The sequence below is a fragment of the Cinclus cinclus genome, chromosome 15 (assembly GCF_963662255.1).
Source record: "Cinclus cinclus chromosome 15, bCinCin1.1, whole genome shotgun sequence".
In the NCBI taxonomy this organism is placed as follows: Eukaryota; Metazoa; Chordata; class Aves; order Passeriformes; family Cinclidae; genus Cinclus; species Cinclus cinclus.
Genome location: NC_085060.1, coordinates 4,097,612 through 4,201,857, shown reverse-complemented (window position 1 = coordinate 4,201,857; position 104,246 = coordinate 4,097,612). Strand labels below are relative to the sequence as shown.

Sequence of the window (104,246 nt, the reverse complement as noted above, 5' to 3'; positions counted from 1 at the left end):
GACACTGGTATAAAATGAAGAGGGACTTCTATTGCAGAGTAATTCTGAGCACTAACAAGCCCAGCTTCCCCCATCACAGCAGTTACAGAGATGCTCGAGCTCCTTACCTCTGCAGTCTAGGAGGAGCTGCAGACTAAGTGCACTCAGTGCTGCTTCTTGCTTCTCATCACAGGTTTGGCTGATAAGCACCAAGGCTCCTCTGTTAGCTCCTTCCTGACAACCAGAGTACTTTCTCTGCATGGGAAATGTGCATTCTGAACTTCTGCCCTGCTTAGTGCAGCCTGCTGGCATGAGGTCTGATCTTGGTGTTTGCTATTCCTGTTCCCTGTTGAACCTGGAAGCCACCAGCACCTTTCTTCTCTCTTGAGTTCTTCCTGAGGAGTTGGACCTGTGCTCCCTGTGGTAGCTTTTCTTGATCAGCATCTTCCTTCTGTCCCATCTGTGTGGGATCGGGTGAGACCACAAGGACTCAGCAAGGAGCTGCACCTCGTCTTCATCTGAGGGCAGATAGATAGTTCTGGGGGGTGGGCCACTGCATGAAGGCAAGCTGAGGGAACTGTGAAGGATGGCAGTGTCCCAGGGCAGTGGCCCTTGTCCTCGTTGATGGGCCTGTGTCTGCTGTTCCAAGAACTGGCACTTGAGCCTGTTCCTTGTTGGGAGCATATGTGAAGCTGCTCTCTGAGGCTGGCTTGGCACTACACCCTCTCTGTCCTGCTTGTCCCCAAACACCTGCACCTATGTCGGGCTCTCGCCAACTGCAGGACCGTTGGAAGGTGTTGCGGGCCAGGCCTAAGGGAGGGGACTCAGTTGTTCACGAGGGCAGGGGCTTGCTGTCTGTGTGTCCCGTCTTGTCCCCTTCCATGTGGATGAGCCTGGGGCACAGCTTTGAGCTGGCTGTTGCGTTCCCCTTCTTCCCCCTAACCCCCAGGGTGCTCTTTGCCAGGGAATCTGCTTGCCGGCAGCCCCTGTTCGGTGACCCAGAGATGGAAGCCCCGCTCCTGGCCACGGCTGTGTCAGGTGGCCTCTGCTCGCAGGGACCCGTGGCTGCGGCAGGGGGACTCTATTCCCCTCATCCTGCCAGGGCGACGGACACGGAGGGGCCCCTGCCCGGGGACACTGGGCACTGTCTCTGCCCACAACCTGCCTCTTTGCTGGTGTATACGGTCATGGCCGACAGCCCCCTCCTCTGCCGGTCCTGGGAGGCAGCTGAGCCTGCGCCAAGCGGCATCTTGGATGCTGCTTCTGCATCGCTGCCGCGCCGGAGGTGGGAGGGGGGCGGCTCTGCAGCAGCCGGAGCGGGCTGGGAGGCAGCACAGCCGTGGTGGCTGGACAGGGGCGCGCTGGGGTGGCCCTTGCACGGCAGCTGTGGCCAGACGGGAGTGCTGCAGTGCGAGAAGACCGACTCGGATGCTGCTGTGAGCACTGATGGGTGGGAGCTGGTGAAAACACCCTAGGAGCCCCCCTGCCTTCCTGGGAGAAAGGGGACCTGTCCTTCCTGTGGCCAAGTGCCTGCTGCCACGGGACCCTTTATTGCATGGCCCAGCTCCTTGCTGCTCTTCTTCTGGCAAAAGGCTTCCCCCAGCTGTGTCAGCTGCTTGGCAGGCCGGGTCTGTGTGGGATGAGCAGCACTTCAGAGCTCTGTAGTGGTGACAGACGCCAGGCTCCCACAGTGTCCAAGATCCCACACAACCCTCGGTGGCTGCCCAGAGATTTCCCGTGGGTGCAGGAGGTTGCAGAGGGACGTGGGGAGCAAGTGCAAGACCTGGTCACAGCACAGGGCTGTCTGGGGAGCTGTGCTCTGCCTGGCCTGGCTGTGTGCCTTGCAGCTGCTGTGCTGCACATTAGCACTGAGCCGCGGCCGTTTTAAGCAGGTCTGACAGCTTCCAGCCCTTCTGCTCCTTCTCCGAGTCGTGGTTAAATGCTGCTTGTGAGAGAGCCAGAGGCAACCGGGGGCATTTTAATACACGCTGCCCGTTGAGTAATGCACACAGCTGCCCTGCTGCGGCCACCAGTCCGGGGAGAGGGTGGTGCAGGGGGTGTGCCTGTTTGATGCTGGGCTCCCTGAAGGCGATACCACACGGGCTGTCCCCAGCATCTGAGGACAAGCCCGAGATTGCAACAAATCTTGATGCGTTGGGGTGGATGGATGGGCTGAAGTAGGTTCTGCCCTACACACCCACCCAGCAGCCTGACATAGAGGGTCCCCGTGGACCATACCCTGAGCAAAGGTGACTTGTCAGGCACTGTCAGAACTGGTGTTGTGCAAGAAAATCGATCACTGCTCAGCCAAGCAACTGAAGCTGGGTGTGGAGCAGCTGTGTGAGTACCCAGCTCTCCTGCAGTGCTCCTGGTGGGGAGTGGGCCACAAGGCACCGCTGCAGCAATGCTTCATGACCCCATCCTGCACTGGTTTTGTTGGGCAGCAGGACCCAGGGAGATATGCCTGATGCCCTGCCTGCTTCAGGGCAGCTCAGCATTGGTCCAGGGCCCCCTTCAAGATGCTTCTCAGGGTCAATGAACCCTGGTAAGCACAGGGCAGGGCTGTGCATCCAACCCAGAGAGTGCTGGACCATGTTGCCTGCTCAACAGCATAGTGGGTGGCAGCCTCATATATATGTGTGTGTGTATGTGTGTATTTGTATATAATGTGAGCTGTATTGGTATACCCTATATAGATCCTGTGTATAACAGACCACTGTCAAAATCAGTCAAGCTGCTGCCCACCTATAAGCAGTCCCTGAGAGAGGTAGCAGGGCAGGAGAAGCAGAAAGCTCTGCCCTGCTCTGCAGCAGCAGCTGGAAGGCACTGGGGGAGGTGAAGCCCAACCTGCACTGGAGTACAGGGATGTCCCTGCCACTGCACATTCACAGATTCAATGCAGGCGCCAGGGGTGTGTGGGAGACTCAAAATTAATTGCTGCTCTTCAGATGCTGCCATGCAAACATCTTAAGCAGGAAAGGGTGCCTGCTCTGTGGAGGCATCACAGCTGATGCTACCTTGGCAATGGCAGAGGGAGGCAGCAATCAGATAACATCTATCAAGACCCAAATCCATGCCCTGTTTCAAATGATTTCCGTAATCCCATCAGGCAAGACTGAAACACTGCTATGGGCAGCGGCTGGCTGTAGAAGAGGCGGCTCCTGCCAGGAGGCCATGAGTAGGAGGGGAAAATACCCCCGCGCTGGGAAAGGGAATGACAGAGGTGTTAGGTCTTGCTGCGCGGTGCTGCTGGGAGCCTATGGGTCTGTGGCTGCTGCGACTGAAGCCCGGTGCGTGGCAGGGCTGGGCCGGGCCCGGCCCCAAGGCTGAGGCTGGGATGGGGCATCCCATACTGAGTACCTGCTGAATCCTCCCTAGACCCGCTGGGCACTGCGGAGCCGTACGATGGGCGGGGACCGCTCCCCTGGCTGTGGGGAAATATGTCGGGGCCGAAGGGTGTTCAGCTGCTGTGGGGTGTGCGGGGCAGCACGGCCCAGGGCTATGCGAGGGTGGAAAGGGACCCTTGCAGAGTGACTGGGGCAGGCACAGGCTGCAGTGGGGCAGGATTCTGTGTGCACAGGACAGCGCCGGATGCCTGGGGCCGTGCCGGGATGTCCCCAGGGATGGGATCGTTTACTGGGGTGGTGCCCTAGGCTGTGCTGGTGTCCGGTCGGGAAGGTGGGGTGACCCCCTCCGCCCAGGACCGATAGCAGGGCAGTGCCGGTGCCGTGAGCAGGGCAGGCTCGGGGGGCCTGGGGGATTCCGGGGTGCAGGTGCGGCTGGTGCCGGTACCCGGGGGGCGCGGTACGGGACTGCGCGGCGCTCGCCGAGTGCGGCATCCCCTCGGCGCAGCGACCAGAGCGGTGCAGGTACCGGGCGCGGCGGCGGGGCCGTGGGATGTCCGATCGGGGTGGTCCCGGTGCCGGTGCCGGGCATCGCGGCGGCAGTGAAGGGGTGCTGCGGAACGGCCCCTCCCCAGCCCGCCTCCGCCGTGCACGCGCCGCGCGCTCCCGGTGCGGGGTCGGGCCGGACTGAGCGGAGCGCGGGGCAGCCGCCACCGGCATGGCCCAGCCGCGCCGCCGCCCCCGACGGTGAGTGCACCCGCCCCGCCCCGCCCCGCCCCGCCCGGACCGGCACGGCTCGGCCCGCGGCGGCTCGCGATGGGGAGGGCGGCCGGACGGGACAGGACCGGCCCCGCGGCACGGGGCTGGGGCTGGCCGCCGCTCCGGCCGTGGGGCTCTCGGGACGAGTGGTGGTCCCGGTTCGGGTCGCGATCCCGGAGTCGGGCGTCGGAGCGGGGCGCGGCGGGGCGGGGGTTAACGGGTGGGGCCGAGCGCGGCGGCGGCGGGTAACGGCGAGGGTTAACGGGGCCGGATGAGCGGCCGCGGCGAGCCGGCGGGTTGCCATGGCGACGTGCTGAAAGGGGGATTGTGCGCCCGCCTCAGCTGCGCGGCCCGCATCCCGGCCCCCGCCCCGCATCCGCCGGTCCCGCTCGGCCCGGCCCGTCAGACCCAGCGCAGAGCGGGGAGCAGGGCTCTCCGGGCTGGAGCGCTCTCACTCCAGGGATTGGGATCCTCCCCGGGGCTGTGGGGTGTCTGTGATGTGATGCAGGTACTGGGGTACTGCTGTAGGTCCTGGGAAGTGGGTTATTTGGGATGCAAGGATGCTCCTGGTGCTGACAGGCATGAGGCTGCTGGTGCGAGCATCCCTGGGTCAAGGGCAGGCAGGAGATCCCCTTGACTCAGTTTATTTGGCGTTAGGTGTTATTACAGCGTTAGGAATGGCATTAGCTCTTGGGCTCCTGGAGTGAAAGGACATTCCCTGTTTCTCTCGGGCCAGGAAGCGAATCGGAGGCAGGCTTGCTGTCAAACAGCCGGCCGTCCTCATCCCTGAATGGGGCAGTAGGCCAGATATCCATTCATCCACCTACCCAGCCGTCCCTGAGTGGGGTGGTGGGTACGGGGGTTGCTGGTGGCCCCAGCAATGCACGCTGTGGCTGGAGCTGGCACTGCTTACCTGAGCTTGGCTCCATTGTGCTCGAAGCCATGGAGCAAAACAGGTGTGGTAGACGATGGTCAGTGCTGGGGTCTGTCTGCATCTGGTGTTCTCTACAACAAGGGAGAGAAATGATGAGGGACGTGAGGCCTTTGTCCAGCCAGTCAGTTTCTGGACCACACTCTCCCAAATGGTGACACCTGCTTATCCCTCTACTGCCAGCCTTTTCTAAGGCCACAGACCTCCCTTAGGGAGGTGGCTGTGACATGACATCCCTGAAAGGCTGGGATTTTCCTTCCACCCTTTGAGAGTGCCTCATCTGATGCTGCTGCTGGCTCAGCCCCAGGTGCTGCCAGAGCCAGCTCCCCATGAGCCCCTGTGCTGGCCATGCTTTGTGTCAGTCTGGTGGGACCTTCCTTCCTATGCAAACCAGGGTCCTCTGTGGAACTGGGAGCATCTGCCAGCTGGGTAAGGAGTGGATGTGTCCTCAGAGAGGGAGTTGCTGGAAGGCAGGAGTCACTCTTAGCTCCGGTAAATGCCTGTGGCAGGCGTGCACCCAAGCACCCATGCCAACACCTGGTGCAGGGCTGGGCACCCAGAGGTCCCCATTGGAACCAGAGTTCTTCCTGCTCTGCCAGCTGCAGGTGGCCACCACCAGAGCTGGTGTCTGCAAAATGGTTAAAGGCTGACATTTAGAGGTCACACTCTTAGCACTGTGCATGTGTTTGCTTCATTTGCATTTGCAGTTAGCCGGGCTCGAGGCTTTGCCACTCGCATGTGCAGTTGCCATGGTTACGTGAGCAGTCGGGATGTGGAGTTTGGTTGGACACCTGCAAACATGCAGCTCTCAACCTCCAGAGCGCAAGCAGAAGCTGCCAAGGTGCAGGGCAGCCCTCGGACATGAGTGTGAGGGCCCTGCACAGCACTGTGCTGAGGAAATGGGAGCTGCAGTGCCCATCTTGGCAGGGTCTGCGTGGTGCTGCCTTGCACGGCCTCCAATTGCCCACACTCAACAGCAGTGAGCATCTAGGGCAGCCTTGTTCGAGAGGAAGATTGAGCCCATGCCAAGGGGGTTGCCCTGCACTTTTCATCTGGGGCTGTCTCTTTTCCAGACCCTGTGTAGAGGCTTTTGTCCCAAAGGACTGGAGGGAAGGTGCTCAAGAGCAGGGTGGTGAGGGCAGCCAGCACCTAGGAGTCATGAGTGGAGCTTCTGAGCAGGCTGCCCAGAGACAGGGGCCTGCCAAAGCTTCAGAAGGCAGCGTGAGAATTGGCAGAGCACTGTGCTGAGGCTCCAGCTGTGGTGGCTGTGTCTCTCCTGGCTCTCCTCTCTCTCTCCTCTGTGGGGGCTGCTCCAGGTGCTCACGTCCAACACAGACAGGGATTTGTTCCAGGTGTCTTTTGATCAGAATCACATCTGCCAGCAAGAGTAAGGAGATGGTGACTGCCAAAATCCTCTGGCAGGTCCATGTTGGCCTTTGTGTCAAGGGAGAAGGTGTTTTAGGACCTCCTAATAAGCTGATAAGAAAGGGATCTTGAGGTCATCAAGTCTCTAAGCTCCATGTAAACAGTTCCCAAACAGCATCAGCTCAGCCAGCTCCTAAACCTCCCCATCCACAGCAAGTCTGCTGCCTCCATGGCAATTTACTGCCATCTTCCTGTATCCTTCCTTCTAGAAGCTATTTCTTTGCAGCAGGTGGGGGAGAAAGGAAACTCTCTTGGCTATCCAGGAGCTAGTGTGGACTCAGACAGAGAAGTGTGGAAGTGTCCATACTGCACTGGTGTCAGCTGGAGGGATCCAGTAACAGTAGAGCGGGGGGAAGGATGGTGGGAAGTGGTGGGCATGGGGACATGGAGCATGTGTCTGTGCAACAAGTTGTGGAGCTGCAGAGGAGCCTGTGGAATCTCAGAGCAGAGCACAGAGGGGCTGTGTACCTGCAATCCTGGGACTGTGCACCAAGTGCAGAGGGATGGGGCAGGGACAGCTTGGCTCTGTCCTTAGAACTCCTGGTGCCACTGGGAGGGAAGTTAGCAGCTCCCTGTGGGATGCCAGACAGAGATTCCTCTGCTGGTGGTCTGTGGTTACTGGCAGCCACTGGCAGTGCTTTGAAAGACAGCCAAGGGCATTGTGGCACAGAGGGGAAGTGGTCGCAGGCAGCACAGACCACGTCAGCAGGAGGAGGCAGGTTGGATCCTGGTACCAGGGCACTCGAGGAGAGCTGGGTCTGAAGACTGGGCTGAGCTGAGCTGAGCTGGGTGGTGCTGGATGAGGGACTGAATGCTCTGGTGGTCTCCTACCGTGATACTCCCCAGAGCTGGGGGCAGGGAGCGGGCTGTGACCAGCATTGTGTGCTGCTGGCCTCAGCAGGATTCTGCTGTGGGTGTGAGGGGAATGAATAAATGGTCCTGCAATTGCCAGAGCTGCCAGTTTGAACCCACATCATTCAGACCCTGGAGCGAGTCTGACTGAGAGGAAATGGGCATGAAGAGGGAGCAGTGGAAAGGCATGGGTGCTTCTGGCTGCAGCTGCTGGGTCCTGTCTGGTTTGTGTAGCTCCTGGAAGTGTTCCCTGGATGGGAGGTTATGTGAAGTTTGGAGGCTTGTCTGGGCTCAGTAGTCGTATAGTATTGCAGCCCATGATGAAACCTGCGTTCCTGCTAAGTCTTGAAGTTGTGTGTGGAAACCCTGCTCTTGCAATATATTCCTTTTGCCATGTTGTCTGCCTGGCAGCAGGGCCAGCACGTAGCAGGGGCTGTCTGTGAGCAAGATTTTGTGCTGGGGAGTGCTGTTTGGGATGAGAACGCCTTGGCAAGGAGCTCAGAGGATTGTTGGTAAAGAAGCCTTGTTCCTGACACTGCAAAATGCATAACAGTGGAGTAACATCTGTTATTTTCAAACTGCATCTCAGTGCGAGCATATCCTGTAAGGTGCCTGGCAAGCAGAGCTGAAACTTTGCCTGGTGGCCAGATGCTCTGGCCGTGCCAGCAGAGCAGGTGGTAAAGTTTGGGAAAGGTTGTAGAGTGTGTTACAGGGCATGTATGGTGCACGAGCCTTTTTTTGGGTCTGGGCCTGGGCTGATGAGGGCAAGATGGCTGGGGAAAGTTTGGTCAGGAGGCTTCTGAGATGGGCTTGGGGAGGTGACTGCAGAGAATGCCCTTTTGTGATGATCAGGGGCTGCAGAAACTTGGCCTTCATCAAGCTTCATGGTGCTGCTCTAAAGGAGTGGGAGAAGAAGCCCAAGTCTATAACATGGCCAAAATGTCTGCGTGGCACTCCCCGTGGAGGTGCTCCTGTCCATGTCCTTGTGCTGGCATCCAGTACTAAAGGAGTTGTGAAGGTGAATGTGTGAGTCCAGCTGTCTTCGTGTCTTTCTTCTGCCCTCATGTAACTCCAGGCACCACTGAGCAGCTTGAGGACTCATGGGACAGTGATGGAGGAGAAGGGGACAGAGGTTGCTCTCTGTCTCTAGAGCTGCCCACAGGGAGTTCAGGAGAGATGTGTGGGTGTTGAGATCATTGTGGAGTCAAATGCCTGGAAGTTGCAGCAGAGTAGGTCAGAGGTCTGGTGGCCACTCTGCAAAAAAAAAAAAAAAAAAGGCTAAAAAAGGCAGGGTTCTTCAGACTGGAAAAGAAACAGCAGAAGATGGATAAGATGTGTCTACAGGAGGCCAGGAGAGATGCGATAGAGGCTAACTGTTCATTGTTTATTTTCATACAAGTACAAGGTCACATCAAATTAAGCTCTCAGGAGGTGCCAAACAGGAGGAGGGGCATTGCTTCTTGCAGATGTGCTATCAAATCACAGAAGTACTCGGGACAAGGTGTCATGAACAGTAAAACCTTGCATGAGTTTCAGGAGAAACGGGATAATTTCGAGAAGGACAAGAGGTTTCCTCCAGAACCAATAAATACAGAGATCCACCTCTGGCTTGGACAGCTGCTGAGCTGTGAATTACTTGTGCTTCTGACTGCTTGCAAGTACACAGAGCAAGGTGGACTTTGGGTCTGCTCTGTTATTTTCATAACATTCTGCCCACCAGAGAGTGTGAAGCCAGGAGGGAGCATTGGGCTTTGGTAAAGAATGATGGGTTTATCCCCATCCAATTCTGTTACTTAACTTGGCACAGGGTGACAGATGCATGCTCAGTCAGTTCTGCTTCCTCTCTGAGAGCGTGGGCTGCTTTCCCCACATGATGGAAGTGCACCTGCTGGGAGATACAGGACCTGTGCTAAGCACCAAGCCTTGGCTTAGCAAGACTCTTTGCTGGAGACCTCTGACAGGCTTTTGTCTACTGATGAGGTACTAATTCAGTTGGTTTGAAAATGAATGGCAATATCCCTTCCTGCTGTGTTCCCTAACAGCTCTGGCTCCCTGGGCACAGGGACACGCTGGCAGCAGAGCTAGAGCCTCATTTTAGAGCTGTCCCAATTCCCTGGTACTTTCTGCACATGATAGGCACTGTGGCATCACCTGGGATCTGATCTTCATCTCCCCCTCTTCCAATCCCCTGTCTCTGCCTGTTCTCATACACATCAGGAAACATCAGTGTCAGTTTTCTTCCTGGTTTTATCCTCAAATGAGAAAAGACTCATGTCCTGCTACTCGTGAGGGTCCAGTTCAGCCTTACCTTGGTGAATGTGGGATGCCAAAAGGCTGTTCCCCAGCTCTTGAGCAGTCCAGAGATGTGCAAGTACAACAGGGAGATGCGAGCCTTGGCTTGGAAGTGGTTGGCTACGTATGGGAGAAGTGGACTTGGAGAGGAGGATGCAGGGATGAGCTGGGATCCAGCAGTCCCCTCTGGGTTTTGGCTGGCAGGTAGCAGTATGAGGTCAAGTGAGGTTGTTGCTTATGCAGAGGATGCTGTTTCTCATCCTTTTGAATTCCAGGAGGACTGAGGGAAGTGTCCAGCCAGCAGCACAAGGGTGTCCTTGCAACCATAAACCAAAATTTCCCTTGGATAGCAGATGTCCTGTGTCTCAAGAAAGAAGCAATCTCTGTTTCTGTCCTGTCTTTTCCGTCTCTGTTGCCACTGGGGTGTCTGGATGAGAATCTGAGATTGAGATTTGGGCAGCGAGCTGCTTTACTTCAATGCTCACAACTTTAAGAGAATCCAATTGGTTGCAGATTCTTCCTAACAAAAAATTCCTCCTGTGTCCGCCGGGAACAATGTTTCCAAGTGGGCATCTGCTGAGGCAGAGCTGTGCTCAGGGACTTCTGAGGAGCAGCAGGGAGCATGAGAGCCGTCTTTGCACTTGAACTTGACTTTCCTTGGCATTGTTGTTCCTTGCAGCATGCCTGTCTGTCCTGCTTCATTCTGGTCTGCTCCCTCTGGAGAGACAGGGCATCCCCAGGCTGCCTGATTTGCTCTGGTCCAGCTTATTTCTTAACATGAGGTGGTATTTGCAGTAAAACATATTAAAGGATTTTTTGCCAGAGGTTTTAGGCTTTCTGCTTTTTTTTTTTTTTGTGCTTGAAGATAGAAAATATGGGAGAATAAATTTACAAGGGAAAATAGAAAATACATTTTGGATTAAATTTGAATGGGTTTCCTTTCTAGCTGCTGGCTTGCCTGACCTACAGTCTCTAGTGAGCCCTGGCTGCATGAGCAAGACTTTATGGAGCTGCTGTGGCTGCAGGCCAGTCCAGTCCAGAGTGCTTCCATGGTCTTCTGCTTAGTCACGCCAGCTTTGGTTTTGGTTTGGAAACGTGAGCAGCTGATGGCCTTGTTGGGGGCAGGCTCCCCTGCTTAAGGAAGCTGCTCCTCTCGGTTGGGTAGAGGCTGTCGTGGGCTTGGGCTGCACCTTGGGCTGCACCGTTCACTTGGGCTGTCCGACGTCCTTCCCAAGTGACAGACACCACATCTGTCCGGGCTGCCAGCTGTGCACACAACCTGTGCTAGTGGTGGTCTCTGGCTGTGACAACTGTATAAACTCTTCAGGTTGCTTACTGGAGCACATACCAAATCTGTCGGTTTCCAGAATTCCTGGGAGAGCCCGTAGGGTTTCTGGGGAAACCAGTTAACTCTGGGACGGGAGGTTTTGGACGCTGTGTCGTGCCAGCAGCACACGGGGGTGGCCCTTGTGCCAGGGGCCTCCCCTCGCCCTGATGTTGCCCCGAGCGTGGCAGCTCCGCCGTGAGCCGATGTCGCCTGTGCCTGTCGGGGCTTTGCCCAGGAGCATCTCCAGAGCTCCAGCCACGATCCCGGCGCTCAGCAGCGGGGTGGGGCGAGCGGCAAGGCAGATGTGGAGAGGGGGAGGGCGGCTTCTCTAGCACCTGTGCCTTATTCTGGAGCGTGCGAGTGTGAAATTCAATTTGTAGCTAAGTCGTAGCTGGTGAGGAACACAGGCCACAGTGTGTGCCGGAGCCAGGCGGTGTCTGGGAGCAGCGCGGCCGGCATGCACAGCATGTCCTGCCTGCCAGCTCTTGCGGAGGCTGACGTCAGCCTGGAGGAGCGGTGGCTGCTGCAGGATGTGGCTGCTTGCCGCTGTGTCATCTTGGCTCTGGGTGTGCGGCCCCGGCTCCCGCAGGAGCTCTGCCAGGAGGTGCTGCCCTGGGATGGTGTCCCCTGCCCTGCGGAGGCTGCGAGGGAAAGGGACCTGGTGCCCTGTGCCACCGGCAGTGAGCAGGGTGGTGCTGTGGATGGAGGGGTCCATGGTGCTTCCAGCAACAATGGCATTTTCCTGCCCCCACGTTTGGATGTTCCCGATGTTTCCAGTGAAACCCGCTTGCTGGTGGGAGCAGAGAATGTGCATTACAGCGTTAGCAAATGCAGCCTGCCCTCGCCCTGTGCTCTGTCCTACCTGTGGACACTGCTCCCTGTCTCCTGCCTCAGTCCAGGTCTGGGTATCTCACTCCCCGCTTCTCACAGAGCAGCCCTCTGCTGTAGATGAAGACTCCAGTGCTGTGAGGAGGGGAGTGTGGTCTCCCAGGCCAGCCACGGCAGAGCTGGGACTACTTATGCCCCCAGGCAAGCTGCAGTGCCATGGAGCAGTGGTCCCTGCTGATTCCAGTAGGCTCAAAGGGACGTTTGCAGTATGGTCAGAAAACCATGTCTGGTCTTTGGTCAGGGCCACTCACACTGACATAAAACTCAGCATCTCGAGTCCAGTGGAATGTGCTGGGGCACACAGTAGGGTGATGGGCTGCAGTTCAGCTGGGGCATCTCTCCGGCACAGGACAGGACTTGCAGCTCTCCCAGATGTGGGGAACTCGGGGGCATGGGGTGGCACAGCCCTGCATCCCAGAGCTGTCTGTGCAGAGCCTGTCTGCTGTTTCAGCTGGCAGCAGGGACCATTGTAACAAGTGGAGGTTGTGTGGACAGTCAAATGTCTCCTGGGACAGCTTTCCTGAGCAAAGACCCTGCAGTGAGGAAACAATTTGGTGCTGGACTGCAGTGATTGGGGTTTCTTGCATCCTGAGGGAGCACACGTGGCTCTGCTGCCTGCACTGTGGCCCTTGGGGGTGGCTCTATTGGGATGCCCACACCACCCTTGCACAGGGATGTGCTCTCCCCATACAGCCATCTCGCTCCGCAGGCTTGGTGTCTCATGGTACAAGACAAGGTGGTGGCTACACATGGTGCACAAAGATGATGCCAGAAAACTTGTAATCTTACCTCTTAAAAAAAAAGAAAACTTATTGTGTCATGTTTCAGCTTCTGTGTAAAAGTTACTGCTTGTCTCCAGCTATTCTCTTCATCTTTGTTCTTTGTCCTGGGTTTTATTACCTTTAGCCCAGATTACTTCCATTGTTTTGCAATTCTGCTCTGCAAAGCCTTTCAGAGCTGATAAAGACTGGAGTGATGTTAGGCAGAAATGAGTGGTTGAGGTAGATGTTGGTAAAAGAAGCAGTTCTTTACTGGCTCTTGCTGCAACCAGAGGCTCCAAAGCCACCCTCTGGATTTCAACCCTTGATTAAGTGGATTTGGCTTCCTGCTTTGAATCAGTAAAAATGAAACATTGACAACTTATTTTGTAGCTGTTCCCATTCAGAACACTCTTAGATTTTGTTGCCCACCCTCCCTAATCACATTTGCAGGAAGTCCAAGTATTTTAAGCTGCAGTCGGTTCCTCTCTGCCCAGCCCACCTCCTTTACATTTATAGAGCCTCCCCCAGTCCACACTAGTCCATGGAAAGCATTGGCTGTGCACACACATTCACCCTGACTGCAGCCACTGAAGCTTTCTGAGCTTTCCTTGGAGCTTGTGTGAGATGTCTTGAGCTGTTCTAGCACAGGTGGTGGCATGGGTTGGACAAACCTTTGTACAAATTGCCCATGGCCCATTGGTTGTGGGAGCTTCTTGTCCTTTGCATGGCTGGGTGCCCAGAAAGGAGCTTGAGAGGCTGGGATATGAAGGAGTTTTGGGGAAGGTTTGCATCAGCAACTTGGTTTCATACTTGCCTCAGGCATTTCAGAAATGGGGGTGTCACTGAGCCAGCCTCTTTGGGTCACCAAAGTCTCCTTTCTTTATTAGACTTCAAACCTGCTTTTGCTAACATAAGAAATATGAATGTGTTTGGGCTTGGACTTTCAGAAGCTTATTGATAAGAGCCTTGTGCTTGTGTAATTGTTCCCTAACACGGTTCTGTCATAATGATCCATGTTAACTTTAAAATTGGTCCCTGTTAGCCATGGTAGTTTCCAGGGCAATTATTTAGGAGAGGAGGCATCACTCTGGCAGATGTGAGGGGGATGGTGCTGAGCAGGTGGGATAATGTCAATGTGCAGCTTCCTGAAGCTGGAGAAGGAAGTGAGGGGAATGCTGCTGGTGGAATCAGCTCTCTCTTCGCTGGGTGAGATTTGCACTTGGGCTGGTAGCTGTGGAGTGTTGATCACAGATTTGAGGGAGATTATGTTGCCTTAGAGTAGGTGCCTGGTGCTTGTTTGTGATGTGTGGGAGAGTGAGCAAGTTGTCTTGGCATGAACTCTGTGCTGGTGCCAAGGGCTTGCTGAAAGCAGATTGTCTGTCAGCTCACTCCTGAGTACTCGTCTGGAAATTCCAACATTCTGTGGATGCACTTTTGCATTGTCAGCCACCTGCCTGCACAAAGCCAGAGGTGGAGTAATTCTAACATTTATTTGTGAAGTACTGCTAGGAATAGGAATAGGAATAGGAATAGGAATAGGAATAGGAATAGGAATAGGAATAGGAATAGGAATAGGAATAGAATAATTTCAGTTGGAAGGGACCTACAATGATAATCTAGTCCAACTGCCTGGCCCATTCAGGGTTGACCTAAAATTAAATGTGGTTAAGGGCGTTGTCCAAATGCCTCTTAAACACTGACAGGCTTGAGACATCGACCACCTCTCTAGGAACCCTGTTCCAGTGTTTGACCACCCTCTGGCTAAACAAATGCTTCCTAACGCCCAGTGTAAACCTTCCCCAGCACAGCTTTGAACAGTTCCCTAAGTGCTATCGCTGGATACCAGGGAGAAGAGCTCAGCACCTCTGTCTCCTCTTCTCTGCCCAGAAGCTGTCGGGAGGCTGAGGTCGCCCCTGCGCTGGTACCGGCGCTGCGGTTCGCGGTTTGCCGGGGCGCTCGGCGGTGCCGGTGCCGGTGCCGGTGCCGGTGCCGGTGCCGGTGCTGACGGGACAGCTCCCGAGGCTGCGGGCGAGTCTCAGCCTCACTCGGGGCTCCGGGAACCACCCCCGTTCCGCCACGCCGTCCCTCCGGAGCGACACAGAGCCATGGCACTTCCCGACGCTGCCGGCCGCGGGGAGCCCCGGGGCTCTGAGATTCTCGGGCTGACTCAGGCGCTTCCTTCGCTGCCCGCGGTTCGGGCTGGGGAGCGAGCGTGGCTCCAGCTGTGCTCGGACAGTGCTTCTCTTTGATTTCTGTCCCTGCAGGCGAGTGTTTGTACGTTGAAACTGCAAATAGCAAGGTGAGGGAGGGAGAAACTGCCACTGTGTCTTCATGCTGGGGTCAGGAAAGCCATAACGTGAGATAATCCAGATTATTTCTATCCAGAACGTGGCAATAAATAGCCCACTTCGAGCAGCTATCCCTGAGCTATGTGGGAACCCACCAGAGAGGCTGCTGCCACTGCCCTCTTCCTGTCCTGGCAGAGCCTCCTGCTCACAGCAGCTGTGGGCTGTGCCACGTGGCCCTGTCTCAGCTTTCCACCAGGCTCCTGGGAAGCAGTGAGTGGGAAGGTCAGTCAAAATCTAGACTAACTCAAGGTGATCATGTAGCCCACTCCAGAAGACTCCAGGCTTTCAAGCGCAGTCGTCCTTGCATCCTCTGTAGTGGTCACCTTCTTGCATCAGCAGTATTGGGTGCTGACCCCAACACTGTCCCTGCTGCAGTGCTCACGGGCTGTCCTTCAGCAGCATCACCAGTCACAGCTCAGTGACACTGAGAAACCTCCTGCATTTTTGGAGCTCTTGGTGCTAAACAAGAGTTGGAAATGATCCAGGTTATCTCACCTGCTGGGTAGCATTTCTTCTGGAGCCAGGCATCGAGCAGTGTGATGACATTCAACACCAGAAGTGTCTGGAAAGTCTGAAGTGTGGGCATGGGAAGGAAAGGTCTGCTTTGCCCCTGGTGTCCTTCCCAAGGCAGGCTTGGCTCCTTCATGAAGAACTCATTAAAGGCCATGGCACAAATGGTGACAGGCCATATTGCAGCAGGAGGCCTTTGGCACCACAGCAGGAGTGGTTCTTGAAATTGTCTGTTTCTAGGGATTTTGAGTAACATTCTTCTGTTATGAATGGAAGCTCTCGAGGATCTTGGCATGTGTCTGGGAGTTGTCAAAGAGCTTCTGTCCCACATATGTTCTTGCAGCACTGAGGAACTTAACTGACACTTCTCACGTGGTCCCTCATCCTCTCCCCAGGGCAAAGGATGTGCAGTGGAGTGTCTCATAGGCTTCTGACGTTCAGCTTGCTTTAAATATTGGTGGTACTGTGGGTAGGAGCTAGGAGAGGCAAGGCATAGGGACATGTCTTGATGCAAATAAGGTTGAGGTTTGTAACTGTTTTCCTTCTGTCCCGTTAGAGTTAGTGTGGTACCTCCATACTGGGGGGGCTGCAGATGTGCCTCAGGAGTAGAGTGAGGTGGGGAACACTGGACTCTAGGAGAGGCATCTGCAGAGTGGAGAATGGATGTTTTGTGCTCTCTGGTGCTGGGAAACCTCCTAAGTGCTCTGCTGTGCACCCTAAATGCTGAAGGGTTTGTGGCCAAGGTAGCTGTATATACCCAGGTGGTGACAAATGCTGAATGAATGAGGGCAGGGGCAGAGCTGCCAGCCAGGGTAATGAGAAGTGGAGTGAAGGGCTGGAGGGGCTGCTGGGAATCACTTGGTCCATCCATCTGCCATGTAGCACCCTTTGCAGATAGCCATGGAGCGCTTTAACTTTTCCTGGTGTACACTTAACTTTTCTTTCTTAATATGGATGTGTCTCCTACCTAGCACAAAAGGGCAGAGTGTTCTGAACTTTTTGCAGTGGCCTTTACATGTTATAAAACTGTGCCCTGTGACTTTTCTTGTCTAGACTAATCCAAATCTTCTAGACGCTTCTCCAGAGCTTTTTGATGATCTTGCTGGTCTCCCATGGCCTCTCTCAGTCAGTCCAAATCTTTTGGGGAATGAACTGGTTCTCTGGACAACAGTAAAATTACTTGATGTGTCTTTATGAGCTGAAAGGAGAGTAATTGCTTTGTGTGTAAGCTGGCCTTTCACACATCCTCCTGTAGTTGCCTTTTTTTGTGGCAATGATATGCTGGCTCACGTTCAGTTTGTACTCACCTGTAGCCCTCATGACTCTTGTGGCAGAACTGCTGCTGTCTTTTCTTCTGTGGCCTGTTTGTGCGATTTTTTTCCTCCCGATGCCTTACAGTCCTGCCCATCATCTCTCAGCCCTTTTCCCAGTCTGTCAAGAGCATGTCAGATTCCCATCCTGGCCTCTAAAGTGCTGGGGTGTCATGTGCAGTTTTGAAACATACTCTGTTCTGTCATTTAGGTCATTCATGGAAAAGCAGGGCAACTGCAGCAGCAGGGCAGGCCTTTCTGAAACCGTACATGTCCTTCTCAGTGTAACTGTGAGCCATCTATCACTGTTCACCAGCTCTGTGATGGACCTGGGAAATGCCCCCACAGTGTTGTGGGACCAGGAAACAGCTGCCTGTGGCATGGATGGGTAACCTGGGATGAGACCTGCAGGTATAAGGATGCTCTTGAGGGGCTGCTGGGACACAGAGACACAAGAACATCAGTCCAGTTGTGCTGCAGATTCTCTGCTCCCTAGGTGAGCCTGTGGGGTTTCTGCAGTGTTGTAGGCTGGGTGGGATGGCGCAGGGTGAGAGCTGGGATTACTGCCCCGTGGAGGAGAGAAGATGCCAGGTGAGGAGTGGGTCTGGCAGGTGCTGCTGCCTGAGAGCTGAGCACCAGCCTGAGCTCCTGGAGTACAAGCTAGTGGAAAGGTTTGGAGCTCACCTGGAGAAGAGAAGGCAGAAGTTTCTCATGCTGCTTGCTGGGTGCATGTTTGTTCTGGGGTGCACGGGCTGGTCCTCAGCAAAGTACAACAGGGTCAAATGGTGAGCAGAGCTGCTCTAGGCACAGTGGCTGGAAGGTGCAGTGGGACATCCTGTCTGCTTGCTGTTGGAAGGAGATCATCCATCCGTGCCAGCTGGGTGCTTTGAGGTCTCCATCTGTCCTGGCTCTGAACCTCATGGGACATAGAGCCACAACATGAGTGTGATGAAGGTGGGGTTGGTGCTGCAGGGCAGGAGGCTGGGCCCCAATGAAGGGTCCAATATGAGAGCAGGCTGACTGCTCGCATCTCCTCGGCCGTCTGCCAGAGGAGGTGTGGATCCGGCTTGTCTGGCTGGTGTTGAGATGCCTGAATATGCATCTGCGAGAGAGAGAGAGAGGCTTCCAGAGGATCCCACCCGCCCAGGTTTCCATGGAGAGCGTCTCTTTGTTGAGGAGGAAGCCGTCTGGCAGACAGTGTGACCATGGAAATACCTATAGAGCATTTGTTTTCCAAAGCACATGAATAACATCCCCAGCAGCTAGCAGCCTCACTTCCTCTGCTCACCCACCAGCGGCCTGGCAGAGCGACCTGGGATGCCTGCGGTGTCTTTATGCTCCCAGTTTCTCACTGCGTGCTTGTCTGAGCATTCCCAGTTTGGCTGTGTCTGCCCAGCCCAGCCTGGTTTCAGTTCTAGCTGGCAGGCACGGCTCCTGGCGCGGGGCTCGGGCAGGCAGCAGCTCATCTTCGCTGGGGGACACGTTTGGATTCCCTGCTGGAGGGAAGAGTGAGAGCGCTGTAGGCGGCAAAACTGGGAAAGTTTTGCTCCCACCTCCCATGGGATGTGAAGGGAATTGCTTCCCTGAATGAAATGTCCTTTCTTGGGTCTCTCAGTTCTTTCTCATGCTTTGAAAGACCAAGAAGCTTAAGAGTTGTTGAGGCAGCAGGCAGCAATGCAAGGCACATGCAACAACCCACAGTGAAAGGGATTAAGCTTGGGTCTTTATGGCAGTCTGTCAGCATTAAATTAAGGCTAAATTCCCATCCTAAATGTTATGTTAACATGAAGTTACATCAGAAAGCACAGAGCACAGAACAGCAATATGAGGGTATGAGATGTGTTGCATGGGTATTGTAATTATCCCAAATCAGACATTTGAAACCCGGGGAATTTCAGATATAGGGTTTGCATCGTTTTTCGGGTTTGTAATTGAAAAAAAATCCAAACATAGGAAGGCTTAGAAGCATGTCACTGAGATTGTTTGGGTGCCTTTATTCTGTGCTGTGGGGACATGGGCAGATGGAAGCAAAGAGTCTTTAAAAAATGATGTAATTACAAATGTGGAATTACAAATGTTAAAATACTGTGAGCTGTGTTTGAGTGTTAAGGTATTGTGGCTCTCCAGGGTAACATTAGGGCTGCTGGGCCTTGACTGTGCATCTCCATATCTGGACATATTTGGCTATCACTAGTGCAGCTCACCTCTGTGCCTCATGCTTTATAAAACTCGTAATTGGAGACAGTTTTAAGTCCTGTAGCATCGTTTTGTTTAAGTTAAGAATGTGTACTTGATTCTGTCTTAGCTTATGTTAGTTTTTTTTGTCTTCAGATTTCCGTGTTTTTTTCAGAGCTGGATGAGAATTAAACAAAAACCCAGAGGAATATCATCATAGTGTAATTCTGAGGAGCTGTAGCAAGAAGCTGTTTTTTGGCTGTGCTTTGTAAAAAGAGATTCCTCATTGTGTCAGGACAGGATGGTTACAGTGGGCGTGCGGAAGCTCCTCAGATGCAAAGTGGGTTGTGAATTCAGCCCTGTGACTGGTGTGTGCAGCCCAGCTGGGCAGCTGTGTAGTGGCACTGCCTGGTGCTGTGAAATTGCTTGCCTGGAGGAGTTGGTGGAGCAGGAGTGCCTGTGGCAGCATGTGGCTGCAGCCATGAGGAAGCTCTGGAGCTGAGAAATCAGCTGGTGAACCACCACTGGCAGGGCTGTGGTGTTCCTGCAGACAGAAAATGATGATGGATCAGTTGAAATGGCTCTGCGGGGAGCACTGTATGCACTATCATAAAGACTGGAAGCTGCCTGTAGCTTCCAGTCATACAAATTAGATATGACAGTCATTAATAATTAGCTTTATCCTAACCTGTGGTACCTGAAGGAACCTGAGCAGAAGATTTACACTGGGCAGTTTGCCTTCCAGCAATGTCAGGCAGAGTGGTGGGTCTGAAGCACCTTTGAGATCCTGCTTGGGAATACAGCTTTGGGGGGTCCCGGGCCAGCACTGCACCCCTGGGATGTCACTGTTAGGCACAGGTCAGTTCTCTGCTGAAGGAGGAGCATTGCGGCAAGGAATATGAGATGAATGATGGTTTTCTTCCAGAGCTGCAGGCAGAACAGGGCAGCCAAGGCACCGTGCTGCAGAGGCAGCTCCAGCAGTGGTGGGCAGAGCTGAGCTTGGGTGCCTCAGCTGTTTTTCTAGCCCTTGACTCAGCTTTTATTTCTTAGACTTTGGCATCATTTTTAGGGGATAACGCAGCAGTGTTGTGCTCCTGCTGGTGTGTTTCTGTCATTGCCTGGTGGGGCAGAAGGAGGTGAAGGGGAGTGATGTGCAGAGATGTACTGCTCTCCTTGTCTGGCATTACCTGTCTTCCCTTGGCAGGCTCTGGAGAGGTGCCTGCATGCCCAGCCCTGCGAGGCCTTGCTGCTTGGGTGGGCTGAATGCAGTAACATGATTTTCTGAGATGAGTGTTTGTATTTACTGTGTAACCCCGATTTCTGAGGCTGCCAAGTTCTTTGGGCGTATCAGGAGGGCAGGCACAGCATGGGCCTATTTCCTTAATGACCAGCAGTGAGTTGCCTGCACATGTGCAGTACAGATTTGAGACACCTTCTCTGGGGGGGGTTTTGTTTGGGTGGCGTTTTTTGTAGGTTTCTGCTTGTCTGTCTGGGAGGTTTAGTTTTTTGGGGGTTTTTTGGGTTTTTTTGTGGTGGTGGGTTTTTTTTCCTGCAGATTTTCCTCATTGGATGAGGTGTTCTCTATTTGTGGAATCCCTGCCCAACTGAACCTCCACCAGAGCTGCAAACTCCCATCTGCATACAGCCCTTATTTTGTGCTCCAATAATTTCAAGGCAACTCTGCTCCCCTCTGAGCCTGGGAGAGATCTACCGGGTGGGCATGTAGGGATGCCCTGGGGCAAAACGGAGGTGCCTCATCACCGCTGCCGGCTCTCCCAGCGTGAGGACATGTGGCTGAGACAGGACGAGTGAGCATCCCCCGAGCCAGCACCGCCTTTTGGCGGGGACCCGGCTGAAGATCGGCCCGCCGAGGAGCGGAGCTGATGCTGCGCTGGGGTGAGGGGAGCACCGGGTGGGTGCAGCCCCCCGGCTCCCCGTGCCCGGTGCCCCGGGAGCAGCGGTGCTGGCGGGGGAAGCCGAGGCGGGGGGGCACTTACATAAGCCCTAAATGCGACAGGCGGTGCGGGAAGGTGAAGGGCAGAGCGCTGAGAATCCACAGAGCCTCCAGCGAGAGCTCCCTGGCACAGGAGCTCTGCTCGCTGTGACACACATCCGCGGGTCCCCATCTGCAGTGCTCTCCCTTCCCCACGGGGGCTGCCTCAGCTGCTGCTCCTGATGCTGCCAGCCCGGGCAGGGACGTGGGATCGGAGCTCTGCCTCCCCGGGCTGGGAGGGAGGGAGGGAGGGCAGATGCCCGCAAACTCTCTGGCTGTTCCTCTCCTCTCTGTGCCCGCCCAGCGCCCGGGTCCCGCCGGGGTCTCAGGGCTTTGGCCAGTGGAGGGGGGAAGCTGATGGGGACTGTGTCGGTGGGCTAGGACATGTGGGTCGAATTTGCTGGTGTATGAGGGGTGGTGGTGGCCGAACAGGGGAGCAATGCTGTGGTGAAGCCCAGGCAAGGAGCACAAGCTGCTTGTGGTGTGGTAACACAGGCAGCTCCAGATCAGCCAGGAGAGGAAGGGTGTCAGTGGGGTCTTGTGCAGGGGTTGTGCTTGGCACCAGTGATGTCCAGCAGGCTCCTTATGGGGAGGGGCATAGCACTGCCTGCTTATGTTGGCACCCATACTCTGGGCAGCCCCTGGGCACTGGGGACAGGCTGTGTGGCATGGGCAGACAGTGTGTGTGTCTGCACATGCTCTACTTGTTCTGCCCGCTTTTGCCTGCTCCAAGAGCCACCCTGCCCGGGTGGTGGCAGGGCCAATGAGCACCCATGGGTGGGAGACTCAGCCAGAGATCCTGGCTCCTTCTGCGCTGCAGGTCTTCAACTCTTCCAGAGCAAGTCTGCTGTTAATTCCCTCCATCTCTCCACAGTATCAGCAGTCACCTCCGGGCTGGGCCGCTGGCAGGCAGGCAGCAGCAGGCAGCTGGGAGGCTGTGAGGAGCTGGTGCCACATCTCCCTGCGTCCGTGCTCCCGACTCACCCAGCAGAAGGTGTGGCTGGGCTGCACATTCCTGACTCCTGTCTCTTCTGCTCCGTCTCTTCCTGGTGGGCAAATCAGAGGCTTGGTGTGATGGGGTTGCTCTGAGACCTCGCCCCAGGAGCTTCAGGCCTGGATGTTGGTGCTGTATCTCCCAGACAATGTGGCTGATACTCTGGAGAAGCCCTCTCTTCCCCCCTGTTCTCCAAGTGCCTGAGCTGGTGGCCAGCTGGGACCTGCGTCTCACCCTCTGGGTCCTGAGCTTTGCCTCGATGGTTGTGCAGATGGAGGGCCAGGTCTACTCACCCACTGTCAACACACACTATGGGAAGTTACGAGGGGTGCGTGTGCCGTTGCCCAGTGAGATCCTGGGGCCCGTGGACCAGTACCTGGGGGTTCCTTATGCCGCTCCCCCCATCGGGGAGAAGAGGTTTATGCCCCCCGAGCCACCACCATCCTGGTCGGGCATCAGGAACGCTACCCACTTCTCACCAGTCTGCCCCCAGAACATCCACAACGCTGTTCCCGAGATCATGCTGCCCATCTGGTTTACCTCCAATTTGGATATCGTGGCCACGTACATCCAGGACCCCAACGAGGACTGTCTGTACCTCAACATCTACATCCCCACGGAGGATGGTGAGTCCCCACTGGGGTGACCGCAGGAGAGCGAGGGGGGGTCACTCCACCCCTCCCCAGCAGTGGTTGGTCTCACCTGGGTGTTGTGTTTGAAGCATGTGGTTGTGGACCCTGCAGCATGCTGTCTGTTTGTGGAAAGCTTTCTCTGGCCACGCAGCTTGCCCTCTTGCCCTCAGCTGCCATCTCTGTCTCGCGTGCTCCTGCTCCTCCACGCCTCGTGGTCCCACCCCTCCACCTCCATGGCATCGTCACGGGTTCCTCTCTTGTATTGCTAAATCTGAATCCAACTCTCTGACTGCAGATCCACAGAGTGACAAGCTGATTTGTGCTCCCCACAGGCGCCGAGTGCCAGGTTCTGTCTTGAGTTGGTTCGAGTTCGTCCTTCCTCCCTGCTTCCCACCCTCCCCAGGTCCATGCGCTAGTTGTGGGCGTGGGCTGCGGCTGGGAGGAACACTCTCTGCCTCTCCCTGGGAAGATGCTCCGGCAAGAAAGGGACCACAGAGCCCTTTTCTGGGCCCTGGTACGGATGGGAGGTTGGGGTGCACTGGCAGACACATCACTTGGCTGCTCCTCCATCCACTGGTGGGCCAGCGGCAGAGCGATGAGCCTGGGGTGCTGGGGCATGTTCCTGTTGGGGTGAGGCTGAGCGGCGCTGGGTGCCTCCTTGTCTAACCTTTTCCTTTGTAGGGGATCCCACCTAAACTGTAAGTAGAGGGCAGAGGAGGCAGCGCCTGCCCGCACGCCCGTCCCAGCCTCACCGCAACGGGAGCCCCCAGGGATTTTCAGCGGGCCAGAAGGGACCTGCAGTGGGTCTGCTGCACACAGCAGCGCAGCCTGGCGGGTCAGTGGTTTCTCCCAGGCTGGCTGGCTCCACTCCTCTGTCTCTGGGGCCCACGGAATGCATCATGCCTTCCTTCTCGCCCAGCACGGCTGGCCCAGAGTTTTCCTCCCATGGCGACGCTCCCTCCCCACCTCCCGCGGTCCCGGGGGCGGTGGGAGGGTAGCAGCGTGGTTGTGATTGCATGCCCACTCCCATCAGTGGAGCCTCCTGTTATTTTGTAGTCTTTTATTCATTTTACAGTAAAACGGATTTCCAAGGAATGCACCCGAAAGCCCAACAAGAAAATATGTAGGAAAGGAGGTATGTAGCAAGCCGACCGGCAGAGAGGCACAGAGAGGAAAGAGAGAGAGAGTGAGAGAGTGAGAGGGTGCCTGGCTGGCCCCCAGCCTTCAGCACTCCTCTGGCACCTCTCTGTGCTGCCACCTGGACTGTGGACCCTCCAAGCAGCCCACCCTACCACCCCCTGCACCCCCATGGATGCTCCAGCCAGCTGGGAGCACAGTTCTGGGGTCAGATCATGAGGATACTCATGTTGCTGCAGGCCTTTCAGAACAGCTTCTCCTGGGCTGAGCCTGCACTCCACCTTCATCCCACTGGCACTGACAGCCTCCCAGTCCCTGGGCATGAGGGGTAGCCTCTGATGGCAGGTAGCACTTAAATGCATCCATCCCTTATGTTTGGTTACCCCACTGGGGGTGCACAGACATGCTCAGGGAAGGACCTGTGTGATGGGGGACTGTAGTCCATCCTGGGCTGAGCTTTTCCCCCATTGCATCCCTGATCATTTTGCAACCAAAGCTCCTTGGTTAAAGCATAAAGCCTCTCCTGGCTGCATAACTGCTTCAGATTATGCCCTGAGCTTTGTGCCTGCCAAGGCTGTTCCCCACTGCTCACATCCCCATGCCAGTGCCATTCCTGCCAGTAAGGATTTGGTCTTCAGCCCATGGCACAGCAGCCTCCCTGAGCCCTAGCTGCCCCATGGGCAGCTGAGCACCTCCAGTTCAGACACATCTCTGCTTTGCCTTACCTCCACTGACCTTCCCCTATTGCCCATAAATAATCCTGTATTCCCAACCAGTGGCATACACAGGGGAGTAGAGATGTACAAATGGTAGCTGGCTTGGCCCCGTGTCAGACACAATGGCTCACCTGTCCCTCCACACAGCCCCCTTGCAGGCAGGGAGAGCTGGCTGCTCTGTGCATCCCAAAGATGAACGTGTGGATGGTCAGGCAGCCAAGCTCTTCTGAAAGGCTCAGTACAGGGTGTCTGGCCGGCACAGGCTGCTGTCCTGGGTGTCCTGCAGCAGCAGCATCCCTGCATCCCATCCTCTGTCTCCCTGCTCCCCTGGGTTTGGCGGGGCCAGTGCAGCTGGGCTTGGAGGTTTGGGGAGCGCTTTCCTTGCAGCCGTTTCCCCCAGTTCTGTTGTTTGGTTTCTTTGCTTTGCTTTTCCTGTTGCTGTCCTGGCTATTCACACGCCATCTCTCTGAGTGCCAAGGCTGCCCCTGAAAGGGCTGCTGCATTAGGGAGTCTCTGCACGCTGCCTCCGGAGCCGGCTGTGCCAGTGATCACCAGCCACTTCAAAGCGCTTCCTCTCCCGGCCCTCCCACCGGCTGCCAGGGCTGGCAGACCCCTGCCACACCACCCCCAGCCCTGCAGCCAGGGCCAGGGAGGCAGGCTCCAGGTTACTGTCAGAGAAGGGGATGATATAAGGCATGACAAAACACCTTGGGTGTGCTCATCTCCTGGGTTTCCTTCTCCGCTGGCTCCGCTCATGGGCAGGGTTTCTTTGCAGCCCAGCTGTGGTTGCCTCTGGTCACCTCCCAGGGAGCTGGTGGGGGACATTCCCTTTGCCCCCACTGGGCTCTGTTGACTCATGGACCAGCAGATCCCCAGTGCCAGCCATTTAGATATCCAGGTATGGCGTGCCAAGAATTAAAGCACCCAGCCACTGGCACTTCCCTCCAGCTCTGGCCGGGCTCTGGTAGCTGTTGACTTAATTGAGTCACTTGTGATGAAACACAGAAGTTCCCACCCTCCTCATCGTATATCCTATTACTAGGTTAGTAATGCTTGGGGAGAGGTAATGTACCTGCAGTGCTCATTTCCTCAGGTTGAACATTTGAACATTGACTCATTCTGGAACAATCATGATTACTATTTCTAAGGCCACAAATGAGCAGTGATAAGCTTTTCTCTCACAGAACAGTATTTTGGTGGTTGAAAATGCCTCAGCTTCCACCTTACTGGAGTTTTCATGACTTCTACCACCCCTAAGCTCAGTGTATTTCAGAGCAGACAAAGGACTGAGAATTTATCAGTCTTGCTTTTTTATCTCTGGGACAGGAGAACATCCCTGTTTCCCTGCCCAGTTGCCCACAGTAATTTCCTATATGAAAATTTTCTAAATGCCAGTCTCCTCCATACACATTGGACCTTTCTCTGCTAGCAATACAGGGCAGCTAGCCATGCATGGTGCCAGGGGAGCTGACAGCACTGAGGTTCATTTGAGGCTCAGATTTTGCTGCAAAAAATTGTGCTGCCCACCCAAAGACCGTGTACACACACACCCTGAGAGCGCAGTACCTATGTGCAAAATGCAGCTCTGCCCCATGCTTTGTGCTGCCAACACTTCCAGACTGTTTTTGGCTGTGGTAGATGCCAAGATGATTTTTCCTTCCCCTCATCACCAGCCTGGGCAAGCCTTGCTGCAGGGCATGAGGAGGTGGATGTCATTTTTGGAGGGGAAAAATGTGGTTGCCCTGCACTTAGCAGCTCTTCCTGGTTTTCATTAGTGAATGCCCAAACCTCTCTGGCTGGGACTGTGAAGAGTCTGGGATATTGCAGAGACAAATGTGCAGGTCCAGCATCTTCCTCTGCTGTGTGAGGGTGGCTGGAGCTCCCAGCAGCTCCTGGGCTCAGGAAGCACTTTGGCAGCTCTGCAGGAAAAGCACTGTGGCTTCGCTGCTCTCCAAGAAGCTGACTTGTCCAAGTACCAGATGAGGCTTCCCTACAGCTGCACAAATTCTGCAGTACTCCCTTGCTGGAAGCTTCTTCCCAGCCCCCTCAAAGCCTGCAGCTTTGCAGAGCTGGCTGTGGGCAGACCACCGCCCTGGTGCTCCGCTTCCACTCCGGGGAGCAATTTGCAAAGGTGAGGGTCGGTGTTTGTGCTGCCAGAGGCAGCGGAGCGTGAGAAGATGCAGTGCTTTTAGAGTCCGCTCAGGGATGGAGATAACTCCTCTGCATCATTCTGGGACAGGAAGGGGCAGGGCAGCACCAAGGTGTGCTGCAGTCCTGGAGCAAGGGCTGATGGCTGGAAGGTCCCAGCTGAGCTGTCCCTGCCTGTGGGGTTGAGCAGCAGCAGGTTCAATGGCTGCACCATTCTTGGTCCTGTTCCTTGCCACTCCCAGAGAAGCAGCTGAGATGCTGTGGCCAGCAGCAGCTGTATCTTTGGGTACATGTAGTCATCAGAGGCTCCTGCTCCCTGCAGCATCGTGGCTGCTTTGCAGGAATGGGTGCCCCAGGGAGCTCGCACTGAGAAGAGGGTGCTGGAGCTGCCTGTGGGTGCCCGGGACAGATACCTGGAAAAGTATCAGCTCAGGCTCCTGCTCTTCTCTTATCCACATTATGCTGAGAATGAAGGCTCCAAAGACTGAGGCTCCTTACACTGCTTTATCTCTGTTTGCACTGGTGTCAGTGCTGTTGGTATGGTTTACTTAAGATAGCATAAATCCAGCATGTATGCCCCTGTTTCAGGCAAAGGGGTTTTATTTATTTATTTTTTTTTACTAAACTTAAACTTAAATCTTCCTAGAGCCTTCAGATAAGAGCACATGCATCCTTCCTATCGGTCTGAACAATGTCATTTTGCAGTCAGCTTAAAGTGAAGTGGCACAGCAGACATTCACCTCCTGGGTTAGTGGAGGGTGTTTTTTATGGGTAAGGAGAATAAGAGCCATGAGCCCTTTTATTTTTTCCAGCTGTGAATCCGCAGGCTTAAACCCATCTCCATTAGAGTGGGTGCTGCAGGGCTCTGCGTGGTGGCCTTTGTTAGAGCAGAGAAAAATCTCCTGGGCTGGGTGTCCCTGAATGTGGCAACAGCTGGTGAAAAGTGTTACTGGGTGAGGGAAGTGAAGCTGTGATTGCTCTCACGAGCTGTGGGGCACTGGGGGGTTGTGCTGGAGGTGAACATTGCAGCAAGAGGCAAAAAGCCCGCTTGGTCACAACAGTCTGTGTTGGCCATAACCACCCTGGCACCTTCCTGCTGATGGGTGAGGCTCGTGCTTTGCATCTGCCGCACACACATGCCACTGCTGTTCCCCTTCCCCCTGGCCTGCATCACTGCACTCCTGCTTTGCTTAGCTTCCCAAGTGCTGCTTTCTGCCATCTCTGAGCTCAGGTTGTTGGAGGCTTGTCCCGGCCATCCCTAAGCTCTGCAGCAACAGTCTCCAGCTGGATCCCTCCCCGCTCAGCTAGGACAGTTGCTCAGGTCACAGAGATGTTGTCCGCTGCCTTTTTTACAACATGATAAGTCCTCATAGCTGATTCCTCCATTCTCATCTGCATGAAGAGTTTTGTCCCCTGAAGGAGACCAGGCTGGTGGAAAATGATCTCCGGCTTCCTGTGGTCAGCAACTCTGAAGCACGGTGTGGATCAAGGCTTGCTGGTTGTGATCTTCATTACAGAAAAATCCCTATCCCTTAGAAGTACCAAGGGGTTGGTGCATAGCACTGGTTAGCAAATAGTGTATGAGTACTTCGTCATTTAAGTGCTTTCTGGGCTTGCAGTTCTTCCTAATGAAGACACAGTAGGTCAAGCTTGCAGCCTCCTGCAAAGAGGCTGAGTGGCTGCACACACCCGGCCAGGCGTGAGGAGGAAGAGTGGGAAGGATGCAGCAGGAAGGGGGAGATGCTGGGGCTGAGGTGCTGGGGCAAGAGATCACAGGGGTGTGGGTGTTGCTGGGTGAAAACAGGAGAAGGAAGTGAGATGTTCAGAGGATGGCTGGGTGGGGCTGGAGCAAGGTGGGGAGGTAGACTCTGCATTGGAGAAAATCGGGACAGCACAGGAGACAGCTGATCCATTCCTGCTCTTGGCAGGGGCAGCTCTACCTCACCTCTTTCTGGCAGTGTGTCCTGCCTGGTCTTAAACACTTCCCCATGCCACCCCTTCGAGTGCTTCCTGCCAGAAAGGTTTTCTTCTCATCCTACCTTCCATAGCCCCAGGGCTGCCTGAGAGGGACTTGCTCTTCCACCTCACATCTCACAGGAGTCTTTCATGTCTTGGGATGCTGCTGTAGCAGCATCATGCCTCTGCTCCCAGGATTCATGTGACCCAGCCTTCTGCAGACTTTTCCTGCCTACTGGATTTTTGAGGTTTCTGGTTGCTGCTCTTCTGGACTTTCTCCAGTAGGACAGGGCTGCTTATTCCATGTCACCTGTAAAATGCCACTCCCAGACTGACACTGAACATGGTTCCACAATTTTGTATTTCTGACCAGTTTTGTGCATTTAGTCCTGCAGTTCCATGCAGCCACAGGCTTGCCCCTTGCTCGTGGGAGCTTTGCTGGGGGCTGTGAAAGCCCTTGCTGTGGCAATAGGGCCCATTGGTGGTGGCAGCAGGACCCTGGGATCAGCCAGGTGCCTGGCAGGGTGTCAGAGCCCCTTGTCTCAGGGGAAAGTCACTGGGCAGTGCAGGCACTGTGTGGGTAAATCCTACCTGGGGGAAACCCTGCTGTCTCCCCAGAGGTCACCATCACCTGGGGGACTTTTTGTTGTAGGCATTAGGGAGCAGAGGACTTGCAGGCATTGGTCTGCAGCTCTAAGGGGATGAGAACACCCAGCCTCTTCCTGAAATTCAGAGTTCCAGAGCACAGGGATGACACCACCTGCCTTTGTGTCCACACTGGCATGCAGTCCTTTGCAGGAATGGGGTTTTGGCACAGGTTTTTCAGCACCCCTGCTCCCTGCCAGCCCACAGAACAACTCTCCTGGCTCCTGTTGGCTGCAGTTTGGGGAGTGCCAGGCTCACTGCAAGCCATCCACAGCAGCATTCCACAGTGCCCAGCTGGGGCTGCTGAGATGACCCATGTCCCAGGACTGCAAGTTGGTGAAAGAACACAGAACAACTGTAAGGTATTCAGGATGTTGCAGAAACTAATATGTTTAGGATTCTGGCATGGCCAGGTCAAGCTGATCGGTGCCTTTGAAATCCTCAGTGAAACATGGAACTAGTCTTGTAAGGAGGGAGTTGGTGCAGGATGGAGCCAGGCAGCACAGGGGAGCACCTGTCATGAGGGATCCCTGCGTGCTGTGGTGGTCTCATGCAGTGGTACCAGTGGTTTGTGGCCAGGCACAACAGGGAGCCACACACCATGTGGGGGTGATGGGCAGGACCCTGCCTGCTGTCAGTGGCCATGCAAGGCAACCCTTGGTGTGAGCTCTGCAGAGGACAGTTGTCCCCAGGGGCAGCAGAGCTGGGAGCAAGGCTCCTGTTCACACCTGGATGCCTGGACCTGAGGGTGCCTGACCAGGCGGGGGCCAGGCTGGGATGCAGGAGGATCAGTAAAGTGCTTTGAGAGACTCATCCACCACCAGCGCTGATGCTGCCACGGCCCCACTTGCGTCTTCCCTGCCACCCAAGCCCTCCCTAGGGAGGGTCTGGGAAGGGGCCCAGGTGAAGCAGCATCCTGGCACACTCCTAGGACAGTCCTGCCCATGCCCTGCACTGCCCTGGCTCTGGGAGAGGTGCAGTGTGAGTAGCCAGCAGTGCTGTGGGGCACAGGTGTGGTCCCACTGTCTCTGCTATCACGCTATTTTTGAATTCTCTTTTTTTTTTTTTTTTGTTGTGTTCGTTTTTCTTTCATTTTTTGTTGTTTTGTTTTTTATTTCCTTTTGTTATTTTTTTTTTCCTTTTTGTTCTGTCTCCTCGTGTTTGGTCCCTAGGAGCCAGCGCTAAGAAACAGGGCGAGGACTTAGCGGATAATGACGGTGATGAAGACGAAGGTATTTGTGTGCTCGAGGCTGCCACTGCATGACACGCCAAGCAGCTCCGTTTGCCCGCCATCCGCTGCCACCCCAGGGAGCCCTGTGTGTGTCTGTCTGCCGTGCCAGGCAGCTGAAAGGGTGGGGGGCAGGCTGGCCGGCTGTGCAGGGCACCCAGGACCTTCCCCTCCTCCTGATGGGGGGGAAAGCTCATGGGGTTTTTCTGCTTTAGGAGAAGTTTGCTCCTGCTCAGTTGGAGCAAGGGCAGGGAGGAAGCATGGCAGCTTGGGAGGAAAGAAGCCCTCGGGCACCTGGGCCCATTTCACCTTGAGCCTGGTCACATCCCACCTCCAGCCTCATCCCTCCAGAGTCAGTGACATGCATCTGGGAGCCAGCAACCTCCCCATCCACCCTTGCCTGGCCCTATTGTGTCTGCCAGCAGCCTGAGCACCTGGCACCCAAAGGGCATCTGGCCATGCACAGGAGACCCAGGGTCCGCCTGGTTTCTGTTAACTTCTCTCCTCCCTCACCCACTGGAAGTGAGGTCTTGCTTGCAAGCACCAGCCAAGACAGAGCAAGTGGCCTTTCAAGCAGATGTGATTCTAGATGTATGCCAGGACTAAGCAAGCTGCAGAATAGGCTATTTTTAGTAAACCTGGGTGGTTTGTCTGCAGGTTATGGAGTTGGTGTGTTTGGCTGCAGAGATGTGATGAGGAGGTAGGAGGAAAGGTTGGCCAGGGTGCAGCCATAATGTGCTGTGGACAGTAAAGCCTCATGGTGTGCAGAAGGCCCAGGGCAGCTCGAACAAGGCCTGGCAGATGGCATTTAGGATCTGGGAAATAGATGAAAAACTTTTTCCTTGGCAGTACTAAAACCCTGTTGTTGACTCCAGCTAACCTGTGCCCCATGATCCCTTGTACCAGGGCGTAAACTGGCATTCAGCCTAAATGACTGGACTGTGCTAAATCCACACACACCAAAATGTGCTGCAGCAGTTTGGAGCTGTTTATTTCCTGGTACCTCTCTGTACATTGTTGTCATTCTGCTGTGAGGAGGGCCCTTTGGATGTCAGGGAGTGGGTGCAGGATGGAGGAGAAGACAGGGGCACAGGTTCCTGTCCCTCATATTTCAAGCAGGTGGTCCTGGAAAAAATTGTCCTGATGCAGCTCTGCCACACAGGCAATGTCTGTTCTGGAGGAGCTGCAAGCACTTTTTACTCCTCTGGTCTGTGCATTTGTTTGGCTACATTCTGGCAACAGGAAAAGAGCCAGCGCAGGTGTCGGGTTTGGCATAGCCTCATTCTCCTGGTGGGAGGAGGTTTTCTGCATGGGAGGCCACCTTTAGCCCACAGCTGGAGGTGAGAATGGCCACAGATCCCCATCAGCCTGGCCTGCAGCCCCCTGATACGGGAGGAGTGGACAGGGGCAGGGGTTAGGTGGGTGTGAGGGAGCATGAACAGCCCAGCTGGGCACTGGTGTTCTGCCCCAAGAGTCCCAGTCCTGGTGGGATGCTGTGCTGCACTGCTGAGGGAGGCAGGCAGGGAGCAGCAGCTGCCTGGGGCAGCTGGGGCCAAGCAGGCACTGCCAGCCCACCTGAGCAAGGTGCTGGGTGTGAGTGAGCACAAGGGAGGACAAAGTCCATAGGTGCTGGATCGCCAGCCCTGGACAAGGCTGGGCAGTGCAGGCATGTAGGACCTGGTGATGTCTCCAAGGCAGGTGCCACTGCCTCCTCTGTGTGACATGGGCAAGGTGCAACAGGAGCCCAAGCACAGGTGTTATTCCATGGTGGGTGGCCATGGCTCCATCAGGGATCACCACCCAGTGGGGCAGAAGGGGCAGGATGTTCCCTGGACAGGAGAAGTCGAGAGGGAGTGTGGCAGCTCCCTGTCCACTGGGCTCCCACAGTCTTTCCTCCCCGGCCCTCGGGGTCCCATTCCCCATCCTCACTCCATGCCTCATGCCCTGTCCTCATCCAGAAGCCATGCTCACCTCCCTGACATGCACACGTGCATACACTGTCTGCCTCATCACCATGTCTGTGTCTGGGCACTGGGGTGCCGTGGGTTTACATCCAGACAGGCAGGTCTCTGCCTTCCCAGGGGAATGGGAGAGTAAGACATTTGAGCACACATCAGTGCCCCACCCCCCACACCTCTAGGTCCTGCACACCCCCATCCCTGCCCCCCTCCGCAATGCCAGCTCCCAGGACTCACGGAGTGCATGGGTCCAGCCAAAGACAGGACATGGGGCTGCATCCTGGGGCTGGACTCTGTAACTCCCACCCACAGCAGACCTGATGTGGCTCACACACTATGCCAGAGCCCAGCTCTGGGGAAGAGCAGTGGGGTCCAGCCAGCATCCCTCCCTCATGTGCTCAGATCCCTGAGGGGACGGCAGTGTGGGGACAGTGCAGCAATGGCCACCTCCCAAAGAGGGACTGGCAGGGTTGTTTCAGTAATGTTTGGCATTGGGGGTCCATGCTGTGGCCCCCAGGAGAGCTCTGGCTTTGGCTCCTAAGCCCCCTCCCTGGTCCTGGCAGCTGGCATTGCCCTTGTACTTGGTCTGCCTGTCAGGCAGGGTGCTGCGGCCATCAGTGCGGTCCTGTGTTTAACCACCTCTCCTTCCAGACATCCGGGACAGCGGGGCCAAGCCGGTGATGGTGTACATCCATGGTGGCTCCTACATGGAGGGCACGGGGAACATGATAGACGGCAGCATCCTGGCCAGCTATGGGAACGTGATTGTCATCACCCTGAACTACCGCGTTGGAGTGCTCGGTATGAGCTGGCTGGCGTGGGCTGTGCCGTCAGCACAGCCAGGCAGTGGGACAGCCCTTGTGTCTGACCGGACTTGGACCAGCCAAAGGGGGTGGGAGGGGGCGTGTGGCCCGGCGGGATGGGCTGTGGGCACTGCCCCTGCCTTCCGCCCTGGCAGCCGAGAGGGTGCCACGTGGCAGAGCCCCCAGCACACGGTCACAGCCTAGTCTGGGTCCTGGCACCAGCCCCCCCCGGCTCGTTTACACAAACTGGCTCAACTGAAAGCAAATATTGGTTTGTGGTTAAATGAATAATAAATGTGTTTACCCAGCATCTCCTCCTGAGAGGGCTCAGAGCGGTGAGGTGCCAGCGGGTATTGCCTGGCTGTCCTGGGGACCTGGCAGCTCTCCCTCCCTGGGCACAGGCTGCCTCCGAGCCAGTTGCACTGCTGGGACCCCCTCAACAACCCACCGTGACGGGGCTGTCTGCAGTGGGGACCACAGAAGGGTGTCGGGTGTGCAGAGGAGGGTGGCAGTCCTGCTTCCAAAAGCACCGGTGACTTAGAGAGGCAAAATGAGGACAGAGGGTCAAAAGGCAGTGCAGTCCCCTGCCTGAAGCAGCAGAAACCCCCGGGGCTGAAACTCAGGAGGTTTGTGTGGAACACCGCTGCTGCTCCCCTTAGTAGTATGAGAATAAGGGGTGTAGTGGTTTGGGGAAAGCTCCTTTCCAGCCATGTTCCTCACCATCCAGCCTAACAAGGTGCTGTCCCTTGGCAGCTGGGCCCCTCCCTGATACCTGGGGCCGCACATCCCTCTAATGGCCTCCAGAGCCCATAGTTTCTTGGGGAAGAAGATAGTTAACCTATTCAAAACCTTTTAATGCTAGAAGTCGGGCCTTTACGATTGATAGGTTCGAAGTTAAGACACATGAGTCACAATACCACATTGGACTTAAGTGGTGCCTTCATCATCTCCATTGAGGTGGTGCACCACACCCAGCCAGACCATCTCCAAGTGCCAGCACAGCCCTGGGGCCGCTCCCTGCGTGCTGGGGTTACCTGCCTGGATTTTAGCTCAGGCCCATGGTTTTGGCTTCCTGCTTAAAGTCAAAGCAAACGAAAGAGCGATAGCTTATCTTGGGTGTTTCCTGTGCTATTGAAAGCATTTCTCACCTTCTTCCTCACTGAGAGAACCTTTGTGTTTCAAATTGCAGTCAGTTCCTCTCTGCCCAGTCCACCTCCTTTACATTTATAGAGCCTCCCCCAGTCCACACTAGTCCATGGAAAGCATTGGCTGTGCACACACATTCGCCCTGACTGCAGCCACTGAAGCTTTCTGAGCTTTCCTTGGAGCTTGTGTGAGATGTCTTGAGCTGTTCTAGCACAGGTGGTGGCATGGGTAGGACAAACCTTTGTGCTCCTTTACCCTGGTACTGCTTGTTGTTGGCCAAAGAGGCTCCCCGAAGTTTGCAGCTGCTCCCTCAGCCTTTCATCCCTCTGTGCTGTGCAGAGGGTGGCTGGATCTCAGTGGAGTCCCGGCTCCAGCTCAGAACTCACAAAACTCTCTTAGTAGCGTGGTCTCATGGTGGGATAGAGTTCCACAGAAGCTGCCCTAGGTCTGGGGAAGGGGGGTAGGAAACCAGGACTTGCCCTGTCTCCTCATCCCTAACCGGGCTCCCCTTGGCCCCCAGGGTTCCTGAGCACAGGGGACCAGGCTGCCAAGGGCAATTACGGGCTGCTGGACCAGATCCAGGCGCTGCGCTGGGTCAGCGAGAACATCGCCTTCTTTGGGGGAGATCCCTTGCGGATCACTGTCTTCGGCTCCGGCATCGGTGCCTCCTGTGTCAGCCTGCTCACCCTCTCCCACCACTCTGAAGGTAGGTGTCAGCCACGCCTCAGGGTGCTGCAACTGCAAGTAAAGCCCTGCTGATGCTAACCCAGGGAGGGGAGCCCAGCCGGGTCCTGCTGCCCAGCCTAACAAATTCAGGGCTGCTTTCTAATCAGACACTGGTGAGAGCCTGGACCAGGACTGGGAAACAAAACCTTCTCATCATGGGCAGAAAGAGGCCAGTGGCAGAGCATGTGAGAGGCAGGGATGGAGTGGGTGCTCCCTATGCACAAGGCTGCAGCCCAGGGCAGCACCGTGGCATGGGGGCCCCTCCTGCAGTGTACTGCCCTGGTGGTCAGGTTTTCCAAGTGCAGATGTGGAGGGGTTGTAGGGCATCGTGCAGGGCACTGGGAACAAGGATCTTAGTGCTGGGAAAGGTATTCATAACTGGAATAGAAGGAAGACAGAGCACCCCAGACATCCCTCCTGAGCCTGGGGAGGGATGGAGGGCTCTGTGTTGTGAGACTGGGAGAGCTGGATGTGATGCGTCTAGCAAAACACAGGTGGAAGTAATATGATTAATATCTGTAAATATAGCAGAGTGTTTACTCTAAATAAAGAAGGGAATTATTTATGATAAAAGATTGTGTTGGAATAAGAGCAAATGCATGTAAACCACCTGCAAAGACATTTACATCAAGCACTCAGGGGGAAAAAAATTAACTGTGAGACTAGGGGTGTTTTTGATAAACTTCCTAAAGGAAATTATAGGAGCAAAGCCTGAAGTGGATATGGTCCACAGGGGAGCAGCCTGCCAGGGACCTGCTCATGAGCTTTATATGAGGGTGCAGCCATCTTCCAGTGCTGTGCCCCCAGGTGTGATGCTGAGGAGGAAAGGACATGTGTGAGCAGTAGACACCACGGGCATGAGTCTGCCCTTCAGATACTCACAACAAATTGCACTTGAAGCTGATGTGAAGAGCTGCTGCCCTGTTCAACAGCCTGAGAATCACAGGAATGGAGACCTCCAGAACCTCAGCAGGGCTGATGGCTGATGATGGGTAGTCTTTTCCGGGCTGAAAGCTCCTGCAGAAAGAAAAAGTTTTCTCTGCCCATATTGAGTGTGAAAGGCTGGGGAGGGAACATTATGTGTAATGCATTCTGAATGCTTCTAAGGGTGCTCCTTTCCATCATAGAGTGCAGGAGAGTATGCTTGGCTGGCCAGGTGGCCCCAGCCTCTTGCAAAATGGAGCAGTAAGGAGAGGTTGAGGGTGGATTGGAGGGGCTGCTTCTTATGACTTTTCGGCCTTGAAAAATAGTCCTGCCAGTATATGCACTTCTCAAGTGATGCTAAATGCCACTAAGCCCTTCACGAGGAATCCTTTGCTGCCCCATCCAGCCCCAGTGCTTCTGGTGTGGCCCCCCTGCATCTCAGAGGTGCTGGGTGCCCAGCCCAGTACCCTCGCTGCTGGGGCAGGGGAGCTGCTGTTGCCCTGTAAATGCTGTGAAATGGGAGGGGAATGCTCAGTGCTGCAGCCAGTGTCTCATAAAGTCAAATGGCCCTAAAATGACCTCAAAAAATTCCATGTGCCAGAGCACCCATATCCCCAGGGATGGGTAGCTGGCTCTGGAACACGGTGTGGGAGCAGTGCTAAGTTGCATCCTGGCAGAACACGTGGGTTTGTTTTTACTGCGTCAAAATAAAACTTCTGGTGATCGCATGCTATTAATGAAGCTGCTGATTTGTGCCTGTTCTGCCAGGTGCTGCAAGAGCAGACACTGGAGGATTGGGACAGCACATCTTGGGTCTGGCTGCTGGGGAAATCCACAGCTCCCTGCCAGCTTCAGGCCTTGTAGGGTCACTCTGATTCCTCATCAGTGACCAAAGTGCTGTTTTTCTCCCCAGTCAGCCATACCAGGGCAGGAGCAGTCCTTGCCAGGCAATCTTTTTGTGCTTCCTTTGCCCCATCTCCTTCTCCGTGGGAACTTCTGCCCTTTGCTGCCAGCTCTCCAGATCTCAGTTGGACAAGGCACCCAGCATCTTGCTTTGAGCAGGGCTTGTCCCAGACACCCCCAGAAGTGTTTGCACTCTCAGCTATTGGGCAAAGCAAAGAAGAAATAGGAGCTGGCAGCAGCTGGTGGCAGTCTGCAGCTCCAACCACCCTCTGACAGAGCCCTGGCCCCACCATTTGATTCCACTGTGCCATGGCAGCCAGTCCTGTAGGCGGCAGGGTGTGTTGGGACCCTCACTTTGGAGGGGAACAGGGTGGAAAGGCAGAACTTCACCCTCTTGCCTGGGCCTCAGCAGGCTGGAGAGGTCCAATGTGGAGTGCAGGGTACTGATGCCTCCCTGGGGTGCTTGTCAGGCTTCAGTCAGGGGCTGGCATGGAGCAGGAGGACATGATGAGTCTGGGCTCTTACAGAGTCCTGGGTCCTCGTGGATCAGGATGTGGCCATGCAGAGACATGGCAAAGGGGCTCCATCAGGGACATGAGCAGCTATTAGTGACATCAGCTGCCCTGTACTTCCCCAGGCAGTGGTGGGCAGGGCCAGAGCCCAGCCTGGTGGGTCTGTCTGGGAAGTGATGCTGCTGGCAGGGCGCAATAGCTGCTGATGGGACAGCATCTCCAGGGAGCCAGGAAACCCCATCCTGGCTCCTTGGCACGTGGATGATGGTGCAGAGCAAGCAAGCTCATGGCCAGTCTCCAGCCTGTAGGCTGGGTATGGCTTTCTAGGGCACCGGGAGGTGACAAACAGAGCTTGTGACTTCTGTTTGTCCCAGTGCATGGGACTGTACGTCAGGTACTTGGCAGAGTGAGGACTGTGCGTGCAGACAAGAGCTCTGGACATGGTGGCTGGGAGCCAGGAGCCTCTGAACACTTCTGTTGCGGGAAGGTGCTGCTCTGCTTCCCTGCAGAGCAGCACAGCCTTGGTTGCACAGAGGTTCTCTGCGCTTCAGGGTGCCAGGGGCAGGTCCATGGCCACACACTGCTGTGCCAGCACCATTCAGGGATCACCTGAATCACCGTGAGGGAACAATCCCTCATGGCGAGCAAGTGCTGGGGTCTGGCAGGGGTGCAGGAAGCACTTGGGGTGCAAAGAGGGCTGGTCAGAGAGCAGGGACCCCTGGGTGGACCCTGGACTGGCTGCCTTTCACGGCCCAGAGCCTCTGCTTCCTCACCACCCTTTGTATTCTGAGCACAAGCACCATTGACATGGGACTGGAGTGAAGCCATGCATTTCTCTGCCTGGGCCAGGGCCTTTGTGGCCTCGTTTTCCAGGGCGAAAGTCCACTCCCTCTGTGTTCCTGGTGGCAGAAAGGCCCTCTTTGTGCATCTGGCAGCATGCTTCTGCGGGGCCGGATTGGCACTGAGCAGCCCCAGCTGGGCAGGAAGCAGCAGGGAGGGGGTCGAGGGGGACTCTGACAAAGCAGCAGGGTGGGACACGGCAGGGTTAAGTGTCCTCAAGCGGGCGTTAACCCTCCCACTGCTGCCAGCCCACAGCCTGGCTCCTCGGTGAACCTGGGCTGGAGGATGGTGCTGAGCCAGGGCAGCGTGTGCCCCTCGGGAGCTCAGGTAACAACTGTTTGGGATGGCTGGGGTAGCACAGGCTGCTCAGCAAGGCCAGGCTGTGATGCAACCATGGCCCCTCTTCTCTGCACACCAGGACAGGGATGCTGGGTCATGCCCTGCAATGGGATTCTCAGGGAGCACAGCAGCCCTTGGTTGCTTCCAGGGGCACCCACTTGCATTCCCAGCTGTCATCCTACCATCCCCACAGCAGTCCTGAGCTGAGCCCCCTGTGTGAGCCCAGCTCAGCAGGCAGCACAGCTCAGGGACAAGGCCAGATGTGGACTGGGGTGCTGGGTCCTTGCAGGGGTACAAGAGGATCAATCCCTTCTCCATGCTGCATCCTGCACTGCAGCACTGGGATGCTGGAACCCTGCTGAGAGCTTCCTCCACTCCTTGCCTGTATTGCAGGTCTCTTCCAGAGAGCCATCATCCAGAGCGGCTCTGCGCTCTCCAGCTGGGCAGTGAACTACCAGCCTGTGAAGTACACCAGCATGCTGGCTGACAAGGTGGGCTGCAATGTGCTGGACACCGTGGACATGGTGGACTGCCTGCGGCAGAAGAGTGCCAAGGAGCTGGTAGAGCAAGACATCCAGCCAGCTCGCTACCATGTGGCCTTTGGGCCAGTCATTGATGGGGATGTGATCCCAGATGACCCAGAGATCCTGATGGAGCAGGGCGAGTTCCTCAACTATGATATCATGCTGGGGGTCAACCAGGGTGAAGGGCTGAAGTTTGTGGAGGGTGTGGTGGACCCTGAGGACGGTGTCTCAGGCAGTGACTTTGACTACTCAGTTTCCAACTTTGTAGACAATCTGTACGGCTACCCTGAGGGCAAGGACACCTTGAGGGAGACCATCAAGTTCATGTACACGGACTGGGCTGACCGGGACAACCCTGAGACACGTCGCAAGACTCTGGTGGCTCTCTTCACTGACCACCAGTGGGTAGAGCCGTCGGTGGTGACAGCTGACCTGCACGCCCGCTATGGCTCCCCCACCTACTTCTATGCCTTCTACCACCACTGCCAGAGCCTGATGAAGCCTGCATGGTCCGATGCAGCCCACGGGGATGAGGTGCCTTATGTGTTTGGGATCCCCATGATTGGCCCCACAGACCTCTTTCCCTGCAACTTCTCCAAGAATGACGTCATGCTCAGTGCTGTGGTGATGACCTACTGGACCAACTTTGCCAAGACAGGGTGAGTGGGGATGGGTGCCGTGCTTTGTGGGTCTGCACTCATTGCAGCTGTACTCCCTGGGGCTGTGCTGTGGTTGGGGTGGGGGTTATCATGCCTGGTGTGGGACACTGAGCTCCCTGTGCCCAGAGGTCCCCATGTGCTGCACCTTCACTGGGGCCATGGCATCAACCAGAAAGCAAGAAGCTTAGATCATGGCCAGCCCCCACGACAGGACCCAGCCAAGCCGCAGAGGCTTGTTGGCCCTGATTATCATGGGTGAGACTTAACCCAGAGTTGGGTGCTGCCCAGTCATTCAAGACGTTTTGCCAACCCACCCTGTGCCACCACTAGCAAAGGTCCCCTCAGTTTCTGTCTCTGCATCCAGCTCTCCCTCTTTGCTTCTTTGGCTTTTCCCAGTGCTAGTTCTGTTCTGCCTGTATTTCACAGGGACCCCAACAAGCCTGTCCCCCAGGACACCAAGTTCATCCACACCAAGGCCAACCGGTTTGAGGAGGTGGCCTGGTCCAAGTACAACCCCCGTGACCAGCTGTACCTGCACATTGGGCTGAAGCCACGGGTACGCGACCACTACCGGGCCACCAAGGTGGCTTTTTGGAAGCATCTGGTTCCCCACCTGTACAACCTGCACGATATGTTCCACTACACCTCCACCACCACCAAAGTGCCACCACCCGACACCACACAGAACTCCCACATCACCCGCCGGCCCAACAGCAAGATCTGGACCACCAAGCGCCCCGCCATCTCGCCCGCCTACAACAGCGAGAACGGGAAGGAGAAGTGGAGCCCAGAGCAAGAGGCGGGCACGCTGCTTGAGAGCCCCCGTGACTACTCCACTGAACTGAGCGTCACCATCGCCGTGGGCGCCTCCCTCCTCTTCCTCAACGTTCTGGCCTTCGCTGCCCTCTACTACCGCAAGGACAAGCGCCGGCAGGACACGCACCGGCAGCCCAGCCCCCAGCGCGGTGCCTCCAACGACATCGCCCACGCGCCTGATGAGGAAATGCCCTCCTTGCAGGTGAGCCAGGGGCACCATGAGTGCGAAGCTGTGTCATCCCACGACACCCTGCGCCTGGCCGCTCTGCCCGACTACACCCTCACCTTGCGCCGCTCTCCGGACGACATCCCGCTTATGACCCCCAACACCATCACCATGATCCCCAACTCGCTGGTGGGGCTGCAGACCCTGCACCCCTACAACACCTTCACCGCCGGCTTCAACAGCACGGGGCTTCCGCACTCACACTCCACCACCAGGGTATAGCTGCCCGCCGCCGGCGTACACGCATGCACGCACGCACACACACGCAGCAGACACTGGCAGAGGGACTGGCGGGGCCCACAGAGCCCCTGGACAGAGGGGCAGTGCCCACGGACGGTACAGCTCCCAGCTCAGAGACCTGTGGGGTCCCAGAGAGGCCCCAGCGCTTTCTTTTGTTCCTCTCTAACGTTTGAGAAGTGCTTTGACTCTCCTGGCCTCAGGGCCCCGTGGGTTGCCCCGGGATGCCAGTGGGGTGCAGGAGGGACATGGTGTAACCCTGCACAGCCCACCCGTGCAAGTGGGCAGGGGTACCCCACTGTCAATGGCCATGGGGCGCCCAGTGCCATGGCTGTGCCTCCTAGTGGGGCAATCACATCCCCAGTGCTGAGCCCACCAAGCATCCTGGGACTGACGAGGAGCGGGACTGGGCATCCCTCTTGGCCAGTGCCCAGACATCCCTAGGCATCTTGGAAGCCCTGGAAAAGGCTCCTTCACTGTGCTGAGAAGTGGCCCCAGGCCATGGTGCTATAGGCAGAGGGAATGGGCAGGGTCCAGGGACCTGGCCTTGTGCTGGATGCGGGCACTGGGGCTGGTGCCGGGGCTCAGGGACCCTGGGAGTGGGACCCTGGGCTGGAGACTCGGCACCTCTGCCCCTCTTTGCGCTGCAGAGAATCTCTTTTGTGTCAGTCATTTCTCTTTGCAGAGACGTTTTTTAAGCAGATCTTTAGTTCTTTACACACTAACGGAGTCGCCGCGTTTTGTCCTTTGTAAAGATTTTAAAACCAAGTGTTCTTGATATAAAATAAAAAGCCAGTTAGAAGCCAGCGTGTGCGCACGGTGCCGGCCTCCCATGGTGCCCGCCTGCTGTGGGTGGGCACCAGGCAGGGCAGTGCCTCTTGCACTGTGGGGCTGCGCTCTTTTGTATTTTTTGATATTCTCCCTCCTCTGTCACCCGTGCCCACGTATCTCAGCCAAAAAGCCTATCCAACGGCCTGCCTGCGAGCACCCCTGCCCCGGTCCCTCACTGCCACCACTGGCCAGTGCCACCCCCGCCCCTTGTGGGCATCACCTGCTCTGAGCACTGTCTGTTCACTCCCAGGAACCCAGGACAGCCCCTCATGCTCCCCACCCTGCCCTGCTCCCCCAGGAGCATTCCACATCCCTTCACCACTGCCCCAGGGCTGTGCTGTGCCCTCCCTGTCCATGCTGTTTCCCAAAAGCAGAGCCAGTAGTTTGCAGCCTTCGGCAGGAGTGAGGTGACAGGAACAGGGTGAGCTGCTTACCAACATCAACTCTGCCTCCTAGGTTACTTCCACTGGGGCCTTTACCCCATCGTGGGCTCACCCCAGCTCCAGCATCCAGGATGTGCAGCTGGAACAGACACCTGGGTAGGAACTCTGGGGGTGATGCAGCCTGTGTGGGGCTGGGAGCACCTGTTCTGGGGCATCTGTTGGGCTGTTGTGGCCACGGAGCCACACATGGCTCTAAGCAAGTGGCTTTGGTGTGGTTGGCCATGGAGAAGGAGCTGCAGGGGATCCCACGTGGGGTACCCCAGTCTCAGACCCCCAAGGTGAGCACTAGCACCTGGGGCCTGGGGAGGCAGGAGAAAGGGACAGGTCCTTGTGGGGACACCATATCTTGACCCTGTGCAAGACGGTCCGGCTGGCAGACGCTGCCCGTGCTGGCGGCCGTGACGCACCGGTGCCGGCTGGCCCTACTGCCCGGGGCCAGCACATCGATGGCCCTGCTGGCCCTACTGCCCAGGGCCAGCGCAAGAACAGCCCTGCACCCCGCCCCAGCCCCCACCCCACGCAGGGCTGAGGGTGAGGATGCTCGTTGGAGAATGTATTTATACCCTGTCTCCCGCGCAGAGTAACAAATTCCAAATAAAACAGAAGTGATATTTTTAATAGCGGTGTGTCTCGCCTCTTCTTGGAGCATGCAGGGCCTGGGGACTACAGGACTGGGTGGGATGCCCTGTGCTGGTCCTCATGTCCCTTGGCACCCAGCCACAGAGGCAGCAGGAGGACCCTGGTACCATCCCACCATGTCAGAGTGCTGGACCCCAGTGCAGCAAGCTGGCACCATACCATCCAGGACTGCCAACACCAAGTGCCACAGTGGGGGGGAGTGTCCCCACATTCCCCCAGCCCTGCTGCCCCCAGCACTGGGACTTCATGTGGAAATGCATCTGTCCCAGAGTCCCCTCTCTCCAAACTTCTTCAAACCCCTTCCCCAGCCTTTCCCAGCTCAGCTCCCTTCCCCCTACTTGCCAAACAGAAAAGCTGCTGGTTTCATTTCTTTTTAATGTAATTTCAACTGGAGTTGCCATGGAAACCAGGAACAGAGTGGGGGGGCTGAATTGCCTCCAGGCAGCGTGCAAACACTGGAGTCAGGGCCAAGGCCCTGAGCCAGGGGAGCTGGGGCAGGCAGGGGCACAAGCTGTGCAGGAAGCTGAGTGTGAGGCTCTGCCTTTCTCCCCCCGGAGGGCCTTTGCAGCTCCAGTGCCATGGGCACATGTCATCCTGTTCAGCACCATGCTCCAGACCCTGTGCTGGACCCCCCTAAAAGCCCTGGTGCTGCCCACTGTGGTATCCTACATGGTGCCTAGTGCCCTCTCCAAAGGGTGATGCCTTTCTGCCTCAGATTAGGGGCTTGCCCTGCCCTTCTGTCCCCTCTCCTCATCCTTGCACAGCCCCAGCTGCATGCTGCCACATGTGCCAGCATGGCCAACCCAGCTAGGACCCCAAGGCAAGCTGGTGACAGACAACCACTGCTATTATGCTACTGCCTTTGCAAAACTCCTGAGGCTGCCATCTGTCCAGGGTGTCCTTGACCATCAACAGCTTTTCTTTGGAGACATGGCAAAGCTCAAGGGACACTGTATCCCACAGGGTATGAACAGTTAACATCTGCGTGACAACTCTGGGACATCCTCTGCTTCAGGGGACATGTTTAGGGCTGTTGGCAAGGAGAACCATAAGGGAGCTCAGCTATAAAGGTGTCCCTGGCATGGGAGGCAGTGAGTGACCCGTGGCTGGCCTCTGGCTGCTCGAAGATCCACAGCCGGCAGGAGGGCAGGGATGCTGCTCTTCACGGAAGCATCTCTGGGATAGTGCCCTGGTCATGCTACACACACCTCTGATGCACCTAGGATACAGGAGAGCACTCACAGGCAGGCAGGCAGGACAAGCTGCTAAGTCTTATGCTACAACCCCCTCTGGCCTGTGCTGCAGCAGCACAAAGGATTTCTGTGCTCACCCACTGCCAGTGACCTTCCTGGCAGTTGACTCAGAGCAGAGGGTTTTGACTTTCTGAGAACAGCAGCCTGGATCCAGGGATGCCTGTGCTGCTGCCAGTCCAAGGCTGGAAGCCCAGCAGCCCCTGCACCGCAGTGGCCATCCAGAGACGAGGCTGAACCATTCACAGGGCCAGCTCTGCCTGGAGCAGAATGGCCGGGGAAAGTAGACTCTCAAAGCCTCCTCCGCAGTCCTCCTGATGGTGGAGACGTTTCAGTGATGGTTCAAGCTTGATTTCATCCATCGTACCGACACAGACTGCTGGGCTGCAAGTTCTCTGACCCTAGCAGGGCGCCAGCAACTGCGTCACCCCAGTCCCACCATCCGCACTCTGGCTCAGTCCTGCCCATCTCATCAGCCTGTCTGCGTTAGGCGTGCCCACGTCTTTGACCTCTTCGCTGCAACTTCAGACATCAATTAACAAGTAGCGTCATTAACAAAGAGCCCGCTTCTGGCCCACGTGGTCGCGGGCGGGGCAGTTTTCTGAGTCCTGGAGGCAGCGCCGGCCGCGGCTGTTCAGAACAGCCCGTCCTACCCCGGCGGCTGTTGCAGTTTAACCCACGGCCAACAGGCGAGGGGGCTGCCCGCGCTCCCGGCCACCCCTGGGGCCTCTGCTCCTCCCTGCTAGGACAGCGGGCGGGCACCGTGCTGGACAGCAACGCCCCGGGTTCCTCCTCCTCTTTCCTGTTTTGTTTTGTTGTTTTTTTTTTTTTTTTTGTTTGTTTTTTTTCTCCATTTTTACCAGGTTTTAGATAGATTCCCACGCTGAGCCCCGCCGGGCGCTGCCGCGGGCAAGTGCGGCCCCAGTCCGGCCCCGCAGCGCCACCTGGTGCCAAGGATGGCGACCACCCCCCGCCGCACGGCCCGAGCCCCCGGCGACCCTCGCCTGGCTCCCAGCGCCCCCCAGTCATCCCTATCCTGCTTCCCAGTAATCCCCAGTGACCTCCCGCCTGGCTCCCAGGGCCCTCCAGTAAGACCCCAGGACTGGCTCCCAGGGATCCCTCTCCCCACGCCAACCTCCCACTGCGCTTCGTCCCGCTTAGCTGAGCCCACCCCAGTGCTCACCAGTCTACCATCCAGTCTGCATCCCCCACCCAGCCTCATCCCGCCAGCCTAGCCTCACTGGCCGCTGGTCCATAGTGTCCCCCAGTATGCCCTCCGCTAACTCCCAGAACCTGTCCAGGGTGCGGGACCTGGGCGGTGCCACTGCTCCCGCTCCTCGCCGAGCGCTGCTGACTCAGGTGGCGGCTTATCAGAGACTCAGATTGTGGCTCCCATGGCCTCAACCCGCCCTCCACCACCAGCCACCGCAGTATCTCACTGCCCACCGCCCCCGCCCCGCTGCGGGGGCATCCCCAGCGACCCCAAGCAGCTCCCCAGTGCCACCCTGCCGTCCCCACGCCGGAGACACCGGCACCATTGTCATCCTCATGCTCTCGGGCTCCTGCAGCCCAGCGCAGGGGCCCAGGATGAGGGGTAGGGTCGCCATGTCCCACACGGGGTGCTGGGCAGCGGGACCTTGAAGCGGGCCAGCCGAGTTAATAGTTGACAGGCTGTTTGCCTTTTCTCGGCTGCACTTCTACACATTAAATCTGGATGTTGGTGGCTCCCAGGGATCAGCCGGCAGCCCGCAGCAGCAGATCAAGGTGCCCAGGAGCTGGGGTCATCCCTGGGATGGAGAGCAGGGCTGCACCACGGTGCATGTGCCTGGCTTGCAAGGAATGCAGCGGGGAGGATGCTCACAGCAGGGGAGTGGGGCCACGGGGACCAGAAATCTGCCCGGGGACCACCCTGGAGGGCTGGCCCTGCCCCGGTGCTGCAGTAGTCCCGGGGCTGGCCCCGGGGGATGCTCAGCTGGGGGGTGAATGCGGGTGGGTGGGAGCCAGGCAGGACACACCTGCGGTGTTTACTTGGCGAGTCGTGCTAGGAGCGAGGCGGTTTGGGAGGGGGTGGGGGACGTGCTTGCAGGGCAGTATAAAGTCCGGGGTGTTACGCTAGAGGCTCACTGCTGCAATCCCGAAGAGCATTGATTGTGCCGGTGTTGAGGTGAGAACCTGGGGACACAGCACCGTTGGGGGGTGGCGGCATGTCCCCCAGGTGGGGAGCACAGCAGGGCTCGGCCCTGGGCCTGGGGGACGAGAGCCGGCAATGCTGGCTCTCATGGTTGGGAGCGGGGAGGGAGCAGTGGGGGCACAAGCGGCAGCCTCACATCTTTGCTGGACGGTCTTTGGCCGCCACCGTTCGCACAGCTCCGGGTGCTCGCACCTTGACCTAAGGGGAGGAGGTGGCATTTGGGATGGCATTAATTGCCCAGCCAACCTGCAGGCACCCAGCTGGTAGGGTTTAATGGATGTGCTACTCCCCATCTGAGGCCGGGGACAAATACCAAGGCACTTGGCGCTATTCCTGCAGGGATGGAGCACAGTGTGACGGTGTGGCTGGGACACCAGCCCTGAGGGGCACGGGGGCTGTGCGAGCACAGGGATTGTTGTCCCTCCCAGCGTGTCCGAGCAGTAGGGCAGTGAGTCCATCTCGGGGAGGAGCTGTACCCCAGTGTACACCAGCGTCACTCCTCCGGACTTTCTCCCGTGGCTCCAACAGCACACGCGGGGCAGCTCCGATGCCCTCACAGACGTTGCTGCTGGCATCAGAGCCTTGAGGAGATGGCAGGACTCACAGCAGCGGTACCCAGTGGCACACCAAGTGCCCGGTGCCAGACCCCTGCTCCGCGGGTGCCCTGTGCCGTCCATGCGGGATGGGCACGGCCGTGCTTCCCGGGGAGAGCACCTCCAGACAAGCGGGGTGACCTGTCCGGCACAGCGATGTGTGCCGTGGGTCCCGGCGGTTGGGGGGGCTGTGGCCGTGGTCGGTGCGGGGCGGGGTGCGGAGGTGGGGGTGGGCGCAGGGCCGAGCAGCGGGAATGCAGCACACAGGCACTTTGTTTGGCCAGGGTGGGCGGAAGTCAGGGCGTTAGATCTGAATGCTAAAGTGTGTTGTTCAGGGACCGATAAAGGCCCCATTGTATGTAAATAGTTTATAAAGCAGCATATGACTTCCAGTGCAGGGCAGTGGCAGAGAGAGACGAGGGCAGGCGGAGCAGAGCTCTCCTGCGGGAGGCATGAGACCTTAGAGGGGCCACTGGGGGCAGCTTGCGAGGACCCTTCCTCACTGGCAGGTACGCGTCGCCAGGATCCTCCACACTGGGGGGTGGCTGGTCCCAGCCACCCAGACTCACGCAGGGGTGGGAAGCAGCTCCCGGGGCTGTGCTGTGCCAGTGGGTGCCTCTGGTGGGGCAGGGGTCTGTGCTTGGGGTGGGGTTGCCCTGTGTTCCTGGGACAGTGGCAGTGCAAAGCTGCACGGGGGGAGCCCCCCCAGCTCAGGGCTCCCTGGCCCTGCTTCTGCAGATAATGGGAGGACAAAGGGAGGCTTTGGTGCAGTGGAGCCCATGAAGCTCCTTGGGACCATTCCTAGCCAAAGAGCTCAGCACTGGGTACTGGGGGTCCCTGTAGAGGTGTGGGAGCTTCACCCCCATTCTCTGTGGCAGCTGTGGGTTAGGATCCCTATGCCAGTGTGGGGTGGCGGGACTGGAGCATTTGGCACTGCTGGGACAGCCAGTCTCCTGCCTGCTCTGTCCAGAATGCTGCCTCGAGCTGTGTCAGGAGCAGGAGCCATGCTGCCATCCTCCTGTCTATCAATTCTGCTGTCCACCCAAGCAGTCAGGGCTGCCACCCTGTTGCTCCCAGGTCCCTCCTGGGGCTGCTGCCACTAGAGCCAGGACCTGCTGGCTCTCAGCCAGGGGCCCTTCTGTTCCTAACCTCATCTCTCACCGCTCTCTCCTGTAGACGTGAGAAAAGATGAATTGGGCTGGCCTCTACACGGTGCTGAGTGGGGTGAACCGCCACTCCACTGCCATCGGGCGCATCTGGCTCTCCGTCATTTTCATCTTCCGGATCATGGTGTTAGTGGTGGCAGCAGAGAGTGTCTGGGGGGATGAGAAATCTGCCTTCACCTGCAACACCCAGCAGCCTGGCTGCAACAGCGTCTGCTATGACCACTTCTTCCCCATCTCCCACATCCGTCTGTGGGCCCTGCAGCTCATCCTCGTCACCACACCGGCCCTTCTCGTTGCCATGCATGTGGCCTACCAGCAGCACCAGGAGAAGAAGCTGCTGGTGCTGACAGGGCATGGGGATGCCAAGCACATGGAAGAAGTCAAGAAGCACAAGATGCGCATAGCGGGGTCGCTGTGGTGGACATACGTCTGCAGCGTGGTCTTCAGGCTGCTCTTCGAGGCTGTGTTCATGTACATCTTCTACATGCTCTACCCAGGCTACCAGATGATGCGGCTGGTCAAGTGCGAGGCTTACCCCTGCCCCAACACTGTCGACTGCTTCATCTCCCGGCCCACTGAGAAGACCATCTTCACTGTCTTCATGCTGGTCACTTCCAGTGTCTGCATCATCCTCAACATGGCAGAGCTGGTCTACCTGGTGGTGCGGGCCTGTGCCCGCCGAGGTCAGCACCACTCCAACCCCTCGTCGGGGAAGGGCTCCTTCTATGGGCACAAGCATTCCTCTGAGTACAAGCAGAACGAGATCAACCAGCTGCTGACAGAGCAGGACGGTTCTCTCAAGGACATGCTGCGCCGCAACTCTGGGCTGCAGGAGAAGGGTGACCGCTGCTCTGCCTGCTAGGGCCACCAGTACAGGGGCTCTGGCCCCACAGCCATCCCCTGTGCCTCTTACTTTCCCTGTCCCAAGGGTAGCGTCCCTCAGGTGCGAGTCTGGCTCTCCTAAATGGCCAGGAGGGCATTGTAGGCCATTAAATCTCAATTCTCAGGTCCTGCCTCCCTCCTTTCTGCTCTGGCTGGGATATGCCAGGAGCCGGGGTGCCAGTGTGGGGTGTCCATCCCTGCGCCCAAGCTCTGGTGGGTGCCACGAGGGGCTGTGGGGGCTGCGTTGCCAAGGCTGAGCTGGGGCTGTGTCTGTGTTGCCCTGGCAGCCTGCAGCGACCAGTGACCCCTGGGTGGCATTGATCAGTGTCCAAGGGCTTGCGCTCCCCCAGTACCAGCCCCTGCAGCCCCGAATATAATTAGAAAAGTGCCCAGACCAAAAATAGAGGGAAAAAGTTTCCCCAGTGGCTGTTTCATGTGCCAGTCACAATGAAAGCCAATGGGGCACGCAGCTGCCTCATGCCCCAATAACCCCACGCCCGCAGTTGGGTGACTGGACAGACGAGCAGGCAGACCTACCCACACCCCACGGAGGAGCTGGGGACCAGCTGGGAAGGGGCCTCGCAGCATCCCCCATCACCCCACTGACGAGCAGACAGCGCGGGAGCACTGGGCTCTGCCCCACACACCGTCTACGGTGAGAGGTCCCCATGCCGGATCGCAGCCGCGCTTCTTCCCTGCGGCTCTCCCAGCTCTGCTGGAGGCCTTTGCTCGCCCTGCCCTCCTTGTGATGGGTTAGGGGGTCCCCTAGGACACAGGATGGGGACGTTCCAGGGACAGCCTTGGGTTGGGTCTGTGCACACCTGCTTGACCAGGGAGCGGGGTGGCATTTTGGTGGGTTGTAGGGTGGCTGTCTGGAGGGTGGCTATCTTGCAGGGCACCACAGCACGTGCCATGGGGGATTGGAGCCTGTTGGGCCGGCTGCTGGAGAATGCCCAGGAACACTCCACAGTGGTGGGGAAGGTCTGGCTCACTGTCCTCTTCGTCTTCCGCATCCTGGTGCTGGGGGCAGCCGCGGAGAGGGTCTGGGGTGACGAGCTGTCTGGCTTCTCCTGTGACACGCAGCAGCCTGGCTGCCAAAATGCCTGCTATGACAGCACCTTCCCCATCTCCCATCTCCGCTTCTGGGTCCTGCAGATCATCTTTGTCTCCACCCCCAGCCTTGTATATCTGGGCCACATCCTGCACCTGGTGCATCTGGAGGAGAAGGCACAGCAGCACGCGGCAGCACGGGCTGGCAGCAGGACCAGGCGGCAGCGCCCCAGGCAGTCCCAGCTCCCTGCAGGGAACACACGGGCTAGGGTATGCATGCAGGGGGCCATCCTGAGGACGTACATCTGCAACATAGTCTTCAAGGCTCTCTTGGAAGTGGGCTTCATTGTGGGCCAGTATGCCTTGTATGGGTTCCAGCTGAAGCCCCTCTACACCTGCAGCCGCTGGCCCTGCCCCAACACTGTCAACTGCTACATCTCTCGGCCCACTGAGAAGACCATCTTCATCCTCTTTATGCTGGGGGTGGCCTGTGTGTCCCTGCTGCTCAACCTGGTGGAGATCTACCACCTGGGCCTCACCAAGTGTCGTCGGGGGCCAGGCCCCAAGTCCCCCATCCTAACCACTTCTGTTGGGCCTGGCAGCACCTATGTCACTCTGCCCAGGGGTGGCAGCCCCCTGGCTGCTGGCAGAACCCCCTCTGGCCTGGCACCACTGAAGAAGGCAGGTGTATGGCTAGGGGTGGCTGCTGGGTCCCATAGGGACATGCGAACAGCAGACCTGGCTGTGTAAATGTGGCCTGTTGGGATGGTCAGGAATGGACAATGCATGAGTGGTCACAGTGGTGGTTATGTCTTCATGGTTCCCCCAGGGCCAGCATGAGAGCTGGGCACGGCCCTGGGGACACTGCTCAGCTGCTCCTGGCATTCCTGGGAGCAGCAGGGCTGAGACTAGAGCTTGAAAGGGGCGAAGCAAATAAACACTTAATGCACCTCACTTGACTCCTGCTCTGCTCACAGGCACTGTGGCATTGCTCTGCAACTGCTCAATCCTATGGACACACCGCATAGCCAGGGCAGGGCCACTGCTGGGCTGGGTGGGGCTGCAGGGCAGGGACAATCAGGGCATGGCATGCTGGCACCAGTAGGCACTGGGGCAGGGGCCATCAGCACTTGGCAGAGCTGGCACGATAGCAGGGCCCAGGCAAGGTAGGAAGTGCAGGCAGCACAGGCTGGGATGGACAGCAGTGAGGGGCACAGCAACACGGGGACACTGGCCCTGTTCTCCTACAGTGCTCATCCTGGCCAGGGGGAAAGAAAAACAGGAGCTGCCAAAATCTTTCACATCTTTATTTGAAATGAATGGTTTCCAGAGACACAGGGTTAGTCCTACTGCCCTGGCATCACTACAACAAGACTGGTGAGCGGCTCACTCTCCACGTGGACACAGAGAACAGATGGCCCTAGGCCAGGGCCCAGAACAATATATACAGGCTCAACAGGAGACCCATGTACAGCTCAAGAAAACCAACCAGAACACAAGAAGGGGCAGGAGGCAGCATGGAGTGGCACAGCTGGAGCCAGACTTGCCCTGGGTATGGTGCTGGCAGGCTGTAGGGAGGTGGGAGGGGGAGGCCAGGCAGGGCTCTCTACTTCTGCCAGCAAATGCCTGGGCCCCTGGCTGGAGCAAAGGTTCCCACTGATGCCATCTTGCATAGGGGAGGGTCCTTACACCATGACAGGGAAGGGGGGGAAGAAAGGGCCATCTAGCACAGGTCCATCCTCATCAGTTTTCAGCAAACTCAGAAAACATTGACCTAAGAGAGAGAGAGGCAACCTGGCTGCACACAAGGGAGGTGTCCCTGTGGCAAGGCCAGATCTCTGCCCACAAATCACAGTGCAAGCTCCATCCACTCCCTGCAACCAATCCAAATCTCTCCCACCCCGGGTAAAAAGTTCTCTCCCTGACCCAACAGCTCTCAGGTTACCTCTGGCCCATGCCCACTAGCTTGAAAATAAATCCTGCCCCAGCAGCAGAGCTACTGTTCCTGCCTCGATACCTCCAGCCTTGTGAGGGAATGCCAAAGGAAGAGGGAAGTTTCAGGGGCCACTGGTCCAATGGTGCACTGTGTCTTGTGCAATTCCTGCCCTAGGCATGGGGACAGAGGGGTAGCAGCAGGGCTGGGGGTAGGGGAGGACAGGGCTGGGCAAGGGGAGCTGCCCCAGGGACTCTGCCACTCCTGTGCCATGGGAATGGGCCCTGGGGCAGATGGCTCACCCAGCAGCCAAAACTGAAGATGGATCTGATTGCAGGGGCCACGTACATAGGGGATGCCTGTAATGAGCAGGATGAGAGGTCCAAGTCTGGTAATGATGCAGGGACAGTACTGCTGCAGCACCATCCCTTCCTATGCTGCATGGCCCCTGCCCTGCAATGGGAAGCAGCAAGATGAGATGTCCAGGGCTGGAGTGCAGCCAGTCCAGCAGCACCTCGCCCTTAGTCCATATCATCCTCTAGGCTGCTGAGCCGACTGTGCTCCTCGTAGATCTCCCTGACGGCCAGGATGCGGTTCAGCATGCTCTCCAGCATGCTCCGGTCCATGGGGATCACCGAGTACCACAGCGGGGACTCAGCGATGCACGACCGCTCGGGCTGCAGGTAGAACACGTCGTTGCGGTTCCGCAGGCTCTCAGGGCTGTGGAGAGAGAGGAGGGTGAGACCTGGGACATCAGCTTTGGGGGCTCTTAACAGCCTGGCCTGATGCTGTGTTTAGCAAGGGGCGTTCACAGCTCATCACACCCTCCCATCATTCAGCAGGACAAGGACACAAACTCAGTCTACAGCTCCTTGTTCAAGGCCAAAACCCCTAACCACCGAAGCACTGGACTCCTACTGCACATTCCTGCCACTCTGGAGAAGGGCAAGAAGTGGAAGAGGCCAGACAGAAGCATTCTCTCAAACTTGGTTTAGTCAAGCAGCACAGAGCCTGGGCAAGACTGCATGCTCAGGTACAAAGATCTGGAAAGCAGCAGTCAGTCCACAGGGTTCCATCGAAACTAAGTGGCCCCAAAATGGAACATGCCTCTTCTGCAGAGAAAGCCTCACCATTTGGAGAGATAAAACTCATAAAACTTGACTGGGCATCGGAGGGGATTCATCCTGTTCTCCCGCTGCTCCAGCATTGGTACCTCCTCCTCACGCTTCCGTTTTCCAGAGCCGCTATCTGTGAAGAGGGAGAGAGCTGGATCGTGGCTGGATCCTGACGAGGGATGCAGGGGGAGGAACAGAGATGCTCCCCCAGACCCACCTCGGCTTTTCTTCTGCTTGGCAGGAGCGTAGTAGCGGATGCTCACCACCTTTGTCATGCCACGGGCCGTGGTGCACTTGCGGGACTGGCGCACCACGTTGGTGAAGGAGAGCTGCATGTGCTCCTCTGCTGTCTGCAGCCCAAAGAACTTAGTGTTGAAGAACATGAGGGTGTTGAGAAGCACAAAGGGTGAGTAAACACCCAGCTGTTTGCACTCCCAGAGATGCTCCTCCTCGACACGGGAGAAAACAGTGTCTGCAACACACAGAGGGAGAACCAGGTGACATAAGCAGTCGCTTTGTGGCAATCCCTTCACTCTATCTAGGAAAGCTCACTGCAAAAGACTGATGCTTCACAGCATCTCTTTTTTCACAAGGCTATTTCTCCAGAGCCATCAGCATAGCTAGAGCTCTCCCCAGGCATAAGCCTCCCCACATCACAGCCAAACCACAGGTGAGAACCCAAATCAATCCTAACTGCTCATCACTATAGACGGCCAAAAAGTGAACTCCGGGTCAGTGCTCCACCACACTCAGTAGGAGATTAAGGAAAAGCAGCAGGCAGGAGAGATCTGGCCAGATCCTGCATAGATACACAGGTCTGTAGTCAAATGGCTCTGTCTGATCTGATGGATCTGCAGAGATGAAGCTGGATCTATGAATTAACTACTGAGAAGACAGCAGGGAAAGCAGACCAGAGCACAGCATCATGAAAAGCCTCTGCAGAGCTCTAGGTTACTCCACTCACAAGGCAGCAGCACAGCAACTTTGGCCAAGGCCTAGCACCATGTGCAGGGCCCATCCATGTACTGGGAACACAAACACATGCACCAGTGTGCCTCCTGGCTTGGCATTCTTGCCAAAGGGTGGAGACATCACTGTGAGGTATTGTAAAGATTCAAATTGTCCTGGGATACAAAGCACACGCTCTCTGCTCCCAGCTATCCTGACTGTGGGCAACAGAAGCTGCTGAAGCGTAAACCACGCTGGCTGTGCAGTTGGTTTGGGTCAGTATGACCTCAGCACACAGCAGGACTGAGCTGCCTATGCCAAGGTTGAAGCTGGGGGAGCATAATCAGCCCAGAGGATCCATGGCTACAAGCACAAACTAGATACATGTATGGACTGAAGGTACTCTGAAGACACGTACTATTTGGTAAGATTGTGGGTTGCCAGCCACTCAGGGACTTGTTCAGCTCCTGCACGAAGGTCAGGTAGTAAAGGTCTGTAAATATATTCACCATACGATTGTTCTCGAGCAGGTACTAGAAAGGACAGAATACACAGTCAAGAGAAACACAGTAGCACCTAGAATGCAAACCCTCCTCAGAGCCCAGGGCACACACGCAGAGCACCCCTTCTTGTACCACCAGAGCTGCTGGGCAGACACTTCTGAGAGCTGCAAGGAAAATGCTGGGGCATGACAAAGCAGACTTGGTGCTAAAGAAGGGCCTGAGTTTGGGGAGATCCTCCAGCCCTCCTCAGTGATGTGCAAGAAGGGTTCAAGGCCGGGGAGTAGCTGCCACCCTACCCTCTGAGCTTGGGAACAAAGACCAAACCAGGTGGGATGCTGCCCTGGGCTGAGGCACTGAAGGAGAGTCCAGACAGCCTCTCTGCCCAGAAGGCAAAATGAAGGGTACAAACTCCCCTCACCAGATCTGACCCCCAAGTCTGGCTGTGGAGGACTGGAGGGCAGCAAGGCCTCCCTCACCTGCTGGATGCCAAGGCAGAGGTAATAGATGCTGTCTGGTTCATAGCGCTCCCCATTGGGCCGGGTTATCTCCTTGACAAACTGGGCCAGGCCATAGTTGAGCTCAGCTGCTGAGCAGGCCAAGATGTCCTCCTTGATCCTCATGGGCTTGGCTGCAGAGACAAGCACAGCAGCCTCAGATAACAACCTACAACGTCAGGAACACCTCAACACCCCAAGGTCCACCTTCTGGGTGGTTTCTGCCACTTCACTGCATCCAGACAAGGCACTTACGGCCAAAGCGTAGCTCCTCTCCCTTGCTGGTCTCTCCCCCTGCATACTTGGCTTGTACCCAGGACTTCCAGGCATTCACACCGTACGAGTAGTTGAGTACTGTACAGCTGGGCTGGCTGCTCATCGAGTCCCGGGAACAGCTTTCAGAGAGCACCAGGCGCTTCTGCCCCTGCAGAGAGGTGTTCTGTGAGACTGGGCACCTACCTGGGACAGGTGCAGGAGTCCTGGCCACCCCTAACACCTGCTGACTGTCAGCTCCCTACAGTGTTCCATGGCAGCAGGCACTGTTCTGCTGGCAGCCAAGCCAACAAAGCTCATTAGTTACGAGGGTCACAGGCAAGAAAGAGACCAGCTGTCACATGACTTGTAGCATTCAAAACTCCTCTGAAGTGACAAGCAAGTATTTTCATTCAAGGTGTGGCCTGCAGGCCAGTCATGCCCTGAATGGAGAGAGCACCATCTCCCCAGCACGCCAGAGACTCTGGCACACTTCACCTCATACATCCCAGGTGGCAGCTCCCACTCCAAACCTGAAGGGCTTTAAGCAGGCAGTACCCAGAGAGAACTCACTTTTCGGACAGCTCGAGGCAGATCTTGCTCTGTGGACACATCATCTGGTCCCACCAGTCCACAATCAAAGAGGAAATCCACACTGGGGTTGATGTCTAGAGGATCTGAAAGGAAACACAGGCAGAAAGGCTCAGCTGAGACTTCTCATCCTGCCCCCTGTGCTGGCCTGATTTTTACAGCAAAATGAAGAGGGAACACTTCACATCCTCTACCACTGCCTGGCACAGACTTTTAGCCACAGCCCAACAAAGGAAATACAGCTCTGGCAGACAATGCTAAAGTTTCTCAGAATAACCAGAACCCCACATTTTCCTCTCTGACAGTTTTTTATCTGTTTATTTTTTAAACCTGAGGAATAAGGAACATTCCTCAATCCCTGGTGCCAGGCCAGTACAGCCTATGTGCAGCCTGGCATAGGCACCTCAATTCTGCTATTTGCTGCTAGCATCCTGCCTCCGCATTGCTGTGCTCCTCCAAGTCCCTGCCTCTTCTTCCACCTTCTGTTAACAGACACTCAGCAATTCTGCCATTTCTCAGGATGCCATGCCTTGCCCACGTTGCTCGTCTTGATGGATCCTCCGGAACCATCATTCATAAACACACCAGTGCTGCTGCCCTGCTCTTTGTGCTGTTAAAATCAGTGTTTCATTCTCCCTTCCCTAGGTCTTATGTTCACAACAGGTAAGTTTAGTGTGGACAAACACACACTCTTTCAGAAGTGGTGGTCTCCCCATCCCTGCTGCAAGCAGTCCCTGCAGGGCTCTCACACCTGGTCAGTCAGAGGGCAAGGGGTAAGTGCACACAGCTGAGGGCACTGGGACGACCCTCAGCAGCCCTGCACAGCTGCGTCACACAGGTCTTACTCTTAGGGAAGTCAGCTTCCAGGTCCTGGCCAGGTTCATCGAGGACATTTGCCATCTTGACAGCCATAGCCAAGACATCGTCCCGTGCTGGTCCAAACAGATCACAGTCCTCCAGGAGACCCTCTGCACTCTGATTACTCACCAGGTCTGAAATGAAAAAGTTAATCCTAAACCAAACTTTCTTGAAAGTCTTTTGTCTGTTCATGTGATAGATGGAAAAATGAAGTCAGGGTCCCTGTGCTCAGAGCAGCCCCTGACACCTGAGCTGTCCAGGTTTCCCTGGGCAGCAAGACACTGGAAGGTTGTTGTGTCCCCAGCCACAACCCCCATCACTGCGATTAGTAGGAATGCAGCCCCCAAGTGATACCTTTTGTACCATGGAAGCTGCTTTAGGGAAGAATCTGAACAGCCACCTGAACAAACAGAGAGCTGCACATGCCCCAAGACTGGCACCCCCAAAAGAAGAGTGGCAGACACTGCTCCCTGCTGCAGCTCTTCCCTTCTGGTACTTCCTCAGCAGAAGTTGAGGACTTGCTCTTTTCTGCTTCCTTTTCAAAGGCTTTGGGAGAGCCACAATCCTGGCAGGTGTTTTAGCTCCAAGAGCTGGCAAAACCCCTTGGTCTGTCTCAGCTGTTGGACCAGACCAAGCCAAGGCAGAACCTACCACACAGGTCTGAGGAGGCTTTGTCCAGTTCCTCAGCCTCTGCAATCATCTCAGCCATGGCCAGGATGTCAGCCTCCAGAGGATTGGAGGGGATCTTCACCTTCAGTTCCTCAATGGTCTCCACAATCTTCTCTGTGCTCTCCAGTGTGGTGGGCAGGAACATTGGCACAGGCACCTGTGGATAGCAGCACACCAGGCATAAAACTGACACTCAGTAGACTGACATAAAAGCAGAGGCAGGAGAAGAGCATGAACAGAGAATCAGGGAGACTTCAGCAAGGCAGGATCACAATAGCAGGAGAAGCATGTTACTTACCGGGACAGGCATGGAGAAAGGCACAGGTACTTTCTGGCAGTACATATGCATAGGCACAGGCACGAAGATCGGGACGGGGATTGGCAACACAACCAGCTGGGGCTTCCAGTCAGCCTCTGACAAGAGCAAAAATACATCAGTGACCGTAATCCCAGAAGTTCCTCCACCCAGCTCTGCTGCATGCTGCCATGCTCCCAGCCATCCAGTAACACAGCCCTTCCAGCCATCAGCTTCTAGGACTCAGGCAGAGCTGGAACAGCAGCAAGTCAAGGCCAGCAACAAGAGAGGCTTGCCTTAGCCAGAAGTACAAATCCTATTCTTACATATCCCTTCTAAGAGGTCTAGTTGCCTTGCACATGCTGCAGAACACACACAAGCCCAACAGGAACTAGAGTGGAACCCGTTTAGCAGATAGCCCTCAGACAAGCTAACGACCTCCAGAGGAACAGGAGCTGTCCCACAAGAGGTGGGACATGCTACAGAGCCCTCTACATCTCTCTTTTTGCTGGTGACAGAAATGGGCCCCCTACCCCCAGCCCTGCCATGAGTGCCCTGCACCTGCAAAGAGACTCCTCAGCACAGTGCTAAACACCCAGCCTGCTCTGTGCAGCATTTCATGCTGGATTCACAGTTAAGTCTGGAGCAGGGACATGCCACTTACCTTTCCAAAATGCCCCTGTAATCCTACAGTTAAATCTTGTTTCCTACCTGTCTGACATCCTTTGGACTTCATTTCAAACTTGCAGGAGACACCCCGGTTCTGCATCAGTGGTTTACACATGGCAGCTTTGTTTTTCCGAGGTGTGGCTGGAACCAGAGGTGGGGTGGGAGGCGGCACTGCTGGAGATGTTTGGGCTGAGGAGGCCTTTGCTGACAGCTGGGGAAATGCAGAAAGCAGGAGGTTGGCATCCACCTAAGGCCAACACAATATCTTCCCTACTGCAGGTGCAGATGGAATGACTCCCAAAGCAACTCCTGGAGCCTGACAGACCCCAACACATGGACACCCCCATGGTCCAGCTGTGATGGACTGCCAAGCTGTTCCTGGAAGGCAGCAAGCCTGTGTGCTGCTTCTGCTGTGCCAGGAGTCTGGCAATGGTGGCTCCTGGTGATGTCCCAAGGGGTAGAAGGGAACAGTGGGACAGCAACTATACCCAGACACAGGAAAGCACTGTACAAAGAGAAGCAAGTGCCAGAGTGTCAAGATATTCTGGAGTTCATAATTGACTCCGGGAGAACACAGTTATTCTTCCCCCTTGCAGGGGATATGTTGATGCTGCCTTCCTAAGGGTTCTTTTCATCTCCCACTACCCATGCATCTCACAATGCATTGGTTGTAGAAGAATTAAATCTCCCTGAGCAATGGCAGAACTGTCCTCTCTTTGGGGACAGCCCCTTTGTCTTGCAAACTCCTACCTCCAATGGATCTTACCATGTTAGTTTCTGCCTTCTGTGGGGAAGGGACAGCTGGTTTTGGCTCTGAAGTCTGACCTGTAAGAGAAAGCAACAACTCTTAAGTTCAAGAGCTCCTGGGCCAACACGTCCCACTGCTGGGACTGGAGGTGCAAGCAGCCAGAGCATGGACAGGCTCCCCAGAAACTGCTCCTGGCCACTCCAGGAACAGTTAATGTTTCTACAATCTCTAGCCCTAACACCTCAGAAGACACTACAACTCCAAAATCAATTTATTCCCATGTCATTTTGTGCTCCCTTACAGTCCACCCCTTCCCCATCACAGCAGGTCAGGAGAAATCTCAGCCCCTTGTAGAGAGAGGAATCCAGGGCTCCAATTCCAGCTCTGCCTACTGGCTTGCTGTACCGAGCCATGGCCCCTCCCTGTGCCTCCATATCCCTGCAACAAATATCTTGACAAAGTGCTTCGAGATCCCTAGGAAGAAGGTGACAGAGCAAGTAGCAGCATTATGAGAAATCCCAGAAAGCAGAGAGAGAGCTTTGCCCCAGCCCTAGGGATGCAGTCCATTGCCTTAAAGAATGAGAGGATCACCTGCAGGTAAGAGGAGCATGTGGCAGACACTGGTCTCAGATGGTGACAGTATCACCCCGCCTTGGATGATAATTCCAGCTCATGTGCCCTACAGAAAACCTGCAACCAACTCACAGGCTGGTGAGCTAACAAAGCACCTTCATCCCAATCTCCAATGATCTCTGGTTACCCGTGTGGCTGAAGGAGACCCTTGCACGGACTGCAGCAGGTCCCAGCACCCAAAGGCAGTGGCGAGTCCATTCACAACTCCTATACACAGACAGGTCCTTCAGGAAAGACCCAGATTCCTAAAGGTCCAACATGGGGACAGTAACACTGTGAAGACTCCTCTGACCCGAGGAAATGCAGGATAATTCTTGTACAATTTGAGGCCCATCAGGCTCCACTTGCTGACCACCACAGGGGACAACAGATAAATCCCAGTTGGAGGAAGCTCCCTAGTCTGCAGCTAAGCATTCAGCCATAGGAACTGCAGCAGTCTCAGGGGCCAAGAACTCACCCTGACAACCCAAAGTGGATGGGCAGCAGGTCCAGGTAGAAAACACCAATGGCCTGAATGAGAAAAGACAAGCTGTGGCATATGAGCAGAACTTCTGCTGCAGCAGAATCTAAAGCAAACATGATTGCCCCACTGACCAAAGATTAAAGACTAAAGAAAACAAGATTCTCCTGCCATGTGCTATGTGTCTAGGCTTCCAGCAAAGCTGCAGCTTGTACTTTTTCTTATCCCAACACCAACAAGGAGCTGTCAGGGCACAGTTGCCTGCCACAAATGTGATTTCTACCCTCTCCAGCTGAACAGCCCAGTGCAGAGCCAGCTCCTCTTGGAAGCCTTCAGGCACAGTTTTGAAGCAGAAGCTCCTCAATCCCACGCTACGTGAACTGTTCCAAGTGAGGGAACGTCCGCTTGTATGATCAGCTGCAAGAACTCAGGATTACCAGATTGATAGCAGCCACTGGATCACAGGAATTTATGGTTTCAGGCAATCACTGGCTGCAAGAGAGTAAGCAAGAATAAGCAGCACTGTCCAAGATGAGCCTGAAATCCAGGTAGTCCCTTGCAAACCTGGCAACACAGCTGTCAGGTCCACAAGAGACCATGCAGAAGCTGGTCCTCCCAAAATGCCCCGCACAGCGCAGCTAGGCTGGAAAGTTCCCTCTGTAAGTGGATCCTGGCTTCAGCATCCTTGCTTTGCAAACTCAGCAGTATGCCATAGTTCTGGGGCAAGGATGTCCACAGATATCCCACATCTGGGAGAGGACTGGTGTGCCAGAGCATATAGAGGGCCCATTGCCATCAGCAGCATCCACTAAGCACAGCAACTCCTGAGGCAGTCTGGAACTCATGCTTAACTGAGCACTGACAACTGATGGGCTTTTCCTTGGCTCCCTTTAGCCCTTACAATTGCACAGAGATGCAGCTGTGGCACAGTGAAGAGTGATGCCCCACATACCAAGCAGCAGAATTCTCGGGGACCTCCAGAGATGTGGTGGAAGAGGCCTGAGACTCTTGTGGTTGTTGGTGATTATGAAAGTAGTTCTCAGTCTTGTGGTCCATGGCTCCAAGAAGACAATGGCTAAACAGTGTGCAACATGCTTCCCTCTTCAGGCAGAGCTTGCCCACCGTGTCCCAAAAGCAGTGTTACAGACGTCTCAAAAATTACATGCTTTGACAGCAGAGGACAAATGGAACAGCATGACTAGGACTGTGGAATCACTTGAGCTACAGGAACCAGCACGTCACACACCTCTTCCTCCTTTGGGCAGCAGAATACTTTGAATCAAGCAGAATTCCCATGGGCACCTCCGTGGCAGCAGAAACCAACAGTTCCTTATCCATGTCACTCCACTGTGCTGCCACTTGAGCTGTCACCTCACCCAGCCTGTTACAGAGAGTGGCTCTTGGAAGGCAGGGTGGGCTTCCCCCAGCTGGGAGAACCTGCTGCTTCTGGCAGAGCAGCTCTGCTTTGCTGCCTAAGCAGCAATGACATCCAAAGGTTCCCCTGTCTTATGATCAGTGCATGACACTCAGGGGAGGAACCTCAATAGTCTGGAGATGCAGGATGAGGTCTCACGTGAAGGTCCTTGTCTTGGTTTCCCTCCTTGGCACACCCTACCCGGGGTTTTACACGTCATGAAATCCCAGGGAGGCTAGCAAAGCCCTGAACCTGTGATGCAGGTATGTGTTGAAGCTTGATGCGCTGAAGCAAGTCCCACCATAAGCTGCAACATTTAACTATGTTCCCCAGGTCACCAGGAGATCATGGCCTATGAAAGACCAAGGAGAATGAGACTGCAGGTGTCCAAGGGCCAAGCGGTGTCTTGTCACTGTCACCAGGAGCACTTTCCATCCTGAGGGATCCCAAAGCACTTTGCAATCTTCTGTAAGGAACTGGCTCGAGTTAATGATAGGAAATGGGGCAACAGGCAGTGAAAATCTCCTCTCCAGCTGGAACTCCATGGATGCAGAATGGGTTTATCTGGGACACAGGGTTGGCAACTCCCCAAAGCTGTGGTGAACTTTGGGTAAGTGGTAGGACTCCAATCTAACATCGCAAGACACAGTGCCTCCAGCAGCTCAGTGCTCCCTCAAGATCGTTCTAGGTTCAGCTCTGGCTGAAGGAGAGCCCACCTACAGCATCACCAGCACCACTTCCTGCAGCACCCTTCTTTGTCCTTGAATGTTTCCCATCCAAGCACTGACCTGGCCCAATCCAGATTAGTTTATGAGATCTGAGAAGGTCACAGCTCGGAGGTGGTGTGAGGCTGCAGGTGGATTGTCATGCCAAACCACGCTGTCCCCTAACCCTGTAAATCGAGCTCTCCGCTGGCAACTTGAGGATGTTAAATCCCTGAGTATCCTCGCTAAGAGTGTGAGCTACAGGCAGCACGCTGGCACCGGCTCCTCCCGTCTGGGCCCTGTGTGTCATAGAACCATAGATGTTAGAGATGGAGAAGCCCATTTGGTCCCACTCCGTCCTTTCCCCCCCAGGGGCCAGTGCAGGATTGTTCCCTAGCGTCTCCTCCAGTCCCAGGCAGGCAGCTTCCACCCCCTGCTGTTGAGTCTTCCCTGTGTCTCTCAGACTGTGCTATGCAGGTCCCCTCCCTCCCTCCTACTCACTGTTCAGCAGGCTCTCGGGCCCCTTCTGCGTGTCCAGGTTGGGCTGGTTCTGTTGATTGTAAAATCGCAGCAGACACTGCTGGTTGCAGAAGTGTTTGATTTGCCCCCGCCAGTGGATGGTTTCCAGCAGCTTCCCCTGACGCTTGCAGGCATGGCACCGAGCTGCCTAAAGCCCGCATCAGCAGGAGAGAAACAACGAGTAACTAACCACACCCCCTCCGAGTGCAACACAACTCTCCAGTGAAAGGTGCACATCGCAAGGTGCAGTGAGCTTCCCCACAGCAGTGCCCTGCCAGTGCCAGCCAGGGACTCCAGCGGTGCGAACTTCTCACAGCAGCACTGGCCGCGGATCCAGCACTGTGAGCTTCCTCAGTGCAGTGCTCTGTCTGGCAGGATCAGCTGGGGACTCCAGCTACATGAGCTTCCCCGTAGCAGTGTCCCGTCATTGCCAGGCAGGACTCCAGCAGTGCCAGGTTCTCCGCAGCAGTGCCAGCCAGACTCCAGCAGTGCGAACTTCCTCAGTGCAATGCCCACTTATCTGGGTGCTGTGCCCACCACAGCACTTAGCACAAGCTGCCAGTGCCAATACTGACCTTGAAGTACCAGAGCAAGTATTTGCTTTTGCAGTCTTCACTACAGAAGTCCCAGGTGCTGCCCTCCAGCTGCTCGGTGACCGCCCGCTGGCAGGTCTGAGAACAGTAGGTGCAGGTGATGCAGCACAGGCCCAGGTTCTTGGTGAAATCCTGTTTGTAAAGAAGCACACACCCTGCGGAGAAACAATAGGAGTGAAACCTTCCCAGGATGAACTGGGGGCCTCCCTGACCCAAACATGACCAGAATCCAGGTCTGCAGAGACAACAGAGCACACGCAACACACTGTAGGGAACAATCCAGCACTGGCCCCTGGGGCTGGGATAAGATGGGACCTCACGGGGACTTGCCATCTCTCACCTCCATGCTTCTAGGAAGAGTCTGACTCCAACCTCCTGTGTGCAGGAACCCAGCAGGCAGGGCAAGGCCAGGTCAGGCCAGCCCAGACGCAAGAGCGTAGAAGTGCATGATGACAGGAGGAGCGGAGCTGCCACCTGCTGTCTCCCCAGCCCCCAGAGAGAGAAAAGCTGTGAGAAAGCCCTCCCCAAGGACACAATGAATGGTAAAGATCTTGCCCTAGGGCCTGGCTGGACAGCAAGCCATCCCCACAACAGTCCTCCCTTCACTGCATGGCAAGGTTCTTGTCCCAGGGCCTGGCTAAGACAATCTCCCCTCTGTTTCTCTCCATGCTCTCTTCTCCTCCCCCAGCATGGACTGGCATGGGGGCTCTGCCTCTCCCATGCCTTCCCCAAGTACCTTCGCTGCAGAAATTCTTCTCTACTCCAGAGAAACGGATCTTCTCATGCAGCAGCTTCTCCTGCTTGCAGTGTTCACACTGAGACACCACCCCACGCAGCCGCTTGAAGTCCTCGCAGCAGTCCTTGCAGCAGAACTGATATACCTTGTCCTGCCAAAGACACCACAGCCAGGTCAGCCAGGCTGGCAGGAGGTACCCACACCTCTCAGGGAAGTAAGGGAAAGACTATAGGGCTGAATCAAGTTCCCAGCTCTTCTGGCACAGGATTTGGCAGGAGAGGTCTCCTCCTGTCCTTCTGACACCCTGCTGAACATCAGGAGTGCAGCACTCAGCACAGTCTCCAGGCACATCTCTGCAGTTAAGGCATTCAGAGGACTGGTGCAGGAGGAGCTCTGCTTAGAGCAGGGAGAAGAAGTACCCCAAAGGTTCTCAGCAGTGTTGGCCTCCACCTCAACATTCCCCCAGGGGAAGTCCTCACCTGCCAGTCTAGGATCTCCGGCTTCCCGCTGAACAGATTGTGACAGTAATGGCAGTTGAGGTGTATCCCCCCTTCTGGGCTGGTGCGCTGCAGGAGACAGAGACAGCTCATGGGAGAAGAGCATTTGGAGGGCAGCAGGCACCTGCCTCACACTGCCACCACTGACACTGATTCCTGAGAGCAATTTCACTTTGCTTCCAGTGTGCTGGGTCCAGCTCTTCCCAGGAAGGCAAGCTTTCAAGCTGCCACGCCACTGGTTTTGAAAACCTAAATGATGAGGGCTCTGCTACCTCTTCTGAGGATTTCTCTGAAAGTTCTTCATGCACAAGTGTCTGATTTCTATTTTCAAGATAATGCAACTTAGGAATTCAAGCAGCCTCTCATCCCATTTTCTGCTAGATTAATCTGCTAGATTAAACAGCATTTGGTGTCCTGTCCACAATGCATTTAGCATTTGGTGTCTTATCCACAAGGCTGTACTTATTAATAAAATCATTCCTGGTTTTCTTTCTGGTAACCTCAGATAAGACACTCTGCAAGTGCCTCCATACAAGTGTTTTTCAAGCCTGAAATTTTTTTTTTGTTTTGTTTTTTCCAGAATACTTCCAACTTTTCTATGGCATTGAAAATGAAATGGACATTGGAGAACATCCTTCCTGTATGTGCATCATTCTAGGTAGCTCTTTTGCTCCCTGTCCCTCAAATGTTAACTCTGTGTTCACTTGCTTGTACTTGCAATAAATTAATCCTCCCCTGTGTGGCTGTAAACAGAGATGCTCATACTGAATAGCTTATCTGCTGTAATTCCATGGCCTTTTCAAAATCCTTACTTTCCCAGGATCTTGCATTGAAACTGTGTTTAAGCATACATTAGGAGGAACCAGCCTTGCCAATGAATCCAACTGCTTTGTTTTCTGTGACTACCCTGAATGCAGCATGGGCTAACACTTCACCAGCTTTTGTTTCATCTGCTAAATTTCATCATGCTTATTTTGACTTTATTGTCAAATGATCGATTAAGTTGTTGAAGTCCTTGGGCTTAACAATGATCCTCAAGAAGCCATCTTGAAACATTCTCTTCAGTGTTTTTTTTCTTTGACAAGTGTGTTCTGAAATCTGCCAGCAAGACAGGTCCTAATCCAGGTGATGCATGGGTTTACTCATATGTTTACAATGCTGATTTTATATTGTGATAAGTCAACTTATGTGAATTAATGAAGTCCCAGTTAGGAAAACTGAAAAAGTTGCAACCGTTTTTAAAACAGGTAGAAAGGAGGACCCTGGAAACAACTGAACTGTGCAGTGCCCTGCAAAGATCATGTGACAGATCCTTCCAGAAGCTGTCCTGAAGCACATGGAGGACCGGAAGTGCCAACACAGCCAGCACAGTTGCACCGAAGGCAAGTCCTGCCTGACCAAGCTAGTTGTCTTCCTCAGTGGAGAGACTACATCAGTGGAGAAGCAAAGAGCTGTGGGTATCATCTCTTTGGACTCCTGTAAAGCCTTTGGCACAGTTCCCCACAACATCCTTCTCTCTAAACTGGAGAAGGATGATTTGATGGCTGGACAGTTTGGTGAATGAGGAATTTGGTTGGATGGTTGCATCCAGAAGACAGTGGCCAAAGGTTCAATGTCCAGACGCAGATCAGTGACAAATGGTGACCCTCAGGGATCTGTACTAGGACCAGGACTGTTTAATGTCTTCATCAAGGACACAGTGAATTGAGAACACCCTCAGCAAGTTTGCAGATGATACCAAGCTGAGTCATTCAGCTGAAATGCCTGAGGGACAGAGTGACATTCAGAGGACCTGGACAAGCTCAAGCAGTGGCCCATGGGAATCCCATGAGGTTCAACAAGGCCAAGTACAAGGTGCTGCACCTGGGGCAGGGCAATTCCAGTATGGGGTTGGATGAACAGATGGAGAGCAGCCCTGCAGAGAAGGACTTGGGGACGTGGGGGATGAGAGGCTGGACATGACCCAGCCACGTGCACTCACAGCCCAGGAAGCCAAGTGTGTCCTGGGCTGCACTAAAGCCCTGTGGGCAGCAGGGGAGGGAGGGGATTCTGCCCCTGACAATTCCTCAGCAAGATCAGCCTCTGCTTCACTGGTCAGACCCCACCTGCAGTGCTACCTCCAGCTCTGGGGTCCCCAGCACAGGAAGGACATGGACCTGTTGGAGAGAGTCCAGACGAGGGCCATGAAAATGACCAGAGGGTTGGAACAGTTCTCCTATCAAGAAAGGCTGAGAGTTGGGATTATTCAGTTTGGAGAAGGCTCTGGGGAGACCTTATTGTAGCCTTTCAATACTTAAAAAGGGCTTCTAAGCAAGATGGGGACACACATTTTAGCAGAGCCTGTTGCACTAGGACAAGAGATAATAGTTTTAATCTAAAAGAGAGAATATTGAGATTATCTATAAAGAAGTTTTTTACAATGAGGATGGTGAAACACTGGCACAGGTGGGTGCCCTAACCCTGGAAATATTCAAGGTCAGATTGGACAGGGCTCTCAGCAACCTGATCTAGTTGAAGATGTCTCTCTGGTCACTGTAGGGGATGTTGGCCTAGATGACATCTAAAGGTCCCTTTCAAACCAAACTGTTTTATGATTCTAGTCTTATGAAGTCTAAAATGCTAAAATCTCTATAGCTACACTACTCACACTATTTGTAACCTCAGTGAAGGATTACATCAAGGATTCATTAAAAAACCCAAACAAATTAAAAGAAAAAAAAAAACAAAAAAACCCCCAACCAATGAAATGCCTCCCCCCACAACCCCCAAAAAAACAAAAAAAAAAAAAAACCAAAACCCCAAACAAACCAAATCTCAAAATTAAATGCTGCAACTGCAAGTAACTAACTCTTACCTCCAGATTCTCTAAGTGTTCTCAGTTGCCCAAGACTTGTCCTGCCATTAGTTTCTCATGTCTTCCTGGCTGTTACTTTGTTCTTTGACAACTGTACAAAACTAATATACTTGAAGTTGCCTATGAATACCACAGATATCTCACATATGCTCAAACTTAACATCAGAAGATTAAAAATCACCAGTCAAGACTTTGAGGATTATTAAACAAGAGGTATCCAGGACTGCTAGTTGTAAGTTTTTAGACAACACATCCTGGAAGACTTATTTTTCACAGTGACACCTGGCTGAGAGAGCAGCTCTGCCCCTTTCCACCCAGCTATCAGGTGTGCACTTATGTTTTGCTGGCTTACTTGTGCATTTGCTTGTGCTCTCATAAGGCCACTCTATCTCAAACCACTCATGCAGCACAGCTCTGCATTGCCCTCCTGCTGGGCATAACCTGACAACAGGAGTGAATTACAGCCCACCTTAGCCCAATGGAGGATGGGGGAGATAGAGCCAAGACTGGGATTTGAACAATTACAGTCACTGCAACTCCTGTGCTCCAGAAGAGACTTTCTTAGGAATGCTCCCTGAGGAACTTAAGGAAGGTGAAGCCTCTGCTTAGTGTGAAAGGAGGCATGAGCTTCACAGCCCAGCACAGCATGAAGGAAATTTCAGTACCTGGAATTTGGTCCAGCAGCTGGGGCTGCAGAACTGGTACACAACCCGTTCTGTCTTGTTGTAATAGCAGGGTTCAGATAAACTCTTTCTGCAGAAGCTGCAGGGTCTAGGGGGACCTGATGAAACAGACAGGAATTGGTGAGGGGAGCAGCACAGGATGTGGGCCTGCATTCTGAGAATGCCATGCAAACTATTCACTCATCCTCAGATTCTCAAGCTATTATCAAAAAGCAAGGGAGAAGAACATCAGGACATTAAGAGCACCAGATTCTGCTAGGACAGAAATATTAAACAGATGGAGAGCACAGAGGTTCAAGGAAATTACCCTGGCTCTATAGGAATTTGGACATAACAGGCTACAATACTTGTCCCACTTCTGGACACCCCAATACTCCATGCAATTGAAAGGTCAATGCCAGCACAATCCAGCACTACAACTGCTCCCAGTGTACACTACCCCCTGTATAAAGATGTCTACATGCTGCAAGGGCTCCTCCCCCTGTACTTCCACTTGCCTCACTGGATTCTTCCCCCAGGTTTTTACCTTCTTTTCAGTCCCATCCACAAGCAATAAACAATACCAAGGAATGAATTAAGAGTGGAAAGGTGATAACTCTCTCTACACAGGTGCTCTTACCAACTAAGCCTGACTGCTTCACTTTGTGGGAGGTAGTGCAGCAAATGGAGCAGAACAGGCCCATCTTGCCACTGCGATCCACGTTGGGTAGCATGTCAAAGTTCTTGCAAAGCGTCTTGCACCACATGCAGGGGTAGACCCGAGTGTTCTTCTGCAAACACAGAGCAGAACAGAGCTTCCAGGAGACTATCACTGTCAACACCCAGCTACCACATCCCACCCCACTGCTGTATCCACTACAGGACTGCTCTCCTGCACTGACCACCTGATGCCAGGAACAGGCTCACAGTCTGCAGATTCAGGTGGTGGTAGCAAAAAAAGCTGCATTTGGTACTTCAACTCCTCATTTCAAGGGTAGCCTGGCAGGAATACAGAGTTTGGCAATCCCTTCCAAAACAGTTAAGTGAAGACTGCTCAGGTGACAGAGGAACATGTCCAGCCCAGCTTTAAGGAGACATCCAGAAGCCAGTCCATGCTAACTGTGTATACCAGTGCCACTCTGCCATCAGCTGACTGACTTTCTGACCCATGCTTTGGTCCATGGTGGGCCCCATGCAGATTAAATCAATTCTGTTTGCTTGCTTCAGAGTTTCCCTAAGCAATCTTTAAAAGCAATCTTTAAATTGCTTTTTCAGCAATAAAAGACCAAGGGGATTAGAGTCACCTGCTATCTAATAAAATGCCCTGTGCCACACCAAGCAAAGTTGCTGTGTGCCTACAGAGAACCCCCCCACCCCAGGCAGCTGCCCCCACACACCTTCTTGTAACTGTTGAGACACGCAGAGTTGCAAAAGCGTTTTTGCTGGCCTTCATGGAAGAGGTACTCCAGGGGCAAGCCCTTGTTGTAGATATAAAGTCCACAGTTGTCACAGCAGTTTGTTTTCAGCCCCTTGGTGGCCCGGAATTTGGTGAAGCAGGCATCACTGCAGATGCGGTGAACCACGTTTCCATTGCTGACCTCATGCTGGATCTGCAGAGACATCGTTGCTGTCACTCCCCAAACCACCACAGGCCTCCTTCCAGTGCAGCTGTACCACCACAAGCACAGCCCTTGGGATAACAGGCACTAAAACTCTGGGAAGTGCCATACTGGAAGCTGGTGTGGACTCTTGAGTGGCTTCCCTTGCCAAAAGTCAGAGGAGCAGCTGGGATAGCAGAGTGGCAGGAAGCAGTGAGCCTCAGGGCAAGGAAAAGCTTGGGAGTGAGCCCAAGCCAGCTCAGGGACCAAGGCCTCACACCACAGGAAAACCTGGCAAATGCCTGGTTTTGACCAAGACTAAGGTGCTGCAGGTCCTAAGCATTTCATCCAGGACATGGGAAGGACAAGGGATTTGTTTACCTCGCCAGGTTTGTGGCAAACACTGCAGCGGCTGGTGTCCGAGGCATCTGCAGACTGAGGTGCTGGTCTGTGCTGCTGGGCCTCGTAGAGGGAAAGGCAGACAGAGGTGCAGAACTCATGGAAAGAGCCACCTGAACCAATCTGGGCAACCACAGAGTCCTTGGTGTTCCAGATCTCCCTGAGGATCAGGAGGGGTTGTGTTAGTGCAGGGACATGTGTGTCGTGCCACAAAGGGATAGGATGGCTCACTGCAATGCACAGGACTTTCTGGTGTCCCAAAAAGTTGGTAAGAACTGTCTCACAGCAGCTTCTGTCCTGGCCCAGGGGAGTGGTGTCTGAAGACAGAGCATGCAGGAGGTTGTTTTGAGGGGAGGCTGGCATATGGGACACTAAGTCTGGGGACAGGCAGGGAAAGCAAGAATATGAAGGGGGTATCGGGAACATGGGATAGGCAGTGTGTGAAAGAAGACATGAGGCAGCAGCTGGCAGCGGGCAGGAGTGATGTGGGTGAACGAAGGCCATAGGAAGGGGACTGGCAGGAAAGCTGTGGACAGGTGAGTGAGGTCATAAGCACGGGAGCACTGAGGAAAGGGGAATGAACACACACTTTTTGCAGAAGGTGCATATCTTCTTGCCAGGCGGTTTTTTTGAGAAGGTGGTGAGGCAGGAGCTGGAGCAGAAGAGCTGAGGAAGCCCTTTCCTCTGGTAGGCAGTCTGGCCCTTCTGCAGCGGGGTCCGGCAGTTGGCACATGTCATCTTGGTGAAGGTGGAGCGGGCAGCTCTTTGGGCCATCTGCGCGCGCAGCGACATCCGAGTGGAGCGCCGTGTACGGAAAGGAACGAAATCCTCGTCGTTGGGATCGTCCACCATCGCATCAGAGTCTTCATCAGAGACTGGAACTGCAAAGCAGCAGAGGAAGATCAGAAACCCCTTGTCAGGAAGTGAGAAACTCTGCTATGAGACACATGCTGGGATTTTCTGAGTCACCTTTCTAGAGTTCCTCTACGTACTTTATTCCTGTCTGCGTGGAATGATAAAGGGACCCTTAAAAGAAATTCTGTTGTAACTGGAATGAATCAAGAAGTGTTTAAACAAACCAGTCTTAAATACAATTCCTGTCTAGGAAGTCATGATTGAACAGAAGTCCAAAGTGTGAACTTCTGCCTTAAATCTGAAACGGAACGTGCTGATCATCACATTCCAGCACAGGCAGGCAATAAAGGAGCAACACACAAATACTAGGGAATGGCAAGGTGCCCACAATGGATCTGCGTTATTCTCTCTGGCTGAAAACAGAAATTGGCCAACCCCATTCACTCACTGCTCTCAGAGGAGTTCACAATTTCAGGCCTGGCAGTTTCTGATCTTCTTGGTCGTTCACTTCTTTTCTGCTCCTAGAAGACATTCAGAAAATAGTTAGGCTAACTATCAGCTGGGACAACCATGGATAAATATCCCAGATTATGGTGAAGTTCCAACTTCTAGGATTTGGCTTCCCAATACCTAGGCTGAAAACAGATAAAACTCCATGGATACCTGATCAGAGCTGGCAAGACAGAGGAGAGGGGGAAATAGGCTTACCAGAATAACAGCTGAGGGTAGCAGGGACACAATGAACCCACATTACAGCATAGTGGCAGTGCACAGGGATCATTCAGGAGTCATGCAAACTCCTTTCCAGAGGGCTGACAAGACAGTCAGTGTTCCTCAGTCTGACAAAAGCCAGCCTCACTCTATGCTTCTGTACCATACATACTTGACTGCATGCTCCTCACCTTCTCAGCTGGCAGCTCGCCTCCCTTCCCAGACAGGCTTTCTCCTGGAACAGAAGCACAGAAGAAGCTTTCATCTAACATCTTGTTTTTCTCCAACAGAAGAGCACAGGTATTCTCCAAATGCAGGCACCCTTTGGGTCAGTCAGCACATGAAGCCTCAGTCTGTCTTGGCTATCAAGTACAGTTCTGGTGATGGAAGGCTCCTAAACCCACCACCTGTAGCTGCAGATCCAAACACACAGCTTGGGAGGAGCCCTGTAAGGGGGAGACCTCCCTGCATGGGGGAGGCAGGCTGGGTGGACAGTTACCTCCAGCTGCTTCTGACCAAGACTAAGCATCTCCTGGGGATGGCCACCCTGGGCAGAGGAACTTTGCCTACTGGAAAGACCTGTTGGTGACCCTCAGTTCCAGCAGTGAAGAGCAAGAGCTAAGCTGATGTGCAGCCACAGCTTTACTGGGGAAGCTCCTTGCTTCTGAACACCAAAAATCAGTTAAAAGCCATGAAAGCCAGAGCAAGAGCTTGTGCACACCAGAACATTACTCCCTTTACACAAGAGGCTTTGCCCAAATCTAGACCATCAGAAGAGTTGGTTATTTCCATGGCAGGGGATGAGCTGGAATGCAGAGCAGACTTCAGGTTCAGCAGTGCGTAGGATGACCTCCTAGAGCAAAAGGAAGCCAGGTTCTGCTGAGCAAACAACTTACCTGCTGATGGTAAGGCTTCCTGTGCTTTGAGTACAGTGTTTTCTTTAAGTGAGTTCTTCCCATTATCATCCCCTCCCTCTGCCCGGTTTTCCTCCACAGGCTCAGAGGGCAAAGCTGCAGTTCTGTTGTCTGGGCTCAGTTGCACCTCTGCCTCCCCTGCCAGCCCTTGCCTCTGCACAGGTGAGCTTTTCCTTGGTGCCTTCAACTTCATCTTCTTCGTTTGTTTAAGACTGAGTTGGGGTGGGGGCACTGTGGGACTTGAGGACTGTGCTGTGGTTTCTTCAGGGGCTGGGGCACTGCTGAGGTCCCTGGAGTCAGGGACAGGTTGTTGGGGTGATTCAGGGGGATTGTCACCAGACAGTGCAGGAATAGTAGCAGCAGCATCTTCCTTTACATCCCCAGAATGATTTTTTGGTGCATCCTCTCCTTCCCCTGTTTCTGGACCAACAGCTTCTCTTGCCAGGGCACAGGAGTCTGCTGGTCCACCCTCCGTGTCCTGGGAAGGTTGTGCCTTACACAGCCCATCCAGACCCTCTGGTTTATCCAGTTCCACCAAGTCAGAAGTTTTACCCAAATCATCTAAGACACCAGGTTTCTCCAGCATAGCCAAGACACCAGGTTTATCTAGAACACAGTCATTTGATTTATTTAGTTCAGACACACTGTCTGCTTTCACTACAAGGTCCAAGTCCTCATCTGCAGTCATCTGTTTGGATTGATCCAAGCCAGGGGGCTGAAGAACTGAAACTTCCTGGGTAGAAGCTGTTTGGGAGGCCAGGAGATCTTCACCAAACTCCATGTCAGCGGGGAGATCACCAATGAGCGGTTTGTCAGGCAAGGACAGGGGGTCCAAAGATCCTGAAAATTCACTGGAATCCATTTAGAAGATGGCAACTGGAAATGAGAGAGAGACTTGCAAGTTAATGAAAAGAAGTCTAACATAGGACATGAACTGTCCACTCTTCTGAACACTGCTGGAGTAAAACAAGGCTCAGGAATGCTGCCAGGCTATACCACAATACCAGACAGCAGCAAGTGAATCACCTCTACTTGTGAGGGTACAAAGGTCAGCAGCAGGATGCAGTAGTTTGATATAACAGACCCTTGGAAACTCTACAGCCCTCACACACCTCACCACAGCACAGCAAAGAAACTTGTTTATGCTAAAGGACACATTGGGGTATCAGAAATGGTTCGAGCACCACTTCAGGAGACTTCACACTGATGTTCTGCGGCAATATCCCCAGCCCTGCCTTCTTCTCTATCCAAATAACCTGGTCTGTCCTTTTTCCTGATCTGCTCTTATGGAGCTAACACATTCTTAATTTTCAAAATACCTTTTTTTCTCTTTAACATAGAGGTAGAAATAACTCATTTCAAGCCCTGAAGTGTGAGTCTTAACAAGATACAGGATGACAACATGCATTAATCTTGTCAGAGGACAGTTATAAATAATGTTGCAGTATAACTATGCTTATTGCAAAGCCCCAAAACTACATAGGGTAATATTCAGACACGGAATAATTGGAAAAGCTTAAGTTAGAACTAGGAGGAGTTCTGGAGAGTGGCAAGAAGAAAGGTGGTAATGCTCAGATCTTAAAAGCAGTTATAACAAGAACAAACAGCAAGATAGACACAAGCATGCAATGCAGAGTCAGGAAAAAAGACCAATGTGACTTTGCAGGGCACAAACAGTGCACTTGAACATGAAGGTGTGATGCAGACTGCCAACCTCAGAGGGAAAATTAACAGCCCAGATCCTCATGGTTGACATTATCATGAGACAGAAAGGTCAAGACTTCGAGATGAGGCAAGGATTATGGTCTAAAACTGAATTATACCCCCAAAAGGAGATAATGGTTAACAAACACAAAGAGGGGAAGGGAGAAGGAGCTGGAGCCTGCAAGTGGTAAGGCAGTGTAAGACTTCAAATAACATCATGTCCCCAAACAGGCTCCAAGCAGACACTACAAAAAAGGCACTAGAATCAAACGATGTGGCAACAACCTACTCCTCCCTATCAGACTAATTCCAGTTCTAAATTTAGCTCTGTTCTAAGCCCTGAATGAGAAGACATGGCACTTTTGTTTATTTCGGCTTTGTTGAGTGGGCATAACTCATCTATATCAATGAAGGAAGAAGCCTGATATTTTGATGGCTGTTTTAACTCTTTTTTTGTATCCTTCCCTCGAAAGGACAACCAAGTTCTCATTCACAAATGGTTTGCTCAGAACTAAACAGAATATACCCAGACAGAGAATGTACCAAACTTCTGAAACTTATATGAGCAGGAATTTAAGGAAATCATACCCAACAACTAGATTTCAAAGCCACTGCCTCCTTATTTTATCTAAACACACAATAATGTTTTTTGTTTCCTGGTGGCAGATAAAGCACTATTCCCACAATCGCAAACAGAAACTAAAGCAAATGTAATCTTTAGAAATGTTCAGCAAGTTTCACCCCTAAAGACTTCGGTGTTTCTGTTCACTTTTAGTTACAAAATGAGACAAAACTTTTAGAATAAGCTAATTCCAGAGAAATATAGGATCATGTTTCAGGTTGGCTGACAGAAATAAGAACAAAGTGAAATAGAAATAAAGACATCTGAAAGAAAGGTCCTAAGGATGTGAAGCAGATGAGAATCCTCCCAAGATGATAAACATGGGTTTTTTTCTGCTGCTCAGAATAGGAACAATGTCTCCTGCTCAAAGATATCTCCCACCCAGTTTCACAGACAGACAGCAGACCCTACAATAATAAGCAAAACCACCTCAAGGCATCCAGATGAAGAAGGAAAATTTATAGGTATACTTAACAGAGCTAACATTCCACTCAGAATCACCTCAGAAACTTTGCACAAGTTTGCAATGAACCACTAAGATGATGCTTCTAAAATATTTCCCACTTTCAGCTGGCCTAGTCTTTACCTGGTTGAAATAGACCCTGGAAGCATTTGGAGCATAAGAAATCCATTGGGGTATTCCCTCTCAGAGCATAAGGCAAGCAACAATCCATGGAAGTGGACCAAAGGCATCTGGTTTAACAGTGTACACCTTAACACTGCTTTCAAACTTTGGGTGATACAATGCAAGACCAAACTCTGACTAAATGGCAACATCCTGGACCGACAGAAAAGTCTGAAAGAGAACAAAAATCCTGCAGATTAAGGCAACTCCAAACTATGAGGACGTGGCTGGGACAGACCTTTCTGCAGAGGCAAGGCTGTAGTAAGAGCACTCACTCACAGGCTCTGTTTAGAAGCACAGCCCCCTGTGCTCGAGATGCTGTCCCCTCTCATCAGCTCTGTCTGAATCCTCCCAGCAGAACAGTGCACACATTCTGGAAAAGGAAACAAAACTTCTTCTTAGGATGTGCAAAGCTAAGGACTGCTACAGTCAGTCCAACTAATGGACCATGTAGTCAAATATCCTGCTCCTATTCACACCAAGAATGGATACCTGGGGAGAGTGTATAAGAAACACAACTAACAGGATCTTCCTCTTCAGCACATCCTCCAATCAAGGGCTCAGCTGCTGAAGAACCACTTGGCTTGAAATGCACACCAGTGTCCTTGTTAAGAGTCTGTACCAGGCAAATCCTCTGTGAATCTGCCTAATCCCACTTCAAACCAATTTATACTTTGGGCCTCCTAAAATTCCAGTGGTTTTAAGTCCTGCAGCCTAACATTTAGTTTTTAGAAGTATTTTAATTTTGTTTATTTTCAACCTGCTGCAGCAGAGCTCCAAGGTGATACAAGGCAGATGAATGCCAAGCCTTGCTATATTTAAAGAATCTGCAAAAGCTGATGGAGTTAAGAGTTGAGGCTGGACCCAAGGTGATGCTGACAAACAGTATGAGTGGGAAAGCATGGAATGTCCCTGACAATGAATTCTTTATAGTGGCTTTACTACCAGCTGATAAGGATGAGGAAGGCAGCTCTCAAAACAGGAAATAATGGTATTTTCCAGTTCTGTGGGTTGCTCTGAAATCAAACTCAACCTGAAGAAATTAGAGCTGCTCTGCTGCAGCAAGGTAAGAAGCTCCACCTCTGTCTGCCCCAGGCAGTCAGATTTGTCTGGGCCTTCTGTTGAGCTTCACAGTGAGTTAAGCTGCCAACAGAGCGTGCACTTTATCTCTGCTTAAGTCTTTTCTCACTTTCTACAACAAAAACAGAATAGCTTATTGTTTCTGGCAGGTGCTGAAATGATCTACCACAAGTCATCACCTCTCTTATTCCAGGACCAGCTAATGCACTGCTCAGTCACCAGGGCTTGGTCACTGGTCTGCTCAAGATCTTCTCTTTTCCTGCCACATAACTGGCAGCAAGTACAGTGTGCAACATGACTCGGCCAAACCAAGAGGAGGTAGTGTGCTGAAATCCTGCACTTAGCAGCATATGTAACTGCCCCATTTGGGAACTTACTCCTTACTTAGGAGTAAGCACTCCCTGGAGTATTCGGTAAGAGATATATCCTTGGGGAGAACAAGCTGAAGGAGCAAAGTCTCTTGCACAACAGTCTGCAGCAGAATGCTTCTCAGATAGCAAGTGTTTCCAAAGAAGTGATGGGACAGCTGAGGGTCCTCCCCAGCACAGAACATGGCACTGATTGCCAAACCCAGTACCTCTGACTGTCAGACCTGCCCAGCTCTCCCTCCCAAAGAGGGACACCTGGGATCTCCTCTCAGATCTGGAAGCTCAAACTGCAATATCTCTGTCCAGGACACTTAAGCACATCCAAGTGACTACCTGAGACATTATCCAGCTTATTAAAGATATCAGTGGTGCTGTAACTCAGGTAACCGTTAGCAGGGGAATATGTGGCCTACCTACAGAAAGGAGGATCTACCATCAAACATTTAATTAAAAACAGACAGCAAGAAAAAACGCTGTTGTTACTTCCTTCTGAGGAAGAGAACATCTCAGAAGTCTTTACAGCCCAAAAAAAATCCCACATCCATGCAGTTACTGCTTTCCTTTAGCAAAGGAACAGCAACTGCTTTGGTATCTGTCCTGGACTTCTGTTCACGGATACGTATTCAGATTTCCAATACTTCTGAAGGCTGAAGGATTATCTTTTTCACTATTAGAGATAATTTGAAATATGAAAATAATTAACTAGTAACTAAGAAAGACACTTAAATCAACATTTCAGCCACCTCCCATTTGCAAGGTATGTCAGACCTAAGCAGAGCTCTAGAAGAACCTTCAATTTTTTTTGCCAAATTTTTGAACAGTAACACTCCACCTAGTATTTTTCAACAAAAACAACAGTGTCAATACACAGTTCAATCAATAAAACATTAAGAAAGTAGTATCATGTCCTACCAGCATGGTTTCAGTCAACATATCTTCATCAACAACATTGTACTTTGAGCAGAACCCAACTTCTCTGCTGTGATTTATTTGAGTTTATCTGGACAGCTGATAGCACTCTAAATTCAAGCACTGCAAACCTTTATCATGTATTGGCTAACTCACTTCAACTCAAATGAATTTACAAAGAATCACCAGTAAACTAAGCACACTACTGTGGACCACGTTTCCAGTCCAGTCAAAATTCTACACAAAGGAGCAGAAAGCATTTTATTACTTACTAGTGTTTTTGGAGAGGCAGCTCTCTGAACTGCAAACTCAGTCTTCAAAGAGAACAAAGCCCACTTGGTGACATTCACTACAGTGCTACTTGCACACAGTGCCATGTTGGACCATCACTGCTCTTGGCTGCTGTCTACAATTGATAACAGTGACTCAAAGAGTTGAGATGTTTCAAATAAAAAAAAAGTCTGACACAAGAATCCCACTGCTTTATGAATTTGCCATGGTTTAGAAAACACCTTCCAGTGCTAAACCTAATTTGTTCACTAAAAAGAAACAGGGAGACATGACCCATCTTAAAAAAAATCACAAAGATCTACAGCAGACGACTCCTTAGAGATACAGATGCACACAACGATGCAAAAAGCTGGAAAATCTCATAAACACATGATTAAACAACTGACCATAGGATCTGTAAGCTCTCAGTGACTTGGAGGTTTTACATGCAGTGTCTCACTCACAGCTCCTGCAGATGCCACTGGTCAAGTCCTTGCACTTTGCAGGCAGGGTTTGGCGAACACTGTGTCACCTCCAAATGTATTATTGGTTCCCAGTCAGTGCAAACTGCAGCAGCTTTCACCACATCCCCTTCAGGCCAGTATTCACGAGTGACTGGGACTGTCTACACAACAGTAACTGGTACGCAGGGTAATAAAGGGCCTTTCCAGAATTTCACCAGCAGCATCAAGACTCCAGCAATTGTTTTTTTTGATAGTCCCAAAGCCAGAAAAAGATCACCACTAGATTTTCCTACAGTGGAAACTGTAGCCAGCCCTAAAGCCCAGTTCAGGGCTGTAGGCCTCAAATGTAGTATCACAGTCACCCTGAACCCAGAAAGCCTAAATCCTCCAGCACAGAGCAGCTGGTGTTGCTGTGCAAAACACAACCAGGAGTCTCCTGTAAATTCCTCAAAGGCAGGAATGACCACACTGGACTTCAAGCTTACATTCCATAAACTTCACCTCAGTTTCAAGAAAGTGCAAGAAATCTCACAGAATTGCCTGGAATTAGGTTTACCAGAACTCTCTGCAACACTTCCAATATAATTGACAACATTCTTCAGTCTCAGCATTATCTGCTGCTAACCATAGCAGTAAATGCCAAGACAGGAGCACCCTCATCCATTCAGAATGCCATCCTGGTAGCAGTTTGAAATGGCTTGGATACCTTCACATCTTTTAAGACCAGGATCTCTCAAAGCACTAAATGTCAAGGCTTTGCAACAGAGAAAGGAGTAACAAGCCTAAGTACACCCTTAGCAGCAATGCTGTCTGGAGAGCAATTCAGCTTCCAAGAACCAACTCCACTCAGTGATCAAGTCAAAGATAAAATTCTCCTGGTGTTTGCACAGCCAAAAAAAAGTGTTAAACGCAGGGGAAGGGGATGAGTAGGTAAAAAAAGCTTTGGAAGTACTATCAGAAGCACAACAAAAAAGGCTTGGAGGTACAGCATGCTTGAGCAGTGTGTGTCTAAACTAACTTAATGATATCAAGACAATGATCAGAAAAAAAGAAGACCTGGAAGTGGTAAAAAACAGGTGGTCATCAGGTCTCTCTACCTGTTGCCCAAATGCTGCAGGAAGGCATCAGCACACCTGACAAAATGTTCTGGCACATCCCACAAGCAGCTACAGACAGCTGGAGAGGACAGCTGCATGGACAGCAGGTGACTCTTCAGAGGAGTTCTGCAGCCTGGGAGCAGGCCCACAGACTGCCTGGAGGTCCTCAAAACCCAACTGGACAAAGCCCTGAACAACAAGGCCTCAAGTCAGCTTTGCTGTGAGAAGGTCAGTTGGACCAGACACTTCTTGATAATTTCTTGATAACTACAGGTAACTTCTTGAGGTCCCATACAACCCAAATCTGCCTGTGGTTTTGTGAATAAACCTTACTGTACAGGGAAGAGAGAGAAGACAAAAGGGCAGAGTCTCTGAGAGGATGCATCTTTGAGGGCAAAACATGTCATTTTCCTTAAGAGGCCTTGCAGAGCCAAAATACTGGGAACACAGTGTGAACTGTCTCCTCTGCGTCACTGACAGTCCCAGATCCCTCTACAAGGTGCCTCCCACCAAGACACTGGAACGGGATTTCAGTGCTGGAATGCCTCACCTCACATGTAGCTGCTCAAACTGGCCCTGGGTAAGGCTGTGTTGAACAGAACAATATTTCACCCCATCTAGAGACCACCTCTTCTTCCCTTGAGCTGCCCAGAGCTGGGCCAGCAGAGCAGGCTCACAGCAAGTGGCCAGGAGACAGCACCAGAGCCCACGGCCAGCAGGACTGGTGAGGATGGTCTCAAACACTACCATTTCCTGATGTGTACCAGCAGCAGAGGAAGAAGTTAATGAAACACTCTACTGAGACTAAAAGACAAATCCAGTCAAATCTTAGCACTGCCTTTGCTAAGCTAACAAATGCATTGTCACAGCTGCAGCCTATTCCATACTTCCACTGGATTGCTTTGACCATAACTCTTCTGCCCCAAGGCTTCTGCCAGCACATCTGTGTCCATCAGAGTTGTACATCCCAGCATCACTGACCACAAGACATCCATAAAGATAACATACAAGGGGCTTTGCCCCTGAAGTGAGGCCATGGACTCAACCTGGGCCCTTGTTTTGGCTGCCAGAGGTGTGGAAGAATTTGGTGTTACTGTCATCCTCCAAAGCAAGGGCACACACAGTGAGAGGGATGTGAGCAGGTGCAGAGAGAAAAAGAGGTTGAGCAAATATTCACTATGGAGCTGTGAGGCTCAGGTTAGTCATTACAGCTCTACAGGCTGTGGATGTTCCTTTCATAATGCTGAGCTCACAATAACAACAGGGCTATGCTCTTATCACCAGCTTTGATCCCAGGCTAGGCAGGGTTAGGTGAGAAAATGCAGATTAAAAGTTTTCTTGGGGATTGCAGCTACAATGAAAGGAAAAGAAGTTACAGCCTAGCACAAAAGCCATACCTAGAAGCACAGCAGGAGAAGAGAGCACAAATGAAGCAGCTCTCATCCTCATCAAAAGAGGCTCCAGGAACCATCCCTCAGCACTCAGTTGAAAATCCTATCCCCCACCACCACCTGACACAGACCACGTCCAGCGCTGCCTCTGCCCACACAAGCCTATCTGACTACCAGGGCCTTTTCCCATGCCAGGCACACACCACAGCCAGCTCCCTGCCTCACCAGGTCTGTCTCCACCTCTACAAACCACACAGGAGGTACTTGATGCTCCCCAGGGCACCTTGTTGGCCACAGCTACACTGCCCATATGGGGAGGCTTCAGCAGAGTGGGGCCTCCCACAGCAGCCCAAGGCAGCTTCAGCCCCATGGGGCTGCAGCTTTCTCTCATGGCCCCAGATCCTCGAGAGCAGCACATGGTGTCCAGGGATACACACACCCACCAGGCCTTGAGGAGGCTCCAGACTCCCCCACACACTGGAGGAAGGCTGTCAGAAACGTTGTCCAGTTCAAAGAGCAGCAGCTGCTGAACCCCACATATTTTGCTCGCGTATGTGGTGACAGCTTCATAAAGGATGAGTCCCTGGGGACACAGGGACAGCCGAGCCTGGGCAGGTGCCAGGGCAGAACCTTGGGGCAGAGGGTGCCAAGGCTGTTTGCTGCCACTGCTCAGCACAGCCCCTCAGCACGGACAGGCCCCACTGGCCTGAGCACTCCAGGGCCTCCCAGGAGCCATGGAGCCTGAGCCCAGCCTGTGCCTGGGCACTGACATGGCTGGGCGGCACAGCCAGTCACAGCACCCCCCGAGGGCTGTCCCCCGCGCCTCCCTGTGCCAACCCACACCAGGGATGTGGGCCAGGCTGGGGCTCCCCATCCATTGCAGGAGTCCCGGAGACCACCTCCCGCAATAGGGACAAGGATCTCACTGGGGTCTCCATGGAAGCAGGGTGGGAATGATGGTCAGACTGCTGGGCTCCGCAGCCATACTGGGGGGAACCCAGAGCCCAGACCCTGCCCTAAAGGCATAAGGGTCGCACGATTCCCCCCTACTGCAGGGGGCACGGGCTGCGGTCTGCACCGGTCGGGGATGGGGATCATATCGGGGTTCCCTATCCCTTTCGGGTGACTCCAGAGACCATCCCCCTCCAGAGCGAGGGCCGCAGGGGGATCTCCATGGAACCGAGGCGGGGACGGGGTCCAGGCAAGTGCCTTCCCCAGCCATATCGGGAGGGGTGCAGAGACCACCGCCTCCCCCGCACCACAGCGCAAATCATATTGGGCTCTCCATTGGACTGGAGCTACACCGGGGTGGGGATCACGCTGGGGCTCCCCATCCATACCGTGGGAGCCATAGCCCGGATCCCCCATAAGGAGCGAGGGTCGCATAGGGTTCCCCCCTCAGCCCCCCCAGACCCACACCAGGGCGCCCCCAAGCGGCCGCCATGGGGAGGGGGCGAGCGGCACAGGCCACGCCCCCTCGTGGGTCGTCAGCCCCGCCCCCTCCGCAAGGCGCGCTCCCCCTCCCCCCCGGGATCACCCAACCCCCCCCACCCACCGGTACCCGCGCCGCACGCGCCCGCCCCGCCCCCTCCTCGCGGAACCCCAAAATCGGCCCATGACCCCATCCGCACCTCCCCGGACGCCGCCGGGGCACGCCCGCGGCCGCCACCGCTCGTACCTGGCTCTCCCGGTGCTGCGCCGCCCGCTCTACCTAGAACCCGGATTCGGGTCGCGGCCCCTTTAAATGGAGGCGCCGCTCGGAGTCTTCAACGCGCTGCAACCCGACGGGGGGGCGGCGGCGGCGCCCTATTGGCCGCGCGGAGCGAGGGACGCGCATTCATTGGCCGCGGTGGGGCCTGGGCTCGCGAGACTCGCTCACGAGCGGCTGCCGTCGAAACGCGGAGCGGAGCCCCGAGCGCGGGATCGGCGCGACAGCCCGGACCGCGACGGGCGGCTGGAAAACCTGGGGCAGATCTGCCTGGTGGAGCGGGTCCAGGCGGGCGAGCAGCACAGAGCCGGGCGCGGGCGGCGGCCGCAGGCTGGCGGGGCACGGCGAGGTGCGGGGGGGGAGCACGGCGGGGGGCGCGGGCCGGAACGGGGCGCCCCGGTTCCCGCCGGTGCCCGCGCGGCCGCCCGCAAAGCGCGGAGCGGATCGCACGGAATGGGCTCGCCACCCCGCTCCCCGCCCCCCCCTTAACCCTCTCGCTGCCGCCTCTCCCGGCCCCAGCCCCGCTGCCGTCCCGGGGGGTCCGGTCCGGCCTCGCCACCACGGCCTCTACCTGCACGCGGGGAGACCCATCCGGCCGAGCCCGGGTGCCGCCACCGCCTCCCCGAAGCTGGAGCGTCTCCCCGGGGCGGTGAGTGACAGCGCGGCCGGGCGGGGCTTCCGCGGGGGCCCGGGACGCGGCACCGCCCCCGGGAGGGACCGCCTGGGCCGGCGCCCCCCATTCCCAGCACCGCCTTCACTCGGAATCCCCCTCCCGTGCCCGGGCTGCGCTCCCGCACCAGCGCGCATAGCCCGGGGTGCCCTTCCCCAGCCATGACAGCGCCCACCTGGCCTCGCCGCCCGCTGCAGCCCTACCCCTTCCCGCCTCCATCCGTGCCCCCCGCGCTGCTGCGCCCCACCAGGCTTGGCCCCATCCTCCCCGGGGGGCTTCCCTGCCGGCGGGACCCGGCCCCCCTCGGTCTCAGCGAGGCGGCATTCAGCTCTCGGCCGCGCCACTGCACTGAGGGGCTCTCCCATCCTTCCCGCCCTCGGGAACCTGCGGTTTCCAAGCCTGCGGGCACACAGGGATGCCGGGGCTGAGCGTGGGCTGAAACCCGGGGGCACAGCCGGGAGCGGGCGGTGGAGTTGCGGGAAAGCGGGCACTCCGCAAGGGCAGTGATCCGCCCGGGGAACGGGCTGGCCGCGGGCACCTGCGCCGGTGAGGCGGCAGGATTTATTGCAAGGCGGTGAAACGAAACCCGCCCGAGGCGGGATCCGACCGCGCTCTCAGAGCGCCCGGTTGTTTTTCCGGGGGGGGCGCACGGCAGGGTCGGACCCTTTCGCCCAGCCGCACCGAGCCGCCTTTCCCCCCCCCCGCCCTAGCGGGGCAACGACGGGAACGAGGTCCGGACCACAAGGGGTTGGACGCGGCACGGGGTTGGAGGACACCGGATCGGTACATGCCAGCACCCCCAGCGCTGCCCGGGCTCCGGTGCTCATTCGCCGGGGTGGAGAAGCCAACCCCGGAACCGCCCGGATGCCATCCCGGGGGCGCGGCGGGGCGGCACGCGCTCGGCGCCGCCGCTGGCCCTTTAAAAGCGCGCGGCCCCCGCGCGCCCGCACCGCGCCTGCGCTTCGCGCGCGGGGCGGCTCGCGGCGCTCCCTTTGTCCCCCGCTCGCCTCTCACCCAAGCTTGGTGCTCACTGCCGTGATTGGCAGCGCGCGCGGCCGCTCCGTTGACCAATGGGATCCGCGTATGGCCAGTTGGTCCCGCTCTGCCACGGCGGCCGCTCTGAATGATGGCGATCTTGGCCAATTAGGGGCGCGGCGGTGGGTGCCGGGTGGCCAATAGGCGCTCAGTGAGCGGGGCGCTGTGTTAGGTTGCGCGAGTTCCGGCCGCGCGCTCTCCGCTCAGGGCCGCCGCGGTCCCGGTGCCCGTGCCCGTGTCTGTGTCCGGGGCCGGTGCCTGTCCCGGTGTCCGCGTCTCTGTCCGGTGTTGCCGCCAGGTGAGGTCGCGGGGGCAGTAGGGTCGCGGCTCGACCCCGCTCCGTCGCCGCCCCGGCCGTGCCGGGGCTCGGCGCGGCCTGCACGGCCCGGCCTGCCTCTGCACGCGGGGCCGGTGGGAGCCCCCCGGCTCCGAGCTCCGGGCCGCTTCCCGACTGTGCGTGTGTTGTTTTTAGGTCGGAAAGATGCAGGGCAACAAAGGGTTCAACATGGAGAAGCAGAACCACGCTCCGCGCAAGCAGCACCAGCAGCACCCGCCACCGTCCATCCCCGCGAACGGGCAGCAGGCCAACAGCCAGAGTGAGTCCCGGGCCCGCCGCGGGGGCCCGCCCGGCCCCGCTCTGGGTAGGCGCTGAGCGACCGCTTTGGTGCAGCGGGAAACCTCGGGTTAGCTGCGGCCCTCGGGGGTGCAACAGGTCTCGGCAGGAACAAAAGGAACCCGGCTTTCCAAGTGAAAACAATAAATCCTTAGATTCCCAAGCAGGCTGCAGCATCTCCTGCTGTATCAGTTTTTTCCCCTTGTTGGAAGCCACGGTTTTAATTGCGCGTGGGTTGTATTTGTGAGTTTTCTTTTGGTTTTGCTCAGTCCGCTCGAAGGTACACGTGACTCCTGTGGCGTTTGTTCCCAAGTTTCTTGTGTTCGTAAGTTTTACGCGTTCCCAAAATCAGGGCAACGATATAGAGGTTCTGTCTTTGCCTCAAAAATCTCAGGAAAAGACCACTTACAGTTTGGAGTCAATTCGTTCTTGACAATGTGTTTGTAAGCCTTGCGAATATAACGAGCTCTGTCTTTCATTGTCTGGTTCCTGTTTTTTTTTTTCCCCGGCCATAACAGATGGCTTCTCAATGCAGATTTTCTTAGGAAACTAGAAATGTAAGAAGCTTGATTGCTAGATTAATTACTAGGTTATAGAGTAGTAAGTTTGTTCCCGGTGAAGATTATGTTGTAGTGAGAACGTTGTTACAGCAATCTGCAGGCACCCCTTAAGACTGATTTTTTTCATAATTAGGACCCAGGTTTTACTTAGTATTTAATGCCAGTTGACATTGATGAAAGCTGTTCTGCTCCAGCGGGTTTCCGGGTTTTCCTGGTCGGTGTGGACTGGCGCTCTAGAGCTGGTGCTTGTGAGCTGGGACAGGATGAGTTAATGGCTTCAGGGGCCTGAACTCAGCTAACTTTTTAAAAGTATGGTGGTGAGACATCGCTGTTAGCTTTTTTTTTGGGGGGGGGGGGGGAAGGTGCTGTAGTTTTATTAGATGTGGATTTTATTTTTTTCTTTAATTTGGGACACTTGGGCTGTTCAAGAAAAAATGTGTAGAACTCTCCTGTGCACATTGCACAGCATTCCTCCAAGTGGGGTTTTTTGTCAAGGATACTGGGCTGGTAAAGATCTGGCATGTTTTTGTTAGGTGGTCAAATTGAGCAGGCTCTTTATCAGTTCCAGATAACAGATAAGGGTGGCAGAGCAGACATTTCCAGTCAGGTTGAAAACAATAACAGTACAGTCGTACTGGGGAATTCCACAGGGATCAGCTTGTAGTGAGTGACTGTGTCTCACTCCTTTGCATGGATCTCCTGAGGCAGAACAGTGGTACCATGTGTACCCGAGTGTAACTCTGTTCCAGGTACCACATGTGGTATCCACAGGCCTTGCAGTTACCCCCAAATGCTCGTAATACTGTGAACAAGGCAAAACATTTCATTTCTGCACCTTTGCTGTGTGAAGTAGATAACTTACTCTCACTGCTCTTCTCTGGGCACACTCTGTCTGGTTATAATGTTTGCCGTGGAGGTGTCCTTACTCCTATCAAAGGGTTGCTTGCAGTGTCCTGTGTGTATCGTTTTTTGCATGCACAGTCTTTCTCATTTAATGTCCTGCTTTGTAGCTGGAATCAAGCCATTTATGTCCACAGTTTATTTCATGTGTGTGACCATGACTTGTGTCTTCTGCAAAGCAAAGGAGTTGCTTTCTGAGCCCTGTAGTCCTGTGTGGTGCAGTTCCATGTGGGTTTAAGAAAATGGGGCCCAGGATGTTAAGATAAAGTGATGCTAAACCCACCCCTGTGTCTGGCACATAACAGAGCTTTCAGGATCATGCTGGATTCTTGCTGAATTAAGGGTAAAAATTGGATATGCCTGTGGGGATTTGAGAATGTTGCTGTTTGTGTTTATTTCTGTTGGATAGCTCAAAATATTTTAACCTTGGGCTTGATCTCCGAGATCTCTTCCAACTTTAAAAATCCCTTCTAGGATAACTTATTGAATAGGGACTTTTTTTCTTTGTAATTAATCTTGTAATTTTTCTGAGGGCTCACCTGTGTGGTTGGTTTTTGGGGTGGTTTTTTTTAAGTTTTGGGTTGATATTTTTCCCTGCTATTTTCACTATTCCAGCCTTCTCTTCAGCTTGGAAACTCATACTCTGGAACCCATCTCATAGAATGACAGCTACCTGAAATGTTACCTGTCTGAACAAAGATTTCCTCTGATTTTCATATTTTTCTAGATATCTGGAGTTGTTTTGGTGTGTTTTTCAGTAAAAATATGTTTTCTGGCTAAACTGTAGCTTTTCTGTAATTTATTCATTTTGTAATAGCAAAATCCTGTGTTGTGACTACAGCTGATTTTTTTTTTTGTGGGCCGGTTATCTTGACCACATCTCAAAAAGTTTGAGTGAAATATTTCATGTTATTTCAAGCTGTAGTGTGTTGTTTTCTGACAGTCATTCACTAGTGTTAATGAGCATTGAGGTTTTGTTTTCTTTAAAAAAACCTATGGGGCTGTTCTGAAATAAAACCCCTGTGTTGCTGGAGAGGTGGCTGGAGAGATTTAAGACCTAAATTAATGGGTGGTGTTATCTGTATTATCCTGTGTCTCTGTGGTCACTGTGATGAAACCTAATAAAATTTATCCCCCCAACTGTAGAGCAGCTGTGTACCTTATTCCCCTCAGATGAAGGCCTGACTATTGACCTGAAGAATTTTCGGAAACCTGGTGAAAAGACCTTCACCCAAAGAAGCCGCCTCTTTGTGGGCAATCTGCCCCCAGATATTACCGAGGAAGAGATGAGAAAGTTGTTTGAGAAGTATGGCAAGGCAGGGGAAGTCTTCATACACAAGGACAAAGGCTTTGGTTTTATCAGGCTGGTGAGTGACTTGGCACCTTTGGGGGAGTTTTTGTGGTAATGGCTCACACTGGTGTTCTATTGCTAATAGAAAGTAGTAGACGTTCAGATGTCCTGCTGATTACATCTCCTGATGATTTTAGTAACCTGGAATATAGCATTAGCTTCCAAGTGTTTATTTAGAGCTTGTTATGAAAAGAAATGTGAATTTAGGCAGCTTGTGGCAAGAGTTATGAGAGTTCTGATAAATATATTCTGAAATCAGCTGGTAGAAGGCAGAGAAAACCCCACATGAATATGATGCTATTACAGACAAAGTGAACTTCTCTATTTCTGGAATATGGAATTCCAATGGGCATAGTTTGTCATGTAGTATTTCTGGCGTGATTAATGTTCTTGGGGAGGGGATCTCTAGATGATCATGTTGAAGTGTGTCTTGAAGGGAAGTAGCTACCACTATAGAATGGCTTTCAGATTTCTGTGGCTCATGCACCACCTTTCTGAAAGCCCCGAGGTGAGTGAATGAGGTTCCCACACCCACATCTGGGCTGCTTTAATGTAGTGTACCTGCTTGGTAGTGACTTAAATGAGCAGAAAAGTGTGAAACTGGCATAGAAGGTCTTTCATAGATTGTCATACTATCAGCATTTCCTTATCAGACTTGGTTAATAGATGAATCTTTTTTTTTTTTTAATGTATTTGCTTTAAAAAAAAAACAAGGTGCATTGTAGCTTTAATATAATTATGTGCGATAATGAAAATAGCGTTGTTTGCTTAGGTCATACCAGCTGTTGGACTGAACTTAGATATTTGTTATATATTTCTCACCCTCCCCACCCCCAAACTCTGGCTGTTCAGTCATTCATGATAAGGAATAGCTGTGTTTTTTTGACACACTTCTTGCCAAGCTGTGGGAGAATCATTTATTTCTCTCAGAAGTACTTGTTACAGAGAAATAAATTGTGTTTAAACCCATACCTTACTGGGAGTTTAACCATGGCTGTTTTTATCTGCAGGAAACTCGCACTCTGGCAGAGATTGCCAAGGTGGAACTGGACAACATGCCTCTCCGTGGGAAGCAGCTCCGAGTGCGCTTTGCCTGCCACAGCGCCTCGCTGACAGTCAGGAACCTGCCTCAGTTTGTGTCCAATGAGCTCCTGGAGGAAGCCTTCTCAGTGTTTGGCCAGGTGGAAAGGGCTGTGGTTATTGTGGATGACAGAGGACGATCCTCTGGGAAAGGCATTGTGGAGTTCTCAGGGAAGCCTGCTGCTAGGAAAGCGCTGGATAGATGTAGTGATGGGTCTTTCCTGCTAACTACGTAAGTGTGGATGGGGAGAGGTGCTCTGCTGACATGTACAGGTTGGGTGGCATTGGCTGGTGGACACTGGTTCTTAACACCACAGTGGGACAGATGGGGCACGAGGTGGTAGGGGATTAGCCTGGGGAGAATTTTATTTAGCTTTGTTCCAACAAGAGAGAGTCTGTGCTGAAACTCAGGTCTGAAAACTTTCTTCTGGGAAGCTGCTAGTGGGGCAAGTGCATAAAACTTCCAAACAAACTTTCTCCATAAAACAATCTTAGGGCAATTAAAGCAGCCTGTAAGAACAGGACCTGTTTCAGAGATCGTCCATGTAACTTGTTTGGAAACCAAGTGCAAGTGTTTTAATTGTGCGCTCTGGGTCACTAAAGGGGAGAGTCTTGGGATGGGATTCCTCTTGTAGCATGCACTGCTGGGGTGGAATGCCACTGTGGGCATGGGATCTGTTGAAAAGGCTGCTCAGCTAGGTTGGATAGTTTGAAGTTTTCACCATTATAAACTGTTTTCCCTGTGCTTGAATGTAATAAAGCAGAAAAGCATGTTCTTTCATAATCACGTGAACTTGCTCAAGCAAATTACCAATTCCAGTTGCATTCCACAAAGCAGATTGTTGCTCTGTTTAGAGGGAGCTGTTTCTGACCTACTGGAAAAAAAACTACTCTTATTTTGTATTATGCTCCTACAATTTGTGATTAGAACACTTCCTGAAATTGGGCTATATTGCTCATTTTTAAAGTAATTTTTTTAAGTTATGTGCTCCTTACCTCCTGTGGATCTGCAGTGGCACAGCTGTACCCAAGCACATTCTGTTTCAAAAAGCAGGTTTTACTTATTTGTTTGATACCTGTTTTTCTCCCTGACACTCCTTGAAGATAACCTGCAGAGTGAGTAGTGCTCTACAGGAGGATTAATGTTAGGAAGCTTTTGCTGATTCAGAAGTCTATATCTGAAAGAACCATGAAAACAGATTTTTGAAAGTGAACGTGCAAAACTAATCACTTTCAATCCATAGCTGAGATTTAACATTTAGTCTCTTTATAGCTATCAGTACATTAGATTCTGATATCTAAGACCACAAATTAGTCTGTTATTTCTTTCTAGTTATGATTTGTTTCTGATTAAATTTGTTCTGGTTTGTCCTAGTTCAAGACAAGAAAGCTAGATAATCTGTTTGAAATTGGTTCATGTTAGAAAATACGATTATTAATAATGGAATATGTCACATCAAAGTGAAAAGCTGTATTATGGATCTTCAACTGAGGAAGGGGATTTCAGCCTTCCATATCCTACCTTTCTGCTAGAGCCTGGGTACCCATTGCCACTTGGCACAACAGGATCATCTGTCTTCATTTCCCCAGCCCTGACATGGGACTGAGGAGCTGATGGGAAGCTGGGGTGCTGATTTGTGCTGAGGATGAGCAGTGTCAGTGCTGTGGGGGAGAGCTGATTCAGAGACCAGGTCAATACTTTCTTCTGCATGTAGGAGCCAGGAAGACAGAAGCACACATCTGCAGTGTTTGTTGTGAAGTGCACCAGTGTATTCCCTGGGGGTGGAAATGCAGATGAGGGCCCAGTGCACCTTCCTAGAGCACTGTTGCCAAGCAACAGTAGCATATGGTGGCCTCACCAGGAGGGTATGACTGGATGGTGCAGTCTGCAGCCTCCAGTGAGGAGTGGTGTAGTGGCTCTTTGCTTTAGACTGCCATAAAAAGGCACAGATGGACTTGTGGCACTCTAGAGACAAGACTTGATGCTGAGTCTGGAGCGTATCAGGTTCCGGTTAAGCTGTTAATTTGAACCAAGTAACTACAAACATTGTTTCAGTATTGTTTTGGTTTGGATTAAACAAGGATTTTGATTAACAGTTACACTCCTATTCTAGAAAAAAGCAGAGTGTTCAAAATGATTTCTGGTTTTACTTTGGTTGAGATCTCCTGATCTGAGTTTCTGTGAGCAGTGCTAAAAGCAATGTAAGTTTTGCTTTCCAAAACTGCAAGCTTGACCTTGAATTTTCTTGAAAGCACTTCACTTTTTCTTTACAGATTCCCTCGCCCTGTCACTGTGGAGCCCATGGACCAGTATGATGATGAGGAGGGTCTACCAGAGAAACTAGTCATCAAAAATCAGCAATATCACAAGTACGTATCCGGCATTCAACAGGAGAGGAGAGTTCCTCTGGGCTAGTGCTTCAGTCTTAGAAAGGTGGCTCATCAGGTCCTCCTTTTTTCCCATAAATGTGACCTGACTTTGGAAGGAGAATTGCATTCACTGTTCTCTTGCCATGATTGGCTGAAAGAAAACAGTGATTTTGAATCCACACTGCTGGATAAGACTGGCAGCCTTCACTATATTTTGTGTAGGTCCATTTCAATTGTTGGAATAAAAAAAAAGGTCAATTTGAGATAACACAGATGACATGAGATTCCCTGGGAAGTATTACAGAAAATCTATGTAGGAATCACTTGAACCCACAATAGAAATTATGTGATTAGCATTAGGAGATCGTAGAGCCATCCAGGTGTTATCACCAGAGTCTTAGAAGGCTTCACAGTATAGATGGGAATCCTGTGATCTGTGCAGTTGGCATTAGCAAACCATGTGAGCTCATGAATTTTTCAAGTAAGGAAAACAAGAGCTTCAGGAAGTGGAATTAGGAATAGTCCTGTTCTACAGGTACAGAGTGAAAATAACATGCATGTTTGGGCAGTAATTGTTTCTGGAGTGCATCTGCCCATAAGATGTGCAACAGGAGCAAAGGCTGTTGCTTTCAAGGGTATTTCTAAATCTCTTTACGCAGAATCTCTTGGTGTCTTATGAAGTCAGTGTCACTGCTTGTTAGGGAGGGGGACAGCTTCCATGCAGGAATAAGATGATGTCTTAGGAGCAGACAAACTGGTGTCTCGGGCACAGTTAACTGTTGAAAGGGCCTGCTATTGCATTTGACACGCAAACAGTTTTCTTGGTTCCTCCTTGCTCTTTTGAAGCATTCACTAGCTCTTCATTGTTCGGCAGGGAGCGTGAGCAGCCTCCTCGGTTTGCACAGCCTGGCAGCTTTGAATATGAATATGCCATGCGTTGGAAGGCTTTGATAGAAATGGAGAAGCAGCAGCAGGAACAAGTAGATCGCAACATCAAGGAAGCTCGAGAGAAGCTGGAAATGGAAATGGAAGCAGCTCGCCATGAGCACCAAGTGATGCTCATGCGGCAAGGTATCAGATAAATACAGGATGGGCTCAGGGCCCTGCACCATCCAGGAGTGGGTGGCTCAGTAGACTGGCTAGAGACCACTGAAGGGGAGCTGTAGTGGTTGTTGTCTTGTAACCAAGCATGGTAGCAGCAAATAAATGGAATCATATAATTGTGTAGGTGGAAATGTCAGCAAGTCCAACCGTTAGCCTCCTTTCAGGTACTTGTAGAACAAGAGTCTCCTCGAGCCTTCTTTTCTCCAGGCTGAAATCCCTCAGCTCCCTCAGCTGCTCCTCATCAGACTTCAGACCCTCCTCCAGACCCTTCCCAGCTCCGTGCCCTTCTCTGGACATGCTCCAGCCCCTCAGTGTCTTTGTTGTTGTGAGGGGCCCAGAGCTGGACACAGGACTTCAGGAGTGGCCTCACCAGTGCCCAGTCAGGGGGACAGTCACTGTCCTGGTCCTGCTGCCACACCATGGCTGGGACAGGCTGGGTGCCAGTGACCTCTTGTCCACCTGGCTCGTGTTCAGCTGCTGTTGACCAGCACCCCCAGGGCCTTTCCCACCAAGCACTTTCCAGCCCCTCTGTCCCAGCCTGGAGCTGCAGGGGGTTGTTGTGACTCCAGGGCAGGACCTGGCAATGAATCTTGTTGAACCTAATATGAAGAGATACTACTGTATTTGTGAAGGCTTCTGTTACATTTTTCTTTTCTGTGTTCTAGTTCAGGAATTCATAAGAGGTGGCAGGGATATGAGTCTGATTGTGTCTTTTACTGTTATCTTACACAGATTTAATGAGACGCCAGGAGGAGCTGAGGAGGATGGAGGAATTGCATAACCAAGAAGTACAAAAGCGTAAACAGTTGGAGCTCAGGTAAGGGGGCAGGCTGTGAAGTGCTGTGAATCCATAGTGGTATAAAATACCTTTTCATTGCACCTAATTGTTCATTGTGACAATTTAATTACTACCTGAAGTGTGGCTGTAACTTTGGGCTTTATTTGTTCATAGGGAAGAGTGTACACTTGGTTTAACATGGAAGAGTTAGGAGTTTCTTCCATTGATTAGTATTTTCTTCTTCACGTTTCTGTATCTCTGTTAAGCTTCTTTGAGGCAGGTAGAAAAATCAGAATCTCTGCTGTGTTTTAGTGGCTTCAGTGCTGCAGATCAGTAAATCCCATTCCAGCATCTCTGTTTTCATTTGAGGGTAACTTATTCTCAGATGTTTGTCTCTCTATTGTAGCACCTCCTTGTCTTGGGGTCGTTTTGAGAAGCTCCAGGAAGATTTGTAATAGAAGGGGCTTGATGCATGATATTGCATGTGGTCAGCATGGATGTGGGAGGTGCTGTGTTTATAGGGTTGGAAAATACTGCTAAGATCAGTGAGTTCAGCTGTAAATCTAACACTGCCAAGCCCACCATGTCCCTAAGCACCACATCTACACATCCTTTAAATCCTTCCGGGGATGGTGACTCTACCACTTCCTGGGCCGCCTGTGCCAGTGCTTTGTAATCCTTTTGGTCAAGAAATTTTCCCTGATACCAAATCTAAATTTTCCCTGGTGCAACTTAAGGCCATTCCCTCTTGACCTGTCACTTGTTATCTGGGAGAAGAGACGCACTCCCACCTGGCTCCACCCTCTTGTCAGGCAGTTGTAGAGAGTGATAATGTCCCCCTTGAGCCTCCTTTTCTCCAGGTGGAGCCCCTCCAGCTGCTCCACATGAGACACATGCACACAAGTGTTCTTTTTTAAAATGAGCTCCTCAAAACTGAGAGTTTGAAGTGTGAAGTTTCCAATGAAGATCCATGAGGCAGCACTGCAACAGAGTTGATGTTGGTGCAGATGTTTGGTGTTTGTTATGCTGAGCATCCTTGGGCTTTCTTTACAGGCAAGAGGAAGAACGCAGGCGCCGTGAGGAGGAAATGAGAAGGCAGCAAGAAGAGATGATGAGACGTCAGCAGGAAGGCTTTAAAGGGAATTTTGCTGATGCAGTACGAGTGCTTCTACATTTCTATTACATCTGTACACTCACAGTAGATTTTTCCCTTCCACAGCACAGCTTCCTGTGAATTTTCAACTTGGTTGGAGGAGTGCACATCAGTAGTGCATTCTACCCTGAATTATCAACTCCTTCCAGTCTTAATACAATTTAGCCTAGAAACTGTAAATCCCCTAGTTCTGTTACACTGCTCTTCATGTAGGACCCTCTGTAGCTGTCTTGCTGCACAGAAAAATGTATGCTGACTGATTCTGTTCTTACAGCAACACACTCACTGTCCTGAAGCACTGCAGCAGAACCCTGTTATGATTCTATGACTGGCAGTATCCCTAAACTTGCAGTCTGTCTTCATCATGATAAAATGATCCCAACTGGAGGCATTGCTGCAGGCATGGTATATGCTTGTACTTAAAAAGTCAGTTGGTTAAGTATTTTTTTGTAGTGGAACCTGGTGGCAACATGCCTTTTAATAACAGTATCTCTAGTAATATAGAGAAATGCCTTAAAATTTGTTTTCAGTCCCAGCCACTTCTATTGTGGAGGCAGCTGTAGGGCTGTTCAGGTGGTGTAAAGGAACTGGTGCAGCTGGGGGGAAGTGTTTGCTCACTACTGAAGCTTGGTCCCTAGGCAAAATAGCTAAATATGTATGAAACCAAAGGGCCAAGAACATGACTGAGCCAAATGTGGGAATACTCTCCTTGAGCAGCAGATATCCTGATTCCTACAAGTAATACTGCCTTCGTATGATAAATAATGGCACTGAGACTACAGATGAAGTGAAAGTTGTCTTTTCTTACACTGTGAAAAAAGAAGCGCACTCACTGAGGTGAGGAGGTGCTTCTGGTTTTGCAGTGAGAGCAATCTGTGATAGGTATTTCTAATGCTTGGTTGACAAAAGAGAAATGGAGCTCACTAAATGGTATTTTAATGCAAGAGACCCAGTACTGTGTCTTTATGTAAGCTTGAATTCCTTTCAACAGGAAAAGCTTCTTAGCTATGCTGTAGGAGTAGCAAAACTAATTCTGTGTAATGTGTTACTACTGCTCAGCATATCTTTCCATCAAGATGTCTTTGCTAAAGTCTGCATGTGCAGCTTTGCTGCTGGATGTTTTATTATAATTCTGAAAAACAGCCTTTTATAATGAGATACTTAAAATAAGACCTGTTCATTCAGCAACTATCATGTGAAGGTTGCTCCTGCCTTTCTTTGAAATTTACCTCGGGAATTACTTTTCTACACATGGTTCAGCAGTAAATCCTCAGAGCTCATTGAATTTATATAATTACATTTTTTAAAGCCTGATTATCAGTTGAAATGAGTGTCTGTCTTTCCAGAGGGAGCCACCAGACATGCGAATGGGACAGATGGGTATGGGAGGTAAGAGTATTCTTTGTTCTTGTGCATGTTCATTTCCTTTCTTACAAAAAAAAAATCTGCACTTTTTTAAAGTGATCTCATTTTATTGGCTTCTTATTTCAAAACTCAATCAAAGTCATCTCCCAGATTAGTAAAAGGAAGTATTTTCATATGACAGGAAACAAAACATACTGTAAAGGAAGATCAGTTGGTCTTGACCTGACAGTGCAAAGCTGGTTAATAGCTGCATGTAGCAGTGTTTTGTGGCTCTGGGGTGAAGAGCAGACCCCAGTCACTGTGTGCGTGTGCCAGGATTATTCCTCACTTTTCTTTTCCAGGTACCATTGGCATGAACAATAGAGGAGCTATGGGTGGTACCAATGTCCCAGCTCCTGCACCTCCTGCTGCTGGCCCTGGAGCTATGATCCCTGATGGAGCCATGGGAATGGTAGAGTATCTCCCCCTGCTTTTTGGGCACACCTTTAAAATGCAGATGATGTTGTTTCCAGTGTTTAGCACTAGGTGCTGAAGTTGAAGCTTCTTTTTCTACCTAGATCTGTTGCTTCACTTCTACTGAAATCTTCAGAAGTTAATCTTGCCTTGATACTAGCTGATAATTTTCAAGAGATTGAGCCAAGTCTGATAACTGCTTAATTTACTTCCAAGAGAGCAAGTGCAAAAATGTTTGATAGAAAGATCTTAGCAGTAATGTATGGTGGTTTTTAAATGACCTAATGGGAAGCACTCTGTTAAACTGAGAGGCTTTTGAGAATAGATTCTTGCAGGTGTAAAAGCCAAGCTTTCAGGAGTGTTCTGTTCATTACCAGTTCTGAAAACAGTTATCTTCTGTTACAGGCCAGAATGAGTTCAGCTAATTTGCTTAGGAGGTCAAGAGTGAGGAATCAGTGGAGTTCATGCTTATTTGTTTGACTTTTTAAAATTTTTGTATTTGGTTTAGTTTTAAACTTTACTGCAGGGCTTTGCAGTAGACTCTGGCTTTTGTGGCATCTGTCATTCCTCTCTGTCACACAGAGGATTGTCCTCCCACCGTGTCAGTGCTTCCAGTCACCAGCAGAAACAGCAGCAGTCATAGTGAAGTTTATCTTCCTTCAATGCTTTTTATTAATTGGTCTGATAAACACTTTTCCTGCAAATATTCTTACTTGCTCTGTCAGGACTGCTATGACACAGACTTTTTTATCATAAAGAACAGTTTTGTCTAAAAGCATTTGCACCTAAGTGGTAGGGACAGCAAAGCAGCTGAGGTTAAGGGCATGTGCACTACACATGGAAATCAAGGGGGAAGATGAAGACAGGAAAGGAAAGGCGAGTTCTAATGGCTCACCTGCTCCACAGCCCGGCCCTGGTCTGTGAGGTGGTTCACACAGTCCCAGTATGCCTGACTGGAGGTTATGTGGGGAAAGAGACTTTGTTCTGCAATGTTCCTGTCAATCCTGCTTTGGTAATGTGGAGATGTTTTTGATGGGGTGAAGGTTTGCTGTGAGGTCAGCTGGAATTGTGAAATCCTGCTAGAATTTGAGTCAACTCAAATGGCTTTTAACTGCTCATTGTTCTTCCTTGTTTTTCTTCCTGTGTATTCTGCACTTATCCTCCTTCCAAGACTCCACCACCACCTCCAGACCGCTTCGGCCAGGGTGGAGCCATGGAAGGCCTTGGAGCCATGGGAGGGAACCCGCCTGCCTTCAACAGAGGAAATCCAGGGGGAGATTTTGGCCCTAACAAGCGTCGCAGATACTAACAGGATTAACCTATCCCCCGTACACGCCCCAAAGAAAGAAATCTTGGCAGGCCACACAGGGTTCAACTTGGGGGGGGGGAGGGGGGACATTTTAAAGATAGTTAATTAGGGCCTGTTTTGGTAAAGCCACTCTAGGACAGGGGAGTGCAGTCTGACTGGTAAAGGTTTTAGAAAATTTCATGTGGTGCATTCCTAATTTCAAAGTGAAAAATGGATTCTGGGAGGCTGCCATGGTTCAGTAACAGTAAAATCTTGCAAGGACCCTAATGCCTTGACCATTCCAGGTTTCCTCTTTGTAGCTGAGATCATGAGACTAAATTAGATAAGATTTCAGTTTGTCTTGGCATTTTTTTTGGTGTAGTATACCTTGCTTAAGAGCACTGGGGAGTCTCTGGAGAGCTAGGGCAGCATTTGAGTACTTTTCAGCTCCCATGATTTTGTAAATTTATATAGTTCCAAATGATCTGTCATGTAGTGACTGGGGGGAGATTTTGTTTATTTCTTTTTCTTGTTTGTTTTTTTTTTTTTTCCTCCTAACTTGTTAGTTACTCTTTTTACCTGGACCATTTGTTTCTTTGAAGTAGTTGACAGTCATGCAGCCTGAATGGCTGGGAGGTTCTTGTTTGGATGGATTTTTTTGATAACGTGTTGTATCTCTTTATTTTTACTGGTAGTAAAGTACAATCTATTGGACAAAGATACTGTATCTCATGCTGAAGATTTAACTGAAACAAATGTTTGTATAATCCTAACCTTGCCTGTCTTTTGTGTAGGAGTACTACAAGATTTTTCATTTAGTGTAAACTGTTTGAACACAAACTGTAATTGTCCCACTAAAAAGTTTGAGTTTGTCTGAGGAATGTTACAGGAATGCATTATTAAAGTGGATTTTAAGCCTTTTTTATCTGGTGTCTTGTCTCTTCTGTTTTTTTTTTTTTTTTTTTTAGTTCAAATGTCTACATGTGGATTGAATTTAATGAAGCTTCAGTTTATGGCATGAAAGCTGTTCTTGCATACCTCTGTGAAGAGGGTGTTTAACCCAAGAATTTTCTAACAGTTTTCATTCTCACAGAACGAGTTTTGTGTGTTTGTCTTGGTTTGAAAGACAGCTGTCTGCTACGGAAGGCAGGACCATCCCTTGGATTGGAGAATGTAAACCCTCTCCCTCCGAATTATCATTTTGAAATTAAGGGGCTTTCAGGCAAAGATATGAGGATAAGAATGACAGTTCTTTACTAGTGTGTATAATAAGGCAAACAAAACAACAACTATGAAATTAAAACCACACAGAACCAGGGACCCCGTGACACCCTTCTCAGCTGGGATGGCAAAGGAAGGAGCGGCTTCGCTTCAGCAGCCCTGGGGCAGTCGGTCCCGGTGTCCCTCAGGACTCTGAGGAGCACTAAGCTGGAACAGCAGGAACGAGCACAAGGTCCCGGGCCGGTGGAGGAGATGTATCAGAGAATTCCGCGGCAGTGGCTGGAGCTGAGGGATGTCCCGGCAGGGCAGGAGGTGCGGGGCTGCAGCGCGGAGAAACCCAGAGCAGCGCTGGAGGAGCAGGGGGAATGGGAATGGGGCTGGGACCGGGACCGGGGCTGGGACCGGGACCGGGGCTGGGGCTGGGACCGGGACAGCGACAGCCGGGCTCCGAGCAGGGCAGGGACAGGGGCTCAGGATTCCCGGGAACACGAGCAGAGGGGGACAGACCTCTCTCTCTTTTAGTGAGGTAGGCGTTAATAAGGTCCCAGGTCAGTGGCTGCTCTCGTGAGCAGAGGCTCATCCCACAGAAGTAGTTCTGGGCGCAGGGTTATGGCGAATTTCTCTTCCCAAGCAGCAAGAGCGAGGTGTTTTCTCGGAAACCTTTCTCAGTAGCTGCCTCCTGCCCTCCTTTTACCTGGGCCCAGCCAACCTTTTGTTTTCTCAAGTAGCCAGAAGTACCAGCAGTCAGTGTTTCCCAGCAACTCATGGGAAAATGTTACAGGTGAGAAGGAACAAAAGAAACCTAACCCCCAACAGTGTTGGAATGTGACCTTCAATGTCAGCAGGTTAGAATGCAGCAAGGGAGTTGCTGACACACCTTGGATGTGTCTGTTGTGGTTGCAGAGAGGTGAAGTGCAAGACTTGTCCATGTGTCGCTGGGAGCCTGGAGTTCAATTCCTCTCCCAGGTGCAGAGTATGGAGTTGTCTGTCTCTGCTCTGTGCTGCAGTTGCCTCTGGTTGGGACGTTCCCAGAACTGTGCTGGGATAGGAAGGAGAGGTCTTACTGATGGCAACAGTAATGCTTTATCTGGTGTAATACATGGTACATCTGTAGGGACAGGAGCCTTCTGTGACTTGTGTTCTCACACTGAGGCTCTGGAGTTGAGACTGCAAAGGGGAACGCTTAGAAATAAATTTAGGTGAGAAAGGGAGGAGGGAGGAAGTGTTATACCCTGAAAGCATAACAAGGTGCCTTGAAGAATTGTGAAATCATAGGAAAGACGAAAACATTTTGAGATGCCTAATGTTACCAAAATTAGGCATTAGACAAATTAGAGTTTGGTCTTGTAGATACTCATTAAGTAGGGAAAGGTGAAATAATCACTCTGGAGCCTTGATTGGTTTACCCCTGTCTTTGGATGGCTTTTAATTAACCTGGAATGGGACGATATGATGGGTGGAAGAGAGGTTGCAGCCAATGCTCTTTGTTTCTTTTTCTTAATTTGTTTTCCACATTTGAAAGCATTAGCAGCTGGTTTGCTGAAATGATACGGTATCTAATGGTGGTTATCAGCTTGATTGTGAAGTATAAAGCGTTTGGTGATGTTTTTCATCTGGCTCATTTGCTAGGACAGCTCACTGTTGCAAAATCTCTAGTGAGAATGCTAATTAGCTTTTCTGTTGCTCTGTGGAAGATGGATCTTTTCTTGTAGATTGTGTCTGGAATGAGGCTGGCAGGCATTCACTAATGCCATGGCTGTTGGGCAAGTACATTGTTTAATTCCGAAGTGTGAAATACGAGGGAGTTTCAGGTGTCTGTATTACCTCCTTCACTTGTCCATTGCTCAGCTGGCTTTTGTTTTACTGAGCAGCTGAAGTAGAAATTGCTGTCCTAGTGAAACATCAGAGCTCAGATGTTCAGCATCACTCTGCTGCTGCCTCAGTCTTGAGCAAGTGTAAGATAAGGGTGGGTCTGGTTTCTGGCTTTCTCTGGGAGAAAAGGATACGCAAAATCATAGGGAAGGAGGAATTTAGCACTGCTCAAAACCCATCTAACGAGATTTTAAAAATCTAAATTAAGTGACCCAGTGGCAGCAATGAAAGAAAACTAAATTCTAGTATGAATGCCATAGGTAACTATTCTTAATTTTGCGTTGAAGGAGGAGACTGAAAACCTGTGACTGGGTAAGGAAATTGTAAAGCAAACCTTTACTGAGATTTTCAGAGGTGTGTGTCAGGGGCAAACTGACTGGGAGAAGTATTTACACCTGGCCACAGGAGCAAGCAAGGCTGCCTCACTCCAGAGCAATTCCTTACTCTGCTGAAGCACTTTGGGGTTTGGTGTTGGCGCTTGCACTGCCTGTTTCAGGTAATGAGCACAGCTCCTGAGGCTGTTGTGCTGAGGTTCAGCCACTGTGCAGAAGGGAATGCTTCCCGAATCTGCATGCTTTTCCAGAGTGCTGGCTATTATGTAATTGTAGACTGATGAAATATTTTGACTCTTATGAGGAGAAGCCGTTGCCTTTTGCTGTCGTGTTTGATCAGCTGGTTTAAAATGCAGTTCTCCAAGTATCAATTTGTATCACACTAAGGTCTGATGAGCAATTTGGTTCTTACCATTTTGTTCTTAACTTCAAACCCCCATCATTAGTGGTCTTCAGAAGTTAGGACTTGTGCTTCATGCAGCTTCCTCTTCAGCAGTAGTGAGTGCATTTGCAAGAATTAAAGATAAATCTGAAAAAATCCAGTCGGTATGTGGATAATTTTGTCATATCAAAGCAGTAGACAAACATTTCTTTTTTTTTTTCCTGGCACAGTGCCTCTCACTAGCAGCTGTAATATATCATAGAAAGCTGCAAGTGATAGCATGTGCTAAACTACTTTTCCAGTGAGATGCCTTTGGAGGCTGAAAGAAGGAAGATGTGATTTTCTATGGCCTTGCTGAAAGGAGCCATCATTCTCTCTTCTCTTGGTCATGGCTTGGGTACCTGGTGCCAGATGTAAATAAGAAGAGAGTAAGAAAGCAAGGAGCTCAGCCAGGCACAACACTGGTTTGGGGTACTTTCCCTCACTACAGTTTGGCCACTGCTCTAACTAAGCTCACAGTGACCTTGCTATAAAGGAAACAGGACCCTCAAAAGGAAAACTGCTAAAACCCCACACTCAGTACTAGTTCAGGGTATTTCAGCCAGCAGATTTTGATTCAGGATGCCAGCTAATGACACATGATTGAGTCTTAGGAATAGACTGAACTCCCCTTTTTGGACTGGTTCCATCTGAGGACTAAAGTGCACTTTATGATGAGGAATATTGTGTGTCCCTTCAGAGTGAGCACAGAGTGAATAATCAACTCCTAAAGGAGCAACTCAGCTCCACGGAAATGAAACTATCTCCGGAGCAAGACCATGTGTGAATTACAAGGAGAACATCCTTACCAGCTGGGTAGCCTGTTCCAGCTTGAGGTTGTAATTGTCCAATGAGACTGAGGTGTTGCAGCAATAATCCTGTAATAACCCAAGCTGCAGAAAAACAGTGGTCTTGAATTGAGAGGTTTTCCATACCCCCATTTCTGGTAGTTTTCTGATCTTTTCCAAACCTGTTCTCTGAACTGTTGAGTACAAGCAGTGCAGACCCCTTGGACAGGTGGTACATAATTCCTTGGCAGTGCTGTCTGAAGAGTGGCCAGGCAGAATTGCTCAACACGTGTTCTTTTGAGAAAGAATTTATTGCCCAAATAAATAAAACATTAATCCTGCCTGCTTCATACATAGTGGTAATATGTTTTTCAGGGATATCCCTTCACCTAACAAACTTTTTGCATGTAGGAATTACTCTGTGCTTTAGAAATGCAGTGTTTTGCTGCTACTCCAGTTCTACAGGACATCCTGAATGACTGAAGGGTCAGGGGTGAGCTGTTTTTTGTTTTTTTTTCCTGGAGGTACCCAGTATGTTCTCCCCAGGACCTTGCAGGACTGTTTTACACTGACCCTGATGGTTTAAGGGCAAACAGATGAACCTGGGTTTGAGAATAATTTATTCTGGTTTTTTTTCTACTTCCTTTTTTGATCTGTTGTGCATGAAGTTAAGTGTACACAAAGCAAACAGGCTCTATTTTTAATTGGCAGCTGGGAGCTCGATTCCTTTCTCTGGTGGAGAGTACAGAGTTGCCTCAGCCACATCCCCCGGGGTACCTGCAGTTTATCTCTGCCATGTGTGTCAGCTACATCAGCCTGCTGGCGTTTCCTCTGAGGTGTGCAGGGTAACCTGAGCTCCATATTCTCTCTGGCACTGGGTCGGTGACAGCTGCAGCTTTGCTGACAACTCGTGGAAAGAACAGGGAGATCTGAAACTCTATAGCTCTGCTCAGCCCCCAGGAAGGCAAAATCCCCAGTCACAGGCCTCTGCCCAGCTCCCTGGGTCCCCAGGGACCTTTCTCACCTAAGCAGAGTCTCTGGATGCCAGCAGCATATTTTTACCCACCTTTGAGACTGTTGGGTCAGTTGAGACCTGAGGCAGTGCAGTGCTGTGAAGCCATGTGCTCATGGTGATGTGACAAGTGTCCCACTGCCCTCCTGCTTCCCTCCCAGCTTTTGTGTGGATGTTTGTACAGAGGTGACCCAGGTATAAAGAGGTGTGACAGTGATACATGTCCTCCCCTGCAGCAGGGCTGGCTCCTCGATAAGGAGCTGTCAAGGAAAAGCCTGATGTTGCTGCTGGCTGGGGCAGCTCAAGGTTGGGGTGGCAGAACTGAACTGGAGGTTAAGTAGCAGGACAATGTGAAATAATCTGGAGCCTTCTTCCTGATAAACTCCAGAATTCTGGCAACAATTCACCCTAACTCTGAGCTCTGGAGATCCCCTTGGCATGACAGAAAATTCTTCAGGCTTTGTAGAGGGATTAAGTAGGTTAAACAAACATTGTAGGACAGGGTTAGTGTTGCATCAGCTATGGCAGACCCTGTGGGCTCATCTCCTGAGCTGACTCCCTTCTGCCTGTAGGACTTGTTCTTTGCACCGTCTGATAGTGCCCAGGACTTATATTGACCCCAGTTCCTGAACAGAAATAGTGCCCAGATGCTGTGTGTTCCAGGAGGTCAGGGAAGCACCCAGGAAACAGCTGTCCCTGCAAACAGGAACAGCACAAAGAAAATATTTGCTTTAGACAACTAGAGGAACTAAGTAAAACTTTTGATCTCAGGAGGGTTTCCTGTTAATAGAGGAAAATTCTTATGTCCCAGAAGGGGAACAAGAGGTCTGAGAAAACCCCTTCTGCATACAGGGGACCTGAGTAGCATTTTGTGTTCTTCTGTGATTATAGTGATCTTCCATAGAACAATTTTCATCCCTGATGTGATGATAAGGGAAGATAGTCAGGTCTGAGTCTGTGTGTGCATCCTTCCCTCTCCCTTTCCACAATCTCTGCTGGGCAATGTGGTT

The 104,246-nt window shown here is 52.8% G+C and overlaps 5 protein-coding genes across 12 annotated transcripts; 4 read left to right on the top strand and 1 right to left on the bottom strand.

Moving 5' to 3' along the window:
* Nucleotides 1-22,036: 22,036 nt before the first annotated feature.
* NLGN3 (neuroligin 3) lies at nucleotides 22,037-40,948 on the top strand. Of its 5 annotated transcripts, none has more exons than XM_062502724.1 (7): nucleotides 22,037-22,514; nucleotides 23,596-23,655; nucleotides 30,295-30,354; nucleotides 32,960-33,109; nucleotides 34,778-34,963; nucleotides 38,895-39,684; nucleotides 40,111-40,948. In XM_062502724.1, exons 1-7 carry the CDS (start codon nucleotides 22,037-22,039, stop codon nucleotides 40,946-40,948), a joined length of 2,562 nt encoding a protein of 853 aa, XP_062358708.1. The 5 variants fall into 5 exon arrangements, with proteins under 5 accessions (XP_062358708.1, XP_062358709.1, XP_062358710.1 ...); XM_062502729.1 differs by lacking the exons at nucleotides 23,596-23,655; nucleotides 30,295-30,354 and adding exons at nucleotides 23,693-23,706; nucleotides 31,908-31,934 and having other exon boundaries at nucleotides 22,193-22,530; XM_062502727.1 differs by lacking the exons at nucleotides 23,596-23,655; nucleotides 30,295-30,354 and adding exons at nucleotides 23,691-23,706; nucleotides 25,181-25,196 and having other exon boundaries at nucleotides 22,409-22,530; nucleotides 32,945-33,109.
* A 7,150-nt stretch (nucleotides 40,949-48,098) lies between these two features.
* On the top strand, nucleotides 48,099-48,938 carry GJB1 (gap junction protein beta 1). Its single transcript, XM_062502822.1, has one exon. The coding sequence runs from the start codon at nucleotides 48,099-48,101 to the stop codon at nucleotides 48,936-48,938; it is 840 nt and encodes a 279-aa protein (XP_062358806.1).
* A 797-nt stretch (nucleotides 48,939-49,735) lies between these two features.
* LOC134050023 (gap junction alpha-3 protein-like) lies at nucleotides 49,736-50,758 on the top strand. The gene is given in 3 exon segments (XM_062502823.1): nucleotides 49,736-49,787; nucleotides 49,790-49,826; nucleotides 49,828-50,758. Coding segments are annotated over 3 exon segments (1,020 nt in total).
* Nucleotides 50,759-51,406: 648 nt separating this feature from the next.
* On the bottom strand, nucleotides 51,407-73,494 carry ZMYM3 (zinc finger MYM-type containing 3). The gene is made up of 24 exons (XM_062502611.1): nucleotides 72,615-73,494; nucleotides 71,910-71,953; nucleotides 71,456-71,528; nucleotides 70,742-71,033; nucleotides 70,135-70,312; nucleotides 69,553-69,765; nucleotides 68,796-68,946; nucleotides 68,159-68,274; nucleotides 64,622-64,708; nucleotides 64,143-64,293; nucleotides 63,389-63,561; nucleotides 62,796-62,961; nucleotides 59,102-59,160; nucleotides 58,378-58,546; nucleotides 57,670-57,785; nucleotides 57,354-57,528; nucleotides 56,690-56,836; nucleotides 55,827-55,930; nucleotides 55,257-55,425; nucleotides 54,984-55,135; nucleotides 54,423-54,537; nucleotides 53,274-53,528; nucleotides 53,072-53,189; nucleotides 51,407-52,661 (listed from the first exon to the last, which is right to left on the bottom strand). The coding sequence occupies exons 1-24, from the start codon at nucleotides 73,492-73,494 to the stop codon at nucleotides 52,463-52,465; spliced, it is 4,302 nt and encodes a 1,433-aa protein (XP_062358595.1). The 3' UTR covers nucleotides 51,407-52,462.
* Nucleotides 73,495-84,748: 11,254 nt separating this feature from the next.
* NONO (non-POU domain containing octamer binding) lies at nucleotides 84,749-98,929 on the top strand. Of its 4 annotated transcripts, none has more exons than XM_062502680.1 (11): nucleotides 84,749-84,873; nucleotides 85,048-85,171; nucleotides 87,822-88,015; nucleotides 89,010-89,311; nucleotides 91,354-91,449; nucleotides 92,324-92,520; nucleotides 93,286-93,370; nucleotides 94,385-94,487; nucleotides 95,831-95,873; nucleotides 96,191-96,300; nucleotides 97,474-98,929. In XM_062502680.1, the coding sequence occupies exons 2-11, from the start codon at nucleotides 85,057-85,059 to the stop codon at nucleotides 97,609-97,611; spliced, it is 1,383 nt and encodes a 460-aa protein (XP_062358664.1). In that variant the 5' UTR covers nucleotides 84,749-84,873; nucleotides 85,048-85,056; the 3' UTR covers nucleotides 97,612-98,929. The 4 variants fall into 4 exon arrangements, with proteins under 4 accessions (XP_062358664.1, XP_062358663.1, XP_062358662.1 ...); XM_062502679.1 differs by having other exon boundaries at nucleotides 95,831-95,879; XM_062502678.1 differs by having other exon boundaries at nucleotides 85,048-85,216; nucleotides 95,831-95,879.
* The last annotated feature ends 5,317 nt before the right edge of the window (nucleotides 98,930-104,246 follow it).

Bases quoted from the DNA above. Each gene is read 5' to 3' on its own strand.
- NLGN3 (XM_062502724.1), top strand. From the start codon at position 22,037: ATGTGGCTGATACTCTGGAGAAGCCCTCTCTTCCCCCCTGTTCTCCAA. The intron at 30,355-32,959 runs GTATTTGTGTGC...CTCTCCTTCCAG, and splicing joins TGACGGTGATGAAGACGAAG to ACATCCGGGACAGCGGGGCC. The intron at 33,110-34,777 runs GTATGAGCTGGC...CTTGGCCCCCAG, and splicing joins CTACCGCGTTGGAGTGCTCG to GGTTCCTGAGCACAGGGGAC.
- GJB1 (XM_062502822.1), top strand. From the start codon at position 48,099: ATGAATTGGGCTGGCCTCTACACGGTGCTGAGTGGGGTGAACCGCCAC.
- ZMYM3 (XM_062502611.1), bottom strand. From the start codon at position 73,494: ATGGATTCCAGTGAATTTTCAGGATCTTTGGACCCCCTGTCCTTGCCT. The intron at 57,786-58,377 runs GTAGGAAACAAG...TGCTCTTGTCAG, and splicing joins GTCCAAAGGATGTCAGACAG to AGGCTGACTGGAAGCCCCAG. The intron at 57,529-57,669 runs GTAAGTAACATG...TGCTATCCACAG, and splicing joins CTTTCTCCATGCCTGTCCCG to GTGCCTGTGCCAATGTTCCT.
- NONO (XM_062502677.1), top strand. From the start codon at position 85,057: ATGCAGGGCAACAAAGGGTTCAACATGGAGAAGCAGAACCACGCTCCG. The intron at 85,217-87,794 runs GTAGGCGCTGAG...CCCCAACTGTAG, and splicing joins CCCGCCCGGCCCCGCTCTGG to AGCAGCTGTGTACCTTATTC. The intron at 89,312-91,353 runs GTAAGTGTGGAT...TTTTCTTTACAG, and splicing joins GGGTCTTTCCTGCTAACTAC to ATTCCCTCGCCCTGTCACTG.